A 114717-nucleotide genomic window follows, 5' to 3' on the forward strand; every position below is an offset into this window, starting at 1 on the left:
TTAATCTTTTTTCTAAATTTGTTTGTGTAGCTACTATTATTATATCAGGTAACCTAAAAATAGCTTTAAGAAAATATCAAACAAGCCTTTTTGTTACATGCGTCTGCAAATAATGCCCACTCTATATTTAATTTAACTGTAGTTGCAATACGACGGGGCATCTCTACATTTCTACGTAAACGTGCACCTGATTCTTGCGATCTGAATCCCTTAAAAATACCTATTTGTAACAAAAAAGAGTTGTTGGTCAAATTTTAATTGTTGTAAATCATAATTTATTAGTGCATAAAGGAATTTTTTTAGAGAGATTTAATTAATCCGAAAAATAACATGAAATATCAATTAAGATCGTTACTCTACAACCCAAACAAATCATTGGCTTGATTAATAAAAAGCATGTTTTAATATCCTTTATCGCCTCTTAAAAGTTTGTCAGCATGTCGAAACAGTCCGTTTCTTTGTTTTAAATCCATTCTAAATATTCTATCTACACGTACATAAGTTTATTTATACACATCTAATCATCGTGGTGGACTTTCTATAAATTCTATTATATAGCTTACAGTTAAGACCCGCTTGGCAAACCAGAGGGCTTCATATACAAAAAATTCTACATTTTTACAAATCTACATAATTCTGTCATTGTCATCATCAATAAAAAATTATATAAAAAAATAACTACTTATTGTTTATTTATTCAGATTTTAGCTTCGTTAAAAGTTTTTGGCTATATAGAATGGCCAATAAGTAAATTAATAACTTCTTAAGTAGCTTGTAGATGGAGTAGCAATAATTTTACATTTTCTAGTGGAAGATTGTGTTGCCAAACTAGTTTTCCTGACTAGTCTGAGTTATTGCACTTTTAAGGGCTTACAAGTAATAAAATGATACAATATTTTGCATAGTATTCACCCACAGTATTATCACCCACCTCAAAAAACAAAACCAAATTTAAAAAAAAGTAGATTTAGGCATCACTTAAAGCACAAAATTTTTTTAATAGATGTCTGCCGTTTAGTTTATTAAATTATATTTACAATGGTCTCTATAAAGATAAAAGAGTTTATATGGCCGTTCCTCATCCTATGTACTATATTTGTACAATAATGTAGAAATTTGAGAAAATGGGATATGTGAAATGATTTTGCTTTAATCTAAGCTCTTAATTAAGTATTAAGCTTATTAAGCCTAACAAAAAGTATGTATTCTTTGGTACAACAGACTTGTACAAAATAGATCCCATATTTCTTCAAGCCGTGATCTTGAAGCGCTAAATACGAGACAGCGCTAGCTAGTACTTTATCCAATAAACTCCCATTCTTTCCTCTTAATTTAAATTCTTACATTAACTAATCTGTTTTAAATTTAAAATACATTTTCACTCATTCTATTTTCCGTAAAATTTAAAATTATAAAGTTTTACGAGTTTACCAGAAAGTATGAAATTAATAAATTAATTAATGATATCTGTTATGTTTCAATGCCAATTTATTTACCTTAGGGATGTATGATCATATAAAATAATATTAAGCTTGAATGATAAGGCAATGGCAAATTTTAGAAAACTAAAAAATTGTCATTACGTTGACTAACATGTAATACTGATTTTTTCAACTATAAATATTAAATTATCGAATATTATTATACCATTATTATTACCAAAATAAAAGATCTATATTGGAATGAGTTATTATCCATTTGGTCAATTTGGAATCAATGTTTTAAAATAATTCTTACACAAGATATTCTGAACAAATCAAAATACTGAAACGTAAAGCTAAAAAACAAAAAGTAAATTTAATTTGTACATCGTAGTTTCACATATCCATTAGTTTAGAATATAATATTTGTTAAAGTGTTAGAAGAAGAAAAACCGCCATTCTATAAAGACAAAAACCATACCTAACATAAAAGAAAATTAGCAGTCTTTACTTAATAATAAAATGTAAAACATAAGCAAATGTAAAATATACAGCAGGATGGCAGCATTTCCTTCTAACAAATTATGAAAAGCGTTTTTAACTGTTCGTTTACAATTTACTAGAAAAACACCGATCCAGAGATGATCTACTTCCCCCATTCCTACTTTCTTCATTCCTCCCGAAACAACCTTTTTCCCTATCCGTCGGAGAAAGCATCAGACTTGAACTTGATAAATTCGTGTTTGAGTCGTTGACACTTAAAATAGATGGAAAAGCTATCACTGGTTCACCGATATCTCCAGCACCATCCTCTGTCGGCATATATATTTCAACCATCTGCATCAAACACTCTCTAAATACATCACTCTGTCCGTCCATATTTTGCGTTTCACCCTAAAATTATCATAAACAAGTTTTTAAATAGTTTAAAACGGCATCTGCTGGTAATAAAGAAATATAATAATGCATCGACTGAAATGTTTAACAATTACTTGGGTATAACTTAATTTCATTATAATTTCAACTGTTTCAACTGTGTATGAAACAGGAGAAGATAATGGAAGCTCGCCTCTTCCTGTCAAAACAAAGATTATGTAATAGGACGCTTTTCGATTAACCTCCGGAGACTGACTTTTTCACGCCACAGTTTTGCGAGGTACTTCGTGGTACCAAGTCAACTTAACTAAAATCTAAACTGTTTAACTTTGAATAATACGAGCTAATGGCCATGGATAACTCAATAATACAAATTTTTTATAGGGTAACAAACTGTGGACGACATTTATACATATATTTTTATAAATAACCTAATTTCAGCGTTAATTGCGTTCAAAAAAGAAATTCTGAAAAAAAAATACTGAAGAACTTCGTTGCAAAGACCTCAGAGAATTTATAACAGCAATGAGAGAGTTTGACAGACGACACAAACTCTTCAGCAAGAACGACATTTCCTAGACTCAACCTTATTAACCTGAGTGGCAGCGTAGCCCGAAGCACGGTTGTTTGGCTTAAGCAGTTAAAAGTAAATAAGATCAGTTTTTAGTGCTTTTAATTTAATTTTTTTGTCGTCTATCAGTAACTGGCAAGTGCATTATCCATCAGTGCTGTTATCGTGGCGAAAGAAATACTTATAAAGTAAAAAATTGCTTTGACAACCTTTATAAACAATCGAATTGGACTTTGAACCGAGGTCGTATTTCATGGTATTCTATTGTAACGACTGAGTTGTACTCCCGCGGCATTGTCAATATGACCTCAAAATTGTGTAAAATGTGCAAGGCCAACATTGGAAAGAAACTGAAACTGCAGTGTGGCCACTGCAAAGGTTATTTTCATATTCAGTGCGGAAACGTTACCGAAGTAGATGCTCGGGTGATGCAAGCAAAGAAATCTCCATATCTCCGTGGTGCTGTACAGAATGTAAACAAGATGAGGATGCGTCAGTAAATAATATTACTAGGAGATCGCTGCTTTTTGCGCAACCCAGTACGTCTAATGAAGATCCGGAGCTTAAGATGCTCCTTAGAAGCCTTCAGGATGAAATTAAGGAACTTCGAAAATTCGTAGACTTTTTAAACGAAAAGTACGAAGAAGAAAAGACCCGCTCAAAAGTTTTGACGGACATGGTAAATGAAGTTGTACGAGAGAATGCTATCCTAAAACAAGAGGTAGAATGTTTGAAATCATCTCAAGCCTCCCAGGAATTAAACAAAATTAGAAATAATGTATGCATAACAGGGCTAATTAAGGGGGAAGAGGAGAAAAACCAGAAGGCTTCAAAAGCAATAAATTATGAAGGTAAATACCATTAAATTGGGATTAGGGATTTTTTATCGTCCTCCAAAATTCAATGCTTTAAATGCAATTAATCTCTTGGAGAATTCTATTGGTTACATTTTACCTCTTTGTGATGAGTTGATTTTGTTGGGCGATATTAATATAAACTTGTTAGAATATGCGACTATTAATGAATCTTTCAACAATTTGCTTGAGTCTTTTAATTTCAGACAGATTGTTATGAATCCCACTCGATTTTCATTAAAAAAGGTCTCTTTAATAGATGTGATTATCATTTCAAATGAGAAATTGCTGAATGGTCAGGTCTATCATCACGACATGCATGAAACATCTGATCATGAATGAATATACTGTAATACTACAATTAATTTGCCAGTGTTGTCTCCGAAAATTCTCGAGTATCGTGACTACAGGAATTTTGAAAATTTTGGAATCTATAAAAATTTAATAGCGACTTATTTAACCTAAACTGGGGACAAATATTTGATCAAGTTGATCTTAATGACAAAATTAGTACGCTGACAGATAATATTTTGTTACTTTTTGATAAACATGCGCCAAAACGTAAAATAAGGGTAATTAGACCAAAATCTCCTTGGTTTACTGGGGTTTTGCAAACAATGAAAAAATATAGAAATAGCCTTCTGTCAAAGTACAAAAAGTCAAAAAACGTTGGTGATTGGGAGGATTACAAAAGAGCTAGAAACCTCTTTACACGGGCGGTTCGCAATGAAAAAAAAAGAAATAAATAACTTTTTTATTTAATCTGTACAGCAAATATGTCCAAATGTTGATCCAGATACAATAAAATTTTACCAAATCAATTCGACCGTTCAAGACACTTTTGGTTTACGTTTGGTTATTGATTACGAAGTCGGGCGTGCTATTTCTTCGCTTACATCAAATGCATCAGGGTCGGACCAGATTACGCTTCAAATGCTTAAACTATGCTGTCCAGTTATTATTCCGTTTCTAACGCATATTTTTAATCAAATGATTGAAACTAGCACTTTTCCCCAACAATGGAAAACAGCTACAGTCTTACCCTTGGCAAAAAATAGTGATCCTAAGAGTCACTCAGACTTAAGGCCAATTAGTTTGTTGTGCGTGGTTTCTAAAATTTTCGAAAACATAATATACCATCAAATTTTCGATTTTTGCAAAAAAATAATCTTTTCTATAAATATCAGTCAGGTTTTAGAAGAGGTTTTAGTACAGGTACAGCTTTGCTGGACGTTTTGGATGAAATTATCCAGTCGATAGATAAAGGAGAACAATGTGCCCTGGTGTTACTTGACTACAGCAAGGCCTTTGACATGTTGGATCCAGAACTTATGTGTGCCAAGTTACAGTATTATGGATTTAACGACCAAACCATAAAACTTTTAAGAGGTTATTTAACACAAAGATCTCAGCGAGTGATTATTAACCAGAAGTTTTCGAGTGTGCTGCCTGTTTTAAGAGGTGTGCCGCAAGGTTCAATATTGGGCCCGCTGCTCTTTGTAATCTATACGATGGACATGCACCGGTGTATAACCAACAAGTGTAAATTAAAGCAATTTGCTGATGATAGTCAGATTCAGTTTTCTTTTGAGAAGGAAGGCTTTTTTGAAGCTGAAAGACAAATTAACCAATGCTTAGATCAAATTCATGCTTATTCAAATAAAAATGGTCTAAAATTGAATCCAAAGAAGTCAGTGGTGCTGTTTTTTGGTAACAAGAGGGATTATGTATTGTCCAACGTAAACGTAAAAATGATGGGCGAGGGAGTACCGGTGGTTACTGAGTACAAAAACTTGAACATCATTTTAGATAGCAATTTGCGATTTAAATCGCATATTGCTAAAATATGCCAGAAAGCGTACTATGCGGTGAGAAATTCAAAATTTAAGAGAAGAGAGAAAAGATTTAAAGATTTAAGAGAGAAAAGCAAAAATTTTATCAATTTTGCACTTAAGTACTTTGTGAATCACTGGTGCTCTCTCATACCAATTAGGGCAACTATGTTTACAGACCTTTCATTGATTGTGGGACAAAGTTTAAATTGCAAAAGATACAGAATTCTTGTGCACGATTAATTTTCAATTTAAGAATCAGGGATCACATAAGTCACAAAATAAAAGAAGTGGCTTAATATCGAAAAACGACAAAAGTTGCATTTTGTTTCCTTTCTAAATAATCTCATAACAATACAAACACCTCAGTATTTAATAGACAAACTATTATATAGAACCTCTGTACACAACTTAAATACACGGTACAGAAAATACCAAAATACCAAACAAGCCTTTTCAGAGGTTGTTTTAGCTACCAGGCCAGCAAACTTTTAAATGAAATACCATCCAGCTTGATAGGTTTGCAAAGACAAGCTTTTAAAAAAAAGTACAGGCAGACTTTATTAGATTAATAACAATGCTTTTTTTTACATGATTTTTTTTTTCCATCTTATTGCTTATTTCTTGTGTCTTTTAATTAGATATTACATTGAACTTCTTGCCCATTACTGTTTTGTATGCATGGATTATTGTTATTTGTTATAATTTATGATTTAGTTCGTTAAATCCATAATTTAAATTTTTATGATTTCATTCTTTTGGATTTACCTAAATATTTTTTTCTGTTTTTCTTTATAATTATTAAGATTGTGAATTTAGATACAGTGGTAATCTTTTATATTTTTGTATTCCAAACATTATCTATTATGTATACTGATCATTTATGTACTCGGTTAAAAGCAGCATTGCTGAAATTCGCCCAGTCAAAAATAAAGTCCTTTTTATTTATTTATTTATTTATTATATTTTAAGAGCTACCATTTTTGAACTGCTGCACCTAATGATCTGCAGTACGGCAACTGTTATTATCAAAACATTAGGAGTAGGAGGAGAGCGAAGGTAAAAAAAATCATTTCCGAAACTGAAAAGCCAGCACCACCACGGGAAACAACATTAAGTAATAAAGTTGAAACTATCGGACAAGATATACCTCAGCTAACAAAATTTATCAAAAAAACGCTAAATAAGATACTGAAGGCCCTTATTATTTATATTTATTTATTTATTGGCATTGCCCTTTTGTAGTACAAACATTCTTACATTAAAATTAAATCTAAATATAAAATAAATAGAAAATATTTAGCTTAAGAAAACATATACATACATATAAATAATCATTAGAGAATTTAAATAAAGTTAAAAGGACAGGTACAAGAAAACACTAAAAAAAATATTTTCAACAGCCTCTTAAATCTTTCAAAATTAACATCGAAAAAGGCAAGACTTTCGGCATAGGAGTTTGCCATACGTAACACCCTTGGAATAAAATATTTGAACCCAACATTTTTGTCTTTTAATGTTGAAGAAACATATTCATAGACCTTCTGGTTTGCTCCTGCATGTATCTTTTTATTTAATTTTATCTTTTTTTTCTCATATTTTTTTTACATAGTTGAGTAAGGTCTATATATTCTGGTGGGTAATTTGTAATTGAATTTAAAGATTTTGTTTTGTTTTGTTTTTTTAAATTTTTTATGCGCTGTGTATTCACATACTTAATATTAATTAAAATCCAAGCTGTTCAAAACTTGTTCAAAATATAAAATCAATATAATTAACAACTTGAAACACAGAGCTTTAAAACGATCATACCCTCATTTCAAAAGTCTAAATAACATCAAAACCTTACTTCAAAAAAGTAGCTACCCTGTTAAAATAATCATCGGAATTCCAAAACTGAAAATGTATCTGGAAGGTTAGCCGGTACTCTTAATAAATTAATTTTTCAAAATTGCGTTCAAATACGAAAATACAGTAAAACAACTATACAGTAGATAAAAAACGTCAACACCCAAATAACTAGAAAATGGGGTTGTTTACACAATCCCATGCTCTGACTGTCAAGGTGCCTATATAGGTCAAACAGGTCGTCATTTAAAAACTAAGATAACGGAACATAAAAGAAGCGTTAAACCTGACATATTAAAATAAAAAAATAAAACAGCTCTGGCAGAACATGCTGACACAGAAATATTCCAATTTAATTTTGAGAAGGTTAAGATCATCGACATCCAAAATAACAATAAAACAAGATTAATCTCAGAAATGATACACTTAAACTTAACAAAATGTAAACAAAAAACAAGATACTGACAACTTAAGCACATCTTACGCAAATGTAATTAATCTAATAATACTTTCTTTCGATAAGGCAGAACATCATTCTATAAAAGTTCTGTGACTTCAGTGTCATCCGAAACAGGATGGCAGCTAAAAAGCCAATGTCAAATGAAATATTGCACGCCTTTAGTGATGCTTCTATACGTGGTTATGTAAGAGTGCAATACTTTCGTAGAAGATGTTAATGGGAGTTTTGTAAAGCTAGACCAGATTGGCAAGCTACAAGCTTCAAACTTTGGCCAGACTTGAATTAACGGGATCCCTTCTTCTTAATGAGTTAGTCAAATTCGTATTATCCTGCTATTTGACCCAAATATCCTTTATTGATATTTTCGCGTTGTGTAATTGCCAGGTAGTTTTTCATTGGCTAGCAGCATTAAAACGTTGGAAAACCTTTGTAGCAAACCGAGTGAGTCGAGTTTAAGAAATTATTTCTCCTTGTTCCTGGCACTACATTTCTTCGGCTCTAAATGCAACTGATGCAGCTTCTCAAGAGACTATTACATCAAAATGATATGTGAGATACGGTGGATGTCATCTCCATTCTTAAGTCCGCCCCAAAGTTAATGGTCTGACTTATTCAATAAACTTTTGACCATTTAGTAAATACATTCTAAAAAATTAAGCAAACTTGTCTAACGGTTGTCGTAGATCCAAATTTCTTAGCCGTCCTAGTAAGTAAATATTCTTCTCTGTCGAAAATTCAACGTAATTTAGCTTATATCCTAACAATGTCCAGCATATTGAAGAAACATAACAATTCGAAGCCTGCGAATTTACAAAAATTATTATTTCAATCTATTTCAGACATTCAGATTCCTATCCCTGGTAAGTTATAAGAATGGCTGCCTGTTCTTGTGAAATGAGCGCAATTTTTTTGTTAGGCATTCTTAACCCATTTAGAAAACTTTTGTTTAGACTATAACTTATTTAGTCGCCGCGCCAGCCGCATAATATAAATTTAATATTTTATTACAGGCGGCATATTAAGTTTTATAAACAGTCTTAGCTTTATAAACAGAGTTATTAGATTTTAATTTCTTAAAACCGCTTATTCAATTTCCTTACTAAAGCCGACAAATAGTACAAAGATCCTTCTATAATCAAAAATGCAACGTTTCATTATGTAAGCATTTTACACAGCCACATTCTCCACTTCATCCATATTTTTATTATATTCACACTTTTAACTTCAGGCCAACAGGACATAACACAAGATTCGGTTAGAATCAGAATTTTACTTTGTAAAATTTTTATTTGTATATTTTATACAACAATTAACAGAATTGTACAGTTAGTGCAGTGCTTTATTTCATTCTTCTAATTACACTTATTTACCGAAAAATTGGTGTTTTATTGAAGAAAAAAATCACAACCCAGAATACCGTGTGTGGAAAAGCCCATACACAAAACACCTTTCATCTTTTATCGATCCTAAAGAACACATTAGGGTAGGACAACTTTAGCGATCTGAACTTGTCACATTTGGATCAAAGCATTTCTTTCTGTTACTTAGTAAACATCGTCTTAAGTTCCTTGTTATAGAGTGTACATACCTAAAATACTTACATCGAGAGTTGAACATCATTTAGTCCTTCAACAAATTCATTTCGCATGTGGCTGTTGATTTTTGTGGCCCATTTCTGATACCTCTCTATCGTGGATGAGGCAGGGAGAGATTTTCACAACATCGTTTGTACTAGTGTGCGATGTGTCCACATGGAACCATGAATTTATATACTGAAAGATTTGTTGCAGGATTTGGTCGATTTGTAGCTCGACGCGTATCAGTTAGCTACTGTTGGAGCGATCAGGGTGGTAACTGCTTAGGATTTTCAAATCAACTTATTACAACCCATTATAATGGTCTTGCAGAGGCCAGATTTAAAAGTTTCAACTTCTTTGTTGAGAGTCTTTGGCGATCAAAAATTGATAATTGAAGAAATTTCTGCTCTTATTTGTCAGAAAAAGGCTGTTTTAAACTCTCGTCCACTTACGGTTCAATCTTCTGACCCAAATGATCTCCAGCCTCTGACTCCGGGATACTTTTTAAGAATGGAATTCTTAATTCTTCAATGCCAAAGCCCGAGTTATCTCATCTGAGGCTTAACCGGCTTTCGCAGAGGCAGTTGACCCAAATGAGGACTTCTGGAAAAGATATTCCCTGGAGTATCTTAATACTTTCCAACATAGGTCGAATTGGTCTGATTCTTGTTCAATGATAAACCTTAATGATTTAGGTCTTATATCAAGTGACATTAATTCACTCTTTCACTGGCCTATCGGTTGCGTATTTGAATTGTACCCTTGCGAGGACGGATGAGTTCATGTCGCCATCGTAAGAACTGCAGCGGAAACTTATAAACGGGCAATAGAGAAAATTGTGTTCTTTACCTAATGAAAATTAAAAATGTTATCTATTCATTTCGAGTTTGTTTAATAAATTCTTTTTTTTTCTGGTTTTAAAAATTAATTTTTTTAGGCATAAGAGTATGTTGATTAAGGATTTTCCATCACATTTTCTTTTTATTTTTAGGGTTTAGTGACTGTTCTCAATATTATTGTTCTAAGACTGTGTGTTTTGGAGGCCAGTATGTTAGTACATGCTAAATCATTTAAATTTTTTCTGTTGCTTTCCTCTTCTTAAAAACACACAGCTGTAATTGCGCACTTGGATACAATGCCGCATTTTGCGGTTTTTTGACCGTGCGAGACATTGCGAGAGTAGCAGTAGTATGGTTACCACGATACGCATTAAAAGTAGAAAAAATAATAATTCCATCTCTATCTAAATTTTACAACTTGGCTGTATTTAATTCCTGGTGCTTAATTGGTGGAAGCAACCTAGAAATCCTCAATGACTAGTAGAAGAAGACAGAGGGTGAGTACCCAGCAATTCATTATGGTTGTGTGTTTCGCGCATCGAAATGAGTATAATAATCGAAGGGTAATATGTCGGGGGTCTATATCTAACGGCCAAATATCTCTGAAAATATAAATTTTCTTGAAAAAAAGTTGAAACAAAAGTTTCATAGAATTGAAAAAGGGACTAAACGGTCAAATTTGACCATGGGAATTCTTCTGACTGAGAAAATTTCATGTTAGATAGACCTAACATGCATTATGTTCCGAGATGCTCACGAAAAGTTTAAAACGAAGTTTGTAAAACTAACGCGCGAGTATCGTTCGTCGCGGCGAGCCGTTTTAACTTCAATCTACGGCTGAATTTATAGTTTTTAACCGATTTTCCTTAAATTTTTGGTACAAACCACACCCACTGTGGTCCCCTCACTCATCGGATTTAAATCCCTTGGAGTGTTATTTATGGTGAGATATAATGATAGTAGTGTATGCTGGCAAATCACATACTAGGGGTGAAGTGCTTTGTAAAATCAATAATATCGCTAACGACATAAGGAAAACCCGTTGTGTTACTGCGAAGGCTATCAGCCAGACCATTAAAAGGGCTAGACAATGTGACACTCAAACAGTATTTAAGTAAAATGTCCCTAAGTTTTACAAAAACAGATATTCATTTATAATTTAAAACTGGTTATTTCTGTTTAAACTAAAACTAAGTGACGAAAAAAGATTATCAGCAAATATATGTGAAATAATGGTATGGCAATGATCAGTTTTTACTTAAACAAATCTTATTAGAAGAATAAATGTGGGATCAAAACTCCTATAAATCAAATTGGAGTTCCAATTAATTTGAAGGGTGGAATTATAACAACTTACCTGTTTGACTTTTAGAAAAGATCCAGCAAATCTCCATAAGCCAGCAAAGCCACAATTTTGTAAGTAATGTATGCTTTCCTGGCTAGTTCCCTCGCAAGTAATCATGGTTTGTATAATTGTTCTGACAGCGCTTAAGGTTTCCAAGTCATGGTTACCACTGACTATATTTTTCAAATTTTGATCGAGCAGATTATAGCTATAAGGAAAAATAATAACTTAAAATAATAAGTTAATGCAAATAGGTTAATAAGTTAAATTAAGCAAATGAAAATTAAATAAGTGGATAATCCTAAATTACGTCTTTCATTATTAAAAAAAAAATAGAAAAACCTAAAAATGTCTATAACATTATCTTAAATAGGCATAATATTTAACCATTCAATTAATTAGGAATTAAATATACAGTGCAAATTAGACTAAAACTAAAACTACATAAAAATTATTTTCACTGAATTTTCTTTTTTTTTTAAATAAATAGATGCATAATAATATGAATATTCTAGTGATTTAGCACTTTTTTCGCGAAATAGACAAACTGTTTAATTTAAAATTTTTGTTGCTTTTCTTATTCAACTTATAACAAGATAAAACCTACCAAATCTTGGAATTCCACGAAAATCTTGTCTTGTATGTTAAATATTACATATAAAAAACCTTCGAATCTAAACAATATAAAAATATGCTAAAGAATTTACTCGTATGTATTTGAAAAAAATCACTGTATTTGCTGAAAATGTATGTCAACTATATTAGGTAATATAAAGTTAAAAAAAAAATTATATAGTACATTCCTGACCCTGTTGTATCTACTTTGCTTAGAATTAAAAGCCAATGCAAGCCATTATAATATTATAGAGGTTGGGGTACTGCAGATTACGCATTGTCCAAAAGAATGGCAATCTGTCATTAATGAGCCTCTGGTCATTTGACAAGTATTTGCTGTTTATATTTTTTTTATAGAATAACATACTATAATAATACCGGCATACGTTATTTTGCTGTCTAACTGTACGTTGCACTGTTGAATTTTAAAGTGCTATCAATTCTAAATACTAAATCAATACTAAATAAGTTTAAATATAGTTTCAAATTTTGAGACCTCTGAAGTAAACTTAAGTGCAAGAACCTTCAATCCAAAGCATCTAGGAGCAAGACCTAAATGGTTTATAGTGCCCTCTAAGTCGATTCAACAAGATCATGTAGAAGTGTTGGAGAAAAATTGTGTATTAACCATAAAACTGTTGCGTATATGTAGAAAAAACATAGGTACAAATGTTCCAGTACAATGTTAAAGAAATATTTCCCAATGATCAGTAGCAAAGAATAGAATTTTTTGAAACCATAATGGAAAAGCAAATGAAAAGGAAAATGTTTACGAAATATTCGATTTTTAGATGAATCTTCCGTTCCACGACATGAGAAACACAATCCTTCCGTAGTTGGATACTGTTCTCGGGAAAATGAGTACTGAAGTTTTCAATACATTACTCAGTATCTTCCAAAATTAAATGTTTTGGTTTGTATTTTGGGCGACTGACGATGGTATTTTATACCTTAAGTTGTTGCAAATCAGGTTGTTTCTGCCATTTAAATCCTCCCTAATTAAGACCTGAAATCGATCTATTTTCCTATTTTCAACAAGACAGCTGTCTTGTTCATAATTCGGGTAAATGGAAAAGTAATTTTTAACAAATACTTTTCCTCACCGTCTTATTACTGGGACTAGCGATATTAAACGGCGCCCTAGATCTCCAAATTTATCAAGTGACTTTGTATTAAGGAGGCAATTGACCAACACGAATATAGTAGGTCAACAAATTATCGGAGTTGCGAGAGAACATGGTTAAATATGCTGATTCCATTTCATCAGAAATGACTTTTATTGTTTAGCCAAAGCAGGTCTGTTTAAGCCTTTTATTAAAGATTTTTCTTACATTTATTTTTAAGAGTATTAATTTTGTTTTAATTAGAATAATGCTTTAATTTTTATTAAGCATATTGTAAACATTTTGAGACTACGATTCTATATGGACTATACACTGATGTATGTAAAGCCTGTATCAGAAAAATATTTTAGAAATGCCTGAACTTTAACCCCGTAATATTTTGCGAAATGTTATTTTAAGTGATATAGTTGCCTCATCAAAGTCATACACTTAGTAACGACGTGCGCGTTGCCATATTTCGCCTTTAAGCACCAATGCGTAATGATGGATTTCCCAACCTGTATAGCTATTGCATATACAGGGTGTCATTAAATTGGTGTGAAAAAATTCGGGGGGTGATAGTACTCCTAAAAATTTTAAAAAAAGTTCCTATAACTATAGGGTGGAAAATGCATATTAAGGGAGTTAGGGGCACTGAAAGGGTAAATTTAAAAAACGGTTTTTTGAAATTGTAGGCTTAAAAAACGAGATAAAATTTCGAAAAAAAATCCTCTGTTATAAATTTTGACCCAAAATCAAATGGTGATACTGAAAAATAATTTGGAAAATCGGAAAGGGTAGTTTTTGCAAGGGTAGGGGGTTAATTCGTGAATAACTTTTTTTAGGTTATTTTCTTCGCAACGTGGGTTCATTTTTTAAAAACTACATACTTTTTCCTACAAAAAAGGTACTCTTGTTGCACATCGCCCAGAACGATGGTTTTCGAGAAAATTGAAGGCAAAAAGTTTGCTCTGATGGGCTGCTAACTGGTTAAACAACATAAACTTATGAAAGTTATGGGGTTTCAAAAGTAAACAAGTAGTTATTAAATAATTAATTGAAAAATCTAAATTTCATGATTTTTAAAACATCGTATTGCTTTAAAAAAACGAAATAAACCAATTACCAAAATTCCTTATTAAATGCATACTTATTTGATTCATTAGCCTAGTTTACACCGCGAGTACCAAATATTCAATACGCGGACCCCAATCCCCTATTCTCAAACTCAACGTGCGCGAGTTGACAAGTTTACACGTAAATTATTCCAAATTGTGACTTAATAGGTTTGAGAATAATGTAGAGGTTTTAGTCCGCGTACTGAATATTTGGTACTCGCGGGGTAAACGTAGCTATTGAAGGTATGCGGTCTTATCACTTTATTTATTTTGCATGTACGCAAAAGAAATGTTCTGGTTCATAAATATTTTGTCAGTTGATTGTTGTTGAAGTGTGCGTAACGTAAATTTCACAAATTATGGAATACCCTGTGTGTGAACTGGCAGATATGCATTTTATTTATGGAAGAGCAAACGAAAACGGTCTTTTGGCTAAGCGCTTGTATGTCCAAAATATCCAAATCGCAGGGCACCTTCTCACCGGATATTTGCGAGAATTCATCAGCGCCTAACTCTCACGATGTGTAGGTTCATTTGGACATAGAAACCAAGACCGTGGCCGTAACTTGTTGGTACGTACACCTGATGTTGAGGAGCGCATTTTAGCACATGTAGAGGAAGATCCGGGGATATCTGTAAGGAGAATTGCATCGCGGGGAAAACGTGAGTCGCCATTCTGTGTGGATGACTCTTAAGACTCAACTCCTGCATCCGTATCACATCCAAAGGGTACAAGCTCTTGCTCCGGCAGACTATCCCGCTCGAGTCATCTTCTGTCGTTGGTTATTAAGAAAACAGGTACAAGAACCCCTTTTTTTGGCAAATATTTTATGCACGGATGAAGCTGGGTTTACAAGAAATGGAATTTTCAATTACCATAATACACATCACTGGTCCGATGAGAACCCTCATGCTGTTGTGGAAAGTCGACACCAAATTCGATTCTCAGTTAATGTTTGGGCGGGAATTCTTGGCGATAGACTTATTGGACCATTTTTTTCTACCCCCGAGGTTAATTTGACACCTTTTGAAAAGTCGCTTGTTATTTATAATAATAAACATTTTAGGCTAAATGGTCAAAGTTACCTTAATTTTCTAATACATGATCTACCAGCACTTTTGGAGGAAGTTCCCATAGCACAGAGGCAGATCACGTATTTTATGCATGATGGTGCACCAGCTCATTTTCCGCTAGCGGTGAGGAATCATTTAAACCAAGTTTTTGAGAGGCGTTGGATAGGACGTGGTGGTCCACAAGCTTGGCCAGCAAGATCACCAGATCTTAATCCATTAGATTTCTACTTCTGGGGCCACTTGAAAACTTTGGTTTACTCAGTGCCGATTAATACTGAAGAGCAACTACGTCAACGCATTATCGACTGTTCCAATCAAATTCGTACAACCCCAGGGATATTCCACAGGGTACGCAGATCATGGAGAAGAAGAGCAGATGTCTGCATTGAAATGAATGGTGGTCACTTTGAACATTTACTATGAATGAATTAAGAAATGCATTATTTTAATAAGGAATTTTGGTAATTGGTTTATTTCGTTTTTTAAAGCAATAAGATGTTTTAAAAATCATAAAATTTAGATTTTTCAATTAATTATTTAATAACTACGTGTTTACTTTTGAAACCCCATAACTTTCATAGGTTTATGTTGGTTAACCAGTTAGCAACCCATCAGAGCAAACTTTTTGCCTTCAATTTTCTCGAAAATCATCGTTCTGGGCGATGTGCAACAAGAGTACCTTTTTTGTAGGAAAAAGTATGTAGTTTTTAAAAAATGAACCCACGTTGCGAAAAAAATAACCTAAAAAAAGTTATTCACGAATTAACCCCCTACCCTTGCAAAAACTACCCTTTCCGATTTTCCAAATTATTTTTCAGTATCACCATTTGATTTTGGGTCAAAATTTATGGCAGAGGATTTTTTTTCGAAATTTTATCTCGTTTTTTAAGCCTACAATTTCAAAAAACCGTTTTTTAAATTTACCCTTTCAGTGCCCCTAACTCCCTTAATATGCATTTTCCGCCCTATAGTTATAGGAACTTTTTTTAAAATTTTTAGGAGTACTATCACCCCCCGAATTTTTTTTACACCATTTCAATGACACCCTGTAGAACGCACAGTAGTAGCAACAGCAGAAAATATTAAGCACGCGATAGATACTTAAATAATTGACACTCAGTCGTCAATTTATGGTTGACTGAGTTGAATTACCCTCTAAGGTCTTAAGATCAGTCCTCTTTAACCCGCAATCATATCAATTACCAAAAGACGACAGATTGAGGACCACTATTCTTGCATGGTAAAGATTTCTATGTTGGAAAAGATAAAATATCTGAGGCTTATCTTGGACTCCAAATTAAGCTAGAACTAAATAACCAAGCTTTCGAAATCAATTATATAGACGACCAAAGGCATGCATGGGTAAACCTGGGAATTACAGCCAAAAATGGCATACTGGATCTACACCAGATGCATGCCTAGTCATAACAGAAGCCATGAAATCTACACCAACCACAAAGAGAAGCAAAGCTAGGTCTGAAACGAATGGAAATATTAGTCTTGATATAAGTTAACTTGACAGAACACCAAAGAATATCAAGAATCTGTGAGGCAATCATATTAGAAATGATTTTGGATCACATGATTACAAAGTATTGCTTCCGGGCAGCATTCAAAGTTGAATATGCAACAAGAAAAGAATGGAATGACAGTAACCGCAGACCAGGCTCAGATCTTATTTGGTACACAGATGGATCCAAGACCGACAAGGGAACGTAAGCTGGAATTTTTGGAGGAAAAACCTAAGAATGAAACGTCCCATCCGCTTGGAAGACATGCCACAGTTTTTCAGACAGAAATGTTTGCGATACTAGAATGTGCTAGGAAAAACATTAGTAGAGTATACACCAATAGGCAGATCCTAATAATAACAGATACCCAAGCAGCCCTAAGGGCCTTCTCGAATCCTAGGGTTACATCAAAGCTGGTTTGGGAATGCGTCATAGAACTGAAAACCTTAGAAGACCGCAACTCAGGCTTATATAGGTTACATACAGGTATTCCAGAAAATGAAAAAGCCGATGAACTTGCAAGAAGCTCTACGGCACCTTACTTCGGACCAGAACCAGCACTGGGAGTGTCATGGTAAAAAGAAAACATCAAGCTCAGTAGACAGAAATGAGACAGCTGAAGAGAGAAAACATGTGAACTTTAAAATAGACGAAAAAATGACTAAAGACCTTCTTGCATCAGAATGGGTCAGATGACCATTAAAGAACACCTGAACAGAATTGGAGTGTATAATGGAGACCTTATATTACTAACTAATTGCCGATTGTGCGAAAAGGAACCAACAATCCGACATGTAATTCGCAATTGCTAGGCATTGTGCTGCAAAAGGCATCAAAAATTTGGGAGAGGACACACTGGATCCAGAAGCAGAAGATCTGTACCGGCTGGTACAGGGCAGCGAGGTGCTAGGCTGGGTAGTATAGATGTATATCGGGATGAGCACAACAAGCCTTTAGGATGAGGTGTATTCGGGCACAATAGACGAATCCCAAGAGGAAAAAAAAACCATCACGTAACAATTACTTGTAAATTAACATTACCTATTTATTACATTAGTTTTAAATAACATTACCTATTCTTTTTTTATTTAAGTTATATTTATATCTATAAACTTACATAACTGGAAAAACTCTTGGAAATACAGTAGCTCCCTCTGCAGGAATTTGTAGAGTGTTCGTGTTTCTACTTCACCAGTGCTATACTTTGCCAATGTGGCGAGCGTAGTCAATACCAAAGCCTGGGTGCTGAAGTCTGTTAGAACTTCTGGATCTAATAGTACATTATTTTCATTGCTAACTGAAACTCTAGCACTGCGATGCTGAAATAATTTGTTATGTTTTATTTGCAATGTATTTGATTAACTGATGTGTAAATATATTATTAAACATATTCAATCACATTTATTGTCTTTTCAAAATGAAAATTTATCTAAATTAGTAATAGATATTAGGCAAGCATGCTCACTTAAAGCATTTAATTTTACATTAGCTCTTAAAATATGTGTTACAATTTAAATACCAAAATAAGTATTTGTTTGCTGCAAATATTATAAAATCTAAAAATGAAGTGTTTTTATTCAAATCATACTCTTTATAATTAAATAATGCGACATATTTTGGTATTTAAAAATACTAAGCAGAATTATCTATATTCTAGTGGTGAAAAGTGAAACGAAAGAAGAAAGTCATACCTTGGATGCATCATCATCAATGGATTTTTGTTCTTTTGTAGTTGGAACAGAAAATGAACGTTGCGTTTTGAAGAGAGCTCGTGCAGACTGTATAAATGAAGGCCCAAAAATTACACAAACAGCAAAGATAAGCAGCCATATTTGTTATAAAAACTAAATGTATTTATACTAGATTTATTCCTTGTCTGAAAGCTTAAAAGCATTTATACCATTGAGACTTAACCGTAACGCTTTTAAACTTTTATTATTTTTTTAATTTTAAATAGGTTAAAGAATTTAATTTCTAAATTTAGTTCAACAGAGCTACATAAAATATATCAAATAAAGTGAAATTTCCAAATGAAATAAAAACGATTGTTCAAAATGTTGCCATTGAATTTTATGTCAGTAACAAGCATGTTTAATATTTAATTTTTTAATAATATTTAATTTTCTCCTGAACTACATACATCTTATTTAAATCTTAAAATAATTTATAGCAATTCACCCGTTCGAAATTCTAAAGTACGGTTTAAAACTAAGAAAAAAGTATTATCGAAGATCTAAGTGGCTTTTATTAAATTTAAGACCGGCATGATACAAAAAATATAGAAATAAAATTTTCTGAATTAGCTCTTCCAATAAAGTAAAAAAAATTAGACAAGTATCGATATAAATTATAGGAAGTTATTGTAGAATGTTATATACCAGGTGACAATTTGAAAACGAACAGCATTTAATATTGCCTCTACCAATGATAGTATGAAAATTAGGCGAAACACGTCAATTTACATATTAAGAGGGACAATTTTTAAGGCATTTGTTGTCGTATTACTTTCAACACCCTGACCCCCCAGTGCACCTACCCCTAAAATTTTAAATGACAACCTCTATTTCTTTCACTATTTTGGTGTTCCTTATAAAATTTTACATAAACTGCATTTAATTTTTTTTTTCGAAATCCTGACTTAATCTCACAAATGAGTGAAATGTATTTTATGTATATTTAAATAATGCAACTCTTTAAAAAATTGTGATAATGATAATGAAATATTGGAAACCTTACCTTTACTACTTTACGAGTTGTTCAAAATGGCTTCCATTCTTCTCCAAGCACAAGTACAGCCGGTATTTAAACTGTTCTCGGGCATTTTGAAGAGTTTCAGGTGAAAAACTTCTACACTAATGTACAATTTTTTTCAAATGTCACTCTCACGAGATGTGTAATTTTTGTGAATGTTAAGCTGAGTTTAAATACAACCGATTTTAAGTGACCCCATAAGAAAAATCCAGCGGTATCAGATCTCGTGACCTAGGTGGCCATTCTATGAGTCCCCTCCTACCAATACACTGCTCTGGGAAATGATTATCCAACCACTCTCTTATTGAATATACATAATGCGGAGGTGCTCCGTCCTGTTGGAAGTGCAGCAAATGTTCATCTAGAGCAAGAACTCCATTGACGTCCCTTTGATTCTCCACCTCATGAACTATAAGAGGTTCTATAGTTGTGCCTAACATTTCTACATATATTTCACCATTTAGAGTTGCATTGATGAAGAGGGGACCGATGATGTTATTGCCTAATATACCCGCCCAAACATATAATTTTTCAGGATATGGCGTATGTCCCTCTCTAATAGTGTAAGGTTTGAAGTCGCTCCAATAACGACAGGTTTGTTTATTGACTTTGCCATTTAAGTAAAAAGTGCATTTGTCACTGAAACAGATATTCTTTATTAACGTGGGCTGAGTAATAATCTTGTCCGTCATAATTTCGCAGAACTAAATACGTCGGTCTGGGTCATCATTCCGTAATTCTTGAGTGATAAGGAGTTTGTAGGGATGACATTTGGGAAGCTTCAGTACTTTCCTGACTGACTCACGCGACAGTACAGTTTGATCTGTAACTTTACGAAAGGATGTAGTGGGAGTCATAGCGACTTTACCAAGAACTTCAATCTGAGCGCCTTTATTGAGCAGTCTTGACTCATTCCTCTCCTTATTCTAACTCACGCATATACTTGTATCCAACATTCTTTCGTTGAATATGGTCGCCGTTCTTGCAAAGCAGCAATTTTGAGGTCCATAAATGAAAATTATTTCTACGCGTTCAGCAATAGTGTAAATCATTTTAAGAAACGGCACGAATAATTGAAAACTATTGAAATTATTTATGAAGTTAACTTTCACAGATTTTTTCACTGCTTCTAGAAGAACATGAAATAAAAATTCAAGTTCCTACTTATTATTTGAGAAACAGCAAATAGGAGCAGGCATAAGCAAAACGAGAATCTTGTTTTGTAGAAAACGGCAAAAAAATTAAATTGATTTATGTTTTGTAGTGCCCATATCGCAGACAAAATGTAAATATATAAAAGAAATTGAAACTTGTACTTACTTACTAACTTTGTACCTACCAATACTATTGGTGCAAACAATAAGTACAATTTTCGAGCAAAGTGCTATGAGGCGATGGATGCAATCCGTTTTAAAATTAGATATTACATTAGAGTTCACTCATTTGTGAAATTAAGTCACGATTTTGAAAAAATAAATAAATGCAGTTTATGAGAATTTCATAAGGAACACAAAAATTGTGAAAGAAAGAGGGGTTGCCATTCAAAATTTTAGGGGTAGGCACTGGGGGTGTGGGAGTGGAAAGTAAAAAACAAATGCCTCAAAAATTGTCCCCCTTGATATGTAAATTGACGTGTTTCACCTAATTTTCATACTATCATTGGTAGAGGCAATATTAAATGCTGTTCGTTTTCAAGTTGTCACCGTGTATAATATGTAAATTATAAAAAAAAAGCAAACGTCTAAGTTTTCTATCAATTTATCTTATTTCTTTTAATTTTTTTAATGAAAATAGATGTCAACTAATCACGAAAAATGCCAGATTTGTAGGAAATTTGACATTAAATATTTTAAACCATAAAATAATTTTATTTGATGGTTAAACTACATAAATAATTAAGATCTCTATTATTGACTTGGTTCTAAATGTAACCAAAAAAAAACATTACAAATAAAACTAAGGTACAAGTTATAATAACATTGAATATGCGTTTAGTTGCCTCGATAATGGGCAAACTATTTTTAGTAACCTTTAGCAATCAGACAGAATTATTGTTTAGCTAAGTTTAAAGAGAAAGCCTTAATAACCTCCAAAAGCCATTTCAAGATAAGTAATTGAGCCATTTTGAAATTATGTATAATTTTTGTCTCAATGGCAGTTTTCATACCATCTATTTTAATAAGATTGTATTTTGACAAACAAATACTTTGCGCTTTGGTAATTGTACGAATTAAAAAGCGAAAGCAGGAAGAAAGTAATCAATGTATATTTTAACAAAAGTGTATTCGTATGAAGTAATATCGATATTAACATTGATTCAAAGTTCATGTAAATATTAGTTTCATAGAGGCGTAATACACTTTGGTTCGTTTATTATGTTGTAATAATCAAGTAAGCCTAAATGATTAAGATAATTCGAAAGAAACAGAATACAAAAATATCTGGATATAAAATAAATCAATAAAAAAATAAGTAAATGTGATCACAAAATCCTTTTGCTTACTGTTCAGCAATAGAAGTAGTAGAAGTGGCACTTGAAGTTTTGAGCTGCCATTTTTTTAATTCGCTTTTACATAAAACTAAATACCTCTATCGCCAGACAGAGTACCCTAAAGAATATTCGATTAATAAAAGTGTAAATAAGCAATATCTTATTCCTAATGATCGTATTTAAAATTGGTGCAATTTGAACCAAAACTGCTAATCTACAAAAATTTAGTATCTTATGTCAAATTCAGAGAAGTATAAAAGTAGTTATATCATGCGCATTATTTATATATGCAAAGCTTAATTCGTCTTAACATTCGCGAGCAGAAAAAAGTTTTATACAGGAACTACTGAATCATGTAAGACGCAATTTATATAAAACCTCCTTGAAATGCAAATAAAAATCAAATAGAAAAGTTAAACTATGAGAGAAAATGAGAAAGATTTAACTATATGAAAATCTGCTGTAGACTGCTTGATCAGGCATAGAGCTTACTTTGTTTTGTGGTACAGCTGGTGGACTATCTGTATTTATCGAATTCTGTTGAACAGGGACCGAGCTAGATCTCTGCGTTCGAAATAAAGTCCGGGTGAGAACAGTGTTGGTCTGTAAACCCGGACTCTGGGCTAAATCTAGACTCCGCCAACCCTTATTACTTGCTGAATTGACTCGTTCAACCTAATCAGTTACGTAACTAATATAATAATGATGGAATAATTATTATAGTAACAAAATAAATTAAGTTGACGAACTGAAGTAAATCTAAGTAGCTTAAAATATCGCACATCTTTGCATGTTCACGAAAATGTGTAATATTTCTTATATTTTCAAATTTTTCCAAAATCAGTAAAACCTTTCAAAAATGGGTATTTTGTTCTAAAGGCCATCATTTTTAACTTACCAAATCGTCAATTTATCGAATAATTTTATATGAATAATATTTGAATTAAATCAGTTGGCTGACAGTACAAAATGTCCCTTCTTTTACCTTCCTTGTTAGAAAAACTGATTTAAATTCAAACAAAAATAACTATAAAATAAGCATCGCACTATCTACCAGAAAATTCTAGAAAGAACGGTACACTTTGACATTGTCAATCCACGCATTACTGCAATTACTTAAAAAAACATACTGTTCCTAAAAGTCATACTAACTCAGAAAAACAAAGATAAAAAAGTAATTTGTCACCACCAGGATGCGGCTAGTATAGTATATTATAGTCTTGGTTCAGGGCCTACTTATCCAATAGATGTCTTGTTTGAATCGGCGATTTTCTGTGTAAGGTTTTTTAAGGCTTATCTGGTATTTCGTCAAAGCTCTCTTTGGGTCACTCCTTTTCAGTGTCTTCATAAATGATATTATTGATCATTTTACTCGCTGCAGTTACCTGATTTTTGCAGAGCATGTTAAGCTGTGTAGTCAAACTATTTCAAGACCGTGAAAAATTACAATATAATCCAGGTAACGTATTTGACTAGTGAGAAATGGTCTGTCACTGAATCCCTCTAAATATAAAGCTATGAGCTTTTTTCGCACTAGACATTAAATGGAATTCAATTACAAAAAGTAAACAATAGAATCTCGAACGAGTCTCTGTTATTAGGGACCTTGGGGTTGCACTCGATAAAAACCTTCAGTTTATTTTCCAGGATAATGCTAAAGACTTTCAGATCCTTGCATTTATTAGAACAAGCAAGCAAGAATTTATGGATAAAGTTTTTAAAAACCCTCTACTATCCAGCGTACTATATAGTGCCTCCCCACCTAGAAGCCTCAAAATCGTCATGGATCTTGTACTTAGAACATTAAAAGGCTATAATTAGAACAACTTTGTTCGAGTTCAACAAGTGCACAAGAGCAAGGGGGGTGTCTTGTTTGCAAACATATTCATCGATTCTCTATTGCCAAGTTTACACACATTTTCAAAAGAGGAAATTTCCAGCCATATATCAACAGCACGACTTATTAATGTTAGATTGATTTAAAAATAAAAGAAATAGAATTAGATATATCTTATTCTAAGCACAAAAATAACACCTCCAAAGCAAAAAAACCCTTCTAAAAAATTTAAACGGCAGCACCGCGAGCAAAAGCTGATGTTATCTTGTCAAACTGATTTTTGGTGACATTCGGGATTTGTAAAGTTTTGTGTTTTTTCTTCAGTTTTTGGTTGAGAAACGAAAAAAGTTCAGTCATTCGATGGTTTTAAATTTATTTTTTCGGAGAATTCAAATAATCGAGGGTTTTTGTGAACTGTTCCGATAGTAAAAACTTGTGCCGCACTATCGAAAAGGGGCGACTCAAGCCGATCTTTTCACAAGTAAATACCGACACTGTCATATCAAGGGACCGTCATCATAAACTTAGAATAATAAAAACTTAATAAAAAAATAAAAAAAATACAAAATATTTAATTTCCATAATTATTTTTTTAATTAGAAAAGTACCTTTACTCTAATGAAGTACGTTAAAAAAAAGCAGAGTTCATAAACGGTAACATTGTTTATAATTTAAAGCATAATCTATTAATAATAAATATTTATCATGAATTCTTTTTTGACCACGTCGCTGGTAAAGATTCTTTGTGTCGGTGGAATCAACAATGCAATCGAGCAGCGTTGCGATGTTGTTGCCTTTTTCTCTAATATACGTTATCTGCATTTATTTAACATTGAATATTGGCTTCTTTATCGAGTATCTTATCATATTTTATGAAAAAAAAATGCTTCATATTTTATTAAAGAGGAATAGTATTGTTTTGTGCCTGTCAAAACAAGTGAGAAATTCTTAGATATTATAAAGTGTATTTTTTGCCATTTCTACATAAACATTTGGCATCATTGCATCACAGATGTTGCAAGCAAACAAACTGCCTATAGTTCCACGGGAATGCTAATTCTAGCCTTTCAATGTTCTAAGATCTTGTATCTAGTCCCCATAATACAGAATTCACATTAACAACCTCAAATTGGTTGAGCACTTAGTTCACACAAGTTCTTATATCTATCTATAAGCTAAATATTTTAGAAAATTATGAAGATTCCCAAATACTTGAATTGCTAATTGTCATCCCTATTACATCACGCCATCAAAGAAGAGACCTCTTAACCCTTTATCAAATCCTTCATAGTAAAAAAAGTGAATTGCATGTCCCATCAAGACCCAGAAAAGGCAATATTAGTTTTCACCGTACTAATTATAGCTTAAAATAATTTATCTCTAGAACTACCAGACTGGGTAATCAACATCAATTGATATTTTTATTGTTTTTTTTTTTAAATAATTTAATTTTTGTTATGATATATTTATTTTTTAAGGTATTTCATTGTTTACTTATTTTGTAATTGACGCTAGCCGTTGATAAATAAATACATGACAACTCTTCCATAGATTTAATTCCATAGATTAATTGTTTATTTTTATTTCATTCTTTATTACGGTTCAAAAGAACATAGTATGCGTCAATCTCAAACTTAGGTATGCAATTATTAAAAATCTTTTTACTCCAGAACTAGTAATGAACTTACAAATAAAAAGAAACACTCATACAATACAAACTAACTAAGTGCTAAACAGACTAGTTAGTCCACATAAATACTGCAGAAAGCGAAGGATATTTTAACTTGGCATAAAAAAATCAATATGGCAGTATAAAAGGATTATCTAGAAGGAGTTGCTTTATTTTCAATTTAAATTTAATTTGTCAATTATACTGTCAAATTATGTTATGCTCTTTGTCTCTTGACTGCATCGGTGTAGGTCGGCTTTCGCACTATGATTGAGGTGTCGTCCGCAAATTGAGATATATGAGAGTGTTGACTACTTAGGTGACTAGATAGATCATTACAAAAAATAAGAAAAAGTAGTGGGGATAGTATTCCCCCTGGGGAACTTTAATCTTACGAATCTTACGTCAAGATTGAAGATTTAAAGGGATAATTTTCTATTTCATTTAATCTGTGTGGGATTTGATCATACTGTTTTCTGTCGGAAATATAGAACATTAGCCAGTTTAAAGGTGGGCTATATATACCATACGCTTGCAGTTAAAGTCTTAGCATTTGACCATCAATCACATCAAACGCTTTGCTTAGGTCATCAAATTTCCCAAAGTCACCAAACCAGAATCCAGACTACGATTTATAAAGGCCAATGCTTCAAAAAGGGCCGTCTCAGTTGCAGAAAGCCATGTTGACACGGTGAAAAGAGTTTATTAAGTTCAAAGAATTTTACTAATCTGCTGTAAATAAGTCTTTAAAAAATCTTCGAAAATACTGAAAGATTCGAAATAGGCCGATAATTTCTAATGCTGCATTTCTCGTCCTTTTTGTGTATATGAGTTACTTTATTAATTTTTAATGTTGTTGGAAAAATGCCCTCACTAAAAGAAGCATCAATTATATTTTCAAGGGACGTCGCAAAACACCTGGCAACGTAAGTGAGAATAAAACATGAGATTTCATCGCTAGTTAGATGAACACATATCGTCCAAGTAGAACTTAGTCAGCGGCAACCTTCTATTTTACTAGATCAGCTTTATGAAATATATAAATATATGTAATCTTAGCTCTAAGTTTATTCTTTGTATACCTGTAGTCATAATTGTGTCTGTTGAAATAGTGCTTTCCATCGTGGATAAAGGAACAATTGAAAATTAATTTTTCAAGAACTATAAGATTTGGTAAATTGTTAAAAGAAGCTGCAAATTTTTCTCCTTTGCCAAACCAAAATTTAGGAGATTATTGTTTTGAAAAAGTTTTAAAGTTATAGAAACTTCACTTGTCCATTCCTAGTTTGTTCTAAATTGATAGTGTTATACAAAGTATCACCGACAAAAATGTAGCTTTAGCGGCTAGAGCTACTAATTTTCAGTCTATTGGGGAACTAGCCAGTTATTTAACTAGTGTAGGAAATGTTAACTCTAAAAATAATAGTTTAAGTATGGTAAAAACGAACTTTCCGCCAACTAAAAATGCTTTTGAACCACGGTAGTCATGCTCCTTAAGCTTATTTTAATTAGCCTTATTAAAATAAGGTTAAGGAGCGTGAGCGAAAAAAAATAGGGTGTTCTAACTTTGGTGGTAACCACATTTTAAATCAATGTAGAAACCCTAAAATTAAATGTAGGTTATGTAAAAAGTTCGGACATACCAGTGAAGGTTGTAAACGCATGACCAGAAAAGACAGTTGGAGTGTTGCTGTTTGTGACGTTTCTGATAGGGTTGCTAATTTATTTCTGAAAACGGCACGTATTAATGGACATAACGTTAAATGGCCTATTAATTCTGGTAGCACCTGCACCCTACTGAAAGCATCAATTGCTTAAAATTTGAAAATTACTATAGTTAGTGGATCTTTCAAAGCATTAAAATCATTTAATAGTACGTCAGTCAGTATTAATCAATGTAGAGGTGGAAGTAGTGGCGGCCACTGTCACAGCTTTAATATTAGATGATAGATAAGTTATGACTTGCTACTAGGTGCCGATTTCAGAAATCAAGAACATATCGTACTTATACCACTTTGTACGGCTGCCTTAAAGGGTTTTGATGTAAACACAATATCTGTTAATACAATAGTTGCAATATCCCTGGGTATGTTAAAAGTGGGCAAGGAAATGTAAAAAAAATATGAAAAATGAAAGCTGGTAACTTTAATGAATCTTTACTGGATGTCCGTTTCTGAGAGATCAATTTTACGGGAACTTATTAATGAATTGTTGTCCAGTAATATAGTCCGTGAATCTATTTCATCCTATGCCAGTCCGGTTCTTTTGGTGAAGAAGAACACTGGAGGCTATCGACCAGCAATGGATTATAGGAGACTACATCTAAAATTAGCCAAATAGAAATATTTGTAACCGTTGATAGAAGATCAGATTAATCGACTTGGGGGTAGTTATTATTTTATAACTCTAGATATGGCTTCCCGATTTTATCAGGGAATTATGGATGAGACTTCTATTGAGATAACAGCTTTTATAACGCCAGAAGGGCATTATGAATACCTAAGAATTAGGGTTTAGCGAGTTCCCCTGTAGTTTTCCAGTGGTTAGTTAATAACGCCTTAGGAAACTTAAAAAACTATAGCTTTTTCATAGATAATCATTCCAAGTAAAACCATCGAACAGCGTTAAGAAAGTTTAAAACTGGTACTTTGTGCTTTACGCAAAAATAATTTAACGTTAAAGTTAGATAAATGTGATTTTTTCAAAACATCTATTGATTATTTTTACAGAGAATTAAGTAAAGAAGGTGTACGTCCAGGGAGTAAAAAGAGAGCTGCTTTAGAACATATGCCTTCACCTAAAAATGTAAAAGAAGTAAGGCATTTTTAGGCCTGGTTACCCTGCCAGGAATTGCGGAAATTGGTACGAAACTTTGCACATATTGTTGAACCACTAACGCGTCTTACACGCAGAGAAATCCGATGGTCCGGGACTAATGAACAAAAAGAAGATGTAAATAATATAAAAAAACATTTGTCATCTAGACCTGTCTTATCCATATTACCGATTTCGCACTGAAGTAGGTTCGTTATCCGGCATCTACATTTTCGTAAAAAAATATCGTAAAATCGATATGCATTTGTGACATATTATGGTCGGTCAATAAATTGAGTCTTTACTGATTAGTGTATAGTGAATGTTATCGTATATTAATATGGTGGCGCGGCTGATGTACATTATCAAATTGTTCTACTGTATATAGGGTATCTAATTTTTATCTTTGAGTTTGTAAAGTAGCTACAGGCTAGACTGCGCCAAGTTTAAATAATACAGGGTGTTATATAATTTTATATCTGAAATTACATTTCTGATGCGTATAGTAGCAGTATAGATTTTTTTTTAAATATGTTATGTTAAAAAAATCAGAAAGCGTAATAAAAGTGCTCATATGTTGATCAACTATATGCCATATATAACATATTATTTTTAAAATAAACACATAAATAGCAAATTAATACTTTTTTGGCCAAAAGTTTGGAACCTGAATGAACTAATTTACATAATGACATTTAGACAACATTATTGTGGCATTTTTTTATCGGAATTTATGACTTTACTGCGCATTTGTAACATGGAATCAACGAACTGTTAGCTCAGGTTTCATTTACAGTATTATCTCCTGCGACACACCAGGAGATTCGTTTATGGCTTCCTTTATGGCTGAAATTTCATTATTGATTTTTACACTTTGACAATGACCTTGCAGATAGGTTAGGTTAGTTTTGTTGTGAGTGGGGTAACTTGTGTCCCCCCACTGCGACCCAATATCTATTGTGGCTTACTTCTAACTGTTTATACTTTCCCAACCAAGTCCGCCCTCTTTAACAGTTCCATAATTTGACTGGGAGAACCATTTTTCTCTTCCGTCAACCATTGTCTTCCGCCTCAGGTAAGGCGTTGCCGAAGATGGGCTGCCTAATTCTCTCTAGTGCTGGACAACTGCATAGGATATACTCTGCAGTCTCGTCCTCCTCCATGCATAGTCTCCATTCGGGGACTTTCGCCAAACCAATCCTATTCATGTGATGCCGCAGTCTGCAGTCGCCGGTATACATTCCCATTAGGGCTTTTAGGTGCTTCCTGTTGAGTTTCCTTATGATTTCTGTTACCTTCCTTCCTTGTTACGTCCGGTATGAAAGCCTTCGCATGATTGTGTCCTGGTAGTCCCTCCCAGCAGCGCTTTGCTTTGTTGTGCCCCAGGTTTGAGATTGTGTATTTTGCCGTATTATAGGCAATGCCTAATGCTAGTTCTGGACCTATTAGGTCGGATTCTGCTGCCTTTTTGGCTAGCTTATCAGCCGCTTCATTTCCTGTAAGCTTAGCATGTCCCGGAATCCATGTTAGGGTAATTTTGTTCCCTCCTCCAAGCAGTATGAGCACGTTTTTGCAACTTCATATGGCTCTAGATGTGCAGGTAGGGAATTCTAGCGCTTTTAGAGCCGGCTGACTGTCACTGTAAATTCTGATGGTTCTGTTTTCAAGTTGCATTTGATTAAGCATTCTTGCACAGATTTCAGTGGCATGTACTTCCGCCTGAAAAATTGCTGAGTGTTTCCTAAGGCAGATAGATGTGTTTGTCTTTGAGTTAGTGCAGTATATGACTGCTCCTACTCGAAAATTTATTTTTGGAGCCGTCTTAATATACTGGAATGTCCGTTTTCTCTAGTTCTATCCGTTTCTGATCCCAGTTCGCTCGGTCAGGTATGCTGACGGTGTATGAACTTTTGTTTAGTATTTTTCTTCGCATTTGGTCTGATGGCATACGAAGTCTGCTCTGATTGCAACCTTCTCAACCAGTTCATTCAAATTTTGTTTGCCAAGATGCCATTTATGAGATGGTGCACCCTGAGAGTAGTTATTATAGCTTCCCCCTGCAGGTATATGTGCAGAAGAGACCTTATAGATCACTCGCAATCCCCTTATACATCACAACAACCAGATTGCGAGAATTCTCCTCAAAGCCTAAGTATTGTAAAATGGTCAAAAGAAGAGTATGCTCTAAAAGTGTTCTTTATTCTTTTCAGTAGCTTGAAAGATATCGTCTGTAACCTTACGGTTGAAGAATAGCAACTGTAGAACCTAATGAGTCTTCCCGTAATATAAACATTTGTTGTCGTCTAAAAACAGTCACAATGAAGACCCTGTTTTTCTCCAACTTGTTTATTAAAATTTGATTTATAAAATAATGTCTTGTCAATAAGCATTTAGTTATGAGTGCAATTTTTTTCTTGAAGCAGGAGCATCAAAAATTGTTATTTAATTTTTTGTGAATGCCTGTTCTTTAGTATTTATAGTTGGTAAGAAACTCAGTTCTATTAAAGTATTAAGTCTCTGTATATGGCTTTAGAATCAAAAAAGTAATTCAAGTATGTGGAATCATCTCCCAAACCACGTCTTTCCCAAACATCACATCTTGCAAAAATATCCAGACACCTTCGTAGCACTGGTGCTACTCGTGATACTCATGTAGGCTAGGGATTACCCTTTCGTGTCACGTATTTAACATACAAACATAAAAAAACGCCCTCAATCCGAGAAAAAATCGTAAAAGAGATACGATCTCTTCTCGACAAATTCTAGCCTGGAATATAAATAGACTCCTCATCATCAATAAAGTTAGTTAACCAGGTTTCTATGACGCCCACAAAATGAATACTATGCTTGGTCATATATAACTTAAAATTATTAAATTTAGGTACCAAAGAGCAAACTATTAATTTGCGTTCATATTAACTTATTAGCCATGACTAAATTTCTTTTAAAGTCTCAGTTAATAATGCATACCTACATAAGTATATATCTTAAATAATGAAACGAAGAAAAGTAATAATTTCTTTAAATTCCATATGCCTTCTAATTACTGTATACCTATCTCCAACAGCTCTTTGTACCAAAATCCTGTCATTTCTGTGCGAGAAGTACTTATATGTACCCTTTAATTATAAAATCCTCATCCATTTTTTCCAAGAGACCACACAAAAGTAAACAAACAAACAAAAAACAATGTCACGGTCTCATAAGCAAATTTTATTGGCTACACGTGTTTCGCCCTGTATAAGTAAGGCATCATCAGGTCTAAAAACAACTAAAAGGAATGTTTAATATAAAACCATTTGCAAAATAAAATAAATCTACCTTACGACCTACACATACACTGTAAAACTAACAACAATAATAAACAAAATAGTGAGGTTAGAAACACAGGCCTGATGATGCCCTGCTTATACAGGGGGAAACACGTGTAGTCAATAACATTTGCTTATGACACCGTGACATTGTTTTTTGTTTGTATCTTTTAATTCCTATTTTTTCTTTTTTAAAGCAAGTAACTTTATTTGGTGAGTTCCTCTTCCATACAGATTTTTTTCTCTTTGCGCCTGGACCGTAATGGCCGTTGCTTTAAATTCAGAGATTTTAGCGTGTCGTTTTCTTTGACCTTAAGACACATATTTTAGAAAAATATTACTAATGTTTAATAATGTAAAATTCTTTGTTCTTCATATAGGAGACCAGTAACGCAAATATTATTACAAATTTCAGCAGATTCATGTATGCTTAAAACTATTTAAGTCAGTCTTACGATTACTGACTCTTTTTTAAGTTGCTGATTGTATTTCGCTCTATACTCCCCAATAAGCAAGAGTCATGTGTCAAAATTCTCGGCTTGTTTACTTGCATTATTCGGGCTTCCCGTAACATTTAGTAACATTCCTGTATTTCGGGTGAAATAGTCCCCTTACATGTCCCATAATGCAATTTAAATTTTTTGCCTATTATTATAAGTCAACAAATTAAGTACCATATTCAACTAATTCATTTGATGACCAAGAAAATTAATTGATATGTTATAAGTTCAAATAATATCAATAATTGCGTTTTAAAAATAGTTTGGGATGATTCATCATTAAATATTCCTGTAAGAAAAGTTCTTCTTCACGTTAACCTTAAAGGTCTGAATCTTCAAAATTATAGTAAAAAACGATTTCAGAACATCGTCAAAAGTTTTAATGGATCACTCTTATGAAAACATTATATCTTCCTTTAAAATATTTTTAAAATAAATAAAACAAGCTTAAAGCTATTATTTAAAGGTTTATCGTAGCAAAACTTGAAAACTGGTAGATAGGTTAACCCGCTAATAAGGGATAAAAAAACGTTCGAATTTTAATATTAAAGGTAAATAAGTTCAATTTTAAGTCAAAGTGACATAACATATTAAAGTTGTTTTCTTTAAGCAACATTTCGTAAGATGCTTTTAAAATCTCTACTAATATTTACTGGTAAGTAGGTACGGTTATATGCTAAATATGTAATAAACAATATATTCAACAAATAATTTACCAATAGAAAATGCCAATAGGCAGCAATGAAAGAACAATACTGTTAAAATGAGTTAATGAGTGTCAGATACAATTAACTACACTACACATAAAAAAGGGAATTGGAAAAAAACACATACACACAAAAATAGAACAAAAAATCAAAATACAATTAAATCATTGCCTGTTAAAAAAAAATAAAAAAGTTAAAATAGATAAAAAATATGTACCTGATGTTGATTACTATTTGGGGGTTTGTTTAGACGCGCCTGCGTAAGAATTGATTGATCTAGTAGGTCACATGATTTTTGTCGGCGTGTAGATGTAGCATTAAACACGGTACTTGATACTACCGTAGTCATTGGTTGCTGACTTGCTGATACTTGTGCATTAGAATCTCCTAGGAAATTTTCCTGTGATAATGAGTCAGTCATGTATCTTGGTATTGAATGTTTTACGTGACACCTGCTTCGTACTTCCTCAGAATAGCCGATAAGAGCTAAAATAAAATATCTTAATATCTTACTGTATGTCCGAAGAGTTATTACCTGTTAGGTATGCAACGCTGTCTGGTGTTACTTCGAACTTATCTTTTTTATTGGGTTTGGCGATTATTGATAGAAGCATTGTTAGAACTCTTATTGTTCTGGATACGGTAGTAGCGGTGGGATGTCTATATCCCTTAAGCAAATGACCAACAAGAGCGAAATGAAAATTTGTTCGAAAGCTTAATCCAACATTATGATCCATCTGCTTAAAGAATGATTCTAGCGGATCCCTAGTTTGCATCATGACTTGTTCAAGAGGCTAAAACGAGTAATCGATTTAATGTTTTGTTTTAAAAACAAATGTTATACGATATATTATGCCCATTATTAATTAATGTTTTTTTCATTCTTAACAGACAATAATTATAAGCTTTCATTTTAAATTTTTTTCTTGCATTTTTTCATATTCACTCTATTAGTCAATTAGCTATTGTAATGTTTTTAAGGTCATTTTATTAACCATTGCACCTACAGTATCGGATAAAATTAAAACAACTTTGAAAATATTTACATAAATTGTTTATATTGAATTCCCTACAAAATGTTTTATAAAAATATGTTTGTTTTCCAGGCAAGAATGTTGTTTGTGTACTGTACAGTTTCTCTTGTGCTTCAAAGTCGAGATAAAAAGAAGATCATAAAAACAACTGCGACAAAATTAAAGCGACTTAAAAACAAACTGGTTTTAGTATTGTATGAGAAACTGTGCAGTTGTGAGGTTTTTATTTGAATTATTCCCCGTTATGCATTATTCGATGGACCTAAAACGAAAAATTATTGATGCCAATTTATCAACTAGAGTTCGAAAAGACCTTATATCAAAAATTATTAAAAATCCGAGGTAGGGTTAGGCGCTAGAGTATAAGTGATCCAGGAATGTTTTCGACTCAAGTTTTTAGTCGCGGTTGGTGACGTAAACGTGTCTTCCAGGGCTATTCAACGTCTTTTAGTGGATTTCGGATTACCAGCGAGAAAATCAGCCAAAAAACCCAAGAAAATCAAGAAAAACAGGACCGCAAACATTTTCTTGGTTTCATCAAAACTGGACCACCCACGATTGGAAAAAGGTACTTTTTTCTAATAAATCTAAATTTCTTATATTTTCAAATGACAAAAGACATCTGTAAAAGGCTCTGCAGGCTTGGCCCAAAGTACGTTGCTACTACTGTAAAACATGGTGGCGGTAATATCTTTACGATAATACGATACGATAATACGATAAAGTAAAATCTAATGTGAGATAAACTTTTTGCCTTATAGCTAATAGGACCTAGACCCATAATGGACAGGTTCGAATCTGTTAATACAGGGTGTCCCGAAATTAAATCGCAATATTTTACCAGCCGCATCTTTGTCTAAAAATAAGACAAAAAGTCCATATACAGTATGGTTCAAAAGTGCGTCGTTTTTAAGTTACAGGGTGTTTTATGAATCATGTTAAAGATGGTTTTTTATTAATATATCCGGAACGCCTAGTTGTAATCTTTTGAAATTTTCAACATTTACTATTGGTTTTATTAAAAACTGATATTGCAACCATTTTTACCAAAATGTATACAGGGTCGTGTAAAATAAGTGGTCGGTAAAGTTTAAATTGTTAAAACTTTTTTTCTAGCAACTCTGTGATAATTTTGGTATTAGAAATGAAAAGAACAAACATTTTTACATAAAAAAGGTGCTCTTGTCTAATTTCGATAGGAGCTTCCGTTTTCGAAAAAATTAGATGTATATGTTTTGCAAAGAGAACGCGTAAGTTATTTTGGTTACAGTACCGGTAGTTTGTTAACAGTTAATAAAATTAAAAAGCATCTTAAAAATCCGTTGGGGATAAACATGACCTAAGACTATCACAAATACTATAAATTGTTTTTCGAGTTCAATTGTTTTTTTTTTAATGTAATTGAATAGGTAAAAAAAAGGAACAATTAATTTATTACGTAAAAAAAAACACAAAAACACCAAACAAAAAAGCACAAATTACAATAAATGTTCAAAGTGGTTTCCATTTTGCTGAAGACACAATCTTGCCCTACGCGTTATTGCGCGAGTAGCCCTTAAAACCAAAAATGGATTTCTCTTTATTTCATTAACAGCCCAATTAATCCTTTACATCAGTTGTTCACGGGTATTTATCTCCACGGCATATACGAAGTTAGATCTGGAGATCGAGAAGGCCAATTTATAGGACCACCTCGACCGTCCAACGTTCAGAAAAATGGTTATTCATCCACTCACGCACATTGCGACCAAAATGAGCAGGTCTTGTTGAAAAATCATGTTTTGGCGTAAGATAAGAGGAACTTCTTCCAGAAGCTCCACAAGATTATTTTCCAGCATATGAAGATAATTCTCCGAAGTTAGCCGATTGGGTAATTCTATCAGGCCAATAAGTTGGTCCCCGATTAATCCCGCCCACAAATTTACCGAAAACCTTCTTTGAAAATTACTACGCCTTATGGCTCTTGGATTTTGATCTGCCCAAAAATGCATATTATGCATGTTAAATGCAGTTAACTCAAAAATCTTGGACCCGCTGGTAATGAAACGGATGTAACCCTTGGGATCTTAGCATTCTTTCAATCTAATAAAAATTAAATTACTATCGTAACAATAACTAATTTTTTTTAATTACTTACTATAGAGCGAGGGATATGTGTGGCTCTTGACACATTTCTTATACTTGCCCCCGGATTTTCTTCAAAAAATTTTAAAACATTTTCTAAATTATAATCTTCTTGTGGTCTGCCTTGTCCACGAGCTCTTTGAAAACTTCCGTTATTGAATACATTTCGGTGAGTGTTTATAAAAACTTGACGATCTGGAACATGTCTTAGGGAAAATCTTCGGCGATACTCACGGACAGCCGTTAAAGAACTGCCATTACACAAACCATAAACAAAATGCCTGTCAGCTAACTCTTGATTTGTAATTGAAAGAACTCGTCCATTATCTCAAAGAGACCTACGTAACTAGACCGAGACTTAGAGCTTTCATTTTTTTTTTCTCTTGATTTGTAAATCTATCCATAATTTTTGAAAAATGAATCACAAAAAAGAACTAATTTACTTTGCCAAAGCAAATTTAAAAAATGTGAAATGTCAACAAAACTTTAAACAAAATTTAACAAATAAACTAATTGTCAACAAACACAGCCAACTATTATTTCACAAGATGTTATTTGTAGTTACTTTTTGAAATACCAATTCATGATTTATTAATAATTGATTTTTTCGAAAACGGAAGCTCCTATCGAAATTAGGCAAGAGCACCTTTTTTATGTAAAAATGTTTGTTCTTTTCAATTCTAATACCAAAATTATCACGGAGTTGCTAGAAAAAAAGTTTTAACAATTTAAACTTTACCGACCACTTATTTTACACGACCCTGTATACATTTTGGCAAAAATGGTTGCAATATCAGTTTTTAATAAAACCAATAGTAAATGTTGAAAATTTCAAAAGATTACAACTAGGCGTTCCGGATATATTAACAAAAAACCATCTTTGACATGATTCATAAAACACCCTGTAACTTAAAAACAATGCACTTTTGAACCATACTGTATATGGACTTTTTGTATTATTTTTAGACAAAGATGCGGCTGGTAAAATATTGCGATGTAATTTCGGGACACCCTGTATATTGGAAAACATAATGATGCCTTATGCCGAATGGGAAATGCTTTTAAAATTCACCTTCCAACATGACAACGACGCAAAAATTAAATGTGTTTTAAAGTGGCCACCGCAATCGCTAGACCTAAATTCCATAGGAAATCTATGGGAAATAGTGGAAAAACGTGTTCGTCGATCACAAATACATAATGCCGATCATTTGTTTGAAGAAGTCCGTTTAACGTAGAATTCCATAGATGAAGACGTAATAAACAATCTGATAGCTTCAATGCCGAAAAAATGCGATGAAGCCATTAGGAACAATGGGTACTGGATAAAATATTGTTTTCTGTAGTTCTGTATGTACAGATTAATTTGGAAACAATATCAAGTTGCCTAATTTTGTCGTGACGAAAAATCTTTATTTTAGTTATTTTAATAATATAAATAGGATTGTATTAGAAATCACATGTAAATTTTATCATATTTTAGGTGTGTTTCATTTAAACTTTACTTACTAATTAATTTAAAACATATATACCATAACATGTAACTTAAACTCAATTATTCAAAAAGTTGCTCTAATTTTGTCCGATACTGCATGTAGTCAAAAGTAAAAAAAAACAGCAATCAAAATATTTATGATTTTTTTGAGAAACTATTTTTGTTCTTCACAATGCAAATTAATTTATATTCAAATAAGTAAATCTTTGAACAAAAACTTACGGTATCTTCAAATGTTCCTTGAGAATCGAGTGTATGCAGATTTTGTTCCAAAAGAGCTAATCCTACAGCATACAAATTTGTTTCGTTTAGCTGCAGGACTGAAACAGCCACCCAAAATATGGATTTGTGAATTGGAGAATCGGAACATAATACTGGTTGCAACCTAGTCAAGCACATAATAGCAGCCTCTAAAAGAATTATGTCATTCCAAGATTCTAGTGCCTTAATCATGGTTCGCATAATCTGAACTATTTCACAATCATTAGCATTTTTAGAAATGCATCCAAAAACTATTAAAGCTCTGGGTTGTAGAGCAGGGTTATAACAATAGGCCAAACTTTTCGCTAAAATAGTCCATTGACTTAACCAATCGCAATCTTCTACTTGCCTCATGCAAGCTTCAAGAATTTCTAGAAGTGCGTCTGTGATAACTTCTAGCGAACCAAGAGATACCCGCTCTCGTTCTTGCATAACCGCGTTTGATGAAAGCTTATCTTTATCACCATGACCAGCTGGAGCGGTAGGTGTTGTATTAACTGTTTGACAAGGCTGACCGCATGTTTGGTGGTGACACTGGGTTCCGCCACCACAAGATACTATTCGCGTATCTAGATGTTTAATTCCTAGCTTAAAAGCTGTTACTGCAGCATTTTTAACTTTGCTTATTCCAAATAATACATAATATTTTGGAAGAGAAAACTCATCTAACGAAACACGGAGAAATTTTTGAACTTCGTCAGAAAATCGTGGTTTAGTGCAAGTACATAATGAATGTATTATATTCATAATTAAGCCATGAGTAGCAGCTCTCATATTTATTGATCCGGAACATACTAAAATGGTGGCGGCATGAAAAAGATATGGCAGGTGTCGCACAACGTCAAGGCAATTATTGAATGAGAGCATTAAAAGATATCTTGCTAAAACGGTCAAATCCTCCCACATTGGATTGCTTTCAAGGGCTGTAATAGGTGGTATCCCCTCTGGAATCTGGAAAAAAAATAATGAAAAAATTAGATGGTACTTTGCTAAAATCTGTTCCTAGTTTTTCAAATAGACACCCTACCGTTTACAGGGTGGGTGAATCAAAATAAAACAAGGCTAATATTTCATGTACCGCTTGTTAAAAAAAAACTGTCGGACCCGTCGATTTTTATTTTCGAACATGGGTAAGCTCCAACCTATTAAGTGGTACCTTATTTGAAAGGTAATTGAATTCTCCTTTCAATGCATCTTTTTTTAAAATTGTATGCAGTTATTTAAAAAAAAAATTCTCTTTATTAAACGATTTATTGCTTCTTGAAAAAATATCAAGACCCGTTAATTTTTATATCAAAGAAGTCTTTTCGACGAACTTCATTTAATATCTCAATTTAACTTTAATGGTCATCAATTCTCTTTTAACAACATATACAACGTCAACCAACATAAAATGAAGTGTAGATTTATTGCTTAAAACTGTAAATTCTAACTTTATCATTAAAAAAAGTAATAGGTACTAGTTTTTTTCTGCTGTGGAACGCTGTTTGTTTACAAATTTACGTTTTTTTTCTTCCTTAGAAACTCCAAGTATAGTACAGTATATTTATATTAATTTAGTATTCTGAAGTGTTTGTGACTAGTATTTCGAAATTTTATTTCATTCTAAAATGGTTTGTTAAACTACAGAAAAGGTATCGCTGATTCATCTGTATTACGAAAATGGTAGATGTGCTAATGTTGCAGCTCAGATATTTAATGAAACGAATCCAGATAAACCTGTTCACCGAAAATACATAATTAAGCTAGTGGAAAACTTTAGTAAAACAGGATCAGTCAAACCGAAAACCAATCGCTTTAAATCGATGGATAATTGGAACGAACCTATAGAAATTGCTGTTTTCGGCCACGTTAATATGGACCCTACATTAAGCACCAGGCAGTTACCTTTAGCGCGTGGCATATTTAATACGAGCATTCGCAGAATATTAAAAATACATAAATTTCACCTCTAAAAACTTGTACAACAATTGAACGAAAATGATTTTGAAGGATATTTCGAATTTTGCGAAATTATGACTGAACAGAAAATAAATAATCCAAATTTAGTGTTTGGAGTGTTTTCGTGTTTTCTAAACGGAACTGTTAACCGTCAGAATGTTCGATACTGGTCTGATGAAAATCCACATCTAGTCCACGAGGTTCTCGCTCAACATCCTGAGTCATTAAACGTCTGAGTTGGAATTTATCGCGATTGTTTATTATATATGGTCCTTTTTTTATCTAAGAAAATCTTAATGAAGAACTGTATCTACAATTATAAGAAGATTTGATCTATCCTGCGAGAAACGATAGAATATAATAATAATGACATTGCCCAAGAGTTAAGATTTCAACAAGATGGTGCACCTCCGCGTTGTACCCTTGCTATTCGACAAAATTTAAATCGGACGTATCCTGGTAGATAAATCGGTCCAAGAAGAGCACCAAACAGCACAAGGAATAGTGGCCCGCAAGATCACATAACTTAAAACCCTAAGATTTTTGTATGGGGTCACTTAAAAAGCAAAAGCCAGAGTCAATAAATGACTAACGCCATCGCATCATTGATGAATGTTGTGAACCAGAAATGATTTATAATATCCGGGGACATTTTGAACAAAATTTTTATTATTGTATTGATGCAAAAGACCAAAACTTTGACCAAACAATGAATTATAAACAAAATTTATTTTTTTTCCTTATCTTCGATGATAAATGTAATAAGAAATGTAGAAAATTGGTTGTAAAAGAACGTTGCTTGTGACAAGTAAACAAACTAACTTATTAGCTCTGACAAATTTTTATTAAATCCTTAATTTGTAATAACTCACAATCAGTGTTTTGTGATTTGAACAGTTAGATCAAATATTTTCACACGTGGTTAATATATATATACCACTTTATGTCAGTACTACTAAGATATGATAGAACGAATAACTAATGGTTTATTCTATTACACGTCAAACATTTCTCCAATTTCTTTATTCATATCAGAAAAGAGCATAACGACTATAAACTGCAGCGTTGCCAAGTCATCTGAGTTCTCCTTAGATAAACGTAGTATGTACATTACAGGATTTATACAGTTAAATAAATAACGTTAACGTTAACATTAACATTAGCTCAAATGTCGATAGGATCCAATCAGACTTAAATATTCTAAAAGAAAAGGTCGGCAAGCAAATTTCAACCCTGGAAAACAAGGTGCAGACCTTGGAGAATGAAATCGCTATTTTAAGGAGTCGCTTGCTTACAGTGGAAAAATTATTTAAAAATAAAAATCGTATCATCAACGGGCTACCTGAGAGAGGAAACGACGACCCAGTTCAAAAAGTCATAGATATTGTCAACAATAAACTAGAAGTTGGATTGACATTTAATTATTTGTCTGTTTTCGCCTTGAAAAGAAGGAGTTGGGTAAATCTAGACCATTGCTTTTAGTATTTGTCTTTGGCATCAAGAGAAACGAGTGCTTAAAGAAACGTCAATCTCTCAAGGGTACAAATATCCTCCTGAACGAGGATCTTACGCTGGAATAAAGAACTGATCGCAGAATTTTGAAACTGAAAGAGGCAAGGGCTCAAGGTCGGCAAGCCTATTTAAAGGAAAATTCCCTAATTGTAGGTGGTGCTAATCTTACTTACGAGGACTTTATTAAAGCTGAAGGGTCAACACAAGATCCTGTCGAAAACTTACGTGCTTTCTCTGTTGGCGAGCAGTGCCCTAAATCTCCTATTCTATCCGTCCCAGTTAAAGAAGCCGGGAAAAACAAAGACAAAAGTAAATTAACAACGCTAACGAAGTTCGATAGGAAACGAAAGCTGCCACAGGTCTCTAGTCCCAGTACTCCAACGGAAAAAAGTAAAAAACGACAGGCTTCGTATCGCACGCGAGCCACATCAGTTTCAAACATCAAAGAAGATAGCATAAAATAAATGTAAGGTATTTTTCCTCATTGTATTTTGATTATTCGCTGTTCTACTGAGATCTAGTTTTACTGTTTTAATGAATGTGCATATTTTAAAGTCTGTGCATATATTTTTCTTGCATCTTGACTATTAAAAATATTATCATTTTGATTTTATATTTTTTAACTCAATGTAATTGGTGAGCGAGTCTTTAATTTTATTATTACTGAATGCTTTATTCTTCAACTCTATTACTTTATGTCATTATTTTATGTTAATTGTTATTTTATGGTTTCATGAAAATAGCACATTTAAATATTAGATCTATTTTCACAGGTTTTAATGAATTTTGTACTTTGGTCTTACAACATAACTTTGATGTAGTTAACAGAAACTTGGTTACATTCAGGGATCCCGTCAGCTATTTTTGATGTTCCTGGTTTTAGTATCATTCGTAAGGATCGTTTGCACGGAAGAGGCGGTGGTCTGCTCGCGTACGTAAGAAGTTCCCTTCCGATATCAGAGATAAATTTCGATTTTCCGATCAGTGAAAGCGTAAAATACTTATTTTTTAAGTTTGAATTATGTAATAAAGCTTATTGTATTGCCACGTATTATAGACCACCAAACTCCTAAATACTTGACTTTCTTAACGATATGGATAATATGTTTTCTTACATCTGTAGCACCATTATCTGCAGTGGAGATTTTAATATTGATTTTCTTAAAATACCTAACCCGGTTTTAACATGTTTGGATAAATACGATTTGGTACAGGTACTTAATGGAACCTACACGAATTGCGGGCAAGTCATGTACTTTAATTGATCCAATTTTTATTCCCAAGCTCTTAAAACTAAACTATGTGGGAACTTTGAATGCTGATACTATTTCCGATCATAGACTTTAGCTGCTTTAGTAATTTTAACCCCTTACATTTTAAGAATGATCTATCTTATCTAGATTGGCTTGCAATTGTTCGTACAGAAGATATATATGAAAAAATAATTATTCTTTATTCTTTTATTATCCAATTATTCGATAAACATGCACCACTAAAAATTAGAAAGGTTACCAAGCCAAAAGCAGATTGGTTGACCGGGATCGTTATTTTATACGTTTAGTTTAGGTACGTTTATTTACGTCTTTTTCAAGGCTGAAAAAGATACAATTGGTACATAATAGTGAAAGCAATAGTTATTAATACAATAGTTAAGAAACCACCCAAACAAAAACACAAATAAACGGAGACTAAAGCATAAAAGTTAAAATTAAGACGACTTACCAAATTTACATTAGAGGTTTACGTAACAATTAAAACCCAGTGACATCTCCATCATACATACACCACAGATACAATCGTTATACATTAAAATACGCAGCACAACCACTAAGTGAAACCAAAAAAAAAAAAAAAAAACACACAGCATAAAAAAACTAAAATTGGCTTATGTCACAGAATGATTCACAATAAATAAGTAGTACGTATAGTAATTATAGTAAATAATGGCACCTTCTAAGTCAGTGACAGTTTGGATTTATACCGCTTTAAGATGTGATTATATTGTGTACATAAGCCCTGAGTATCGGTTCGGTGATTAACAGAATTATGTAATTGGATGTGTATCATTTCACTGATATTGCGTTTAAGATAGTGCCTCTCTCTATCAACTATGCTAACATCATCAAAATTGAAGTTATGCCCTGTGGAAAAGTGATGTTGTGCTAAAGCGGTCTTATCTTTTTTGTTCATATTTATGACTCTACAATCATATTGATGCTGATATAGTCTGTTCTTTAAATGCTGAAATATCCAAATGTGCCTACATATTCTCAATGAGATTGAGGTCAGAGTTGTTCACACTGTTCATCTCTAAAAAAATCTCCACCTTAGAGGTGTGTTTCGTGTCATTATCTTATTGGAACATTTATTTTAGTGGTATGTACAATGCTATCCTCCATATAGGGTAGCATTATGTTCTTAAGGATGATAAATTTTGATGTGCAATTTTGTCGTCCCAAGCAAACTCAAGGAGGCTGTCATGGACATAAGTCTCCTAATGGATCCGTCGTACCACATGAGTGTTACCAGAAGACAATAGCCTTGGAAAAACCCATAAGGCTCTCTGGTTTGAAGGACTTAAAGTCGCTTGGTACGCTGTCGGTGTTACCCAAATATTTGAACCTAGCGCGCATGATTGCTGGGCATGATTGCCTATAATGTGTAGTGCACTATGTGTAGTTTCATCCACCTCTCAACACTAGCTGAATTTAGCTTTTAAGCGCAGTAGATATCTGGTGATCCCAGTCTAGCAAGAAAATTCGTATTTTTAGCATAGCCTAATTGGCCAGGCACCCAGATAAGCTGAACCGTGCAGCCCACCTTCACGAGTTCCTCCGGGACCTCTATGCACTTTAGTACGAGCTGGGAGTTCAGCTTTTCGGCCGCAATAGTCCGCACAGATTGATACGCCTGTATTGGTATGGTTAAAAGTTTAGTCTGGAAGACAGTAGCGTGCGAGACAGCCCGTAGTTCACCAAGGATATGTAGCCTATGCTCATTGCTTTAAATTCCACCACAAGGTTCAGGGGTGGAAGGCTCAAGAGTTGCTCAGTTATGCAAGGCGTTGACTCTCCAATTGAGCCCGAATTTTTGCTTTCTCCATACATAGCCACCAAACGATAGCCCCGTATATGAGAACAGGTTTGACCATAGATGAATATAAGTAGTAAAGGATCTTAGGAGAAAGACCCCAGGTGTTGTCGAAAGCCCTCCTCCGGCTCTTACGCGCGCAGCTTACCTTCTTATTTCTGAAGTGTGCGTGATCATACTGGGAGAGTTTGGAATCTAATGTGATTCCCAGAAATCGAACTGTTCTGGAGTATTGCTGAGTGTTTGTTCTATATTGACGTGTAGAAATCTATATATAATATATGCAAAGGTCCGACTCCAAACCCCGAATAACAACCCCAGACAGATCCACGTTTTAGTATGGATAATATGTATTGTGGATTCAATTTTTTACAAATTGAATTTTACAATCTGAATGCCCGCGGCCTTGCTCGCGTGAAAATAAAAGAAAAGTCGAAGAAGGCCTCCAATAATAGTAAATGCAACCCACAATACACAAAAATAAAATCCGAAGCCTCGCCTCATTGATGGTACATGCAACCCACAATTGCCACGCCGTTTTTCTTGAGGTCAAGGGGCGCGATTAATATAATATAATTATAATAAAACCAAGACACAAATAATCTTAAAAATGATTCGTTAGATGCAGAGCGAGCGGTAAGACTGAGTCGAGTCACCTCTCGGGTATATCAGTCTCGCATGGACCCGCCTTGTTGTTATGTCTACCAAAGTATAAATAATACAGAGGCACTTTTCAATCGTATTTATTAATCAGTTTTATGCCGCTATGCGATATTTATCATATCGCTAACACTCCTTATCGGTGGAATTTCAAAAAGTTCGTTCGTATCCGGGGCCTACATTATAAAAAAAACATTGTTGCAGTTAATTTTTTTTTTCTTAAGTTGATGCCTGCGACTCGTTGGTGCGGGCAGTCTCCGTTCAAACTCCGAAGCTTTTATTAACCCTTAGTTCTCGAGGTCACGGGTAACAATTTTCCCATTTTTTACCTCTTATCGGTGCAATCGAAAAATCTGTTCTTATCCGGTGCCTACACTATAAAAGGAACCCGTTGGCAAAATTTCACGTTTCAAGCTATTGTAGTTTGGGCTCTGCGATGACGAGTCAGTCAGTCAGGACAAACTCTTTTATATATATAGATTTGAATTCGTCGCTAAAACATACTCATTTCTAATCACTTTACAGGCCAATAAAGATGTCGATGGGAAATTCCAAACAGGTCATCTACTTCTTCATGGAGAGAGAATTTTTTTCTTAGGCGGCGTGCATATATGCCAGAATTTCCTTTTTATTTCTATTGGTCTTAAATGAATCTTTTGAGAAAATTCGTTTGGTGAGTAGAATCGCTCCCGGTTAAGTTTTCTTGGTCGTCCTTTTCTCTTATATTTATTAATAATTGCTCAAACGGCTTTGTGTTTTAAATATTTTACAATGTCAATTTGTTGGTGACCCATTTGAAGCAACTCAATAATTTTTATTTTCATTTCAAAAGAAATTTGTAAACCACGCGGTATCATTACAAATACTTCAGAAATAGCTTAAACGTTACTTTAAATGTAATCAAACAAAGAGTTTTAAATCACATTGAAGTAAAACGTTGCGGATATGAATATTGTCTATAGGTATACTTTTCGCCCAAGAAAAATGTACATATTTTTTAATAATATTCTTGTTTATTGTTAGTATATGGCCAATACTTAATATTTAATATTAAATTTTTATCTTTATTAGCATTTACAACTTGTAAATTATAAATAAATATATTCATAGGTTTCCAAAATATTATACGCAAATATGTTTGTTTTTCTATATACTTTTGATCATTAGAGAATATGATGGCTCATCGAAAACATCCAGCAAAGTTTAAGGTCATTACTATAAATTTAATCCTCAGCAATCCGTAGCGCAAATTTCAAAAACACAGCAACCATAGTATTACCTATTTTGGTTCAATTAGTGAGTAAGATTGTATTGTTATTTATGTATAAATTAGTAAGTTTTATAAAAAAAAATATTTTTTATTCGAAGTATTAAAAAAAACTTAATTTTATTGAATTTTTTCCTTAATAATGAAATAAAATGCATATTTCTTATTTTATATTAAAAAATATTAAAAAAGGCGTTTTTTAGTGTTATTTAAAATGATCGAGACTCTTAAAAATTAAATTTAACAAGATCCGCAGATTACTGTATAATATATTACAGCAAGCTATTGTCACATGCTGGTGGGATCAGTGAAATTAGCATCTCCATATCACATTAATTATTGGTGTTAGTTTGGGATATTGATATCAATATCAACGATGTTTGAAAGAAAGTTCGCATTTTTTTTTAATAAAATTCGGATGAAATTAATTCTGAAATATCGTATATCGAATCATATGTTAAGTCGAACTTATCGACAAAAATAAATTACCGGAGTAATTTCTAATTTTATTATATATTAAACATAAATTAAAACCTATCGGCTATATCTTACCTCGATTTGCAAAGTAGTCAGATTTCGAATAACCTTAAAAAATCTGGCAATGGTCTTTTTGGCAACAAGCTGTATGTTAGCCGATGCCAGCGCTACTGTTGTATCTGCAAGTACTTCAACCATCAGTGGACTATGGCCGTCACTAGCAGAGCAATTTAAGAAAGTATCTAATATTATATCTATTAAGTCTGGAACCTGACCTAAAGTACCCCAAATTTTGGCTTGTACAGAAGGGTACATTTCGGTTTCCTCTATTGTAAGCACTATAAGTTTTTTCAAGATCTCGCCAACCTTTTTGTATCTTTTATAATCGTCCATAGGCTTACTAAATTTTACTAAATTTGGCAACCACGGAGTCATATACTCTAAGCACAAGTGTTTTAATTCGATGCTTGATGCCCTGAACCCTTGGATACATTCTTCAAGAAATTCTAATGTTAAATGGGGCTCATTGGTAGCTAATTTTTCGGAAATTGATTTAATGAATAAAGTGTTGTTCGACGGAATACATAGTCCCTGAGTTTCCAATAGTTGTCCTTCAATTTTAAGATCAAAAGTTGCAGTTAAAGCACAAAGTAGATTGTAGGCAGCCGTACGTAACATAGGGTCGTGGACTCCTAAGTTTAAAAGTGCCATATTCAATAGAGTTCCTGGAACATCTTTGGGTCTAATTTTTTGGTGAACTGTCAGCGTGTCCTAAAAAGTTCAAACTGATAAAACTAGAAAACTTATTATTCAATAACAATTAATTTTTGCCTAGATATAAAATGCGAGCTGGAAATTTACCGATATGGCATTAAAAATGAGTCACCTCGGATACAGAACTCTTTACTAAATCGCTGTGGATTTCTAGCCGCTTAACAGGTCTATTTAAAATTTAACGAGAAAGTGGAAACGTAGGTTGGGAAATCAACGTGAAAAAGATACATGAATAAAAAAAAATATTATGAGAATGTACAACAGATCTAGTACAAACAAGTTTAGAAATAATCCGCACCAGGATACTCGGCTAGTTATCGGCCTACTTTTTCTGATGTGACGATGCAAAATATTTCAAACAAAAATCACGACACGATGCCATATGTGTAAATAAAATCGGTTTAATTACAAACCTACTAAGAAAATTGGTTTAGGTTTGATGTACTTACAATGAAAATTTTGCGAGTATACCAGATGTGCCAATATTTAAAGGCAATCAGTACAAAAATGCAAATACTTACAGGCTGACTAAGTTCCCATCTATTTCGAATGTGAATAATGGCTTGTACAATAGCATCACAATCATTGTGAATAAAACTTAAAGGGCCACTCTCATTGGCTATCGTCAGAGTAAATTGGTTATCATCAACCAAACAGACTTCCTCTATCTCAGATGCATAGTAAACATCATTTAGAAAGACCGAATGTGCGAGAACTTTTGTTCTTTCTGCTGAAGTTATTTGAATCGCAGTCGGTCCAACTTTTATTGCCACTTTTGTATCTTTGTGTGATAACTTAAGAGCATTATGAAATACTTTAAGATCCTCATCCAGACTGAGAGTAGCTCCTGGTAACTTCTGCTGGTCTGTTTCAATGTAGTCATTAATTTTTGAGGGATGATCCAGAAATACTATTTTACGGTTACCCTAAAAATAGGGCAAAGGAATTTCATTTATGCTGTTATTTTAGTCCGAAATGCTTTTTTTTTTTAATTAGTATCGTATTACACTAAGATACTCTTAAATCAGTGATTTGTTATGCTCTAAAATGGATCACTATTAATCTATTTTTTTATTGCATTATAAGATATTTAAATTATTATAGAATAAAAGAAGTAATTTGTGAGTATAATTGGCAATTGAATCGTTTAAAAAATGTTAGAAAAAGTAACAGAAAGTAGTTAATACAATGTATTAATCTAGATAAGCAGCAGGATTTACGCACACACAGTCAGGAGTACAATCAGAAAAATATATAGTCATATTTGATTTGGATTTAAAATCTAACAGAATAAAAGTATATGCCTGTATAACAAAAAATATACAATCTATCATGTATGTTTTCGGGAATCGTATTCATAAAGCAAGGGCCGTTTGCTAGTATTTAAATATTGGCGTTTCAGAATGCAGTTTACTCCGGCAGCGCCACCCATTGGTTCATTGCAAAGCAGCATTTGTTTTGTTTTAAAAGTCATCTGGTTACTGTGTTATTTTGTTTTAAAATCGTCTGGTGCATGTAAAGAACAATGTCCACGATAATGGTTGATCTAGCCACCTGGATGAATCATCCGCTGCTAAAATTCAGCGGGAGTTATGCCTAGTTTATTTACCTAAAGTTATGAGTAAAGGAGAAGTTTGACAATGATTGACGATTACATCATATCATATTACCTGATTGAAAAAAGAACAATGGCTAGGTGGATAACATGTTAAAATCGAAGAGGAACTCAAGAATGTCGTTGTCATCAACTGGTTCAACTGTCAGGCGGCGAGCTTCTATGCAAAGGGGTTAGAAAAACTGGTGCAGCGGTACGAAAAGCTCTTAGAAATGAACGGCGATTATGTAGAGACGTAAAGTAGGTTTGTAGCTAGCTAACTAATAGTGCCAAAAAATTGTTTCCAAGTAAGTATATATTTTACTTTGGGCAAACCGCCCTTACTTTATGAACTGTCTCGTATAATTGATTTATTAAAAAGTTCCATAAATTGTAGATAATAATGATGTACAGTGCCGGCCAAAAATGGAGACCTTTCTAATCTTATGAGGTTTTCAATATTTTTGAGCGACTATGTACTAAAAATGTTCATCTTAGCGTGAGCAATAATTACATACAAAAAAAACAGATTTTTATCTTTAAGGAATGTGAGTAATTAACGCAAAATCTTTTTTTTTTCCATGAGGACATAAATAGAGAAACTTTTTGTACACACGTTATTAACTCAATAGTTTTTGTTCAGACCAACCGTAGCCGATCGATAGTTCTAGCCTGGACACTTATCCCCGCTTCCATCGATACCTCACAACAGAATCCGAAATCATGCGAGGCGACGACCGCATCGCGATGGCAAAAATTCCGCGCTGGGGCACATATTTTGCGTTGATTCGAAATATATACCATTATGTATTAGATAAAATAAAACCAATTTATAGCATTTAGTGAATAATAATTAATTTATTCCTCGTTTTTAACCTTATCCAACCATTTAAAGTAAATACTCTAAAACAATTAAAAATAATATTAATATGTACTCGTATGTATGTATCTTGTGGGAGATAGAGCTGTGCAAATTTCTCATTACTGTGCTACTGTTTAAGCTCAGAAAAAATTAAAATGGATTTTTAATTTTTTTTTTGTTTTTTTTTTGATTATCTTTGGAATCATTCAAATTTTCGACTTGCAACTTTGGGGTAAATTATCCATTTTCGTATTTTGAGGGTAGACGAATTTGAAACACCGTTTATGTATATTTTTCCAATAAAATAAATAATAAAAAATATTTAAAACATTTATCATATAACTAAAAATACGTAATAATAAAAAAATATATTATCTTGTAAAATGTAAAATATTAGGTCCCGCGGTATCTCCACTTAGTCGTTCCACTGTACGGCGTGCGCCACCAAATCTCGGCTTCAATTTTGACGCCACGAAACCAGTGTCACGGCTAGAACTCTCGATCGGCTACGGACCAGCTCGTTTTTAATTTTTGAAAAGCTCAATTGTTTACCAGAATGCCTCGAGGAGTAAATTTAATAGTTAAAATAAAAGAACTTATAATTGAGAAGTACAACGCCGGAATTGAACAAGTGATAACTAGAGGCACTACTGCTATTATTCAGAAGCCAGGTAGACCTAAAATAACTACATTTGGAACTGATAAGCTCATTGAAAGATGTTCTATAAAAAATTCATTTCCTTTCGCTGAAGATATAAAAAAGCTGATCCAACCCTATCTCTCTCAGTTCCATCTATTCGAAGATGCGATGAAAACTGAAGAGCCAAGACCAGTGAAAACACCTTAAATTTTAATGAAAAATAAACAAGCGCGTTTGAGTTTTGCAAAAGAGCATTTAGACTGGACTTATATAATGAATGGAAAAAATCTTATGATCACATGAATGTAAATTTAATTAATTCGGATCGGATGGTATGACATGGGTTAGACGTCTAATAAATTAAAGATATAACCCTAAGTACAGTAAGCCCACAATAAAACATGGAGATGGTAATGCCATGGTATATTTTTCTGGAAAAGGTGTTAGCCCACTAGTGAAGATAAAAGGCATCATGACTGTCCAATATTATTTAAACATCTTAAGAAATAATGAAAACATCTTGTCGGACTTGCATTGTCTTATTTATTTATTGTAACACGACGTTTCGGTTGGTAAGTATCTCCAACCGTTATCAAGTGTAAACTGTTTACACTTGATAACGGTTGGAGATACTTACCAACCGAAACGTCGTGTTACAATAAATAAATAAGACAATGCAAGTCCGACAAGATGTTTTCACTGTACCATTGTCTACCACCTTTAAGAAATAATAATATGCACCCATATGCTGAAGATAATTTACTGTTAATTTGGACATTTCAACGATCCGAAGTCCAAAATTGTAAAAAATTTCTTTACCTCTCAACAAATTTGTATTTTGAAGTGGCCAACTCAACGTCCGGACCTGAGCTCTATTGAGAACTTGTGGGAGCACCTAAAGAGAAAAGTTGCTGTATTAATGGCTTTGCTGGTAGTCAATCGCCAGGAGAGAAAAGTTAGACAAAGTTATAAGGAATACAGGTTATACCACAAAGTATTTATGTTTCTTTTTAAATTTTCTGTACAATAGTGTGAATTATAGCATGATTTTTTATTTTATTTGGTTAGGTTTATAGATGTTAAAATATGTTCAATATGGTGCATAATTAAAAAAAAAAGTTTCTCCAGTTATGGCCGGCACTGTATATAGAAGTTTGTAAAGTATTGTCCAAATATAACTTATGTAATACGCACTGTTTTAACATAAAATATTGTTTTTATATCGGTATATATTCATTTTTAGTCATCACCATTTAAAAAGTAGTATCTAAAGGGTACCTTTAAGGGGTATAGTATTCGATCGTGATATTTAGTATATTCACGGACCCAACTGTTACAATTATAAATATAGGCGGCATGAATATTTTCTATTGCTACATCTGGTATAACGCAAAACCACCCTTGTAAGCACTCAATCCTAAACCTATTCTCAGAGCCGGTTCGCGTAAAATCGATCACCAGCTCAAACGGGGAATGACAAAAAGGTTTTAAAGTTAAAATAACATGATAGATAAGCAAGTCGCCGTTAGTTTCTCCCATCCTAAAAAGTTGCAACATAATAAAATAAGCTGTAAAAAACTGCTGTTGTATTACTTAAATCTCCTAGCAATGTAATAAAAAACTGGAAAACCGGCTTTGCTGGTTCCGGCTTGGTAAAATATATTTAATGACTTTATTGATTTAAATTCTTCTTTCTCGTCAATGTTATGCCTGGTCATCAAATCTTCAAAATTCGTGGATGACATATCTAGACTACGCCACCTAGGATTGGTAGTAAAAAGCAAGCTAGAATATAAAAGCCTTCATCAATTAGATATAACCTGTAACACTAGAGTTTATGACAACTTACTGCGAATCAAAAGTTTTATGTTCAGGTGGTCCGAGGTAAGCCAATAAGGTAGCCATCTTGTCAAAAGGTCGTCTTCCAACAGATCTATGATCTCTACTGCTTGACAGATAATCCCCAATCTTTTCCTGATGATTCCACAAGAGTCTATGAAGAGCCAAAACGTTAGAGTCAGATATAAATGACATTGAATGTGACGCCTGGTCTACGGTTTCACAATCCGAGGCAATAGTAATAAAAAATCTTCGGCCAGTCTCAAAATGGCTTTTTAAGAAATCGTTAAATGGCACCATATGTTGTTCCTTACTAAACTCGACGTGATTGGCAATATTTTGCAAAATTTTAGACATCAACATTAATCCTCGCCTTGTATTTGTTGGGATCTGATCACTGACAATACCCATTTCATGAGGAGAAACTATAGCAGGATTGATAAATCTTAAGAATATCACAGTTCCGACCGCTCCTATATTGTTCTGTGGAAACTGAGGAAATCGCTTACTTAAAACTTGATAAAGGCAGTGGCACATTGAGCGTAGCTGAGGTGGAAACCTATCTGCAGAGCATATTATAGCGTCAAAAACCTTTTGCGTTAAAGCAATTAGATTATGTCGGTTTTCTTCTATATCTTCATTCGAATCCAAACGAGCTGGATCCACCTCAAATCTCTGGTAAGGCTCGTCAAGCAGGGGCTGAATCAAAGGTTCTAGCAATGTTTGTAAATAACTAGCGCCATAAATTTTAAAGCAGAATGCCATAATTTTGCTTCCTAAGGAATTTCCTCGAAATAGTGTCTGCATGCAGTCGGAAATTTCAACTTCCCTATAAAACATATTCCACAATAGCGGAGATAGCAGATGTTTAGCATCAAATAATGTAACAAAAACTCTAGCTAGCTCATCCATTTGAGAAGTGGTAACAACATTGGCTAAAGCAACAGCGATGGGTAGTTCTCCTTTATCGCTTATCATTGTAACCAGTTGCACTAGCTGTTCAAATCTATCAGCTAATACAGTCTCTGCAAGTGTATCAAATTCCGTTCCTTGCTGAAGAATCTTTGTCAGGACTTCTATAAATGCTGCTCTGGTTTGAAGATCCTTATTGTAGCCAAGGTCTGAAAATAAAATCATAAGATCTGAAGTTAGTAAAGCGACGAGACTCTAAAACCACTACTTCTACTACTATTACTAATACTACTATCGTAATATAAATATAAGTACACCTACCAATAGAATGCATTAGGCCGCTGTCAATATTTGCTGATAAAAGATTCGACATTGCTTGAATCGTAGCACTTCGCAAGTTAGATAAATTATCGGAATTTAGGCGGTGTCTACATTCATCGTTGTCAGATTCATCTGAATTATTCATAGGACCAGTGCAATCATTTAATAAATTCCTAAAGAGGGTAAAATACTTTAAAAATAACTGGCTTTTTGCATCCATAAGATCTCCTCTGTCAGACTCCTCAGGTTGGAGGGGAAGTCCCCTTAAGAGGGCTGCGACAGCTTGCATAGCAGATTGATCTAATTCCCTTGTCATAACAATATTATCATTTGCACTTGGTGGCGATATCTGATGGCTAGAACCCATTACCCAATCAGTTAAGTATTCCACAAGCTTGTTTCTAAACTTCATCTCTTGTCTAAATGATAGATCATCTCTTCTAGTCATTAATACTTCGACTAACTGACACAGCTTTGTTTTAATGTGCAACACATGGACTGATGTATCGGATGACAGTTGTCTTACATATTTAACAATCTGTAACATCATTCCTTCAATACTGCACACTCCGAGATGTTCCGAAGGTTCATCGTTCTTAGAGTAATGTAAGATATTCTTTAAAATTACTATAATATGTTCTACAAATTGTGTATTCAAATCTGATACCATAACCTGACCACCTTGATCAAAAAATTTGTCCACTATCACTTTAATTTGTTCAAATAGAATCGGGTAGAGAGCCGGTGCCATTTCATGTCCAATGAGTTCCTTGACGCACTTTTGTATTTGGGGTCCAAATTTTTCATTGTTGCATACCAACAAACGAAGAAGTAGTTCCACAAACCTGTTTAAAAATTATAGTTTACTTATGACGAATATATTCGTTTAAGTAGAAATTGTATTATTGAGCGTTGTAAAAGAATAAAACTAAATCAATATAATGTATTAAATAATAATAAAAAAAACAAAGCAAATACTGTCCAAAAATAGGCAATCATGTACAACTTAGATGTAAGTACATACAGCGTAGTTCATAACACTTCAAAAATGGGTAAAAGTACATGTTTACGTTTGAAAAACTATAAAAACAGAATCCTTAGTAAATTTAATAGATCCGTCGGCAAACTCTCACCCCACTGAGGAAGCCAGCAGAATGGTTGGCAGTGAACTAACGATATTCAACAACTAACACGGTATAAAACATTAAAAAACACTTACTGCACGACATTACTGCCTTCAATATCATGATGGTGGTGAAGTTTTGGAGTACCCACCATCATAGGACCGGGTTTTCTAGTTGTACCGCTGACTTCACTTAAACTTGTAGTCGGTGTTGCCAAAGAGGACAAACTGGAATATCCCGAAACCGACGTAGGATTGCCAGTAGGAGTACCATGGCCAGAATGGCATACTGAAGATTGTTGGCACTGTGGAGTCTTAAGGGGTCTTTGACGGGTAGCAGCAGCTGATTGAGCATCTGCAGCTTTTGTTTTGGCCTGTAGACACACTCCGCCTAATGCACATAAAAATCCGGTCATATTTGCCCATTCCGAAATCTGCTCCTTCTGCAATAAACCCAAACCCAAAAGTTAGATATTAATTTAACCATATTACTTCAACAATATTTCGAAATATTATTTAGGTTTTTTTATATGTTAACTTTTAAGCGTACAAATTACGGTAAAAACTTGTTGAAGAATTTTAAATTTATTGGGAGAACGTATAGGAATGAAAGTGCCAGCCATAAAATATTAATTAACCATAGTAAAAATTTTATCAGCATAAAGTAAAATACTCTAAAAATCCTAGCTGAGACACGATAGATCACACAATCTCAGCTATTAAACAATAAATTTTTGTCAAGCCAAAAAAAAACGTTTTTTTATTATATATGTTTGTTAACAAAGCATGAATAGTTTACTAATGCGTTTCACAATAAAATTAGGTGAGATATAAATTATAAAATATACAAAGTAGTAAAACAAATAACATAAGTTATAAACATATTAAAAATAATAGGTAGATTGTGAACTATAAAACTAATTAAAAAACATACATAAAAAAACTAGCCTCATTCACAGAAAGAAGGCCAAGAAACTACACAATATCTTCAAAGATGTTTAGAAAAAGATCCAAGTTTTAATAAGACATTATTAAAGTGACTTCTTTAAAATTCCTCTAAAAGTCTTTAAAGAATTAATAGCTCTTAAACCAAAGGCGAGTGATTAAAAACTTTTCGATAATAATAACCTCTTCATCAAAGTACTCTTACAAATCGTTAAGAATAAATTTAGATATTGAGGAATCGCATGCAGTGATGTTGGAGCCTAATACAATTTTTAAAAATAAGGGAAGATGTTTCCAAAATGAAGAGAGAAGTAACGTCAAAATCTTCAGTCCCACAAAGTGCATTCTGCAGAACTCTCTTTGGGGCACATTTTTAATAAATCTAACTGCCCTCTTTTAAATAGTAAAGAGGATATTTAAAAAACCTTTAATAGCCACAACCCAAAACGATATACCAAAACGAAGTTGTTACTCAAATGAAGAAAAATATACAGTTCTAACCAGTGGCTCAATTCCTCCCTAACATTCCTCAGCGTAAAGCATCCCGAGAGTTTCCTGCTTAAAGCCAGGTTATGCTGAAGAAAGGACTAACATAGAGGCTCGACCTCGAAAGGATTTGCAAATGTGGTACACAGGCGATTCAAGAATGGCTTACATAGGGCTGTCAAGAACTGGAGTGTATGGTAGCAATACCGATCGAGGACAAGCTTTTTCGCTTGGAAGATATTCATCAGTCTTTCAAGCCGAAGTGTTCGCCATTCTCGAGGTGGCCACCAGGGAAGAAGTCAAAGATGGTCCGGAGACTAAAATAATCATTTATTCCGACAGCCAGGCTGCGTTAAAAACCATCCAAGCATCCAGGACCAGCTCCAAATTGGTCCAAGAGGTGTGCAGAGATGTGCTGAATACGTTGGAAAGAAGAAAGACGGTTCGAGTGTGTTGGCTTCCTGGACACAGCGGAGTGGAGGGCAATGAGCGGGCAAACGAGTTCACCAGGCTTGTACCAGCTCTCCCGCCGGTTAGCCCTGACCCTTACTTTCGACTAAATAAGAGACACCTATCGCATATCTTGGCGACAGCGGTTGTAGACAGGTCAAAGAACTTACCATCAAATCCAACTAAAACTAGGACAGCGGGGCTGCTATCCCGGCACAGAGGAATTATAGAAGACCTGATCGAAGTTATCTAATAGATCACTGTAGACTCAACCGACATCTGCATATCTTAAGCGGCCCACACACCGTTTGTAGTTTAAAAAATTCATACCATGCGATGCAGTTTTCGACGAGAATTAAAAAAGTAATAAACTCTCTTACATCTGGGAGTGGCACTGTTTACGTCCCATCCCTATGGTATTGATATATTAAGCTCCATAGCAGATTTTGAAATGCCTCGAAAAGGCTAATCAAATATATAGCGGGTTGGAAAAGGCGGGAAGACTTTTCTTCACAAATGAAAATGCCAATCTTTTGTCAAGAGTTATGCATTTCGATGAGTTCACTCATCATCATCAGACTAACACTACATAGCTGTGATGTTTACATGAGCTAAACTACTCTTTAGTCTTTCACGAATTTTTGCATTTTAATAAGCAGTAGTTTTAAGCTGAACTTAATAATTTATTGTGTTTATTTAGCTATTATATATTGGCGACCAGTCTTTTTCTAACACTGTTGAGAACTGGATCGCTGAGACTTTTGCCTCCCTCATTGCCTTCGACTTAGAAAATTACGGGAAAAAATTTACAGGTACTGGTCCACTAGCCAGTCATTTTAAAAAGGCTCAGGATCTTTATCAAAAGGCGCGCGCGAGTCCATATTTGCTGGTAAGGATTTACTAGCACGAATATCCTGAGGTGGCTGAAATCGAGAGGCTTTATTCTGGTATTCTGGAAAGGCCCTCTGACGAGGCACCAATAACAGATCAGCACTCCTTGACTCAGTCCTTGCTAGATCCAATAACTGCCGGGGAAATAGCCAAGTCCAAGTTGTCTTGGAAACCTGGCTACAGCTGGTCCCGATGCGGTTTCGGTTGGCCGTGTTAAAACTACCCCAGATAACAAATTTAGCAGCCCTGTATAATTGTCTCCTACTCACAGCCCATAGTCCTTCATATTGGACAAGAACTACTCTGATCCCAAAAGGTGGAGATCATCGGGACCCGAACAACTGGCACCCAATCACGGTTTCCTCGGCCATTCAACGCCTTTATCATCGGATTCTAGCTGCTAGGATCAAGGAGAAGGCAAACCTCGATGTCAACCAGCGAGGCTTCGTCAATATTGACGGCACTCTGGCGAACTCCCTGATTCTAGATCATTATATTTCCAGCAGAATTGCCGCTCGAAAACTGCTAAACGTCCTCTCGATAGACCTTCGCAAGGCCTTCGATACGATGTCGCATTGCTCTATCTCTTGTGCCCTAAAACGCTCCGGTATTCCAAATCACTTAATTACGTGCATTATGGGTTCTTTAAACTGTGCCACTACTATCATTAAGGTCGGCAAAAACTCCACCCGCCCCTTTAAAGTCCTTGAGCCCTATTTCGTTTAATCTCGTGGTCGACGAAATCCTGACCAATCTGAATAGCGGAATTGGAGAATGTTCGTTAAGCTCTCGATCCTTTTAAATATCTTGGCCAGGTTTGGCGCGACCGGGATCTTTAAGCCGAGTCTTGCCAATATTAATAATTGGCTCCAGAATCTCATTTCGGCTCCTCTAAAGCCCGATCAAAAGTTGGCGCTCGTAAAAACCTACCTTATCCCCAAAACTCTATACGGCCTCCAAAACACCAGGACCACGGGCAGAGTTCTACGTCAGGCTGATAGATATATCCGGGAGATATGTCCAATTCTCGTTGGTGTCGAAAACTGTGCTGACGATGTCGCCAGCAGAAGTTGGATTGACAACAAACTAAGTGGCTGGACTGGACGAGACTATATTCGAGCCGTACAACTGCGCTGCAATAACCTTCCTGTAGCGGGCCATACAATCTTCCTGAACGCCGGAAATGTGTGCCGATTGTAATAAAATTGAATCCATCGGTCACGTTCTCCAACAGGGCCCGGTTACTCATTGGGAAAGGATTCGCCGGCACGACAAAATTGTTGGCAAAATAGCGGCGCACTGCCGCTCCAAGGGTTGGAGGGTAGAAGTCGAACCCTTAAAGTTCGGCATCCGGACGGCTCTTCGTTATTTAAACCTGACCTTGTCATAAACAAGGATAACATCTTCGTTATTTGCGACATTCAGGTGCGGTGGGAAGGCAACATTCTCTCCCATTGCTCAGTCCCATGCGCAACAAAAGGCTGTCTACGAGTTGGACACAAGATTCAATGAGGCAGCACAACATCGCTGGCCGGGCAAGAAGTTTCATTATCTTCCAGTTACCTTAGGAGCCAGAGGATTTTGGCCCAATTGTAATTTCCCCACTGAGGAAGCTCTTAAAATCCCGCCTTCCTTAAAATCATCTTGCGTTCACTCTTGCCTTAAATCAGGCTCCACGATCCATTCCTCGTTTTCTCGCTGTGTGTATGGAGAACACGCACAAACCCCGGAGGCCGCCGCCGCCACGTTTAAGAATCCCGCGTCTACTCACTCGCCCTCTTTCCATCCATAGAGCTCCGGAGTTCCCGACTCTGGTGAGTGACTGTTTGGTGGATAACAGCGATTGTTCTTTCGGCATTCATGCTGGATCATCCTTGACCCGTCAACCACCGGAAATACCCTTTCCTAAAAATTGTTGTGGTTTTTATCAGGCTTTGGACAGCGGTATTAATCGCGAACAATCAGACAATAAAATCTCCCCGATTGGCAGTATTGGTCATCTACTCTTAACCAGTATCTATATGTAGTGCGTTTTGATGTTCTGTCTTTTACTTAGTGCTGTTTTTTTATTATTTTACCTAGTTTTATCATTGTATTTAATTTTATTCATGTTTCATTGTTGTATTTAGCTAATTATTGTCGCTATACACTTGTTCATGTTATTTTAAGACCTTCTTATAACGTCGGGCCTAGCTTAGGAAATGAATTTTATATAGCTAGTAGGACCTGCTGTTGGGCTTTTCCCCTCTGTATGTTAACACTTTTTATCGTGTACATGTTCTTTTATATATTTAATAAAGAATTTTGATAGCCAAATGCCTAGTCCTCTAATTAGTGACGCGTATAAATGGATTAACGAGATTCCCACTGTCCCTACCCACTATCTAGCGAAACCACTGCCAAGGGAACGGGCTTGGAAAAATTAGCGGGGAAAGAAGACCCTGTTAAGCTTGACGCTAGTCTTGCATTGTAAGGAGACATATTGTTCAAACAATCTTCACACTGACTTCGGAATACCTCAAGGTTTGATGCTCGGACTTGTGTTGATTCTTATATTTATAAATTGTGACTTACAAATATAAAGACTTACTGCAGACAGATTCCTAAGTCGGTGATACACCTAGAACATTGAAAGGCTAGAATTAGCAATACCGTGGAATTATGGGTAAGTGCCATATGAGTAAATGCCATCCGATACCTGTATTTGCGGGAAAATCAGATTCAGAAGTACCAGAAATAAGAAGACATGCTATTTTTTATCAAAACTGGCTGGGTTGGATTGGCAGAAGAGGTGAAATTGAATAACCAGCAAGAAGCCCTGATCTTACACCCCTAGACTACTTTCTCTGGGGGTACTTAAAAAGTAAAATTTATGCGACAAAAGTGGAAAATATTAGCGAGACATATCCTCAAACCACAATTAATTGTTTATATTACATTATAATATGCTTAGCTTAGGACTATTTTTATATTTAAGAAATCGCTTGTTATATATCGTTAGCATTAATATTGTGTCAAAGCCTCGGCTAATACCGTTGCTGTTCATATTTCTGTTCACCTAGTTTTAAGGCCCTTTTGTATCAATAAATGTTTTTTAAAAGTCCGTTCGTCGATATCTGCATTTAACTAGCGTATTACCAGACAGAATTAGAGCAAAATGTGAATTGATAAATTTAGCACATTGTCAAAATGTTCAAGGGCGCCATTTTCAACATTTAATTAAATAGGTTTACTGTTTAGATTTTTTTTAATCTTTTCTTTTTTTATGGGTTAGTATTTGCATGTTTTATTTATAATGAATTTTACATAATTTTTGAATCTGTTAATCTGAAGTTATGTTATTATATACATACATATATGATATGAAGTTAAAAAAAAAGGTAACTTTGGTCTCTATATCATCGATAGTGCTGAGTATCTAATTATTTATAATTTCCTTCTTAAATAAAAAAATGTAAAATCAGAAGCACATTATAACCTACATTATGTACCATCCTTGTCACATATATGACATTACTAGTGGTCCCATGACTAGTAATGTGATTATTAGTGACATCCGTATGACTATAAGACCACCAGATTATTACTCATATTAATCTGCTTTTTGTTATTAATGTAATTTTTTAAATTAACATTTACCTCCAACTCGTGTTCAGAATTCTGATGTGAAGCCCGTCTTTTCCCTACAGATCTATGAAATGGCTCCATTTGGCCATCATCCGATCGAGTCTTAGAACAAGCAGAAATAGTTTTGTAGGATGCGCTCCAATTCCTAAAAGTCTCCTCCCAAGCTGGGTATACCCCATTTGTACAATGTTCTATCTTGCGAAGCAATGCGGTAATTCGTTTTTGTAACGCAAGTCGACCTAAAACCAACCAAATAAATAAATAAATACTTTAAGTCTAACCACCTTATTTTTTTTACCTGTCGTTAGAACGGTAGATGCTTGGGCCAATTCAAGATAAATGTAATAGTTAGGTACTAAAGTAGTGACACTAATTTCCTCTGATATGCAAATAATTTCGGCCTCTTGACACAATAAGGCAAAACAACTCATAGCAACTAGAACAGCATCAATATCGATACTCCAAAGGTACATATAATAAACCACCTAAAAACATTAATTTTATTACTGTTACGCAAAATTTTGTTTAAAAGATCCTCTTACCTCTAGCTTAATGTGAGCTTGAGATGAATGACTAATCGAACTTCCTAAAGTAGCATACTCCTTGTGTTTCGTTAAGAAAGCATTACGAAATATTAGTATTTCTCTCAGCCATTTGAGAATATCTGTGTAGTTGACATATTGATGCTGTATAAGTTTCCCTGAGATTTGGCTTAACACTTGAGAGCCAACGTCCCAAAAAGTATTAATTGGAGCTTCAGGATTCCACATTTCAATTTTATCCGGATGATGTAGAACCAACAATGCGTCCATCGCTTCTTGAGCCACTTCTGGTATTGACTGTAAATGAACTAAAGAGACCAACCCATTAATCAAATCTAAAGTGCAACTTTGAACTTCGTGACCAGGTTTTCCGTGTTGGTTTAAGAATAATACAGGATCTGCATGGATGAGACGCACCATGAAGAGAAGCAGATTTCTATAGGGATTAGATTCCTCCGCTCCTGAACGATATTTCATCTGGGCATCTCTGCTTGTTTTTAATGTAGTTATCATCATTCTTAAAGGCGTATGTTGACTATATCCCTGAGTAGTAACTTTATTTAAAATATCAGCAAATATATCCCTGAGTTCGGCAGATTTAGTATAAAGTATATCGATAGTTGGCCACCAAGGCAAACGCGGTTGGGTTACTATTTTATACAAAGATCTAACCAACACGAAATGGTAAGTTGCCGGTGATCCTAGGTTTAGACAAACATTTAGACAATCATTACAATGTGGGTTTATACGAAATACTGAAACGAAACAGTCAATCATCATGTCTATATCTTGTCCCACACAGGTTCTTCTTGAATATGGATTTGATGGGTTAAACAATAAATTCTAAAAAAGAAGAAAATTATTGTGATAATTCTACTAAAAATACAATATTGCATTATACCTTTAAATCGTTCATCACACTTTGAACAAGACTAAAAATTTTATCTGAAGACTCCAACGTTTTTATATAAGTCGACGCCTTGCAAAGTTTGACGCAGGCTATTGCAGCAGCTTCAATTGACTGTTTATTATTATGCAAAGCAAAGGATTTTTTAATATTATCGATGTAATTCTTTTTCTTCGCATATCGAGTTGCCTCGCTATCATCAAATACACGCTAAAATTATGTTTTATTTAATACAATATATTATAGATGCTAAAACTAACTTACTGGTATAAGTACCAAGAGCATCATTTGAAGGGACCACATGTTAGGCTTAATCTTTTTATTATCGCTTGATGATTCCATAATGTCAAACAACTGGTCAGCATTTTTATTAAGATCTTCATCTGGATTTCTCTGATATTCGGCAAACTCGAACGGGTACGTTTCTATCCAGTTCCAAATTGCTTTCTCAAGCGAGACAACGTATAGCTGCTGCGCATTTTTCCTAAGTTGTTTAAATTTTGTCACTCCCTCTAGAAATAGTTTTGCCAATCTCTTAACATCAACGTTTATGTGCTGAACTAGTTCGATTTCGCTTAAATCAGTTATTTCTTCAGGCGACGAAGCACATTCTTGTAGTTTATATGTTATTCTTGTAAAAACGATGTTGAAAAAATTTACCGATAACGCAAAAAGGACCTTACTAGCTAGAAGTCTTACAGCGTGAGTGTTTGGGTTATTTTCTGGAAAAACGTCTGAAAAAACGAGAATGATTAACCATAGCAATACAAAAAGATCTGATAAGCTATTTAACCAGGTTAACTATAAACGTGTATACCAGAGGGCAGCAAAAATTCATTTAAGTTCCTAAAACTTTTAATTATGTGCCAAAAATTAAGGAGAATTAAAAATATATCTTAGAGAAATATTTTAACGAACACTTTACAGCATTTTTGCATATTATTGTTTATTATATCGTACGGGCACGAATCAAGACGGATGATAAAAACTATTGGAAAAATGTAAACAAATCGAAATCGAATAATATACAAATATTTTAGAGCTACCACTTAAAGATATCTGATCACAATAAATCCTAATATTAAGACATTGTTATGGTTAAGAATAGCACAATGTATATTTTGACACAAACTGTTTTGTAGAAGTATATTTTATTTGTATTTGTGTATAAGGAAAGATCTAAATCGATGTTTTTTTATTTTCCTAAAACGTAATTCGGTTTTTGATTTAGAAAAATGTATAGTATAATTTTTTTTGTAAGTAGAAGTCCATTCCTGAAGTGGAATGGCTATAATATAGCGAGTTGGGAAGGGCTAGAAGACTTTTCTCCACAAATGAAAATGCCAATCTTTTGTCAAGAGTTATGCATTTCGATGTGTTCACTCATCATCATCAGACTGTGATCATCACACTAGATAGCTGTGATGTCTACATGCTACTTTTATTATCCGCCTTACATGTAAACATCACAGCTATGTAGTGTTAGAGTCTGACGATGATGAATGAACTCATCGAAATGCATAACTTTTGACAAAAGCCATTTTGATTTTTGGAGAAAAGTCTTTCAGCCCTTCCCAACCCGCTATATTATAGCATAAAGATTTACTTTGCTTATTTAGCATATTAATAACATTCACTTATTTGCAAAAATGATGCAACTAGGTAAGACATAATTCTATAGTTAGTTAGAAAGTAATTAAAAAAATTAAAATAAATAAAACAAATATCTAACTAAAATACCACACATAATAATAAAAACGGTATCCACATAAGATTTTTTCACAAATCTTTAGCTTTTCTAGCGTTTAAGTTTAAATGCCTTGAATGGAATTTCATATTTTCGGTTATGCCGTGTAAAATCATTGAAGGTCAACACAATTTGCTTTAAAGATAAATAAAAAATATTAAAATGGCAAGAAACTTGATGACTTTTAAGAGGATTTAGAAACACAGGAAAATTTTGCTATGGATGGGTTACATATAAGAAATGTTGAAACAATCAAGTGCATAAAATCCGGAATATTCAAATGACGATTTACAAAGAAGTGACCTAAACAAAAAAATTTTAAGTCCTCAAAGTTTTATCTTTCAGATTAAACTATCAAATTAAACGGAGCTTGAACGGTTATAAGATTACTCCAAAATATTCAAAAAAAAATCTACGTCTAAAAAGACATTGCCCCATTATGGTGCCATTTGAACAAAAAGATTAAACGCTAAAAATACATGTTTACTTATTTTGAATATCTGGATAGAGCACAGAAAAAATCTTTCATAAGTATTTTTCCATGATAACTTGATACATTTTTTGACATTTTCAACTTATTCATAGTACTTAAAATATTATGTTTTTTAATGTAAAAAAATTACAAGTGGTAAAATTTTTTTAGAATATCATTTTTTATCGAAATACACATAGATTCAAAAATTTTGCATCACCTTGTTTTTATACGAAGATATTGTTCAAAGTGATAAATAAGATTGGCCGTGCAAGAGTAGTGGCTTTACTAAAGAAGTCAACTGTCAAAGGTTCGTAGTTAATAAAGTTGGGGTTTGGCAAAATGATGTCCACTTGGAACCTTTATCTCCAGAAAAATTTTCTTCATGATAGACCGACAGCCGGTAAAAGTACACGCCTTTGATTAATCCAAAACAGAACCGTTATATTCACTTAACCATCTGAAGGAACCCAACTATGGCCAGTATACCATTACCAGTACTCTAAAGAGATATGGGTGATGCTTTGGGAGTTCAAGTAACGGTCTCTACATTGCGGAGGCGAATACTGGCAACAAGTTTGAAGTGTCGCCGACCATTAAGAGTACCCCGACTACAACCTCAGTACAAAGTTCGCCAATGGGCACAAGAGCACAAGACTTGGCCTGCAGAATTCGGGAACCTAATGGTTTTTTTTTGTGACAAAGTAGGAATTTTTCTGGAGGATGGATCTTGCAGGATCGTAAACACAGGTATAGAGGGAGCTAACAAGACCTGCCCAGCTTTAGTCAAGCACAACCCGTACCACCCTTTGCAGATGCTATGTTTTGGGCTGATATCATCCCAAGCAACACATAATATATTATTATCGTTAAATATATATTTATTTATTCAATGATTTTATCAGCCGTATATGGTCAAGGTATATTTATTAATCTGTAGAATATACGTATATCATATAGGATTCTGTTTACAAAAGGGAGAAAATTTCGACATTTAACAAAATTGACACGCCGGGATTTACATATCTAGTTTTTAAACTCGATTACTACACCTCAAATATTTGATTACATTCTTCTAAACAATCACTTTTTTTCGTCCATATTATCCAATCTAACAACCCTGTTTTTATACTTAATATTTTTATATAAAATTATATCAACTTTAAATAAACAGTGTTATTGAATTAAATATTGAATATATATTTTCTGCAAGAACATTGTTTTTCATCAACACAAGCCTTACCCCCCCCCCCCATCCACTCTAAACATTTGTTCAGTAAGAAATTCTATTGAAACATCACCGTTTTTGTATTAAACGTTTATTAATATACATATATACAGTAACAGCCAAAAGTAGATAGACAAATTTAAAAAATAACCAATACTCTTTTTTTTTCGAAGTATTTTTTTTAATTACAAACTAAACCATCTACAATATTAGTATTTAGTAAAATACCCATTATTGTCTATTACAGCCTGACAACTACGTGGCATTGATTCAATAAGATTGTCTATGAGTTTAAAACCAATATTTTTCCATTTCTGTTGCAACCGTTCGAATAATTCACCTTTATTTGAATACTTTGTATCCCTAATATCACGATCTACAATTTCCCATAAATTTTCGATGGGATTAAGATCGGGTGACTGGGATGGCCATTTTAAAACTAGTATTTTTTCTTCTTAGAAAAATTGCTTCATAATTTTGGAGGAATGCTTCGGGTCATTATCTTGCTGGAATTGGAATCTCAATGGTGAATTGTCTTTGACATAGGGCAACATAACATCTCTGAGAATATCCCTGTACATAAACCTGTCCATTATGCCCTCTATGCGATGTAACGGGCCCATTCCATAACCTGAGAAGCAACCCCAAACCATCACTGATCCACCTCCATGCTTAACTGTGTGTTTTGTGTACTTGGGATTCAAACGCTGGCCAGAAGGACGTCTAACATATTGAATTCCATCGAAATTAAACAAATTAAACTTCGATTCGTCGCTCCAGCAAGCACGTTTCCATTCATGCTTTGTCCAGTGTATATGCTGACGGGCAAATTCCAATCGGGCTAAGCGATTCTTTTTTGAAAGCACTGGTTTTTTTGCTGGCCTACGTGCAAATAGATTCTCTTCTACCAACCTTACAGTCCTTGAGGACACATTACAAATCCCTAGAGCCCGTAACTCTATCTGAATTTGACGAGAAGTCATGAAAGGGTTATTCTGGCTAATTTGTTTTAATTTGCGTACAGCTCTAATGTCCATTTTTTTGGTTCGACCAGATTTATTTTTTGGCTCTAATGATCCTGTCCTTTCATATCTTTTGATAATTGCCAAACAGCTTTTCTTTTAACATCAAATCTACGAGCAATATCAATTTGACGATCACCTGCGCGATATGCATTAATAATGCGTTGTCTTAAATCAGCTATATTTATATTATTGGTTTATCTGATAGCAAGCAAAATATTTAACTGAAATTTATTGGTATCTACTTTTGGCCACTACTGCATAATTATATCAAATTTAAATAAACAAACTGTGTTATTAGATTGGATAATAACGACGAAACGAGCATTTACACACAATTCGTGCTTATTATTTTGGAAAACAATGATTTTTGAAAAGAATTTCTTAGATTCTTTGTCATTCAAAAATTATCGTCATTGAAGGGTGTAAGGCATATGGTAGATTTAATGAAAAATGTTTTTTTGCAGAAAATAATTGCCTGAAAAAAATGGTTTTCAAAAAAATTATAAGTGATAAAAGAATCAATAGTTTGTGTATCTATTTCTCACATAACCTTAAGGTTTTCGAGTAAAACATAAAAAAACCCTATTTTATTTCTCGAAACCAAGGCGTGTCGCTATAAAAATTGGAGTAGTCGTGCAATTTTTTATCGCAAATATGTGGAAATTTAGTTTTTTGAAGAAAAGTCAATAAGTTTTGAAAAAATTTAAGTTTTTTTTTGGTTCTAGACGACTTTTCATTATCTAGGTTCAAAAATACAGTTTTTAAATTAAAACTATTAATATATTTATCAACCGTATATGGTCAAGGTACATTTATCATACTGAATATACGTATATTATATATGATTCTGTTTACAATAGAAACAATTTCGTCATTTGACAAGGAATTTACATATGTAGCCTTTAAACTCGATCACTACACCTCAAATATGTGATAAAATGACCCCGATATCACATATATGCCACCGTTTAGCATACGATATACTTTTCATACACGTGTATATCATATAGTGTAATAGTGGAATATCATACACAAAGAAACTATAAAAAAGAGGAAATGCTTTAACGTGTATGAAACAATAATTATACCAAATACGATATACAAATACAAAAAACTCAAGAATACAAAATTCCTTAAAACTGAACGTGGATTTAAAAATAAAATTTATTTTAAAAAAATGCAGCGGTGTACATTTTTTTATTAAGTAATATTTACGATAAATCGCTTATGGACGCCATTAATAAAAATTTATTTTTTTCTTTGTACGTCGAAAAATGCCCCCCGATGCATAAAACACATCTGCAAATTAAAAAAAAAAATATCTACATTGGTTATCTACCTTCTTGTTAAATGTGAATAAAACATAAACATAATATTAAATTCCTCAACCTATATCACGCGGACATTTTATACGATATTTATAATTAAATTTCAACCAAAAATCGGGTGTAAACCAAAAATAAACGTTTAGTTAACTATCGTGTGTTGCTTGGGATGTCTAATAGCCGCACAGAATTAATTTATACTTAAGGCAGAATAACTGGTGAGGGATATTCTAGCCCTTTACGTCGGACTATAGCTGTTGATGAGGCTTTCGTTTTTATGGATGAAAAGGTGGGAACTCACCGTACCAAAGCTGTAAATGAGTATCTGGAATCGGAATGCGTCAATCGTTTGGACCAGCCCGTACTATCGCCAGGCATGAATTCCATAGAATTCTATTACAATGTTTTTTTATCTGTCATATACGAAACTGTCGAAAGAAACGCAACACACTCCAGATCAGTATTGTACACGTAAAAATAATTCTTAAAAACTCATATGTTCTTATATATGTTCGAAATATAGCGCAATTACAAACAAAATTCCCTATATTGACATTGTTTTAATTGGGTATAGCATTGTTTTGACAATTGTTCAAAATACCGCCATTAGCCTCTAAACACGTTTTACCTCTGCCAAGGGCCCTTGTTGCTTTCTGAAGTCATTCAAGTCTGTCTTTGACAAAAATTGCCACATTTCTAATGGCGTTCCGAGTGCCGACTTTCGCTTTGTACAACTCATTTTTAAACCAACACCACAAAGAATAGTCCAGTGTTGTAAGAAGATTTGATTAATGAAGGTCAATTTAAGAGATTTGTATAAGAGCTATAAATATAACACACATAATGAAAATATTCTAAAAAATATGATGTATTAAAAAAACAACATTTTTTTAAAACCAAAATAGCCAAACGTATCGATTATAATCAGCTTTTTGCTAAGTCTAACAATATCTCGAAGACAGCATGGCAAGTGATTAAAGATAATACCAACAATTCGGAATATTCCAAACAACATGAATATTTTATTAACGAAAACGGTTTTAATTTTAGTGACATGCAGGAAGCCACTGAACTTTTTAACCATTTTTTTATCTGAGTCTGTAAACAAAATTATAAATAATAGGAATTTAGCCTTAACAAATAAATCACCAAAAACATTAAATAATAAAATAATTTTAAATTCATTATTTTTATGTTCGTATGATGAAAGTGAAATATGTGAAATTATTTTATCTGTCACTAACAAACACTCGGCTGGTGTGGAATTTCCTGCTCTCTTATCAAACACGTCCTTGAATTTTTGGGTGACACCGATTACAGATCTTGTTAATTTGTCATTTCAGGAGGCGTCATTTTCATCTGCTCTGAAGAACTCTCTTATTGTCCCTATCACTACACAAGATGCAATTTTGTCCCTATATTCATGTTTTATCAAAATTGGAACTAAACAATAAATGTGTAAGCCTATTTTTTTTATTTAAAAAGGGCGTTTCATGTAATAAATATTAACTTAATGTTAGATAGATTTAATGACTGTGACCGTGGTCTTGCCCATAAATGGATTAAGTCGTACCTGACCGGTAGACAAAAAACGATAATTAAGAATGGAAATGTTTCAGTTGTATCTGAGTCCCTACCAGTTGTTAGTGGTGTCCCACAGGGTAGCATTTTGGGGCCACTGTTATTTGTTATATTTTTTGATGGCATCTTGGACAAATTTCCTGGCAACCACATAGCCGCGTTTGCAGATGATGTTGTCATATCAACGTCGAGTGGTGACTTAGAAAAACTATCTAGAGGTTCAACCGGTGTAGTTGACCGAATGATAAGTATCAGTAGCCTAGTGCTTAATGAGTCAAAAACTGAAATATTTTTTAGTCTTACCAATTTGATAAAAGCTTGCTTGTTACAATGCATAACAAAACCATAGAACAAAATAAGGTTGTCAAGTACTTCAGAATATTAAATGATGAGCATCTTAGTTGGTCTTATCATGTAGATATGGTTTTAAAAAAATTATCAATTTATGCCTATGTGATCTGGCAGTTACGTAATAAAATCGATATTCCTGATACTTCTTTATTACTATGGTTATGTCCAGTCATGTTTGTCATATGGCATTATGTGTTGGGGTAACTGTTCAAGAAGTGGTGAAGTTCTTACAGCCCAGAAAAAAATAATTAGAACTATTTTATTTAAGCCTTGTACATTTTTTTGTAGAACACTATTTCCAGACATGAAAATTATGCCATTTCCTTGCTCATTTATTTTCAACTTGATAAAGCATATAAAGCGTAACCTGTCTGATTATTCTTTGTCTAGAGGTACCCACTGTGAACTTAGGGTCAACTTAAATTTGGATTTACCCAAACATAAATTAACCAAAGTTGCAAACAGCCCATTAGTTTTACCAATTAAATTATACAATAATCTTCCTATCGAAATAAAAAAAAATGAGAAAGGTAGTAACTTCAAAGCTTCATTGAAAAGGATTTTAATTAAACATTCCTTTTATACGGTAACAGAATATTTAAATTGCAGCGTCTTGTCTCTACTCCCATAATTCGTATTTGTTTGTTTGTTAAAAGCTGCAGTTTTTCTTATATTCTTAGTTTTTCGTTAATTGTAGATTTTTTATTTTTTCTTAAGGCCTTTTAAAAGTTGTATGTTTAGGTCTTATAGTTTTATTTTTTGACGTTATCCGATACTTATTTGTTTGAGTAATACCACACGTCACGCTCCATATCAGTATATTACCGAAAGTAGTTCAAAGACTTTACTTGACAAACTTAATTCAAGATTGCCTCTTGCATGTAGACGATAGGCGTGAAAGACTACCATCCAATGTATAATGACACGAAATTTTGAAGCCGGCTCAGTGACGCCATACAACAAATTCAGCGACTTCAGGAATCGTCAGCAGATATGACTTAATTAACCTTGGTAGACTGAAAACAATGTCAATGTTGTCTAAAGAAAAATTGGTGAATATACTAAACATATAGTCAATAAATGAAAAGAAAGAATAATCCTTAAAATTTATATTCTCACTTATAACTAGAGCACTGTGTCACAATTTAAAATAATTTTCAAATACCATGGAAGTCGACTTGTTACGTGTCGCTATTGGTCTCAGCATCCAACAAAAAGGGCATTTTATTTGAGTCGTGGTCCATCACAATCTTTCCTATTTAATAATGGGCCAGTATAAATTGAAATTTTGTAGCTGAGCAGTACTTCACTCTTCTTCACATGAAATGTAATCCATATTCTCTGTGCGTTTCTACTATTGCATTGAAACAGTCCAGTCAATTTGTGAATTGAGCTCCCAGTTCGTTCATTTCCACTATAGATAAATAAATCTTAGTGGTGCATAGTTCATAAAACGCGCATAGGTCCCGATCTTGATGATACCTATTCCATATCCCGGTTGACACGATTTAAAAACGAGACCGGACGAAGGTTCCATTAGTAGATTAAAGTCTAAGGCGTATTGTCCAAACCACAAATACTGCTAATTTGTCATATTATAGGCAACACCACAAAGTACTTTTAAAGTGTAAAGAGGACAACGAAACTTGGTGCATGCTTACAACATTAATTTTTTTCTGACACTACTGTTATATTTTTCTGAAGTGGCCTCAATTTACTAAAACACTAAATATATTTTCTGAGATTTTTATTATTCACTCACTTTTACACTTGCTAATACTATCTTTAAACTTAAAAATACAAATACCTACTGCACTAATTACAACCCTAATTATAAAACTTCCTCTCTCTTCTCCGAAATCTCTTTTAACATTCACTTCCTTAATAGCCAAACAGATCGCCATCTAGAATTTCCCGAATGAATCTGCTAGGCATCGACCATCGGGCAGAAAAATTAGACGCAGAAAAATATCCCGAAACGCCACAGGTGGCGAGTAATCAAGCAATTACTTTGAAAAGGTATATAAGTGACCAACTATCCTAAATATAGTACAAAACAAATATGATCTAAAAAGAATTAATGTTTCATGATAAAAAAAAATTGTTTAAAGTATCGCGGTCAATCAAAATATTTTCATAATATGCACGTTCGCGTCTTCTTAACGAATGGACTAATTCAAATTAGGCTTTCAAAGATAATACATATATTGGTCCGGGCGCCAGGGATATTCTTGAACTCATTTCATGTCGACTAATTTTAATATGGAGGCAGATAACATTTAGTGGATGACAGACACGACCGTCAGCTGGTTCAATAGCGGTGAACGCGTGCGTGGGAGGTTACGAAACGTGGCGAAAAAATTTTTTTAGTAGCTCATTCACTCAATATTTTTTGTGTATTGTTTACATGAATTAGGATAAAAGAAAACTATGCTGCGCGGTAGGAGGGCAACACTTCAAGTGAACGGGTGAAAAAATCAAATAATTTTATGCCAATTGATTTTACATGATTTTGGCCATTTATGGAAATATGGTAATGATAGTTGCGTTTACAGCTGTGAAAATGTATCATAGCGTTCATACATCTCGGTGACGTGCGGAATTTTCAGTTCTCGGACTGGCGACTTTTCCCCTAATGAGCAATCACCAGACGATTATTATTCATGTTTATTTATTAATACTATAATATTTCAATATTTCAAACGGTCTTTCAATAATTTACCGAAGGTATGCTTGTATATTAATTATACAGGGTGCCTCCGATTAAGTCGGCACTATTGGTATCTTTGTTAATATTTAAGATACAGGGTCGGTTAAATTAGCAAACTAGTAGGATTTTTTCTGTTTATTAAAATGGTGAAAACAGAAAAAAAATGAACATCGCGTTTTCGAGAAAATGTAAAAAATGTACTTTTGTTAAATGGAATCCCCTGTATATTTTTACATAAACCAAAAGATAATAATTTTCTTAATAAAAAATTTTATTTACACTAATAGCCTAAACCTAAAAATGACAAAGTTATAGCGATATTAATAATTTTGTCAAATTTAGGCAAGTTGGCTTTGAAATAAATAAAATCAAGTAAAACTACTAATTTACAATAAATGAGCAAAAACATTGCCATCTTGTTCAATACATTTCTGAGCACACTTAAGCACACGTCTTGTAGCTTTTAAGATTGATCTTCTATCTATTGATCCAATTATTTGCCTAATATGTGTTTGAAGTTCATCAACGGTTCTGTATTTTTTTTATACACTTCATTTTTTATGTAACCCCAAAAATAAAAGTCTAGAGGGGTTAGGTTTGGTGACCTAGGTGGCCAACGAATCGGGCCACATGTCGCAATTCATTTATCGTCGAACAGTCTATTAAGTAATATTCTTACATCATTTAGTTGATGGGGAGTTGCTCCATCCTGTTGCAAATAGATTTGTTGCCGTCTCTCCAAGTTAACATTATCCAAATAATCTTCCAGCGCTCCAGATAATATGAGATCAACATATCTGCTTCCAGTCAAAGTGCCATCACAAAACACAGGTCCTATTACTTGGCTTCCTATTAAGCCGCACCAAACATTTATACTAAATTGATTTTAAGGATTTCTGGGATCAGTAAAAAAAAGATTTTCTTGGGACCAATAGTGTACATTTTTACGGTTAAACATACCTTTGTTTGAAAAATTAGCTTCGTCGCTCCAAATTATACGTTTTAAAATATTATCATTAGCTTCATATGCATTACGTAACCAGTTGCAAAAAGCAAGTCTTCTTTAGTTATCGCCAGGCAACAATGTTTGTACTGGTCGATACTTATATGGCACAAATTTGTGTTTCTTTAAGACCCGCCAAATTGTTACTAAGCTAACACCGTAAGCTCTTGCTAAATCTCTAGTTGAGTTTTCCATATGAGCTTCAAAATATGCCAAAATAGAAATGTCAACATCCTCGCTTACTATAAATTGGTTCCTTCTTCTAGTTCTCTTAAACACGTTTTCGTTACTTCCAAATTTTCTGTAGAGAATTAAAAAGTATCTACAGTTTGGCAAGTTACGAGTCTGCAATCTCTGGCGGTACTCTTCTAGCGCTCTGTCACTATTTTTTCGACATACAAGGTAACATTCTAACATATCACATTTTTCAATATGCGTAAAAGGCATTTTATTAATTTAGATTTTACAAAAATCACAAACTTTGCTAACATGTAACTGTCAGTATTTCTTTATTTAATAAAATCTCTACGGCTACTGTCATTTTATTATTCAAACAATGATTTATTTGTTTTGCTCTCAAAAAGTTCAAGGCCAACTTGCCTAAATTTGACAAAATTATTAATATCGCTATAACTGTTATTTTTAGGTTTAGGCTATTAGTGTAGATAAACTTTTTTATCAAGAAAATTATTATCTTTTGATTTATGTAAAAATATACAGAGGATTCCATTTAACAAAAGTACATTTTTCACATTTTCTCGAAAACGCGATGTTCATTTTTTTTTCTGTTTTCACCATTTTAATCAACAGAAAAAATCCTACTAGTTTGCTAATTTAACCGACCCTGTATCTTTAATATTAACAAAGATACCAATAGTGCCGACTTATTGGATGACACCCTGTAGACTACAAAACACTATTTATACTATAAACAAATGGTGTATATTTTGTTTTACAGGTAGGTCGTGTCCTAAATATTTTATACCTTTAGCCCTATACCCTTTTCTCTAGGCAGACTAGTTTTCATACTTACAAAGCAGACCACTACTTACTAATATAGTACAATAGTATACTTACAAATACCATGGTGTTCATTCAATCATTTTGCGTATTTTGTAGTAAAAAAACCCAAAAACTGAATATTTTCACGTCGGGGATAATCCAAAAATGCAAAGTTATTTTAAAAATTCGTAAAGCGAACAATTTGGCAATGAGTGATGCGAAAGTGCCGGCTAACATGAGTGTTTTTTTTCATCAATATCAAGTAAAATCTGTATTGTTGTGACGAATTCATAATGAGTTACTTATTATATTGGGTATTACGTCACTTATAGCAAGAATCAATTTAGAAATTTTTTATCTCACACGCTCAACAATTATTGAAAAGAAGAAGAAAATAGACTTATTCACGTATTTAAAAGAAATATGAACTTAAATCTGTAACGATACCGTTCGATATATTTAATTTAATTTAAGTTCAATAAGTTTTAAATACAATAATTTACTTGAGGTATAATAGATTTTTTTATATACCTAGGAGCTGAGGTTCAATCTATTAATCTCTGAGCTCGTTTCTTCTTTTCAATATCCTACCTAACTTTGTTATGAATATTATAATTAAAAAACGATAAAAGATAAATATAAAAAACGATAAATTAGGTATTTTATAAAAAAAAAAAAAAAGTAGGTCTTCTTGTTGTATTTTATCGTTTTTTTTTAATTATAATATTCATAACAAAGTTAGGTAGGATATTGAAAAGAAGAAACGAGCTCAGAGATTAATAGATTGAACCTCAGCTCCTAGGTATATAAAAAAATCTATTATACCCCAAGTAAATTATTGTATTTAAAACTTATTGAACTTAAATTAAATTAAATATATCGAACGGTATCGTTACAGATTTAAGTTCATATTTCTTTTAAATACGTGAATAAGTCTATTTTCTTCTTCTTTTCAATAATTGTTGAGCGTGTGAGATAAAAAATTTCTAAATTGATTCTTGCTATAAGTGACGTAATACCCAATATAATAAGTAACTCATTTCATCAATATCATTCAAATGCTATGGAACTTTTACTCCACTACCATCAAAATATCGAAAATATGTAGAATCTACATTAATTTCTGCTTAAGATAAGTAAATAAATGTATATTATATACACTAATTAATACTATATTCACATGATAACGCACTTATGTCAGGAAAATATATTCAAAATATAATACAAAGATGCAGGTATAGATCCCTCGACCTTTTTTTCTTCATTCGTAGTCCAATTTAGAAAGAGTATTGTTCTAGAATAACTGAAGAGGTGAACGTAGTGCTGAAGCTGCCACTACTCCTCACGAAGAAGCTCATAAAGTTGACCTTGAAAAAACTGAGGCATCATTAAGTCAACAGGATTCCAATTCTGCTGAGAAGTTGAACGACTATACATGTATATTTTGCCAAAAAAGGCGTAATGAAAAACAAAATTACCGCGAGCAAAAGCTTCAGACACATGTTGCTATGGACGGCATTAATAATATAATTGTTATTGCTAATGAAATAGAAGACGAACAATTAATCAATAGAATCACGGAGTTGATCCCAAAAAATGAAGTGATCCTTTACCATAAAATCTTCAAGCTAAATTTCACAAATACTAGCAAGCGCAATAAAAAATCGAATATTGAAAGGGACGAATAGCAGGTAACTCGATGCATATATAATTTCGAACAAGTGTGTAGTTTCATTCCTGACAACATTTTAGAACAAAAAAGTCTTACTTTTTGAGTATTCTTTGCAATCGCTCTGCTAATTATGTGGTCAATCTTAATTCCACAAAATTAACACGTTTAACACAAAGTTTATTCACATAGTAGCTTTGAAAACAGATTACTAAAGATACACAGTAACTATGAATGGAAAAAATATAGTCAAACTTTACAGCGGAGTGCTCATCAAAACTGATTTACATATCTTGGAAAAATATGATATTTTTAATCGATTTCCGGAAGATTTAACAACAGATATTTTGATAAACCGAAAATGCGACGCCCCACAGGAGCTGATAGTTTTTATAGTAAAATTATATTTATAAAATTTTATAGCAATATATCCTGTAAAAATGTCACAAAAACCGATAAATCATTTTATCAAGATTTGATCTACGTTGCCACTAATGGTTATATTAAAACGTCGAAAATTTTAGCTAATAACACAAAAAAGTGTTAATATTCTTAATAAATACGGATAAAGCTATAGCTGCAGCGCTTTGGAGAGATTGCAGACTGGACCAACATTTTCCACTACTCGTCGATCGGTGCTTTGCCCCCAAGAAATAATTACAGCGATTTGTGAACGAAATTGGCTTTTAATATTTTTGGCACATATGTGGACACTTCTACTGGAACGGACACATTACATGAAGCCGTGGAAATAATGTTATATATCGTCGAATATTGACTGAGTGTCCCAAGATCTAGAGTTAATAATATAATGAACTATCAACAAATGCAAAAAGAAGTCGCCGATTCACTAATTTCATATGAACCGATATCAAGCAATTCGAATTAACAGATCTTACTTGGACAATGTCTCATTATTTAAAGCTATCGAGTATACATTCTTGGGTTAAGTATAACAGCATGATCTATCAGGACAATAGCGTCAAAAAAATTTCTTAGCTTACGACGATAAATGGTCTTCGAGAAAATGACATAAGCTTAACAAATAAGAATGCCATGAAGATTACATGGAGGTCGCTTACGATTTAGCTACTGAAGTGTTCGAAAATGTATTGCTAACTTTGGAATAAGAATCATCATGGAAAACGCGCGGCTACATTGGGAAGTGCATCAATTTATGCTATAATAACTCCAAAACATTTCAATAGATGCAAGTTTGCCCATCAGCTTTTATATTTACAATATATTCACACTGCGAAAATCGAACTATTCAAATATGTATTACCAAAAACTACCCATGTGTTCTTCACATTCAACCAGCCAAATAATGCGCATTATTGTATCAATTGTATGAAATGAAAATACCCGGAGTACATTTACGATTGCAAAGTAGACCAGTTGGAGTTAAACGGAATGACAAACAATTTTCTCGACAACCCGTATCTTTCCGATGCGTCAAATAAATTGACAGAAATCAGGCATACAGCCAATTCAATAAAAGCTCCTTTAACGCTGGTGAAAAGCCATAAAATTCGTTCAAAAATTATTGCTCATATCACGGAGGAAATGAATTGCGTCCTGATCAAGATGTTATAGCTGAGGTTGAGTAAAGTGTTGATTACTCATATGGCTCCATTCTCAAAAGACTTAGATTTATTTAATAATATTTCTACAGCGTAAGCGATTACCCCAGAAATCGAATGTCGAGACAATTGAGGGTGAATAACGTGAACAATCTATTACAGAATGTTCAACAAATGAAGAGTGATTTGAAAATGTCATCAAGAAAAATAAACATCTAAATAGCTGGAAAAAAGACAGCGATACAAATGCAACATGATTTATTTGGCCACTTAGAATAAACATTAAATATTGACAAGGTTTGAGCATCTCTTTTAATTCCAATTCCAGGAGTTTTGTGCCACATAGATCGAACGACTTACCAATCGGTATTGTTAAAAGTGTTTCACAAGACTTACAGTAACCCAAAAGAACGGTGCGAACGTCCATCAAATTTCGCGAATGCATTAAAAAACATTTCCTTCAAAGAATATTGGGCAAATGATATATCGGGAATAAGATAATTTTTGTCAACTATTTGGAATAGAAGTCTCGGTCTCAAAATATTATATACAATATAATTATATGAAATATAATTATTTTGAGACTGAGACGAGGGTTTTGATTTTTTCTCTACTTACGTAGGTCTCTTTGAGATAATGGACGAGTTCTTTCAACTATTTAGCCAAAGAACAAGGAACATAAGAATCATTGTTTGCATGTCCAGGGCACGAAGAAGCTGATTTGATTGACAAAAATTTATTTTCCATGTTGGTCAGTTGAGTTTTGATGCCCATGTTACAAAACAGTGTTCAGACGCAGACATTTTAATTATTATCTTATAACTGTCAGAAACAATCAGAAATTCATCGACGTCACCAAATTATATGAAACATTTGGTCAACAATTTAAGTTCTGCATTGTTGCGATTTCATACCTTCACGGGCTGTGATTTTAAGTCAGCGTTCTACCGAAAAGGTCAAAAAAGTCTTTCCCAACTCTGTGAAACTTTCCAACATTCATACAGGCATTAACTGACATTTCAAAAAATCCAAATTGTGACCTTGATGAATTGTTTAACAGTAGAAGGCTATGTTTTCAGATTATATGCACTGACAAGAATTGACGACATTAATATTGACCGTGTTGATACATTCACGAATGTATACGGTACCCACGATGACTCGAATTTGCTAAATCTGGAAAAAATAATTTATGGTTCATTATTTCCGCTCTGTAAAACTGAGCTGCCAGGTGGCCGATGTATGCAGTTACGGTATACATCGCCCACCTTTGAAGCCATGCTGATCTTCCCGTGTCAACGAAGCCTACTGAGTTTGGATAGGAAAAAGGGATGAGAAATATTTTTTCAATTACATGATTTCCTTAATTGATTTTGATTTTTACAGACGACGTTGGAACTGAGGTAGATGGGCTCTGTGATATAATCATCGAATACTCCGATTATGACACTGACTTAAATAATGATGATGACAATTGAGAAAAGTGTTTGTTACCTTTTGTAGATCGACATTTGTATTTTTATTATGTTAATAATAAATTAATTGGAATACGATGTAAAGAATCCAAATATTCTATATGGAAGCATGACATAATTTTGCCGTTTTACTTGAACATATCTTTGGTATATTGATGAAAGACCGTTTGAAATTTTAAAATATTAGTATTAACATATGAAAATGAAAAAATTATCGTCAGCTGATGGAGGAATGGCAGTTGGAGGAAAAGCTGTCGGTCGCCTAGATGTATGAATGCATTTATTATGATACATTCTTGCCCCAGCTACCGACTGGATTTATAGCTGCCTTTCCAACGCTATAAACACAGCTATCATGACTATATTTCCATGTTTGCAACATCATGTAAAAAAATGCCAATCAGCATAAAATAATTTGCAGCTGACCATTTTTTTATCACAATGAAAGTAAACAATACAAACAAAAATTTCAGCCGATATACGAAAATCTTGTCCCAACTCATTTTATAAAATGAGTTTTTAACAATTTTGTTTTCGACAAGTCGTAGCCTCCCACGCTCGTACCCACCGCGGAAGGTGCGCCAGGTGACGTTCACTTTCTTTGTCCATAAAAGCTAAATCACAAGTATAGCTAAGAATCTAACGGAATAAAAACGCAGTCCAAAGTTGATCCCTGGCTACCGGACTATGACAACGAATTTTCTGAAAAATCCTAGTATTGATTTATATATATATATATAAGTATTACCTTTTATGAGAAGGTAACTGCAAATCTCTTTTAAAAGCGTTTTTAGGTTCTGAGTTTCTTCCATACTTAGAGATATTGAGTCTTTCGGTTGAATGCTGAAACATTTCTCAAGGGTTTCTAAGACTATAAATAAACTATCAAAATAATTTTTTTCTTGTTCTGATCCATGTTTTTGATTTTTGTCGTGCTAAAAAAAAAACAAATATTAATTAATAATTATATATATAATATAAAACTATATATAAAATTTTGAAAAACTATTTGCATACTTATAACGTATAGTTTTTCAAAATTATTCATTTCTATGAAAAGAAGTAAAAAAATATATCAAACAGAGTAAAATCGATATTTAGTAACCTCAAAGTCGCAGAATCTGCTATAGTCAGTCAGCTCCAAACATTTTTGCACCCTCTTTAATTCTATATGACAGTAATAATACCAAAGTCTGAAAAAATGTTTCTAAAAATTAAGCATCACCACTGTTGCAAGGCGCCCATTCTATAGCTTTCTTTCCAAAAAATATACCTCATCTTAATTATGGATTGTATTTTATTTCTTAGGTGCTAATAGAATTTTAGAAAAACTAATTCGCTGTATTTTATTATTTTTAAGTTGGTCCATGGATGTCGGGTAGTCGTAATTGGTCCTATTTCAACATTCGATACCACCTTAACTACCTACTTTTCTCACATTGTCATTAAATTTGATTTAAAGATTTGTATGCATATCATTTAAATATTTTAATGTAGTTATCAACAGATTCAATTAAAATCGTTTCAATTATCTATAACATTATTAATCGTTAAAAAGTTCTTCCTGGATTATAACTAATAAATTATAATGAATCGGAATTCTGCCAAGGTAAAGGCTGGGGTGTGACATACTTGTTAACTATCAATTGATCAGTAGACGCATTTGTTTTTGCCGTGCAAGATCAAAAATTGGGTGATGGGAGACGGGAGTAAGTAAACATGGATCAGATAGGACAAGGCGTCCTGATTATCAAAAATTATTATCAAAATAGTGAAAGTTTAATTTCCACTATTCGTAAGTGCGTCCAATGTTCGAAATTCATCTACTGTAAAATGAATAATTAAAAAATTCCAAAATAGTGGTTCGGTTGATAATGGGAAACAGACGATACGAGCTCGTAGAAGTCGTTCGGAACAAAATACCACGGCATTTCGCGAGAATGTGACAGTTATACCAGAGACCTCAATTCGTCATGGGGCCCAAAAACTGGACATTTCAACAGGCAGTCTTCAGCGAATTCTTACTAAAGATTTACAGCTGCATGCCTACAGAATGCAACTGGCTTAACAACTTCTGCCAGCAGACCATAAACAGCGAAGAAAATTCGCCAATTGGTCACCAAACAACCTGCTAATTGTACAAACAAAATCATTTTCAGTGATGAAGCCCATTGTCACCTCAATGGCTTCTTTAATAGGCAAAACTTTCGCACTTGGGACTTCCACGAATGATTCATCAGAAATTAATGCATCCACAACGTTTCACTGTATGGTGAACTGTATGGTCTAGAGAAATAATTTGAGCGTTTTTCTTTGAAAAAGAAGAAAATAATGCAGTAATGATGAATGGCGAACCTGAATGATGAATACATTCACCGTTATACGATAACACACCTTTTTGTGCCTCATTTGGAGACTATTGATCTTGCCGACATGAGACGAGAGCAGGAAGGTGCCACATGTCGTATCGATCTTGCATGAGTTGGCTCCTGGTCGTCATTTTCCAATTTGGTGACCAGAATTAACCTCCACGTTCTTGCGATTTAAGATGTTAATCAGAAGTCTAATCGTACTTCTGGCTGGGGGGTTATGTGGCGTCACAGGTTTATGCCAATAAGCCTGCAAGCTTCAAAGCATTAAAACCGAAATTAAACGCTGTATTATTGAAATACCACCACACGTATACAATAACGTTATTGAAAATTTCGTTAAAAGGGTACGCATATGCCAACAAAGCCGTGGCGGGCTTTTACAAGATATTTGATTTTATGCATAATTCCCAATAGGCTTGGCCATGTAAGCCTTTTTTAAAAAAAGCTTCTTTATGAGTGCAAACGTCAAAACAGCATCTTAGTTGGTAAGTACTTGATTGTTTTTTAATGTCTTGTTACTTTTTTTAAATATATTTACAGTTGTGCCTACTTTCGCGTAGGCACAACATGTAATCCTAGAAAGTCACGTTATATCTCAGATTTCTATCAACAGGTTCGTGATTCCAAGGCAAAAGTGTAATGAAATACTAACAATATTCTGTAAACTCTATATAAAGAGAAGTGCGCTTTTCTTTCCTTTATATCTCGAATCTCAACCGATTCTTCAACTGTTGCTTGCCACTTATTGCTGTTAAAGTCATATATTTTTGGGATCGAAACTACATTTGTACGAAAAAGAATGCTGCCGAGAAATAAAATACGTATTTTTGAGGTCTCTAATTTTTTTCGTTTCAGTTACAAGTTAAATAGTATTTCTCCAATTTTTTCATTTATCCTAAAAGAACAATTCAATTCTCCGCTGTGCGAGCCTTCCAATTGTACTGTAATGTAGTACCAACTGAGGCTCATTTTTAACTGAGTCATTTAAGATGCATTGTAGAAAATATTATTCTGAACAATGCTTGGCTAAAAATTTATTTCACATGTCCCAATAACATTCCGATCGCACCACTATAGTATGTAAAATACTAATAATATTTAAAATGGTTCTAATAATAACTTCGGTAGAATTTGATGTCATTTATTACCAAACACGTATACAAGGCTTTAGGTTCAACTCTAACGCCAAAATTGGAACAGAAATGAACCCAGTCAAAAGCTCATAGAATTTTGTATAAAAAATAACTTAGCCATCACAAATAGACTATTCCCTCAACATCCAAGAAGCCGATACATAAGAATATCTCCAGGAGGACAATATAAAAATCAAACTTACTTGTTCCTCATAACAACTAGATGGAAACCAAGAGTCAAAAATATGAAAACTATTCCCTGGTAAAAAATGGTAAAAGTATGGACAAAAGTGACCACAAATTCCTGCTAGCTAAAAACAAACAAAAAATCAAAAAAAATAACTCCCTCTTTAGAACCAGGAAACATGGAGCAAAAGCCTTTAACATATTGGGATACCTCAAAACAGTCAAATCCGCAAGAAATGTGGTTCAAAACAACTCTATTAACCATCAAAGAAAAAGTGGTGACAACAAACAAACAAAAAATGGATAACTGATGAAATTTGTAATGTAATAGAAAAAAACAAAGTCTCAGATAAACAGGCACAAATACGCAAGAAGAAAGAGCCGAGACTGTGTAACAAAATACAACAGCTACTTAGAAGGGATAAAAATCACCACATAGAACATATAAGCCAACCAAGAAATTGGACGACATAGCTAACACCAACGAACCCCAAGACCTCTTCCAACTTATTAAAGAATTTACAAGAGAACTTAAACCAAAAACATGGAAGATAGAGAACAAAGTCACAATGAGATAGACGATGTAGTGGAGGTTTGGAGGAAATACTTGTGCACACATGAAAAAAAACAATCAAGACTTAATATATATCCCTTCCATCTGGGAAATTGAACATGGAACGGAATATACTTAAAACAGAAGTAGAGCAAGCCATCCGTTACTTAAAAAACAATAAGAATATAGCTGTATATAATGTGAGCGCAGAACTGCAAAAAACAGCTTCCTCCAAGCAGTGTTAATCTATTGTAAAAGATCTGAAATAGGATCTAGAAAACTGAGCAGTGGCCGAGCGACTGCACAATATCCACTTCATTCCTCTGCATAAAAAAAAGTTTACATCAAATATGTACCAACTAAAGAACTACCACACTAATATCCCATCCAAGTAAAGTTATGAAAAAAATCCTACTAAACCGACATAAAAATTATGTCAGATTCCAGAAGAACGAGCCGAATTAGTAACCGGAAAAGGCAGGACTACGTGCAATGGTCCTATCTCTGGAAAGTGTTACTAGACCTGGGAACCCCATTACACCTTTTCATAGTATTGATGAGATGATCTCTAAGTCCTTTAACTTATCATGCGATGTCCGCCAAGGATGCACCGCATGTCGCTCTTGCTATTGCATATATATGGTATATATATATATATATATATATATAGGATAGGACAGAGATAGGACCATTGCACGTAGTCCTGCCTTTTCCGGTTACTAATTCGGCTCGTTCTTCTGGAATCTGACATAATTTTTATGTCGGTTTAGTAGGATTTTTTTCATAACTTTACTTGGATGGGATATTAGTGTGGTAGTTCTTTAGTTGGTACATATTTGATGTAAACTTTTTTATATATATATATATATATATATATATATATATATAATTAGGAAATTAGGAAAGCCTGGACTTCTGAGAAGGCGGTATAGTTAAAGATGTGGTTAGAGGTATAGTAGGGAAAAAGATATGGCAGAGTTGACTGAAAGGGTCAAGCAAGAGTTTACGATTTGGTTTACAATTCAACCGACAACAAGCAAAACTTAATATAATAATAATAAGCCTTTATTTCCAACAGGCAACTTGCCCAATAACAGGAAACAGTTGCAAAACAATGAAAAATATAGTTTAAAGAAAAAAAAAACACAAAACAAACCTAAAAGAATGAATGAAAAGAAATGAAAACAAGTAAAGTCACAATCCCAAAAGTTATCCAAAAAATTAGAACAAATAACTATTAATATGATATAAAAACCTGATTATAAAAGTTTAACAAGATAATCACATATTCAACAAAATTAAATTAATTAACTGCAATATACCTACTAACTATAACTGAAAGACATGGGTCTTAATGCCAAGAGCAATGATCCACCAAGATATCGACAATCACATGAACCAGAGAGAAATTTATAGCACACATGTGACAGATCCGATTAAATATAGCGCATATTTTATATAGTGGCGATTTCAACAGGATGTTAGTATGATGCCTTAGCAGAAAGAATGTTAGGGAATGTCTAGCATTAAGCCTAGGAACCATGAAACGTACACCAGAAAGAAGTACAGGACTATCAATGAATCCATTCAGTAACCCATGCAGGAATTTTACAGAGAAGATCATTCTTCTGAGATGTAATAGATGTAGATTGAAGAGTTCCAATAGTTGCCGATGATCAAACCCTCTTACCGGATATATGCCATCCTGCCTGAAGGCCAAAAACTTAGCAAATCTAGGCTGAACAGATTCAAGGCGACCAACGTGATTCTGATAGAGCGGGTTCCATATAATGCAGCCGAACTCCAGTTTTGATCATAGAAAGCAACAGAAAAGCAGTCTTAATGTAGATTCCAAAGTAAAACTCTGAGAACTTCTAATTATGAACCCAAGCCTTCTCAGGGCTGACTTGACTATGTTGTTGAAGTGTGGAACGAATGTAAATTCAGAGTCAAAGGTGATACCAAGATCAGTAATTTGCTCTATTCTACTCAAAATAGTATCATTAATAAAGTAATTAAAATTTAAGGGTGTTTTTGATCTAGAGTAACTGACCACACTACATTTAGCCGCATTCAAGCCTAACCTGTTAACAGCGCACCATACCTCCAATGTATCTATGCAGTTCTAAAGAAAAATACAATCCTCCAAACCATATACATTTAAATATAGCTTCAAATCATCGGCAAAAGCCAGCCTATGACAAGTGAGTGACTCAATCAAGTCATTTATAAAAAAACTAATTTACAGGAGCGGACCCAGGTTCGAGCCCTGTGGCACACCCGACGTTACATTTAAAAGTTTAGATCTCCCTGAAAAACCATACTGAGTTAATTTATGCAGCAAATTATAGTGATTTATCCGATCCTATAAATAACATCGACTTGAGTATTAACATCAAGTGATTCACAGATGTGGCTAGACAGACAGGATAAGTTAGTAACACAAGATCGCCCGCTAAAAATTCCATGCTGGTCTACAGAGATGAGTTCTTAGTAATTAGCGACCGATTCAGGATAATTTCGAAAATTTTTGAGAAGTTACAGACTAATGAGATTGGCCTGTAGTTCACGATTTGATCAGAGTCCCCAGCTTTTAAAATAGGTATTATTTTAGCAATCTTCCAAATTTCGGGAATCTGTTCTGTTCACAGTATTAAGTTGAAAATGTAGGTCAGCGGGTCAGCCAGAACACCAATGGAATCTTTAACCAAGAAGCTAGGTACACCATCTACGCCAGATTTTAACTTATTTTTAAGTTTTTTACTAGCCAAAATAATCTGGGAAGCATCAACATTGGAAATGTCAAAGTGGGGCACATTATCAGACGTCAACGAATGGTTAATGAAATTTGATTGTAAAAATGCGTCACCAAAGAACAGTGCAAAAGCATCAACTATGTCTTGTGGGTCTTTAATTACCACGTTATCGGGTAGCCTCATCATAGCAGGAATCCTGGTGCCAGCCTTCTTAGAACCAATAAAATCCCAAAAGCTAGATGGATGCCATTCAATATATCATATAGGGCTCCACATGCATCATTAACGCTAGAGGATAAATACACGGTAGACCAATCAGCTTCAAGGATCGATAAAGATAAACTTCCATCTCATAAAGGAGATGGAAGTTAGCCCTTCTAAAGTTAAAAGAATGAGATAAGTTTTTATTAAGCTGAAAATTATGGACACGTTGGCCTGAGACAGTAAAATCAATGTCCAGTGCAGGGTGATGCAAATCCTCCAAGACAAAAGGCACGTCACTACGAGAAACAGTACAGGTGAAGTTAGAGATAAAAGAAGATCCAATAGTCTGTTATTATAGTTTAAGATGTGATTACACTGAACAAGTTTAAAAGTGTTAGCAAAATTATTCACAGCAATAGACTTTTAACTAACATGATTACCTGTAGGTGAGTTAATAGAGAAATCAGACAAGTCAAAATCACCCACTATTATTATGTTATGGTTTAGCTTTGATATTAAAAATGTAAACTGATCCAGAAATTGCTTGAAAATTACATATGTGATAGATGGTGGGATGTACAAAACAATCATGTAAAATATTTGTAACTTAATAATAAATTTACAGCCACCAACATCACAATGTTTTCAGAAACTCCACAGAGAACTCCGCCAACTCTTGAAAAATTAACGGATTCAAATTTTTGGTCCGACCAGTAAACATTATAAGTCTTTGGCCTCAACCATGTCTCGGTCATGCATATGGTGCAAATATCCAGAGCAGTAGCAGCAAGAAAAAAAGTCTCGGTTTAAGTGTTAAGACCACAAACATTTTGATAAAAACCAGTTAAGTGGGCATCACTAGCATGTGAAAATAAAGGCAAATCTAGTTTTTTGCTACAATCAAATTGCTGGGGGAACCATTGATGTATCTTATATCAAGATTATTTTCTCCTTCCTCTTTGCGTTGCTTTAACTCCGATTTGGCTGCCTCATGCTCATTGCGCTGCCAAGGCGTCATGTCCCTCTCGATGAAGAATTTACCGGCAGATGGTTCTTTAATAAGCCTAACATCGTCTATGCTACCATGGATCGCCTTAACAGCCTGACGCCCTTTATGATTCGGCTTTCCAAATTTACTAACAGCCAGCACATTGACGGTAGTTTCGCGCAAATCAGTCAGCAGCTTCTTAATCTGGGCAACATCAACCCTGTCATCTTTCAGTTAAAAATTATAATGTTGTCGGCCCTTTTCTTGGCGCTCATGCAGCTCACTTAGGATAGCGTCGTCGATCGGCGCCGGCGTGACAAAAATTATAAGCAAAATTGTCATTACTGGAATGACAAGAACCCACATTTACGTGGAAAAAGGCATATTGAGTACCCCCAGAGAATTAATTCTGAGAGTATATTGGGAGATGGCATTATCGGCGCAATATTTATAGCAGGAAATTTATATGCCCACATGTATGCTGAAATGCTAGAGGTCTATCGAATCACTAATAGTGCACAAATTAGAAAATCAGAGGGACATACACAGAAATGTACCTATTGAAGAATTCTACTACAATTCCAACAGGATGGAGCACCTCCTCATTATGTAGTTCCTGTTAGGCTTTTATTGATTATTATTATTCCAACCTGTGGATTGGAAAAAGAGGTCCTATTGAATGGCCACCTAGATCCACAGACCTAAGACCTTGACTTCTTTTTGTGGGATCACCTAAATTCTGTGGTTTTTAAAATGCAAGCTGAGTCACTAAAGCAACTCCACCATAGAATAGTAGTTCAGGAATGCTGTACTATATCCAGAGAAAGCTTAGTAAATGTACATAAATAAATAAATAAACTTTTATTATGCAACAACAAAATATTATGTAAAAGGTAACATTCACATAATGTGTTCTTTCATGCTTTCCATGCATTACATGAAGAATTTGAAAGTAGGCTTAATTATTGTCTGGAAAATAACATTTCTGAAATATGGCTTTCTATGATATCATTGGAAAGCATTTTTCAAGAGCTTCAAGATGATGTATAACATGATCCCCTATTTCTATTTATGATTTTAGGGGTATATCTCACCCTGTCCAGGGGGTTGCAGATAAAGAAAAATAAGCACTATTTTTTTATTTAGTTTTTTGCTTCTAATATATGGCCTAAGTTCTGCTCCCATACTTTCTATAACCCTTTATATCTCATATTTATCAAGTGCCTACATTCCGTCTATTTTAAGGTTTTTCAGCAGTGAGTCATGTTGGTTGTGTCAGCCTATTTTCAAGAAAAAATATGGCCATAGCAAAGTGGTTTTACTCTTAGACATCCTGTTGATAAGAACTTGTATCTTTTTATTAGTATTATCTTTGTAAAGGATCATGAAACTCATGTAATATACACCGACATTAGCAAGGCCTTTGACAAGGTCAGCGTGTCCTACTGAACTGGATATCTGTCTGATAGATGGCAACAAGTTAACATTGGCAATCACTTGTCCAATTCTTTCAATGCAACATATGGAATTACCCAGGCATCCCATTTGGGTCCCCTTCTGTTTATCTTATTCATAAATGACCTAGGCACTTTGCTTACATGTGGATTCTTAATATTTGCAGATGACCTAAAATTATTTACTGCAGTTGAGAATCTAAATGATATGTTAAAACTGGAAAGAAATATTGACTTTGTTTTTTCATAGTGCCATGCTAATAATATGTTTTTGAAAGCAGAAAAAATTAAATTTATGAGATTTGGTTGTCTAATAAATAAGTACAATATTCAATAAATAATGTCATTCTCGAAAAGGTTAGTCTAATGAAGGATTTGGGAGTTTATCTGGGCCTTCCATCTTCCATCTTATTGACCTTCCATTATCACTTTGATGCAGTCATTGCATAGGACTAAGTATGTTTGGATTATTATGGGGACATGTAAGAATTTTAATGTGTTTAAACTTAAAACAACTTTTGCTCCTTTGTTAGGTCTGTTCTGGAGTTTGGAAGTGTTATTTGGTGTCCTTACAACCAAATACATATTGAAATAATTAATAAGATTCAAAATAAATTTTTGAAATCTTCTAGTTATATTCTTTACTAGCAGGTAAGAAAATCATAATTTCCTATATTTAAATTTATTATTATTATTGTACCTTAGAATTAAGCTGAATTCTGTTAAATGTATCTTACGTTAATAAATAAATATACCATGTGGTGCAACGCCAAGCTGGCCATAGGAAATTCCAAATAAATGATGATATTTTTAAATATCTTTTGTATATTTTACAGGAAAATTGTATTAGACTTTTTTAAAGGGGCAAGTAAGATAAGCCACTATACCAAATTTCATTTCTTTCTAATAAGGGAATTTAACATTTTCTAAGAGCATATTTCTGTTATGGAAATAACCACAGGGATTTTTGTATCAAATGCAACTTTATCTTAAATAATGAGCCAAATGTCCAAAATTTTCATTCCTGGAGTAAAGAAAATAAAGACAAATATATTCCTATAAGAACCAGTACCCTCAAAAGGTGTTGGGCAGGTATAGTCCATATGAACTCAATCCGAACAGCAAAAAAACTAAAACTTGGGTCATTAGCGGTATCTTCTTTTAAGCATAGGCGTGCCACAGAAGGATTCTAAAAAATATTTTTCTCTTCACAGAATGATCGATGACGTCTCCGGCTTTTATCACTTCGTAGATGGTAGTACAGGCAAGTTTAGTCAGCTCACAAACTCTTTTTAAAATGTCGTTTTGTGAGGCCCCACGCATTTCGTTTTTTAGGCAATTGAAAATATTTAAAACAACTCTCTGGGTTTGAACATGTAGGTCTTTATTTAAAAATTCTGATTGCACCAAGTCGGAATTAACTTCCAAATTGTCCATTTCATTATCAGAAACATCAAAAGCTCTCCACAATGGCATTTTAAATTGTTAGATAAAAAGTATTTAAAAACAGTGATAACAACAGTAACAACAACAGTATTAACGACGACAAAAGCAACAACAAAAACAAAGACCACAACGGTAACAACAAATTAATTTATAAAAATTACGACACGCGACCAATACACTCTTAAGGCACCTAAACCAGAAATAAAACATAAAACGCCACTGGCACCAGGCCCATGTAAAATTTATCATAGAATTTTTATTTTCTATAGGCCCGGCCCGTCCATAATTCAAACCCCAAGCGCCGGTAGTAATCTTTTGTCTTTGTCTTTTATATGTCATTGCTGGAGACTTGGCCTACCTCTATCTGACAAAATTTCTCGTTGAACGGGCCGGGGTTTAGGAATTTCCATGGATCAGATGTCTTTAAATATATGAGGATTGCTCATTATATATTTTGCTATTTGTTTCAATGCGTGAATTTAGTATATTGACTGTACCCCAATTTGTAAGGTAAAATCATCTACACTATATTTTTAGTAGTGAAATTGTTGAACCTCCCTTTTTGGGAGGAAAAATATTGGAGAGGAGATGCATTTTTGGAACTTTGCACCTGAAAATAAGTCTTGGTTTCAAATGGATTGTTGTCCTGCATACAATTCACATCAAGTCAAGGCATATCTTCAAAATGTATATTTAACGGGACACATAATTGGGCTAAATTACACTAATTAAAATTCACTTGCTATAGATACAAATTTTCAATATATCCAAGAAAATTGGGTCTTTACTTAGAGGTTGACATTTCATAATCATGTTGAGAATTTTTTGCAAAAAAGGTATATAACAAATAAATTTGGAAATAAAAAACTAAACAAAAATAATGCCGCAACTTGCATTTAAGAGATATCAAAAAAAGAATTTCATTGTTTCAAACATGTTTCTCTTAAAGTTTTACAAAATGTATAATACTAAAATAAATAAATATTTTTAATTTTTTTACATTTTACTTTTAGCCATTAAAATATATATAACTTTTAAAAAATTACTTATCCAAAAATGTGTTGATATTTGACTATAAATACTCACAAAAATACAACATTATTATTCATGATTATACTATTATTATTGAGAACCAATTTGGCATGGCAACTGGACTAAATTAACTTCTTGGTGTACTGCTTTTTAATGTACTAAATTTAAGGAATAACAATAGACCTGAATTACATCAAATAATCTTAAAATAATAATAAATTAGCCTCTGAAGACAAGACATAAAGAGAGGGGCTTTTTACAGATATATAAGGGAAGGTAAAAATGGTAGAAAATTTGTTTTATATGTATGATTTTTAGATTCTTACAATAAAATCACTAACTGATTATTTTACATAATTTTTTTAGAATACAGATAGCTGAATCAAAAAGAAATAGGAGTCTTAGGTATAATATTTAATTGTTTAAGTTTTAACTCTATACTATATATTTTGAATAAAAGTAACTATTTATTAGCTTAGCGGTCTGGCTATTAATTTAACTTTACAACAAATTTATTTCTAATTTCTATTTCCTCTTTAATATCAAAGAGTGAAACAATGTTAGAAAACAATGGAATATAGAACTTTTATTCAAGTGTGAGAAGGTCTTAAAATTTGTCCAATATCACAGAACATTTTAGATCAAGATAAAGTTGAACCACTGTGACAACCCACTCTTTCAAATTTTATTTCTTCAATATTGAATAAAAGTAATTTAGTTATAACTTACCGTTTCATTTACTTTTTTGAGGACTTTAACAAAACCATCTAGAACTAAAGAAAACTTGTGTTTGGATATTTGGATAATGCAATTCTTGTTCTGTTCTTGATTGATAGTAGTATGGGTGGTTTGAGGACCAATTCGGCATGGCAACTAAAATAAATTAACGTTATTTTAAACTGCTTTTTAATTTGTTAAATCTAAGAAATAATAAACTCAATTGCAAAAATTGAGAATCCAGTAAGTAAATATTGATTAGTTAGTGGGCAGTCTCATCTGTATAAATGTGGCATATTAAACAGAAACAAGTATACCTGGTCCCCAAAACGGTTTATTAAATGTTCAGCCCATAAACTCGGCTTTTGCGTAGCCATTCTAGCCTAAGACACCATTTATTCACATTTTTAGGATGGTTTCATTATTCCAATCAGACATTTTAATGCTAATTGAATATTGAATGGTGGAGGATTTTGGCATTTGACGGAGTGTGACTGTCTTGCGTGTTTTCTAAAGAGGTCTTTACATGAAGCGATTTGTAATTACGACTGCGAACGCAACCGAACGATGCATAGATATGGAGAAAGGGTAGAATGGGCGAAGACCTGCACCGATTGTCTAATGACCATGGCCGCCATTAGTATGGTTTTCTTCTTTCATGATAATATCCCATACAGTGTTTTACGTTTCTGCATTTTTTTTTTGAGATGCTTACTTTCATAAAATCGTAAAAAATTTATTAAAGCTTTGTCAAGAAAAACGGAAAAAATTAAAGAAATAAAAACATATTAGATGCCTGAGTTTCCAGAAAAATCATATACAGGGTGTCCCAAAAATCAACGATAAGCCAAAAACAGGCCATAGACCAGGTAGCATTTTTACCGACCCTATACATATTCAGCACGCTCAGTTTTCCGAAGATATGCGATGAATCTTTTTACCGATCCTAGCTGATTTCAGCAGTTCGCGCTCAATATGTATAGGGTTAGTAACCAAATCTCTCGCGCATTCGATAATAATATGCTTCTGCATATACTTTTTTGCAGATGATTCTTGCTTAATTTTATTTGATTTTTCTCCCACGTAAACCATTTTCATTTTGGCATTTAAAAAAACACTTTCTATAGCCTGCCGCTGTTAATAAGAAATATTAATAAAAAGCACTAAAAAAGATATGCCTGAAAAATAATATAATAAAAAGAAACTAAGTGCGTATTTTGTGTAGTGGACTTTACACCTTCCAGTTTTCTGTTGACTTTCTTCAAAAGAGGCAGCAAGGAATAATCGTTTTGTTTTGTTAAGTGAATTAAAAAAGTTAAGTTTGTTGCAAAGCGACTTATTTCCTCTTCGTATGCTGTTTCTTGATTAAAACTTTCTTCATGTAGGTCTGATAGATCATGGTGTACATATTCATTATTCGAAGTATTTTTATTACCAGAGAAAGATGCATTAATTTCGTATGCATCCACTGACTGTTGCATAGGAAAGAAAAAATTACCATAATTTGCAGCGGAGTCGCCCAATGCCATTTTAGCCAACAAAATTTTATCACTGGTATTTAGTTGAGGACAGATAGAAATATTTTTATAAATCTCTTGGACGGCACATAAGTTCTTACAGAATTTTCCTCCTTGACCTGCAAAACATTCGCACATTTGTAAATCTGACATCACTTTATACGCCTCTTTTTGTTCATCTTGAGAAGAACATACTTTAAAATTATTCTCTCCAGTTTGAACTACTTTCAAGGTACTAGCTTTTTTAACAAATTTTCCATATGCAATATCATTTTTGGTTTCTCTTCCATTGGCAAAATTAAGTAATCTTCTCATGTGATAGTTCTCCAATATAGTAGAAACAAAATCCACTAAAGCATATATGTTAAAAGCTTTACATCTCTCTAACACTATATCTTTAAATATTCTTATCGATGCTTCAACAGTATTATTAGTATTATGCCCCCTCGTAGTTAAAGTAGCCCTACTACATAAACACCATTCTTTTTTCTTTTCCATAGCTGCTCTACGTAGGTCATGAAATTATTATATTTTTTTGTAACAGCGTCATTTAGAAGAGCATTCATGGCTAAATCACATTTAATATCTGTGGAAGAATACAGAACTTTTTGAAATAGTTTCATGAGGTGTTGCCGATAATTTTTTTATACTTTATGATAGCTGCTCCATAGCCATCTCCATACTGCTTGGGTTATATAAAATATGCATAGAAGTAATTTACTTTCGGGAAATATTTTTCGTAATGCATTTCTTTCTGCTGCGCTGTCATCGATCATAAATATTTGGGGATAATTTTTTCCGTTGAATCCTGCAGAACCAAGAAGCGTTTTTAAATTTTCCAGAGCTTTAGTATAATCTTCTTCTGTTTGCTTTCTATGCATAACACAACCTAGTGGAATTCCTCCAATTTTTGAAGAGCCAAACAGAAATGTTACAACAGTGTTGGCTTGATCACATGACCCGCTCGAATGGACAAATACTATCTCCTCTGAAAACGCCATGGAATGTGCCCTCCTCATGATGGGTGTGATAATAGCAACATTTAAATTTTCTACTCTACTAATAACTTAACTCCTATTTTCAAAAATGATTTCTTTTTTTCCTTCAAAATTTTAAGTGCATGGAGTGAATCTCGACTGTCGAAACTATTAGTTCTAAAACAAAGAAAAAAATCTTAGCGGTTACTATTTTCTTAAAAATACATTTGTAAAAGAATGTTATTAAAAATGCATAAGTTTTGTCGATATTTTGAGATCCTTGTAAAATTATTTATAACATGTAAATTATTTGTAACTTTTAATTAATTTTACGAAAAAAAAAACTCTGCGAATTGAATCAATACCTTCATACCGAAACATTATAATTCGTCACCCTCTTATCCGCTAGATAGAAAAAAACTTTAAAAGCAAAAGTTTCAGAGCTAGCAGTAAAGTTTTTATTTAAATTATTTTTGACTATACAAATTTTTTTAATGAAATACCCTATATATTATTTTATTTTTGAAAATTATGGACACTAAGTAAGTATTTTTTGATAAAAGTACCATAGGCCTTATCTTCAATTGTTTTTGAGTTATTGACGGCTTCGAGTTTTCCACATATCCCCTTACCCACATGCCTGCCATAGTTGTGACTGCCATAAATTCATAGGCCTCAATTCTGCCAACTTTAAACTTTAAACCAGCAAATGCCATAAGAAAGCGCGTGGTGTCATTGATGACGTGCCACCAAAGTTTTATTGATTTCTCCATACCTATTAAATATACGACAGTCCTTAGACTATTTGCCAAAATTTTAACACGAGAAAAATTGTCTTCATTATCGCCCAATATTTTAACTTCATGAAAACTGTGAGCAGCTGCTGGTGTCATACCCATATTAAAATATTCTATATAGGATTGCCTTGTACCTTCCGAAATTCTTAGAAAACCATATGCTTCGGCAACATCAATCACGTGGCTATGTTCAAAATGTATCTAAAAACAAAATATTGCCTTATTAATATTACCACAAAAATGAAACACGCTAAACCGTGAAATCGAATTACGTTATTTATAAAAGGGATAAAAAAAATGAAAAATGAAATCTAAAATAAAACTTATTTTAATTGATTATTAAATGCCCTGTGCGTTTGTGCTAAATTGTTGTTTATGCAAACCTTACTTTGTGATCTAACCCGTAACTTTTATCATTTCAATATTAGTAATGATATAAATAATTAAGATTTAATGATACTTACCTTTATGAGAACATTAAGATTTTCTTTTAGAAAAGGGTCATTTTTTATTGTGTTCTTGTTGACTTTCTTTATTAGCACCTTAACAAATGCCTTACAGTTTAAATTCCTTTGTCGGTTTTTTACACTTTTATCACCTTTATTTTTGCAGTTGTGTTGGCATTTATATGTTTTTCTAAAGAGGTGTCTTTTATTATCGGGAAATGATCTAAATACAATCCAGTTTGTCTTGGTGACCATAGAAAAGTTTGATATCCATTTCTTGACTTGGTTTGAGTAGTCTTCTGAATCGAATTTTGTTTGGATATCGACTGTAAAACATTCACTTGATTTAAAATCCTTTGTTTCTATTTTGCAACTTGTATCAAATGCAAAAAACGTATTAATTTTACTCATTTTGAACCCACCGACTCGCTATGTGGTCCGCAAAAAAATCTATACTGATCAATATTTAGCATCGCGCTCTAATTCCGCTTATGATCGGTAGGCCGCGCGCCTCTATTGGACACTCGGGCATCTTCGGAACGTTGACGCGCTGAACGTGGCTAGGGTCGGTAAAAATGCGACCAGGTACTCAAGGATTCAAAAAAAATATATATCTTGAGTACTTTTAACATTAGAGGCATTCCTGGAAAAAAAAAATTACTTCACTGCTTGGCAAGTGATTTCAAAAGTTGGCGTATCTAATCAAGATTTCAAAATGATAAGATACTTGCTAGATTATTGGTTCAATAGAGGTGTTTTTTTTTTTAGTACATAATTTAATAATTGTGCACTCAAAATAAATAAATGAAGAAAAAATCATGGTAAATTAAATTAAACTTTATTAGAGTCACAACAACTGCTCAAATTGTCTGCCCTCATTCCTAATACACATTCTATGCCTTTTAAAAGAGATAGCTTTATTAATCGGGCGAATCTTCCATTGTTGATCTGTTCAGCGGCTGCCTGGATTTTTTGGCGCAGTTCAGCTACGTCTTCTATAGGATTGTTGTAGGATTTGTCTTTTATTGCTCCCCAATGAGAGAAATTAAAAGGAATTAAATCAGGTAAACGTGGCGGTCACACCATTGTTTCATCCCACCCTATCCACCTGAGCATAGTGGGCCGGGCAGCCATCTTGTTGAAACCACATGTTTCGGTAAATAATAATAGGCAGATCTGTTAGTTAGTCTGGTAAATGATTTTTCAAAAAAATATAGGTAAACTTCGGCGGTCAAATTTTCCGGCAACTCGAATGGTTCAATAACTCTAATATTAAGTATTCCTGTCCACATGTTTACTTTAAACTGGTATTGTGACCGGTTCTCTCAATGCTAATGTGGATTTTCCACATGCCACTCATGTATGTTATGGAGTATGTATCCATCTTTTTAAAAAGTCGATTCATTGGACCATAAAATTATTTCCAACAATCACGGTTCTGCTCTATGTCTTTGCAAGATTGATTGACAGAATTCAAGTATTGCCGGATAGTCTAGAAGTAATAAACTTTGTACTCGTTAAACGTGTTTGTTTCTATTCCACGTACTGAGGTACTCGGATCACATGCAACTGCTTGTAGACTTCGGCCTCGTAGGGCAAGCGCAGTCTGCCTGCACCACCCATTTGATTTGGGAATCGGCCTTCTAGTAGAAGTAATCGATGCACGAGAAATAAATAATTTTGAAATACTCTGTAATCTAGGTAACGCTCTTCATTTAGGTACTTAGAACATTGCATGGCTAGAATTAGTAAATAACAACTTTGTTTGAGTTCAACATGTGCACAGGGGCAAGGGGGGTGTTTTGTTTACAGACATATTCATCGATTCTTTGTTGTCAAGTTTACACGCATTTTCAAAATCAGAAATTTTCAGCTTTACAGATATAATAATGGTTATTTAACTTATTGATATAAGATTTTAGATTAAAAATGAAAAGTAAAAATAGATATATGTTACTCTAAGCGCAAAAATAACATCTTCAAAGCAAAAAAAATATAATTAATATTCCTATTCCTAAAACCGCTTCTAAAAATTTTGAAAGGGCAACACCGCAGGCACAAGCTGATGTCATCTTGATAAACGGCTTTGTGTTTACATTCGGCATTTGTGAAGTTCTGTGTTTTTTCTTTAGTTTTTGGTTGAAACAGGAAAGTCATTTCAGTGTTGTTGTGAACTGTTACGATAGTAAAAACTTGTGCCGTTTGTGCCGCACCATGGAAAAAAGGCGATTTAAGCCGTTCTTTTCACAAGTAAATACCGATACTGTCATAACATCATATCAAGGAACAACCGTCGCCATAACCGTAGAATAATAAAAACTCATTAAAAAAGACTATAGTAATTATAAAATATTTAATTTTCATAAACATGCTTTTTATTAGATAAGTACTTTTAATCTAATAACGTACGTTAAAAAAACATATGAAGAGTTCATAAACGGTAATATTGTTTATAATTTAAAGCATACTCTATTAATAATAAATATTTATCATGTAAATATTCTTTAACAGCATCACTGGTAAAGATTACTTGTGTCGGTGGATTCAAAAATGCGATCCAGCGACGTTGCGATGTTGATGCATTTTTCTCTTATATAGGGACATTATCTATATTCATCTAACTTTGAACGTTGAATTCTTGATCGAGTATCTTATCATATTTTATTTTAAAAAAATGCTTCATATTTTATTAAAGAGGAATAGTATTGTTTTACGCCTGTCAAAATAAGTAACAATTTTTTATTATATTATAAAATGTGTTTTTTTGCCATTTATACATAAGGATTTGGTATCATTGCATCAGAGATGTTGCAAGCCAACAAACTGCCCATAGTTCCACGGCAATGCTAATTCTAGACTTTCAATGTTCCAAAATACCTTTGACGATACAGTCTAGCAGCCGCATTAGCATTGCATCGACATTTTCCATCAACCAATTTAAATAAATAAGTTATTTAATTTTACAATAAAAAACAATAATTAATAAAAAGTGAGAAATTAAAATTAAGAAAAAGTGTTCACTAATCCAATTTAAAACGTCATATCAGGAATGAAGGGAGAGAATTTGAATATTAGTTGCGACTTAAGTAAAGATTTATTTCATTTATTTTCACTGTACAAATATTAACTTAGCCTGGAGTAGCGGCGTACATTTGACTATGTACTAAAAAAAACACTCCTATTAAACCAATAATCTAGCAAGTATCTTACCATTACAAAATCTATATTAGAACTTTTGAAATCACTTGCAAACCTGTATATGAGTTTTTTAGAAACTCGGGCATCAAATATGTTCGTTATTATAAATGGCCGTAGCAAGCGCCAATTATCAACTGATAGCAGTCGACATTGGGTCAGCAGGCAAATTTAGTGACGAGGGAACAAATTCGTTGAATTTACCCAAACCTAGTTCTATAAGAAATTATAATGGATACAATTTTCCATTTTTAATAGTGGGAGATGAGGCATTTCCGCTTATGGTAAATCTAGACTGAGACCATTTCCAATACGTTCTTTAAATTAAGAAAATTTTTAATAATGATCTGACCATTGTTAGCGCTTTAGGATTGTCGGATATGTTGGTAGTTTGAACACACCTGGAGATATGTATTGGGAGCAAATTTTATATGTAAGTGATAATGATTAGCTCATTGTGACATATATTAAAGAAAATGAATATAACAGTACTTTCAAAATATTTGGGAAGGCATCACTACAAAATTATTTATAAGAGAAAGGTTACTTATTCCATGAAGTACTTACCGTGTATATGAAGTTTTCACTATGCAGCGACGCTTCAAATGTTAGGATTTTTTCTACAAAGTTCACAATATAAGAGCCAAGCAGAAAATTTTGGATACTGTGCCGGGTACTATATTGCAATAACTTATCCAAGATTCTACATCCTAATATTCGTAGGAACTTTAATGATTTACTAATATTTCTTGAACACCATATTTTTGAAAAATATGTAGGGTTAAAGAAGCAAAAAAAGTTTTGAAAATTGTAAAATGATAACTACGAATACCCTGTATATGACAAAAAGAAACTATTTTAGTCAAAGTAATCTTCCATTCTTCTAGATTCCGAATTGAACCTAATATTGACATTAAATTAACATTTCTGATGTCAAGATAAAATTAAATGATGTACTGGTTTTTAATTTTTTTTTGTAACCACATTTTTTGAAACAACTTGTATATTTAGAAATATTGTCCAGACATGCACTATCACGTCCCAAAAAATTTTAAGACGTCATAAAATGTTAACCCTTTTTTTTACGCTTTATGGAAGACCGACACACCATTCCAGTATAGAGAAGAGTAGGTACCTCAGTCCATAACTCAACTCTAGTAGTAGTAGTAGTATGTGGTATGAAGGTTCCTCCCCTGTACCGCAATTCGGACAGAGTGGGCTTTCTTTATACCAAGAAGGTGTAGATGCCTGTTTAGACTGTTGTGCCCGGTCAGGATTCCCACCAAGTCTTTGATACTCTATCGGGTCTTTGTTAGCAGTCGCCTTGCTTTAGAGCCGTCATGGTCTGGTATCATTTCCTTGGCCTGTCTACATCCTTCTGTCCTTCTTCATTTCTACCCACCTTTTTCTCAGTCCCAATTATAAAATGCCTGGGAGATTTGTTTTTTGCTAAGACCGAGATAAGGTTCGTTGCCTACGAAGGGGTTAACGGAACCCTATCTTGCCAGTTCATCGGCCCGCTTATTGCCCTCGACACCTTGGTGTCCTGGGACCCACCTCAGTCTCACTTACCTGTGTGCTGCAAGCCTTTCCAACGCGTCTCTGCATTCCTGGACTAGCGTTGAGCTGGCCCTGGGTTTCTGAATCGCCTTGAGGGCAGCTTGACTATCGGAGTAGATGTAAATCCCCCCGTTACGTTCCAATGCCTCTCGTTTGTTTGCTACTTCGAGTATAGCAAACACCTCCGCTTGGAAAACTGTGGTGTGTTTCCCTAGCGGGAAGGATTCCCCTGTGTTCCTTTCCTGTACACTCCAGCTCGGGCTGAATTGGTGCTTTCCATCCATGATCCCTCTGTGTACCAGGCCTGGAAACTACTTGGCTCTCTAATTTGGTTCGCCGACCATTCTTCCCTTGTCGGGATTTCCACTTGAAACCCTTTCTTTAACCTTAGTTTGCTACTTTCTGCAGTGCATCTAGATGTCAGAATTGAACTCAACTCTAAATAAATCAAGAGTTACACTAAGCAAAATAAATGTTCATATTCGTGACATTAATTATAAAATTATTCGTGGGTATATACCATTATCAACTAATGCACAATTATTTTTTGTCGACTTAAGTAAATTTTTTTTTCTGGTAAAACCAACAGGCATATTGAGCTTCTGATTTGTGATATAAATATTAACATATTAAATAAGGAAGATGTAGAGGTTAGAGGCCAATACCTATGCTAATGTGTTTACGTAGAAATTTAACTACGATCCTAACTGTTCAAAAATTAAAGAATAAGTAAGTGGTGGAACTAATTATAGTAACTAATACTAGAAATTTTTATTTGGCGATACTATTGCATTAAAAGAAAATATATGCGAATGCCAAACAAATGCCAATTTAAACCTATTTTCTGCAGTTATTAATAATAATACAACAGAGCGTTACCCCGTATATCTACAAATCTGTAATAAAATCTAAAGAAAGCCATAGCCCTTTAAGAAAACTGTCGGAAATTTAGATCATTTAACATTTGAAAATCTAATCAGTCACGAGTCTTGGATTTTTGTTTTGACAAATAATGAGACCAACACAGCGTGGAAGTGATTTTTTTAAACTTTATTTGAATATTTAAGAACTGAGCAACAATAGTAGTATAGATTAAAAAATTAAACCTTGGATTACTAATAGAAATATTACATCCATAAAATGCCGTGACTAAATAAGGAAAAACTTAATTAAAAATAGGAACAATAATCTACCTATTCCGCCATTCAATGGGCATATAGGAATAATCTAAAAAGGATTATAAATTAAGCCAAAGCCAGATAGTATCACAAAACTATAATTGTAATAACAATGATATGAAAAATATATTTAACATGATCAACAAAGCCAGCAATACAAATAAAAATCAAAACAGTGATATTAACATTTTAGGTAACAATAATAAACCATTTCAAAATACAAAACAGATGGCAGACTATTGTAATAATTATTATTTTACAAAGATAGCACAGCAAATGACTGCTAAAATAAAGGCATCTATTAAGTATAATGGCTTCGAAAATCTCCGAACTTCTCAGAGCATGTTTCTAAATCCAGTTCATATAAACTAACAAATTCTACATATAGCATCACTAAAAAATAATTGTTCCCTCGGAGTTTCACGAAATTAGTACTAAACTTGTAAAAGATCATCAGTTATAGATAACTAATCCGCTCTTACACGTCATGAACTTAATATTTCTGCAGGAAACCGTTCCAGATGTCTTTAAAAAATCTATAGCGGTCCCAATTGGCAACATTGGCAACTTTCGACCAATAAGTCTGATTAGTACTTTTTACAAACTGTTTGAGTAATATCTTAAAGACAGACTATGTAATTTTTTTACTCCAAATCTATATATTTGTGTTTTGTGCTCCAAACAAACTTTTAAATAATAATCAGTTACGGTTCCAGAGAGGTTCCAGAGAGGCTCCAGCACCAGTCACGCTATATTTAGATTTGTTGACTTTATCAAATCTGATCGGAACAGATACAAAAAATACCTGGGTGTATTTTTAGACCTTGCAAAGGCTTTTGACACGGTGCCTCATAAGATACTTCTAGAGGTGTTTGAGCATTACGGAGTGAGAGACCCTGTGTTGGTTGTCTTTTGCGGCAATTTGGGAGACAGAACATAATAGGTTAGAATAAATAACATCTTAAGTGACCCTCTAACGATCCATATAGGCATCTTGCAGGGCACTATTCTGGGTCCGCTCCTGTTCATCTTATATCTTAATTCCATACTGAGCAAGATAATTCAAGCACTAATTATATCATATGCAGGCGACAATGCTTTGGTATTTACCGAAGCTTGTTGGGAAGGAGTAAAAACTAAAGCAGAACTGGGTATTGCAAAAACTAGTGAGAAAATGCGAAGTGTTTTAATTAAAATACATTGTATTTTCTCTTACTAATGTCAACAGACCTAATTTCAACTCTTTACAGCTGCAAAGAGCAGGGCTTATAATAAATGAAGTTAACAACATTGAATACTTAGGTGTCATAGTTTAAAAACTTGAACAGTCAAAATGAAAGAAAAGTCTGATGCAAACATTGATTAACATAAGCAATATCGCTAACTACAAAACTTTTAAGATATGTTTTAGATACTAATGTAATTCTCAGATTCTAACCTATTGAATATTAATCCATTAATATTAATATTTGTTTATTTTAGTACATGCAGGTTGTAAGAGAAATTATTTTACTCCATTTTATTTTAGAAACTATTTTAATCCACTTAGATTTTGCACATATATTTAGATTATTTATAATCTATCTGAAAAACTTGTTTAAAAAGCTCAAATGGTAATGTGTTATTTAATTTGATTATTGTATTATATAGCTAATATTATAAGTTATATGAATTCGGGTATTTGCCGAATAAAAAATATAACTAAAAAGTATTTTATTAATGTAGGTACCAATTTTAAGATTTCTTTTGATATGTCTTTTACTTTTGACTTGAAATGCTTTGCATATTTCCTTTTAGGATCTGAAATATAAGGATTTGAAAAACAAATGAAAACAAATTTCTCATAAAATTCTTTGCTAATTATATTTATGTTTTCTTCATGTTCTTGCATACACTGGGAGAGGTTTCCTTCGTAAGCAATCTGTAGAGAAATTTCCCTTTAATCATTTGAAAAGGGGTATATTTGGATGCACAATAGGTAGTGTTATTATAGAATCAGATAGCATAATTTATTAAAAACTACTATATTTTCTTTCGGCTTTTGAAAGCTTTAAGAAGTTGGTGTTATAACTCATATAACACCAAAATCAGGTATAGATATGGTCTATACCTGATTTTGGTGCATACACGTATGCACTTACTCGTATAGATATGGTCTAAATATACAGGGCGTTTCAGATAAAATGATATACATGGGGATTTCGTTAACGGTAAGAGATATAGTTTCGGTTGAATGGAGAAAAAATTATGCTGTTCTAAGCCCAATCAGATGCTATATTAAAATCCACGATATCTACAGAGGTTTTTAAAATATCGGGCTAAATCTAAAAATTTGGTTTTTAGAAAACTTGCAATATTGTCTCCATCTTGAATCCAATTTTAATATAATTTCGTAGTTCTGGGTTATCTACTATGACCAATAGATTGATTTTAACGATATTGTTTTAAGCATTTTAGATTTTTTGCAACCATAGTCAACTTTGTTATTTCTTATGGACGCCATATTGGATTTAATTACTAATCAATTATTTTGTTTTTTTTTATTCATACAAGAAAGTCATTTCATTATTATGAAATATAAATTTAAACAATTGAAACAACAATTATTTCTAGCCTACAACGATAAATGATTTTCGTGGCATTTCTTGAATTGCTTGTCGAACGCTGCTTCGAGTTCTTCCACTATAGTATGATTAATGTATTACACAGAAATCAAGAGGCGTCAAATCAGATGAGCGGGCAGGCTACGCAATAGGACCTCGATTTTCTATCCAATTGTTTCCATGTTGTTCACTTAGGTAATTAGAAATAATTGCAGAATTGTGTGCAGGGGCGCCATCTTGTTGAAACCAGATGTCATGATATGGCTAGTCATGAAGAAGCTATGTCATGAAGAGGCAACTCTTGTAAATTGGGATCTAGGTAATTTTCAAGAATTTTTAAGTATCTTGGTCCTGTTAGGTTGTCATTAAAAATGTTAAATCAAACATGTCCATTTAAGATACCTATCCAAACATTAAATCCTATTCTTGTTTGATGGTAAACTTTGCGATTTCTAAATGGATTTTCATCAGCCCAAAAAAAAAATATATTGTCTATTAATGGCATCACAATTTGTAAACCTGCTTTTGTCAGACCACAACACTTAAAGGAGATCTAGGAGATTCCTAGCATTTTTGCGGAGGAACGACTTACAAAATACTAACCGTTTGTTTAAGACATCTTCTCGAAGTCCCTGACTAATGTGCTCATGATATGGGCGCTATTTAAGCTTTTTGACAAGTCATTGGGTGTTAGTTTTAGATAGATACATTAGCTTCGATTTGCTGAAGCGATGTGCGCGGATTTTCCAGGACACTTACTAAATTTTCTAAATTTTCGTCGTTATTTCTGTTTCTGTTGGGATTATTAAATGAACGATGTTTTAATAAATTACCTCGCAATCTAGGTTTAGTGACTGAAAATCACTAAACCTGGTTGTCGTCATTTCAAAAAGTGCTCTTTGTACATTTCCCTCGCTCGTTCAGCATTTCTGCGGCAAAATATGAAGCAATCATATAAATCTACATTTTCTCTCTTTTAAATCTCTTTATCTTAAACTTATTGTTAAGTAAAGAGAGTTTATGACAAAAACTAAATTGTTTATGTATTTTAAAACACTTGATAAAATAAATCAAAAAATAGTTATTCAAAATGTCAAACTTATTACAATGATCAATAAATAATTTTAAAATATTACAATTTTTTAAAAAATTAGACACAGAGCGATGGTGTCTTACAGTGCTTTCATTTCAAACCGAACCGCCCTTCATAACTTAAAAAAAAACAATTTAGATATACAGAGATAGATTAGTTTAAATTTATATTTAATATTCTGTAATATTTAAAGTTCTGTCAATCACCTCGTCACCTTCAGCTAACCTCACTTTAGTATCTCGAATGAGAACGTCCATCGTGCGACACATCATGCAGCATTAAAATGTCTATTTAAGAGTACAAAAAAAAATTCAATCGATAATAGAGAATATTTTACCTATGTCATACTTTAGTATGTCAAATGGCTATCCTCTAGTGTGTCAAGTCCATTAATGTAAAGGGCATCCAAATTAGGTGTTTGTCCGCTAATATTCCGTTCATATCTCTACATTCGCTAGTAATTCGACTCTTTAAATTGTTAATATTTTCAGGTGGGGTTTTATAAACTTTGCTTCTTAAATACCCCAAAAGCAAATCTAGTAGTGTTAAGTCGGGCGACGATGTGGGCCATTCAATTGCACCACATCCCTGGAATCTGTTCATTAAGCCAAAAAAAAGATTTTTGTTTTAAGAAAAGGAGTCAGTTGGTGCAGTTCAATGTTGTTACAGTTTCCTGATTTTTGTATCGCTTCGATCCACTCTATCATTCTATCCATTGTAATTTTTCCTACAATTTAAAATGGATCGGTATGTTTTATCTTACATATACACAAAAGTTTACCTAAAATCATCACCATAAAAATAATTTGGCGAAACCGCATATAGATATCTTTATTCGTTTCGGAATTATCGTCAAGTAGCTGGTAAAAATAGAAGTAAAAACAAAAAAAAAATCGAGTTTTATATAAAAAGTATTAATAAATAAATGAAATTTAGAATTACTTAAAACCTGTGAAAGGTCTGCTTTTTATAAGTATCCAGATTAAAAAATCTTAACTGAGTTGAACTAATTGTAAGTAATATAAAGTAATATTGTAAGTATAATCGAAAATCAATAGCAAGCGATTAAAAACAATAAAAATATTGCGTCTCATCATGGCAATAAAAGCAGTAAGTGTTATTCTGGTTTGTTTATTCTCTTGTGAAAAAAGATTACTTCTTATTTCCGCTGTTAAAGTAAAAATGCCTTTTACAAATGAAGAGGCAAACGTAGCCAAAGCTTTAAGAAAGTATGCTTTGTAATACCCTAATCGGACCATTATTCCAGGCACGGGTTTACTTATTTTGTAAGACCACTTAGAGAAACTGACAACCAACATCGACACAAATAAGGTATCACAGAGTTAAAAATGAGACGAATATCATAAAAGTATTTCCAGGGATTTAAGATTTTTAGTTATTTCTATTCATAAAATTTTGTTGGATTTTAATATAATTGTAAATTAATATTTTGCACCAGGCTTTACTGGACTCGCATTTCGACAACCGCTTAAATTATTCTCATTGGCTTTTTGAGATGATACGAGACAAGCGCCATTTTATGGACAAAATGCTTTAAACATATGAAGCCTAATTTACCAGAAACGGTATAGTAAATCTGCACAATGCATTAGGGCTGAGATAATAATACTCTTGGATTTGTGAAGTTGAAAGATTATCAGCACTTTCATCTTTGGTAGAAATCTAAGTGGTGAATTATACCTTAAATTTTTAATTAATGATATGCCAAATATTAATTAATTACAAATATTAAAAAACGTGACCTCGCGACAAGAAGAAATTTGGAGTTTTAACACGATAGGTGTCATGCCCATTTTGTGACCCAGGTGGGTTGACATTGACCAGCAATTTCCTCCAAATGCCGGTGAATTGGAGGAGGAAGTTTAATTCTTTAGCCAGCTAGGTCTCCGGACTTAACTTTTCTCGATATTTATTTACATCGAAGAATAAAACACTCAAAATAATAGAACACAAAATATACAACACAAATAATACATAAAGCACAACATATAACTACACAAAGCACACTGGTGAATAATAGATAAAGAGAAGAGTTTCCGCCACTATCAAAATAATTTAGGGTAGTGGGTTATAAATGCGCCAAAAAGCAATTCTAGGTTAAACTCGTGAATATATCGATGTTGAGCCAAAAATGCTTTAAAAATATCGGTCATAATTAAGATATAGGGTGTTAAAATTTACTTTTTGAATCAGTTTTTTCTCTCTATATCTCAAGTTGTTTCTTAGATATCGACATAAAAACTGGGGACCGGGTTTTGAGGATAAAAAATATGATTTTATTCTATTTTTTGACATAAAGTGTAGAGGGCGATAGTTATCCGATATTTACACACTCTTGCAATAATTTTCTTACTATATTATAGTCTTAAATAATTTTATTTTTTATACCTTAACACTACGGTTTGAAAAATTAAAATTTGTTTCTTTTGCTGTGGATGAAGTTAGAATATGAAGTTTTACATCCCTTGTCATATGTACAACATATTGTCAAGATATAAAAATAAAAGCATTATGAGAAAAATAGATAGACAGATTATTGTTTATTTATTCAGATTAAGACCAAAAGCATGAAAAACCGTTACATTTGGTTTCAACTAATAAATAACTTCATACATACATTAAATATGATAAACTATCAAATACTATACTATATACTTTATAAATTTGCCCTATCATTATTAAATTCAGCTAGACTTTTTGTACCAAGGTTTTAGCTCTGACTTGAGTCAGGCCTCGACTTTGACATAGCTACATCATTCATTTCTTTATTATTATAAACGAATATAAATGCATCTAAACTAGTCTCACTCAGAGCAGTACACATGAATCCCCCGCATGCGGTCTCCAGTCAAGCTTTTATCTATTATTTCTAAAAAAATGCACAAATAATCTATCATTTGGACTTTATTATTATAGGACTTTATTGTAAGAGAAATGTTAAATACTATTCGTTTTGTTGCGAACCGAAAAACAGACCTTGCTCATAGGATACATTCAAGAGAGGCCCCTGACAGGTAAAATATCGATCGAACATGATAAGTTTTATCCTTAGTAGCTGGAGGTTAATATATAAAGTTATCTCTAGAAGGAACTAAAAAATATTAAATTAATTTAATATAATGACAGAAAAGTAAGTAAAATACTGACTTAATTCATTTAAAGTTTTCTGGTGGATCATTAAATTTATTTGAGAACCTTTCTAGAAAAGATGGTATATTTTATTTTTATTAGGAATATTCTTAACTAGTTGGCAAGTGTTCAGTTTTCAGCTTAATCCAGATAGTTTTAATGTGATAGTTGTTTGCAATATTTTTTATTGACTTTGAATATTACTAACCCGAGACAAGGCACTTATTTTTCTACTATCAAGCATAACAACTAGACATTCTTATACCCTTTTTAATCCAATGGTTACAATTTTACAACATTTTGTGATAATGAAGACTATTTAGTAGCAAAGTTATAAAAGAATAATATGCTTCATTTAGTGTAGTTGCCGTGTATACTGGTATCCAGTCTGGCATCAAGTGCATTTCACTACTTCTGATTGTTAAAACTTGGCGTCTGACAGTGCTTTAATACAAGACTGGAGAAATCCTGTTCCATATTATCAGAATATTATCAAGGAGCGTAGATGCAGTTTATGTTACGGCGTTGTTGGTTGGGGAACAGCTGTGACGCATATTGATATAATATTACGTACGTTTTACAATTCTGGATTATTCAAATAATCTACAGACTCTTAACTCACTTCATTCTGATTCCCAAATATTACAGATAAAACAAGTTTTTTTTTAAACTAGCTATAAGAGGGTTCTGGGATGGAGAGAACTTTAAGATTAATGACTACCGCTATTTATATACGAATATACAGGGAGCCAGACCGAAAACTTTCCACCTCGAATTTCTCCGAGATTTCGTAAAAAATGAAAAACTGCTGGCATCCGTCGATTTTAGATTTCAGAGGGACAAAATAATTTTGCATTTATAAACGTTTAATATCAACCCCTACGCGGGGGTAACAGCTACACATGAAAAGAGTGATATAGTGAAAATGTGTGTTAAAGATCTTTTTATTTGGTTTATAATGGCGAAGTTTTAATTTGCTGTTTTCAGATTCTATGAAGTCCCCCCAGCTTGTTAAAATTTAAAAAAAGGGATTTTGTTATTACTTATTAATTTTATACCCGTGAGAGTAAGTCGTTTCAAGCTAGGATAATAAATGATACTCAAAAGACCTTATAAATAAATTATTAGTTCAAAATTTTTAAAAGGTCCGGAATACTACAAAAAAATAGAAAACTGACCTTTTTAAGAAAGAAAGAAAGAAAGAAAATGTGCTATATTACGTAAGAATAATCTTGTGTACAAGCATCCTACAAGCTAAAAAAACAAAACAAAAATACAATTTCAAAAATTGACAAAACAATGAACAAAATTAAACACAAGAAGACAAAACTTTTTGAACATACTTGAATTAAAGATAACTAAATAAAACAATCAATTACTAAATAAAGGTAAACTCGTTGACAAAACTAGAGAAGAAAAAAGGAAAAAAAAACTTTTCAACATGTCCAAGGTTAAAACATATCATTAAAAAAGTCATCCAGTTTATAATAAGCCTTAGCCAATAAAAGCGCTTTTAATTCTCTTTTAAATTTCTTAACATCCGATATATGTCTAACACATAGAGGAACATGATTGTAAATTTTTTTACTTATGTAAATTAATCAGTTTTTGGTATGGGAAGACGTAGGAATAGGTAGGGGAACATCATTTACACGACGAGTCAAATGGCCAGTGTCAGAGGGTAGTTTGGGAATTTTGTGAATAAGAGCAGCTATTTCTAAGATAACAAGTGAAAAAAGAGTTAGGACTTTTTCAGAAATAAAGAGGGGTTTGCAAGAATCTCTTAACTTAGCGGAACACAGGTATCTAACTGCTTTTTTTTGAATAACAAAGACAATGTTAAGTAGCCCCTTATTGGTTAAACCCCAAAAAGGGAAGCCATACCGAATATGAGATTCAATAAGTGAAAAGTACACTGAACGTGCAACCACCCCTCCCAGCTCGACTTGTTTTGCCATTCTTACTGCAAAACATCCAAAAGATAATTTCCCAGCTAAATGTAAAATATGATCTTCAAACAGAAGGCGACCATCAATGGTAATTCCTAGGAACGTGCAGCACTCTTTATTCTACAAGAGGGAATTTTCCTCAAACATCAGACCCTGAACATCGTACTTAAACTCCATAATAGACGTCTTTCTTACATTAAACACGAGCCTGTTGGAAGCACACCACCCTGATAAAATCTAAACGTCTTCAAGGATACAAGTCTTAATATAATCAGAATTTTTATGGCTTCATAGTATGGTGGTATCATCAGGAAACTGAACCACCTTGCCCTGCAGTTTCAATGAACTCAAGTCATCCACATACAGTAAAAATAACAGTGGTCCCAACACTGAACCCTGGGGAACGCCGCATTTTAGGGATCTAGAAGCAGACAAACGCCCAGACACTGTAACCTTCTGAGTACGATTTGATAGATAGGACTCAAGCCATCGCAACGCTACGCCCCTAAAACCATATTTATCGAACTTAGATAACAGTATTCCATGATCCACACAGTCAAATGCTTTGGATAGATCACAAAACACTGCCGCCGATGATTCTCCAGAATTCAAGGACCCATAGACGCTCTCCAAAAAGCTAAAAACAGCATCATGAGTCCCTTTACCGGCTTGAAATCCAAACTGATTTGCAGACAAAATGCCATTATGATGTAAAAAGGACAAAATTCTGCTTTTTACAAGTTTTTCAACTATCTTAGGGAGGGTAGACAAAATAGAAATGGGACGAAAATTACAAGGCTGATCCAAATCTCCACTCTTATGAAGAGGGATAACCACTGCCTCTTTTAAACATGAAGGAAAAATGCCAATATGTAAAGAATTGTTTATGGCAGAAACTAAAGCATTTAAGGCTGAATCAGGCAAAAAGAGTAACAACCTCGAAGATATCCCATCAGCTCCAGATAATTTATGGTTTTTAGGCGTTTGATTTCATTTTTTACTTCGGTAAGATCGACAGGATGAAAGAAAAATGAATGCTCAACCGACACTTGTTGAAGATAGCGTAAGGGATCAATGTTACTACGAATGCCCTTGAGCAAGATATTAGGTATATCACAATAATAGTCGTTTAAAATGTCAGGTCTTAACTCCGGTTCAGATACTTTTCTATGGCAATGTCTAAAATCATTAATAATCGACCAACAATCTCTTTACCTATTTGATGACATATTTAAGCGATCCATATAATAATTAGATTTTGCTGCTTTAATTGTCTTTCTGTACAGACTACGGTATTTCTGATGATATACAAGGATATTTTCATTTGTGGTATATTTGCACAATTTAGTCAAAAAACGGAGGTTTTTAGCTAAAATTCTAAGGCCTCTTGTTACCCATGGTTTTCGTTTCTTAGTTTTAAGCCTCATTTTAGAAAAGCACTTATTGATCTTATCACACAGAACTTGAAAAAATAAAGTAAGTGGGTCAGAAGCCGTTTCAAGTGCACTCCAATTTACCGAAGCTGTAGCAGCAGAAAAAGCATTGAAATTTCTCCTGCTGAAAATTCTTCCCATATAATGAGATGAAGATAATACAGTATTATATGGCATTTTAGCAAGAATAGCTTCATGGTCGGAAATACCAGATGGGAGTACTATGCATAAAACGTCATCAAAATTTGTACAGAAATAGTTAATTGTAGTTGCAGATGAAGAAGTTATTCGTGAACGTGCATTTTCAAGTCGTAAGAATTTAAAATACTTAAAAGACAAGTACGTGGCAAGGTTTCATCAGTGTAGTTGATATAAAAGTCACCAGCCAATATAACCTTAGAGTGTAGGGACAACTGGGATAAAAAAGAATCAAGTTTGTCCAGAAACATAGCAATATCTCCTGTAGGTGGCCTATAAACACAAAGAATATATAAATTAAAACGCTTACAAAAAGAAAGAGAGAATTCAAAAACATTCTCTAACAGAAGATTATTATACTGATCAATATTACAAAAAATCGTTTCAATTGTTTGCCTAGCCAAGATCATGGTTCCTCCATGTATAGATTGTTGACGACAAAAATTTGATATAGGAACATAATCAGATATTAAAAAACATTCACTAGGCCTCAACCAGTGCTCAGTCAGAAGTACAATATCAGGAAAATTACATGTGTCCAGCAAAAGATGAAGCTCATCCATCTTGTTTCTTAGGGATTGTATATTAAAAATAAAGATACTTAAGTTTTTCGAAGAGCTAAATTCAATTTTTCTAGTAGAATATGAACATGAATGAGATTCAACCTTCGTGGACATGTCTATAAAAAAGAAGAATTCAATTCACGAGCAGTAATCAGTTCAGACTCATTAATTTGATGATTCAAAGACAATTTATTCGATGAAATATTAATTTTAAAATATTTGAAAATATGTGCATGTAATAATGATGCCAAGTCTGAACCAAAGTTACTGGCGTGATTAGACTCTAAAATCCCATACAGATTAATATTATTTGCATGAAAAGTACGACAAAGGGCCTTATTACTATTATAAATAACATTATGGTTTAAATAAGTATAAGCGCTTGTCATCACTAAAGTGTTTGTATCAACATGATTTTGAATTAAATTTTTTAAAACATCAGATGAAGAACAAATTTCATTTAACATTACCATTAAAAAATCTTCTTTCGTAAAGTCCTTAACTAAATTTGATGCTGTCCTGATCACCTCACTGCTTGAACTGCCCGGTTTCAGGAAACACTGGACCTTATAGTAAGCTTCAAACTTTAAACGTAAATGTTTTAGGAACACTGCTACAATTTCCACCGACAAAGAGAAGCCGAGGTCGACTATCGTCAGGTGTATTTGGCCTAGTTGGTAGCTGTGTTGGAGAATTAATAACAACAGATTTAGATATCTGTAACTGTTCCTTCAATGCACAAATGTCGGAATAACAGGTATCTTTTTCAACTTCCAACACCTTTACGAAGTCTAACATCTTCTTATTTAAGTTAGTTAAGTCGTTTACGTCTTTTTGTAGCAAGTTTATTTCAGTCTTATAGGTTGAAGACTCATTTTCTAATGTTTCTATCATTACAATTAAATTTTTATTTAGGATATTTAGCTCGCTAATTTGTGAATTGAACTTAAGACTTGCCCTTTCACTCACTTTCAGTAATGCCAACAATTCACCTTCATTAATTTTTAAGTTTTTCAATTCAACTTTAAGTTCTTCATTCCGTTTATGCAGATTTTCCAGGGATTAGGAAAACTTCTTTTCAGCCTCCGACACTTCATCTGCAAAAACCATGCTGTTTCTTCTCATTCTCTCCATATGTCTATCCTTCT

At 33.4% G+C, this 114717-nt stretch overlaps 1 protein-coding gene across 1 annotated transcript; it reads right to left on the minus strand.

Annotated features, from left to right (window-relative positions):
- Positions 1-1772: 1772 nt before the first annotated feature.
- LOC126749128 (neurofibromin) lies at positions 1773-93376 on the minus strand. Its single transcript, XM_050458775.1, is given in 24 exon segments — positions 1773-2032; positions 2034-2315; positions 11636-11831; positions 18162-18204; positions 18207-18363; positions 22779-22961; positions 33342-33610; positions 33660-33918; positions 38000-38989; positions 47061-47756; positions 48281-48685; positions 52134-52395; positions 52449-52640; positions 52705-53815; positions 53928-54772; positions 55147-55493; positions 61462-61688; positions 61748-61934; positions 61992-62834; positions 62893-63108; positions 63163-63632; positions 80818-81004; positions 92923-93066; positions 93228-93376. Coding segments are annotated over 24 exon segments (8685 nt in total). The 5' UTR covers positions 93288-93376; the 3' UTR covers positions 1773-1918.
- Positions 93377-114717: the final 21341 nt, after the last annotated feature.

Source organism: Anthonomus grandis, chromosome 22 (genome assembly GCF_022605725.1).
Source record: "Anthonomus grandis grandis chromosome 22, icAntGran1.3, whole genome shotgun sequence".
Lineage (NCBI taxonomy): Eukaryota > Metazoa > Arthropoda > Insecta > Coleoptera > Curculionidae > Anthonomus > Anthonomus grandis.